A 129,815-nucleotide genomic window follows, 5' to 3' on the forward strand; every position below is an offset into this window, starting at 1 on the left:
AAATCCATTATATAAAAGTACAGTTATTGCAAGGAGCAACTACAACTGAACAACATTCATAATCTATATAGCATTAATGATATAGCATTGAATAGAAAGAAATCATTTGATTTGTATTTCAAAGTGGCATCATTCAATGTACCATCAGTACATGCACAAAGCACAATAAGTTCCATTTAGTAAAAAGACTAACTGCCTTATTTTACTAAAAAAATAATATAACACACTGGTCATAATATTCAATCGTAAATAACACAATGATAGTTCAAACAAAATATAAAGTATAAAGTTAATCATAATCAATATTTCATACAAACATAAATTAGAACTAGATTTAATTCGTCACTATGACGAATTATAGGTTACTGTAATAAATTACCATTCCTTAACATGAACATTCTAGAATAAGATGTTTTGATTTAAGAAAACATGTATAATTAATAAGATCAGGCGAAAACATGTATAATTAATAAGATCAGGAACATTCCTGAAACTGTAATCTCATAGAATAAGAAGTATGAAGAATGATCTAGAAGGATAGGAACATCTTGTATATAAAGGGATGTAAAACTATTGTAAGGTTGTTGGATATTCGATTGTAAAAGTTATTGTGAAGCTGTTGTTTAAAGTGCTTACTGGATTGTTAAAAGTTGAAGTTGATTGAAATTAAAGCTTAATTGTTTTTAGTTATTTAACAACTTTGTGGATTTTGTGTGTATACTTTTATGTCACAAGGGAGTTCCTAAAGTATTTTCAACCGCTCGGAAACATACGTAAGAGGAGTTCGTGACAGTTACATGCATTGATTAATATAAAGATAAACGATTTTTAAAAGATTTATTGATTGATTGATTTTCTCAAAATCTTTAATTATTTATTAATATATGATAGGATCTTGCTAACGCCAATACAATAACCGGTATCACAATTCGATCAAAGATCCCTCTGCGTATAATGTCATAAACCACATTTGTTACATAATAATAAAGACAAGTTACTTTTTATCTCGATTTCATTATAAATCATGTGTATAATCTATATACTAAGAAATAAATAAAATTGAACAAACAAAACGGGTAATATAAAAAAATCTTATTTCGTTTCATTTGCCAAGATGAGACTCGAACTCGGTACCTTGAATGCTATAGACACGCACAGACCACAACTGACTAAAAGTTGTAGAAAGATTCCTCCGTGTATTTACTATACACTAACCACTTTGGTGCAAATAGATTATTACATACCGCAACGAATTATAATATTTTACTATTTACATCTTTAAAAATTGTTAAAAATTATGCACTGTCAAACTATATACTTTTAACTTTAATATATGAACATTTTAAGGAAGAAAATTTGTTATTTTGGCCTAAGAAAATGTCATAATTTGTTTGATTGTCGAAATTAATTAAAAAAAATTTAATATGCAATTAATGATGACTTAATCGAGTTTTTTCTCATAATTTCATAATAAATAATACATATGATACATACACTTCAAGAAAATGAAATAAAAAATAGGTGTTCCCGAACATTGTGTCGATCTATATTAATTAAAAAATTTAGCATATTTTCACCATTTTGTTAACTTACACGTGCGTAGCCTGTCACTTTTGACGTGCTCGTATACCGCAAATTCGCATTGAAAAGTGAATAAAATATTACGACATTAAAGAAAGGTTGGAATATAGAAATCAGACAAAAAGAGTGCGCACTCATGGCAATTTTTTAAACACTTAAATTTTCCTGAAACGTACTCTAGATGAAACTGATATCAAGATAAGAGGGACAAAATAGTGCTAATATAAGGAAAGAATAAATAAATAAAGATTCTCACAGAATCAATAGGTTATATGCATGATAATGCATATAACCTAATAAAAACAAAGGAATCCCACCTTGCATTTATACTTTATGCTATGTCTACCTCAGTTACATCTAAACTCGTTCATCTGCCTACGGTATTGCAATTCCCATTAATTAAAATAACATTTTCTTCAATATAAAATACCGTAAAATACCTGTATTCAGTTAATTTTCGCTAGTTACACAACTTTTAATACATATAATTATACGGTAAATAACGCACTCTTATATTAATCTTCATATCCTTAGTGAATGATTATAAGATAAATATTACTTGTGAACCAAAAAGAACAACCATAACATTATAATAAATAGTACAGTATAATTCCACTAAAGTCGCTTCAAAAGGTAATACTGCTCTAAGTTCTTCACATGTATGAAAGATTAATAATATGTTGGCAAAAAAACATCATACACTTGGCATTCAGACTCACGGAGTTACGGATTTATCTACTACGCAAGGCGTACGGTAATCCGTGGCGTTAAAAGCCAAGGTGTTCAGACACAACGATCAACATTCCAATGCCTTGCGTTTAAAACACTCTGATCAGGTCAAAGCAGATAGAACTATATGTATACATTCATGACAATGCATGAAAGTTTACATCATTTACATTGTTTTGTTTTTTTTAAAGTTCTTAAAAGTATTTTTTGGGGAGTTGATAAATCCAAATCAAAGACAAAAGCAATTTGAACCAGTTTGGCTGTAGTAAGGGTGTTTCGACCGTTGATGCGCTTGTTTTATGTTTTACTGCGACTGATGTTCATAAGGAAGAGGGTTGAGTCTTGTTAATTAAAATTGCCTCCAAAGTCACACACCCTGTGGTATTCTCCCGTTTGGGGTATTCCAAGAAGAAAGGATATATTTAATTTAATACCGGTACGTTATCTTCGGTTACACAAGACATTTTCAACAAAGTTACGAGAGATCTCTTGCATTTTTGGGCCTCAAATCACTTAAAGATCGCCGAACCTGGCTGAGCAGGCAACATTTCCAGAAATTAAAGAATGAAAATAACAGACTTAATCATTTATTACCGAAACGGCGGTTCAATCTTAAAATAGACATAGTAGTGAATTTGCAAATGAAAATCCAGTATTCTAAATTCAATTGGCCACTGATTGACATCACAACATAGTCGATACTTTTTACATGGATTCATATCTACAATTGAACCGCTTCCAAAAAAGTAACAATCATGAAAATCACTTTCAATTCGGAGGAGCTATAAGAGATAGAAATATGCTGTAATGATTAAAACCATATGACTTCATCAAAATTAATATATTTGTAACTCATGCGAAAGATAATTGACAATATTAACATCTGGGGGGGGGGGGGGGAATAAAATACGGATATTAAATGTGAAGAGAGAAAGAGACAAAAATCCTATATTTAATATTCGGGTGACCATATGATGGCGTCATAACATCAGGGATGTAACAATTTTTAATCATGAATTCATATCTACTTTAACTTATCTGCTTGCATAATAAGTTTAAAAAAATTGGGGGTCACCTTTGATCCTAAAGAGCTTTAATAGATTAAAAATTGGCGTTAGTATGGCGTGATTTAAAGTAGAAATGGGGGTTTTTTTTTACAAATTACTAGCAAAAAGGTGGAAAAATATAATTAAAAAGAAAAAAACTATTTTTTCCACTCTAACGTCATTTAAAAATAGTAGGTGCACAACTTCACGTAAATGTCCATATGTTGACAAAGTGATGAAATGTTATGTTTACACATTTTAGAAATACAATGCGACACAAAATCGGCAGAAAGAAAAAAGAGAAAAAATAGATGATAGTCAAGTGCGCGGATAACTAAATAGGCCTAGGCCTATATATTTCTTTTCAAGATAGAGGGCTTCTTTGTGAATGTCAAGGAACAGAAATAACGTTTTGTCATACATTTAGTTTGCATTTCTTCAAAATGGTGCTTTGATCGCATCTTGTATCTTCCTCTTGTCTGCTTCGTTAGGCAATTTAAATTATGTGAACTTGGTAATTCAGTTGCAGGGAATGTCTAATAAAATTCACAAGTTTTACAGCATTCATTTCTAAAAAAGAAGCCCCCTCTTTAGTTTAGAAGCCCTTCCCAAAAAGAAGCGAAAACAAAGACCATCCAAGAGGTTTTACAGTAAGCCAATAAACGTATCCATAGGCCTACTTTTTTTTTAAATGACTATGGCCCGGTTTTGGTCATCATCTTCGTAGGTTGACTTCAGTTTAAAGATGTATTGCCACACCCCCAAAACAAAGATCAAATCAAACTTTGAATAGTTTTAATAAGTTATCCACTTTTGCCACAAAAGACAAAATAAACGGTTACACGTTGACTATTTTTTCTTACGCCGTGGCTAAAGATACGGTACCGTATTCTAACTTCTGTTTACTAAAGGTACGGTAAAATTGCATTACGTCATAATCAGCCAATGGGGTGCTGGTACGTGTGTGACGTCATCGTATAAGGACTTGGGATTTTGTTTTCATATCGCGTCTGTATTCCTATCGGCGGCGCCAGGCTGCGTGGATGTGTGTGCTGGGCTGCAGATGAGGGTTTTATTTTTATTCCAAATGGCCTATTTAGGCCTATATTTTTTTTAAACTTTGTTTACAATGGTGACCATAAACAACAAGCAAATGCGTACAATAAAGGAGCCCTTAAATACTATGATTTAGACAGCAGTGTAGCCCCAGGGCTGACGAGTCACAGAAATCAGCGCACACATATGCAGCTGGCCACAGCCTGGAATCGCTTTCCCTTCACAAACAAACTCATATAATGAGGTTATACATAGTACGTAGTAAGTAGGCCTAGGCCTCTTTTAAAACGGTTTTCTCTATTCTAGAATTAAAATCAACATGGCTTTTCAATAATAATAACAGACGTAGGCCTAGGCTACATTTAGTTTTTGTCACACACGACGGCGATAATAGCGATAAATAAAGCATAAAGAAAATGCGGTTGATCACTGTTTTCGCCATACCTCCATGGTTTTCGCGATATGAAAAAAATCCACAAAGTCCTTATACGATGACGTCACACACGTACCAGCACCCCATTGGCTGGTTATGACGTAATGCAATTTTACCGTATCTTTAGTAAACAGAAGTTAGAATACGGTACCGTATCTTTAGCCACAGCGTTTTTCTTAAATACGGTAGTTGTATTCAATCTAATTTTTGCTCAAGTAAATAACTATGTGACATTAAATTGACCTCTATTCAACATAAACAATGTTTTAAATTATTTTTTTAAAACTGTATATTGTAAAAATATACTATGGGTTTAAATTTGTGACTTGTGGTGTCCCACAGGGGACATTGCTTGGCCCTGTACTTTTCCTAGTACTTTTTAACGATGCTTGTGTTGATTGCTGCAGACGATGGAAATATGTGGATGACCTCACCCTTGGGGAGGTCGTTGGCAAAGGTGATTTGCCTTCCATGCAATCCCTGTTAGATGATCTGAGGGTTTGGTGTTCATCCAATAGTATGATACCCAAACCCTCCAAATGCCATATCTTGGTTGTCAATTTTCTTAAGGACAAGTCGGATGATATTATATCGCCTTCTTTTAGTCTGAGTGGTTCCATTTTACAAGTAGTTGATCACATGACGCTTCTTGGTGTAATCATTCAAAATGACCTGAAATGGGAACTTAACACTAATAATATTGTGTCTAGAGCTTCTAGACGTTTCTTTGTGCATTTTGAAGAAAGCAGGAATCTTAATTAATGATCTGTTGACTGTTTATATGGCGTATATAAGACCTATTTTAGAATATGCTGCCCCTGTTTGGCATGGGGCTATCACTAAGGACATGTCCAAGTCTATTGAAAAGGTACAAAAGAGAGCTTTGCGTATCATGCTAGGTAACAACTATTTGTGCTATGATCATGCATTGTCTATTACTACCTACTCTTGTTGAAAGAAGAAACAAACTTGTGTTGTCTTTCGGAGAAGGCTTATTAAAATCCGAGCTGTTTAGAGAAATACTTCCCCCTCTTCATAAGCCAGCTCGGTCTCTCAGATTCAACCGCTTTCTAGAAGTACCTCATTGTAAAACCAGCAGACTTAGGTCGTCTCCAGTTCCCACCATGGTGGATATAATTAATAGGCACCACTAGCTCTTTTTTAGATATGTAATAAGTGAATGTTTTAAGGTTTTTTATTCATCTATGTTTTTAATTTTATGGTACGATATCTAATTTTAATAAGATGTTTCTATTTTTATAGCAATTTTAACTAATTTTTAGTCATTTGTAATACAATTCATTTCAGTCCTTGACTGTCGTTTTGTAATATATTTTTATATACCGAATAAAATAAAATAAAAATAAAATAAATAGACGGTGCACATAACAAGTTGTGAACGTGTCACACAAAATTCTCAAAATGTTTGAAAATAGGCCTAGCTGAACATGCTTAGAGTGCATTCATTATCACCATCAGTATCACTTTTCCATTAGCAAAGGGGGCTACAGTAATTCTAAATGAAATGTGATCAAATTACAAGAATACAATCATGTGTGTTATACAAATAATGAATGTGATAGTATACATAATTTCTAGAGGTGAAAGATGAAAATATGACTTTTCATCTTCCACTGAATGAAATTATTTGTACCATAGCATGAATATAAAAAACAATTATTTATTTTATAAGTAGATTCTTGTCATTTCATTCAGATTGAATGAAAGGTTTAGGCCCAGCCTACATTTTGATTCAGATTGAAACGTAGACAAGCCTAGGATATCTAAAGAAAGTATTTACCTCTATAGCCTACTGACCACATATTTCAATTGGTTTTTTGGTGTTTTTTAGTCTGCATCATCATGTTGTATAGTAATTTCGACACTTGTGACAGATCAAAATTTCAACCGGAGATCAATTGATGTTGTAATTCACCACGCTCTCACTGTAGCATGTGCAAGGCGTTGTTATGCAGTCGTAAGGGACACGCTGTCCAGGCTTCATCCTGTCAATTTCTGAATTTACCGCGCTATGTTGAGCGATTGATGGACACTTAGTTTTTATCATGTGACTCACAATCGTCCAATCAAATGACAGGAATATATGGTGTTACAGTATATAAAAAACATTATAAACATCAATCAATAATAATGATTATATCTTTATTTTGTTCTCTAATGCAATAACTGTGTTATGCTTTTAAAAGGAATCACCCAACTGTAACACTTTGCTTCTGTGGAACCAACAGCACATTAGAAAAATCTCACTCGGTTATTTTTGTACTCGCCTAGGGCTAATTCTGAAATATACTACTGTAATCCAGCTATCAGTGATTCAACTAACTCTTCATTGGTGGGTTCATGTCCAATCATATCTGAAATAGCAACACAAAACAAAACTACTTTGTTGATGTGAATTATTCTAAGAAATAAGATAAAAATGCAAAACTGCTCATAAATACTGAAGAAACAATTAAAATATATCTTTTAAAAACTAAAACATTCATTAATTGAGATTAAGGAGCTTTGGATTTCAAACGACATCATATTAATTTATTTTGTCTGTGAATTTTGTTAAAGTCTGTTGTTGTCTGACCCAGATGATGACCTTGGATTCTGTATTAGTCCAGCAGCCGAATGGTTATTTTTTCCATAACCTTGCAATGTTTTCTATAGTTTTTTTTTATGGATTTTGATTCTCGATACCATCTGAATGAATTATTTTTTAATTAGCATAAACAAAATGCCCGCTATTTTCATAAAACATGCTATATCTCTGGAAATACTTTGTCTACACCCAGTACGATTAAACACAAAGGATGTACCGAGTTGATGAGTATCATCGTTCATAATTGCAATTCTTTTCTGTTCCATTTGATTATCATACATTTGCATAACACTAGGCAGATTATTATCTCCATTTATGCATTTCTTAGCTCTTTTAACTATGCGTTCAAATTGCTTATTATTGTATTCATACGTGTTACCATAGTAACAAGTTAAGTTAAACATTAGAACACTTTGTATAAACGGCTTTGTAGAGAAGTACAAGTATTTCTTCATTTACCCTAAAGTTTTTGAGTTTCCTAAGGAAATACAAACATTGAGAACAGTTACTGCAGCCTGGTCTGTCCAGGTAAGTTTCTCATCAATCATGGTTCCTAAATATTTATATTTGTCAACTTGTTCAACAACTGCTCCATCGAGTACAAGTGGTTCAATTTGAGGTTTTTTAATTCTGAAATCAATAATTAATTCTTTAGTTTTCTCAATATTGAGCTCTAAGTAATTATCGCCACACCATTTTGCAAATCTATTTACTTCATTCAAGTAACCGATAGGTTTGTCTGACATGAAACCTGTTATTACAGTATCTGTCATTTGCATACTTGATTATGGAGCACTTAGGGTCTTCACATACTGTACATAGTCACTCGTATAGAGTGTAAATAAAATGGGGGATAATACACAGCTTTGTGGGGCGCCTGTGCTGACTTTTCATACTTTAGATTGCGCATCTCCGATCTTAACATACTGTGGTCTTTCCCTAATCCATAACAACATTTTAGTGTTGACATTTAATTAATACAATTTATCGATAAGTAAGTGAGACTGGATACAATTGAAAGCACTAGAAAAGAAAAAAATGGGTCTTTCAGTGACTTTTTGAAAAAATGTTGCATTATGGCAAGTATAAACATATACATTGTAAACAATTTGACACCAAAATTATCTCACTACGACAAATATCAATTAATTTATGTTATTATATTATAGAATAACCTTATTAAATTATGTCAAAGGTAACCACACTTCCGGTCATTTTCAAGCAATACCATCTGTTAAACTGAATATAAATGTATATCTTGGGAACAATTTGCTCCCAATTTTAATTCTCTCCGACCTGCCGTTACTTATATATAGCAAAAAGAGGTCAAAGGTCAAAATTGCTAAAATGGGGTTTCCAGTCAATTTTACAACAAATTTCTGTTAGAGATAATAATAAACATCTACATTGTGAACAATTTGACACCAAAATTATCTATAGCATGTTTTATGAAAAGAGCAGCCATTTTGTTTATGCTAATTATGCAAATTGCTCCAAAAAAAAAAAATTCTTCATTCTGATGGTATCGAGAATCTATCTAAAAAAAATTATAGAAAACATTGCAAGGTTAAACCCCTTGGCTGCCAGAATACTGTATATCACAAACATTCACATTTCAACCTACAGTAGTTTGGGTGCACGGTCTTCGCAAACTAAAATTGAAAATTATTTTAGTGTATGACTTGGTGATGCATAATCTATATAAGTCCTAGATTGTCGCAGAGTTCCATATTAAAACTGACGCGGATTTTATACTGTAGGCCTACTATTAAACTACTATGATTGGACGACAATTTTTCAATTTATGTGTTTATGTGATTTGTGAGTGTATACACACCCACACATACATTTCTTTTTGTTTAAGTTTAATTAAATGGCATTTTCTTACTCTTAACTAGTGTTACTGGATCTTTACTTCCTCCACTTGCTAACATCTCCCTTCTAAATTTTTCACCAGTAGACCTCGACAAAGGATCGTCAGCAAAACACTGTCTCCATATCTTAGTAGCAACTGCCTTTGACAGTACATATGAGTAATACTTTGCACCATAGCCAACAAGGTGTCCAAAACGAAGCTGCCAGGCCTACGTAAAACAAACTTTGTTAAAAAAGTGAAAACTATTTTAAAAACTACTGTATATTTTTATATTTTGGCATAAGCAACATTAACATACTGAATACATGCTTTATGCAGTGGTGCCATACGCAGCAAAAGTGTCATGCAAAAATACAAGTGAAAATTTTAAAACGTACTGTGTAATTGTTAAAATACAAATGAACTTTAAAATATTATGTCTGATTTCTTAAAACGTACTGTGTAATTTTTAAAATACAGGTTCGATTTTCGCCTCAAACGTACGGTCTAAATGCAATGTTTAAAATGCGATTCGTCATGCTCAGTTAGACATCTCTAACTAAGCGTGACGGGTCATTCCATTTTTTGTTGGGGAGGCAATAGGTAAATTAAGCATACGTCACAAACGCACATGTGGTAGTGGTGTATGGTACGTGGATTATTACCAAGTGCGCGAGTGTAGTGGATGAGATGCGGAATCGGATGATCCGCGTTGTGGATGCATAGTTTACTACAACTTAGAGTGGCACATGTTTTTGGGTAGGTTTATTCTAATTAATTAATTACAATAAAATGATTATGAATAATTTATTTATACTTATTTTACAGTTCACTACTAGTCCTAGATTTAGGTATGGAACGCCGTTTACGCAAGTTTAGGCGATGTTAAAATTGCATCAATGTAATTAAAATTACGTTTGCGATTATTATTCTAAGTGATATTTTATTGGGAAGTGTTCTGCATTTATTCAAATAATTACAATCCTAATTGGTATAATTAATACATTATTTACATCTTTTGAAACTAACTTCCGCAAAAAAGTGGGCCGTTTCGGCCTAAGAAGGAAGACGTTTTAGACAGCTTGCAACATGGGTAGAAGTATATGAGGGTCCTAACGGGATACAGATAGCCCACAGTTACTCAATAACTCGGCTATCAGGGTTTCACTCGATTTAAAACAAAAGGTCTTTTCAGTTCTCCCTATGTAATTTTATATACTATTCCCAACAATATATTCTGATTCTTTATGGCGTATATTTAATTTGATCTTTATTAATTTGCAGTATAATTTTTGCTACTGCACCTTCACACGCTCGATCCGAAACTTAGTTGAAACCTGGAAGTTGCAAGGTGAACCTGTGGACTCACCGTGAACCCGGAAATTAATTCTACAGTGCACAGTTGAAAATCTACTGATGAAATCAGAAATTTTGTTTCAAAACCCTTCATAATATATTCCGAAGATAGAAATATGGAACAATATCGTAATAGTGAAAACTAATGTTATCAAATCTACGTTTCGTGGTACATCTGACATAGATCAGGTAGGTATCCAAGGCGGAGATTTGTTACAAAGTTTTTCCATTGTGCTCGCCTATGTCAGAATTAACCATAATTTATATATAGATATATCTGATCATTAGTTTTTTGGACCACTTTTTGCCAAAGACACACAGTATATTAAGCAATTATTTTACAACAAAAATGAATCTGAATTTTTAATAACTCACTGTTCCTGAAACGTGTGGCAAGCATGAGTAATTGTTCTGAACATCAGCTAAGATCTCTGTTGTACTCTGTGAACAAGTTCATGACAATAATTACAAATAAAGAAAACAGTGAATAAATTAAACAAACATTGATTGATACACAGTGGAATACCCAATTTGACTATTTTTTGCTTTAAATTACAGATTTTTTCAGGTAAATAAACTTTTTTTTTAATCCAATTTTTTGATAACTAATATGTGACATTAAAATGGCATATTCAACAAAAAATGTTAAGAATTACAATACATCTTTAAGTAATCCTTCAAATACACCACCCTCTGTTATCATTAGAATTAGTACCTTAAAATGTAAATACAATAAAAGGGAATAAAATTAGAGACCCAATAAATAACAACACCTTATTTAGAGGATGATGAGCATGATAAACCTGGTCCAAGATTGAGTAAAATACTTGTGTTTGCATTTCATAAGCTGAAAACATCTTCTTTGAGGAACATAAGTTAGAAATCATTTCTTCTGGTAAAGTCTAAAATAAAAAATGTCAGTCTGTTCATTTGATTTATTCACTTTAATCCAAAACACCTATAACACCTATATAAGTGTATCAGAAAAAAAATATTGTGGAAGGTTTTTTTTTTATTTACATTATTTCAATATGCTGTTGGACATTATTTGTAGACCAGCCTCTAAGTCCCAGTCTTTTTTTAGGAATCATATGGTGTACTTTATAGTTTTTCTTCTCCATGCAAATCATTAAATAATATACAGTAGCAACTAATATCAACAATTGAAGGAATTTATGAAAAAAAAACCTATTTACTTCATGTGTTTTATAATGTTTAGCAAATTTCTTGAGTATACGATAATCATTGGCAAAGAACTCCATTAATATTGAAGGCACTTCTGCGAAATCTGTAGCACATCGAGTACCTGTTACATGCTGAAACTTGGTTCTGGCTAGCATGGCTGAAATAAATATTTTTAAAAATATTTCATATGGAATATACAACCGGTTGTAATTATGTGAACTTAATAACCAAGACAATATTTATATGGGGCTATAGTAAAAACCTACTGTATTGGACATTAACATTTTGTAAACACTTTGAGATTGTGTGTGACAAAATTGCTCTACTCCACTACCAAAATCTGAGAACAGTATATTATAAACTGTTATATATATATTTGGGCGAATTTTTCTCATTCTCACAGATTTCCTCATCTTTATCGTTTCAAATTAATTAATTAAATTTCAGTATATCACCGGGCGGTTTAGAATTAATGTTCAATGAGGAAAATCTGTGAGAATGAGAAAAAGTTGTCCCAACCGAGACTCGAACTCGGACCGCCTGCTATATATATATTCCATTGATAAAGGGCTAGCGTTGCCCAAATACTCTGCTAACTTTTCTGGCTGTTTTACTTTATCGTTTTGATTTAGCTTTTTGCTTTTTTTTTGTATCTCCATTGAGTCCAGCCACTGATACTCATAGCATTGTCATTTTTTCAGTATCTTGCCTTTGGATTTATATATTAAATATAATTTATAGGTCCATGGTTTAATATTGAGGAACAAAATGTTGCTTTGTACAGCAAGCCATGAAGTGTGTATTATTATTATGTAGTAAGTTTATTTTCACTTTGTGCTCAATGGAAAGGATCTAAGAGATCAGAATGAGTCTGATTTCATCAAAATATTCTTTATTTCTGTAGAAAAAATAATAAAGTATAAAATACTACATTTACAATGAATAGCATGGCCAAACTCATGGAATAGGTTTTCCAACATCTGAAAGAAAAACAATTGTAACTTATAAAATAATAGTTTTATCGTTTCACTATAAATTGCTAAATTAAACGATTTATAACCGTATTCTCAACATATATTATATGTGTGAACATATGAGGCACTCAAACTTACAATCTAGAAGCGACGAAAACAATAATTGTTGATATTTATTTTTATAAACAGCATTTAATAAGTTTTAACATGAGGGTTGTTTATTAAAATTGTTATATTTTGTTCCCAGTTATTAATAAAAACATATGAATTGCATATAGCTCAAGAAATCTTTATTTTTAGGAATTCAATAGTTAGGCTTAGTGTAACCGACTGACGAAAACTATAACACTCACAATTTTCTTTTCAATAAGTTGAAAAAATATCATTGTGGTACATGATATTATATTTATATTATTTCAACAAATAGACAAAAATATAACAAAAAGTTGAAATATTCAACAAACTACGATGGAAGCTATGCTGTTTCATTGTAAACGAAAGTGTCATCCAACCAGAGAGTATATTTTAATTTTATAGCAAATCACAGTCAAGGATTCACAAACACCTTAAAAAAAAATTTCAATTGACTAGATTTTTTACAATTCCTTGGGTTGTTAAAGATTATAGGAGCTGATATATTTTCGAACAGATAGGTACCAAAAATGACATGATTTGGGTCAGCAATTTGATTAAATTATGTCAACTTTCGAGTAAACAAAAATAAAATGTCCTCAATATATTTCAATGGAAATGACTTAAATAATTGAAAAATGCTGCTTTATTTACATTGTGAACTTCAAGACTCGATAGTTGGGATTGCACCACTTTTGAGATGGACTGCTTCATTTAACCATGGACCTATGGTCTATGATATAACAATATACAATTTATAAAACTTTGTTTCATTTTCTGTCAGCAAGTGGTTATGCTTTGTTTGATTATTGACAAATTTGCTCCAATTTGATTAGATAATTTATATATTTGAAAGTCAGTTAAGGCAGGGTTGCCGGTCCAGTGTAAGTCAGTTAAGGCAGGGTTGCCGGTCCAGTGTAAGTCAGTTAAGGCAGGGTTGCCGGTCCAGTGTAAGTCAGTTAAGGCAGGGTTGCCGGTCCAGTGTAAGTCAGTTAAGGCAGGGTTGCCGGTCCAGTGTACACAGTTATATTTATTAATAATAACTGCCTTATATTCCATAAAATTTTCAATTTTAAGCTCAAGGTTAAAGTAAAACTTTGTACTAGAAGCAGCCATTATACATATCGATAAATGCTTTTTTTTCATATTAAATAAGATTATTTAAAAAATCTGGGCACTCCAATATAAAAAATATCAATCTTTTACAAAACTGATAATATTCTGTAAAGTTGGAGATACATTTTGGATATGTACAAAATGTATGTATATTATCTATATTATAAATATAACCTTTTTTTTGTATCATTAGAAATACTGTAATAAAAAATAAGGTGTCAGTGCATGAATTTGATGTTATTTTATGGACTTTAATTACTTACTCCATGTGTTAGTAGCGCTGGTGCTCCAGAATGAGCTGGTCTGAAATAACAACAAATAAGTCAATGATTAATGATAACGCAATTATGACCTTTAGTATAGACTAGAATATAACAAAATTATTTTTTAAATACTTACATACAAGTACAGACTAACACAACACGTGGCAGTTGATAAGAACCATCTTCCAAAACGCGTCCTCCACGTATCGTAAAATGACAATCATGAGGAGGTTTACTTGGACGATCATAGAAGTCACAATATATGTATCCTAATAAACCCTCAGTTTCATGCATAACTCCCTATAGGAAAGTAATAAAACCAATATTTCAATAATCAACCATTTCACAATAAAACCTCTACACAACATAAGCCACAGAACTGTGTGCCGGATTAAACAGGGAATACTATTACCATGCCAGTTTGGTTTCTGTCAAAATGGGTCAATACAATGACTTAATTTAATTGCCAATATTGTATCAAATGCAATTGTTAGAATTTAATTCATCACCATTTATAATAGAAAATAAGGGCGCCCTCAATAATACTATTTGATTAGATATATCTCGACCTTTCTCAATGAAAGTTGGTAAATACTGGTTATAGACGCGAATAGTTATAAACCAATAAGAACGATGTAGAGTTTTGACAGCACATCTGTGAGAAAGCACCTATAGAATTATTCATGTATTCCATGCACTAGCATGGCATAATGCGGATGTACTGTACAATGTAGGAAAAAATCAACAAATTAGTTTTTAAAAATGCCTATAAATTACAGCCTAAATGGTAAATTATGCACTATTGGGATGTTTTTTATATCCAAAACAATCAAGAGAAATAGTGGAAGGCAGTACATTTGAAATATTGGAAAACTTTGCACTGTCGAGACATCTACTCCCCAAGGACATCTAATTAGTGAATTGAATCAGACTGGTTTCAATATAGTAAAAAAAACTAACCAATTTTTTTACATCCGGAGCCCACGTTTCACCATAATGCGGTTCCACACTGGCTAGGCTAATACCATAGAGGCAATTGAATATCATATTTAGTCCATCCATGCATGATCCAAGGGAAAAATACTGTGATAAATCTACACTGTCAACATCATACCTAGGTATATGTACAAAAAAATGTTTATCCAACAATTGTTTTAGATTTTTAAATTAGATTTTATTACAGTAAATGATCATGTTTGATAATAAATGAAACAAACATAAATCATAAAAAAAAAATACCATCTTACTGTTATACTAGTCAGTAATTATTTTGCTTCAATTGAGTTTCTGAATATACAACACAAAGAAAACCTTGGATTTTTTCTGAATTTGGAAGTAAAGCCAGCATAGTGAATTTGGGGGGATTTCTGGAAGTTCATTGGTCAGGAGAGGGAGAAGGGAAGACGATGTAGAAGGCTGCAGAAAGTAGGGAGTAGGATAGCAGGAGCAGTAGAGAGCAGACGTGTGTAGCCAGACGAGAAATAATATGGTTGAGTACTTGATTCACTAGTGGTTACAGAGTTAGCCGGTGGTTGCACCTTGACTTATGAGTACTTGATTCACTGGTGGTTTACAGACTTAGCCGGTGGTTGCACCTTGACTGAGGAGTACTTGATTCACTAGTGGTTACAGAGTTAGCCAGTGGTTGCACCTTGACTGAGGAGTACTTGATTCACTGGAGGTTACAGAGTTAGCCGGTGGTTGCACCTTGACTTATGAGTACTTGATTCACTAGTGGTTACAGAGTTAGCCGGCACCTCATGAGTACTTGATTCACTGGTGGTTTACAGAGTTAGCCGGTGGTTGCACCTTGACTGAGGAGTACTTGATCCACTAGTGGTTACAGAGTTAGCGAGTTAGCCGGCACCTCATGAGTACTCGATTCACTGGTGGTTTACAGAGTTAGCCGGTGGTTGCACCTTGACTGAGGAGTACTTGATTCACTAGTGGTTACAGAGTTAGCCAGTGGTTGAACCTCGACTGAGGAGTACTTGATTCACTGGTGGTTTACAGAGTTAGCCAGTGGTTGCACCTTGACTGAGGAGTACTTGATTCACTAGTGGTTACAGAGTTAGCCAGTGGTTGAACCTCGACTGAGGAGTACTTGATTCACTGGTGGTTTACAGAGTTATCCAGTGGTTATGCTTCAACTCAGGGTTACTTATTCACTAATGGTTACGTTAGTTAGCCAGTGGTTGGACCTTGACAAGAGTTCTCCGGCAGTTTTATTATTTAATTATCGTAGGAGGAGATAGGAAAATGCGAAGCCTCCTCGTATTATTGTGTGCGGGTATTTTTCAAGATGGACATCCATTAGACAGTGTATACCCCGATCGGAAAACACCCCTATTTGGGGCAAATCGTTGAACCTAAATTCGTTTTAATCATCAATAACTAATTATCTAACTCAATTTAATTAGTAAACAGGGTTACATCAGGTGGTTAAAATCAGTATCGAAAGTACGAACCAACTTTATATACCATCGAGTAAACATTCTAGAAGTAAGGCGCGATTTACCGAATTTTGCCCTTACGTAAATTTATATATAGATATAATATATAACAATCTGACTCACATTTGTTTTTTTGTTGTACTCATATAATACGAGCAATCCCATGGCTTGAGTTCCTGTAATAATACAAATACTGCATTATAGATCACATACATTAACAAGAAATAAAATTTTAATATTTTTCTTTTGAAGCGAAAAGTATATCAGCATGTCTTCAATATCCAAAATATCTGTATTGAAAATTGATTTACATGTCAACATTAATTTTGTATTGGGATATAACATTTTTTTTAAATGGTCAATAAAAATTGTATTTGTGTTTTATACGTACATTGCTATTAGTACTGTATTTGTTGTTAGCTTTTTTGACATTATTTAGTGGCTGAATTTCCTCCTTAGCCATAGGGTGTAGACGAGCAGCCAAGTGCTTAAGAAATTCCATGACATTTTTAGGATTCTGAGCCATCGTACCGCGTAGAGCTCGATGTGCGAATGTTGGAAATCCCACAAGATTTGCTAATCTATGTCTTGATTCAAGAAGTTTGTCCAAACAGGAAATTTGGGTTTGGTTTGGATACAAATATACCTTATATGCAGTCTCTCTAACCTATAAATAACAATACAAAAATAACAACAAATTCATCAGCTAATCAAAAACAGTCACCTACTTTGTAATTAGAAAAGAATCCTGGTCAAAACTTGGAATAATTCACAAATTTATGTGGTCATCCCTCAAATGAGAAATACAGTATAATAGAGTGTGGTTTGCCAAATCAATTTAATATAAAACTAACTCCAAACTAGAATTTAATTCGTCACTTTGACGAATTATAGGTGATCATTTTTATCCTTTTAATGAAATTAACATTTTTTAAACATGCACGTACGTTAACATACGATCGTAAAAAGCTGATGTACGCCATCCTATGACATGATGCATATACACTTATAGTGCTGAGTTGTACCTATTATGTGTCATATACAATATGTACAGTACAGTATATACTGTATATCTATATACAGTGTAGCATAGGTGAAATTACGGGATCCACATCATGATCAAATTTTTTGGTATGATGGAATTATCAAAATAAACTCGAAGATGACAATTTCGAAAAATAATGAATTGAGCAAATAAATATAAGGATTGGAAGAGAATTTGACACGTAGAAGCGCAATGCGCGCTCTTTGAAATTTGTATAACTTCGACTAAAGAAATTTAAAAACAACGTTTTAACTTCAACTGGCCATATGATAACATCACAACATCCAATAGGCTTAATTTTTATATGAATTCAAATCTACATTTCATCAGCTTTCATAATAAGTTATAATCTTCAAGGTCACCTTTAATTCTGAAGAGCTATAAGATATTCAAATGTATGGTGTAGCTGAAATTACACGACCTAGGTTATTCAAGTTTTTACGCGTGATGACGTCATCAAAATAAAAATGTTGACAACTCATTAGAAGAATAATTAATTGAGCAAGCATATACTAAAAGTTGTGCGAAAATCGGGCTCAAATAACGGAGATGCGCTCTATTGAATGTGATAACCCACACAAAAAGATAAAAATTCCTAATTTTTAAATTCAAGTGGCCAGTTAATGACGTCATACCATTTTGTACGTCTAATGTGTATATACATTTGTATCTACAACTTATTGGCTTCCATAATAAGTTAAAAAAATTGGGGGTCACCTGCCATTCTGAAGAGTTATATTCATTTTAAGAAGGCCTTATTTTTCACCATTTTCATCACTTTGATGAAATTAATTTGCGCATTTTGTCATTTTTAACTTGCTCGTATAGCGTTATTTTAAGTCGGAACTGACTCAAATTTGGTGAATGTACTAAGAATGGTGAGTAGAATGAGATTTGTAAAAATCATATTTTTTACGCTTTTTAAGTATCGCGCGCGCAAAATTTTTTTTTGCGCAGTAATTTTTTGAAACACGCAAATGGCCTAATTCATGCTCTAAATTGATCAAAACTTAATTTTGAGCGTTTTAAATTTTTAACGCGCGATTTCACGCGCATGACCCTACGTGCACGTGCGTTTTTATTTGCTAATATTTTTACCCTTGACCTGAAGTTTACGTGTAGTGAATTTCATTAATATGTCATAATGAATTATGGAGATATGATTGATAATGTGATTTTGCAAAATGGCGTATAAATGACGTCACGGATGAGTGATCCCGCTGGAAAGCTTATTAGGATTAAGTTATATTATTTGAAAGATTTTCTGAAATTTTGGTAATAATTGACATTAAACTTTTTGAGATAATTGTTACACAAAATAGTGTACAGAAACAATAAAAAGACTAGACATGTAACTCGTAACTTTGACGAGTTTGGTTATCCGCCGCGCAAGTGGTGCAACATTAACATTAAGGGGATAGGTTGAGGACAAAAGGAAGTGTTCACGTTGGCATTATGAACTGAACTGAAGAATATGATCTGTTGTTATTGCTGAATTTTATTATTTAAATTCATATATAGTATACACAGTATAATCTGTATCCATATCACATACAGTGTAGAATAGGTGAAATTACGGGACCCGCTATTTATTACAATTTTTAACATGTTGACGGTTTTAAAATGAAACGCGAAGTTAGCAATTCCGAAAGGAAATTATCTCAGCAACAACGTATTAGCGTGTAGAAGAAATTTGAATACGTGAAATATTGATGCGCGCTCTTTTAAATGTAATGAATTATGACGCAAAAGATGAAAATACGACCTTTTTTATTTAACTGGCCATATGATGACGTCACAACATCCGATTGGCAACATTTTTACATAATTTCGTATCTACAATCCAATAGCTTCCAGAAAAAGTTTTAATCGTGATTATCAAGTTTTATTCTTACGAGCTATAACAGATTAAAATTTACTGTAAAGATGAAATTGATGCCACACGTGATTAAAATTTTTAGGCATGATGACGTCAAAAAAATTAAAATATTTTTAACTCATGCGAAAGATACTTGATTGACCTAGACAAAATCAAAATCGGGGTGAAAATGGAAACGGATAAGTGGAGATGCGCTCTATTCAATGTGATGAGCTATGACGAAAGATACAAAAATCCTAAATTTTATATTCGCGTGGCCATACGATGACGTCACAATGTCCGGTTAGCCATATTAATACCTGATCCGATATCTACAACTCATCTACTTCCAGAATATGCCATCCACAAAAAGTTGACGGTCTAGTTTAGAAATTACGACTGTTTAAAAAAAGGCATATTTTAAACGAATTTTTTAACCTTTTCATAAAAAACGCGCGCAAATTGTCCAATTCGACGTGCTCGTATGACGTATCTTTAAGTCGAAATTGTTTAAAATTTGGTAAAATTACTAGAAAAGGCTGGAAAAATATAAATCACGTGAAAAAAGTACGTTTTCAATACTACGTGCGCACCGCACACGTAAAAATGTGCGCACGCGTGGGAATTTTTGACATGCTTAAAACGACATGAAACGCGTAGAAAGTTGATTATAAATTAATTTTGCGCATTTTGAAATTTTAAATGCGCGTGCGCGCGTAACTTTGTGTAAAACACGCAATTTTTTTTCAACAGAAAGTTAGCGCATGATATAAATTAAACTTTTGCAAAGTTTCAAGTTGAAATGTTATTTGGTTGTCGAGCTATGTTAAATACGACAAAATCATTAAATCGCGCGTAAGTCACGTTGCGCAATTGTAAACGTCATGAAAAGCTTCGCTTGACGACGTTACGTAAATGTCAATATGTTAAGATAGTTACCGAAATGTTATGTTTGCGAGTTTTAGAGAAAAGCGTTACACAAAAATCATACAGGTTGATTTCGTACAATCACAAGAGGTTATCCTGCAACTTCGTTGCGGATAACCAAAAACTAGACATGAAACTCGTCACTTTGACGAGTTAGTTATCCGCACGACAAATGCCACGTGCACGTCATACTTTGGAATATTGCACACAGAAAAAGATTATGACATTATGACCTGAACTGAAGAATATCATATCTTGTTAGTGCTGAATTCTGTCTATTTTGTGTCATATAGTATATACAGTATAATCTGTATACATATTACATACAGTGTAGAATAGGTGAAATTACGGGACCCACCGTTTATTCCAATTTTTAACATGGTGACGGTATTAAAATTAAACACTAAGATAGCAATTTCGGAAGGACATTATCTCACCAACAACATATTAACGTGTAGAAGAAATTTGAATACGTAGAATATGGATGCGTGCTCGTTTAAATGTGATGAACTATGCCGCATAATATCAAAATACGACTTTTTTTATTCAACTGGCCATATGATAACTTCACAACATCCGATTGGCAAAATGTTCACATTAATTCGTATCTACAGTCCAATAGCTTCCAGAAAATGTTTTAATCATAATTATAGCTTTTTATTCTTACAAGCTATAACAGATTAAAATTTACTGTAAAGATGAAATTAATGACCCTGTTAATTATACTTTTTAGGCATGATGACGTCATAAAAATTAAAATATTTTTAACTCATGCGTAAGATAGTTGATTGACCTAGAAAATATTAAAGTCTTGGAAAAAAGGGAATACAGATAGGCGTGATGCGCTCCATTGAATATGATGAGCAATAACGAAAGAGACAAAAATCCTATATTTTACATTCGTGTGGCCATACGATGACGTCACAATGTCCGGTTAGCCATATCGATTCATGATCCGATATCTACAACTCTTCAACTTCCAGAATATGTAATTAAAAAAAAGTTCACCTCGTTGTTTAGAATCTATGACTGTTTAAAAAAAGGCATAATTTTGACCAATTTTTAAACTTTTTCATCAAAAACGCACGTAAATTATCCAATTCAACGTGCCCGTATGACGTAGTTTTAAGTCGAAATTGTTTAAAAGTTGGTAAAAGTACTAGAAAAGGCTGAAAAAACTGAAATCACAAAAAAAAATTGTTTTCAACGCTACGTTCGCACCATGCGCGTAAAAAAATGCGCGCGCGTGGGAATTTTTTACATGCTTAAAATTACATGAAACGCGTAGAAAGTTGATTAGAAATTGATTTTTCGCATTTTCAAATTTTAAACGCGCGTGCGCGCGTAACTTCGTGTAAAACATGCCATTTTTTCCCTATAGTCAGTTAGCGCAAGATATAACTTAAACTTTTTGTCAAGTTTCATATTAAATTGTTATATGGTTTTCGATCTATGTTAAATACGCGAAATTCGTAAAAACGCGCGTAAGTCATGTTGCGCAACTCTGACGTCATTCAAAATAGGAGGTGCACAATTTCACATAAATGCCCACATGTTGACAAAGTTATGAAATGTTATGTTTACACGTTTTTGAATTACGCGTGACACAAAAATGACAGAAAGAAAGAAGAATACAGAAAAAAAAGATGATGAAACAGGACAGTTACAAGGAGTTATCCGCTGAATGCGGATAACTAAAAAATAAAGATTTCATACAATAACAATAGGTGATCATTTAGATTCCAAATGATCACCTAATAACAAGAGGCAAGTCATGATTCAACGTTTCGATCTTTATCTGATCATCATCAGGAAGAAACAATAATTCCAAAGGCAGACAATTATAACTACAGTCTATTCATAATTATGTAAATGAGATATAAACAATTAGCCATGCAGTGTGTTAGAAAGAAAATTTGTTAGGAGTAGTGTCTATATGTTAGTGAAGGAAGACATATTAAAATTGAAATTGTATTTAACTAATAAATGCATTAAAAGTAGACAATTTCCAACACATTTTTAGCTCTCTATTATAGTTTCTCTTTTGCTGCTCCATAGAAACACAGAAATTATTATTCTTTCACTTCAACATTCATTATGCGAACAGGGTGCAAGAAACATGTCATGTAAAAGCATCAATTTAAAGGATTTATTTGTTAATTTTTTATGCGATTGAACTTCATAAATGTACTTATGAGACCTAATTCAGAGGTGTGCTATTCATGATTACAAGTTAGTTAACGAATTTGGAGCTGAAATTTAGCGCAAGAATTGATATGTTTATAAAAGGAATCTGGAATCAATATTGTTGAAGAAACACTTACAAGTTCACTGTGATGATCTGAATGTAATGAACTAATCATAACATTATTACCATCAACTGTGAAACCGTTGCGGATATGTTCTGGAAGCTGATTTTTGTGTAAAGCTGTTGGCATCTGGGTCCCTTGCATGAATTGACTACCAAGAAGTAGAATATCTTCATTCAGTTTTACAGCTTCTAATCTCTATTTATGATAAATTTATTTTATAAAAAATTGTTTATAACAAAAAGATATGTGATATAGATAATTTAAACAAAATTTCACTGGCAAGAAATTGTTGGAAGTATGCATTGATTACCAATTATCAGAAAAAGTTATAGTAGAAACACAGCTTACGTCACGGTATTTGTACTCTAGATATATCCAGGTAGCAGTATTTGTTTGTAGTGTGCAGTAGGTATGCAAGATTACTTAGGTTTGTAATGAATATCATACAGCATGAATGAGTATACAGTGCAAATGAGGGGGATGTATAATATACAGAAAAACATTACCATGGATTGAAATAGACATACTGTAGATTATACAAGATGATGCTTTAATAAAAAAACCTTTTATAGTTCATTAGTTAGTTTCAATAATGATTCACCTTTGTTTCATCTAAGTGTATTCCACTTTGCTCAAAATCAAACAGGAACAACTGAGCAACTTTTCTTGATTCTTCATCCATTGAGTCCATGGCGTCTTTGCAATCTAACAACCTTTTAATTGACTGGTGTAATTCAACATTTGTATTTAACCTTGATAAGATTATAAATAAACTTGTTTTATTTCTCATTGCACCATTTCATGCCGAATAACAGTATTTGAATATATATTCTGTTAGAGCTAATATTTACATTGTGAACAATTTAACACCAAAATGAACTCAATATGTCCAGTAAATCCAGAGATATAGCATGTTTGTATGAAAAAAGCGGCCATTTTGTTTACACAAATTGCTTTGCAAACAAATTCTGATGATATCGAGAATCAAAATCCATAAAAGAAAAACTATAGAAAACATTGCAAGGTTAAACTCCTTGGCTGCTGGACTAATTATATTATTATTATTATCACTAGGAGCATTTTCAAAATGACACTAGGGACTTTTCGATTTGAGTGAACATGCACAAAGCTCTTGTCCACAGGTTGTAGACTGGTTTACAGATATATATGGTGCGCCAAGCTGTCATTTATTCAAGCAATAGAGATATCTTAGTTTTTAATAGAGATATCTTAGTTTTAAATAAAGATATCTTAGTTTTAAATAGACATATCTTAGTTTAAATAGAGATATCTCTGTTAAAAAATAAGATATCTCTAATTAAAACTAAGATATCTTAGTTTTTAATAGAGATATCTCTGTTAATAGAGATATCTCTAATAATACAGATATCTTAGTTTTGTTTCCTGTTGCAAAGTATGAAGGGAAGGGTATATTTGTGAACATGGTGGGAAGTGTGCCATATAGAATGGAAGATTGTCCCATTAGGGACATCCCAAGGTGTTTATAGTTGTTGGTTTCTAGATCAGACAGGTATAAGCTACACTGCTACAACTAGTATTGTTAGTATATTATAAAACGGAAAATAAAATTGTTGCGGAGAGAACCGATATTGTACTGTATTAATTTTGTGGAGTTTCAAATTGTAATGATACATTTAAAACATGCATCATTAAAAGGCAGATCCCGGCACAGATCCAAGGGATGTGGGCTCTTATACCGAGCATTTGGAAAGTTGAAAAATCTAGTAAAAAGAAGTGAAAAGGGACACCCATCGACATCACAAACGAACAAATCTCAAACTAGTCTTTTTTCAAGAATGAAGAGATTTATACATATCGGTCGAAAACAAAAAATAAGGTTTAATACTGTTCTACGACACTCACAATAAAATCGAATTTCTGTAATATTTTTGGAGAAACCATTCTCCGTCCTCAGCGGAAGTTGACTGTCTGACGACTGATTGACCCCCTACTTCTAGACGCAGATGGCGTCCTACTAGGTGTTTCTAGTAGAGAGTCATAGACTTTTGAATCAGTGCTCACTAAAGGCTTGAACTATGCTATTTCACCGCGATCTATTCCGGTAGAGGATTTTGTTGTTTCAACGGAAGTGGTGACCGCCTTCATCAGCAGGAGAAAGAGGAATTACGACCTAAGGTAATCAATATTCTCAGGCATGCCATTCCTCCAAGTAGCAGTATTACTCGTAATGAAAAACACGCATTAAATGTTTTAAAAAAGGACAATAACATAGTTGTTCTGCCAGCTGACAAAGGGAAAATAACTGTTGTTTAGACTCTGACAAATATGAGGAAAAAGTCAATGCTTTGCTAAGTGACAGCAACACCTATTCTAAGCTGAGCAAAGACCCTACCAACACTTATAGGAATCGTTTGCTTAAGCTTCTCAAGGAACTGAAAGAGAAAGGATCCATCAATCAATATTTGTATGATAAACTAAGACCAATTGCTTACGTGGTCCCGTGTATATATAGGTTACCGAAAGTTTATAAAAACTATATTCCACTTAGACCCATAGTGTCGAGTATTGGTTCTGTTTCTTACAACTTAGCTTGGTTTGTTGCGGACATTTTATCAACTCCTGTCGGCAAATCCACCCAACATATTTTAAACTCGCAGGACTTTGTTTCCAAGTTGAAAGACATTTGATTATCGGAAACTGACGTACAAACATCATACGACGTTACTGCCTTGTTTAAAAGTGTACCTGTAGCAGTAGTTAAAGATCTTTTGGAAGAAGAGGACATATTTAAACACGGAAGAAGTTGTGAGATTACTTGAATTTTTTTTAATCACCACATATTTTAAATTTAGAGACCAATTATACCAAAAAGATTATGGTTGCGCTATGGGATCTCCTGTTAGTCCAATCATCGCGAACATGTATATGGAAGCTCTAAAATCTCAAAAAGTGGTTCGAAAGTGTGGTTTTGGTACGTGGATGATACTCAAGTGATTATCGACAAATCCAAAGTTCAAGAATTTACTTATCATATTAAAAGCCAGAATTCACACATAAAGTTCACCAACGATCCTGAAAAAGACGGACAGCTGCCTTTTCTGGATACGCTTGTGAAAAGAAAATCAGATGGGAGGTTAGACGTCAGTGTGTATAGAAAACCAACCCACACTGACCATCTGGCTTTTGACTCCATCACCCACTAGAGCACAAACTTAGTGTGATTAGGACACTTTTTCATCGAGCTGATACTGTTGTCACACAACAAGTTGATAAAGACAATGAAATTAAACATGTTAAATCGGCATTAAAACGCTGTGGATACGCAGATTGGAGTTTTAAATGTGCCACGGTAAAGAAACATCAGACACCTCGGAATTCAAATCCAGATCTACATCTAGTACTAGAAAAATCCTGGTGGTGATTCCTTTTGTTAAAGGTATATCCGAGCAACTTAAACGGGTTTGTGGACAATACGGCAGACACTTTGTCAAATGCTTGTTGCTCCTAAGGACAAAGTATCCATTGAGGACAAATCAGGAGTAGTTTATCGTCTTCCTTGTAAAAGCTGTAACAAAGTGTAAGTAGGCGAAACAAAGAGAACTTTGAGGAAACGCATCAAAGAACATACTGCAATAACCCCCTCCAATCATTGCTGAACACATTAAAACCACAGGCCATGAACTTGATTTTAACGTCAAGGTGTTTATGCCGAGAGGACAAATTAATTCCCAGGAAAATACGGGAGGCTATTTATATTAAGAGAGAATCCAGTCCAACACCCGCTGAGGACAAAGAATGGTTTCTCCGAAAATATTACGGAGATTAGATTTTATTGTGAGTGTCGTAGAACAGTATTAAACCTTATTTTAATAGTCTTTTTTCCCCTTTCCGATTTAATAGTAAAATTAATGTACAAAATATAGACGGTCCAATATAATATATAATCGGTTTCATTGCAATGAGCATCGATGTGTTCATATTTAAATTTATTTTCGTATTACAAACTTCGAGATAACAATTATTATCATTTACATCTTCCACTCCTCCCTACTGACTGCACCTGCATTAACACATGGCTTATAAACAATTTTCTATTACTGCGGACCATTGAAATTGAACTTCAAGTTTGTTTTACCAAGATCGGCATTATCCGGCAAGCTATTTCACAAAAACGTATTCAAAATTATACATAGAAACTGCTTTCATCCATAATACGGTAGTGATCAAATACTGCACCATGGGTTTTTTTTCTCTTGTTTCAGTTAGAATGCATGGAAACATGTTTATGTGCTCATTATAATATGTGCTCATTATAATATGTGCTCATTATAATATGTGCTCATTATAATATGTGCTCATTATAATATGTGCTCATTATAATATGTGCTCATTATAATATGTGCTCATTATAATATGTGCTCATTATAAGCCTCATCACTTTTTTCTCAAACATCCTGTTTCTGCCTCTGTTCCCTTTTGTTTCATTATAACCTCTTATATTACAACTGGAACAGTGATAGATATTGCATTACAATATGTGAATTTGACCATACTTCCCTACTTTGGTCAGTTTGCACCTACTTTGGCCAGTTTGCACCTACTTTGGCCATCTTGCCCTACTTTGGTCAGTTTGCACCTACTTTGGCCATCTTGCCCTACTTTGGTCAGTTTGCACCTACTTTGGCCATCTTGCCCTACTTTGGTCAGCAGATGGAAAATCGTATTACCCATAAAACACTAAACTGGAAACAAAACTAAGATATCTCTATTAATAGAGATATCTTTATTAATAGAGATATCTTAGTTTTTAATAGAGATATCTTAGTTTTTAATAGAGATATCTTAGTTTTAAATAGATATATCTATATCAATAGAGATATCTCAATTAAAAATTAAGATATCTTAGTTTTTAATAGAGATATCTTAGTTTTAAGTAGAGATATCTCTATTAATAGAGATAACTTTAAAACTAAGATATCTTTATTTCTGAATAAATGACAGCTTGGCGCGCCATATATATGAATGTTTCAGTGAACTTATGACGTAATGACCTTACGTCCACTCCTACTCAAGCAAAAGGCATAATACAACTGAGTAAGTTCTCAAATTTGGCAGTTGACGTGCCAGTCGACACACACTATGTCATATAGTATCAGTCGTCGACATGGTGGACATGCAAATCAAAAAGTCCCTAATATTTGTCTACCTTTCTACCAGTGCACTTATTGACATACAGGTATCTTCAGCTGCTTGAGCAAACTTAGTATTAGGATGAGCCAGTCGAATAAAATCTGCCTTAAAAATCCAAATATAAAATAAATTTTTTGTTAAAAAATGAATAATATACACTTTTAATCTATTATATATGACTTGCACTGAGGAAGGGCTAGTGTTACCGAAAGCTCTGTAAATTCCGGCCGTTACTTTAACATTTAGATTTTGCTCTTTGCTTATTTTATTTGTTTCCATTGATATCCAGCAACTGCAATGTCATTTTTAAAGTTTGCCTTTTGATTTATATTTTAATAATATATAATGTATGTTTCTGTTTGGGCTTGCTGTATGCTTATTACATGCTCCTGGAAACTTTTGAATGTTTACCGAATATTATTATTAATGCATGAATGATGTTTATAGTTTTGTGATAAAACAACAAGATTGTACTAAATATTATATGCCAATATAATGTGTAAGTTTTTTAGGAGTGAGCGTGATATAAAGTTTTTATAGATAAGATGATGACCAGCTTTAATTAACAATTGAAAAATAACAAGGTTGTAGCTGAATTTCTAAAGTTTCAATTTAACTTGGGGTAAATACTACCCTGTTTTTGGTACAGTGTATGTATACATTGGTACTTTCAACTTACCAAATCAGCTACACAGCACAGGGTATCAGATAACTTGTCAAATATAGACACAATGTGGGGAGTTGTTGGAGCATTTATAGCTTCTAGTACAAGTTCCTCAGCCTTCATAATACATTTTTGCTGTGCGTTTTGGAATCCTGATGGTGAAGAAAGTTCTGGCATTTCAAATAATCCCTTAAATTAATGAAAAAAAGTGTAATGAATGTTAAACTGGTAATATTGAAAGTACTGTAATTTTCTATTCCAGCCTGCAATCAAGGAATGTTATTTGTATGGGGGAGGGGAATATGTACATTTTGCGGGGGTAGCCAGGAACAACAATAGGCTGGACACACCAAACACACTCACCCCTAGATATGGGGGTAGCCAGGAACAACAATAGGCTGGACACATCAAACACACTCACCCCTAGATATGGGCCTGCTATTAAATGGATTTCTTTCTCTATAAACAGTGAACAAAATATGAAGTTTGTTTCATACCACTTTTGACTTTCCCAAGTTAATTTTCCATTTTGTTTTCAAATTAAAAGCTGATGCAAGAGGTGACCACGTAACCACACTTTTTCTAGTACATCTTCCTACTAAATACGCGTGCCAAATATGTTTTTCAAAGCATCTTAGACTGGGAAAAAATAGTCTATTTGATGACATCATAATTTGATCAAGTTTCTTCTATACCTGGAATAAAAGTAAAAGATTCTCAAAATTACAAACAAACAGGAGTTATCTATGTAGCTAGCAATAAATGTTGTAATTTGTTACTATCCTTTCATTTCAGGGGCAGATTTAGGAGGGGGTGCCGCACCGGCCACGCCTTGTAATATATATATTATATATTATGCACCCATTTACATACGATTTTATCAACGATTTTACAGGAAAAGGGGGTACAAATCTACATTAAAAATCGTTGAAATCTTCAATTTCTTTTTTTAAGTTGAACCGAGTTCAATTTCAACGTTACGATCGGTAAAACTGACTGACCAATCAAATAGTTCATAAATTACGTCATCACAGTTTTTGAAAAAATACGTACGCATTGACAATTCTTGATTTTTTACAATGCGACAATGTTTTTTGTACTCTGATTGTAGTCTGATATCTAAAAATAACAGGTGTAAGTAAAACTAAATTTTAATATAAAAAAAATTTAATTTAATGTTTGTCTTTTAGTATAAAGCCTAGATTAAGATATCACCGAAAACATGTCCTAGGCCGGCTGGGTTGAAGCATCAAAACCTTAAAATGTTTCAATTTTCAAACGGGCCCGGCTGCGCGTGACCGGCCTTGGGTTTGCAAAACTTAACGTCAATGTGTCCCAGCAACGTCGAAAGAACCAAGAAACCATTAATGATCGCGTAAAAAATGTGTAAAAATTTGCGATGGGAAAACAAGATTTAGGCTATTGGCGCAAAAAAAAAACAGTTCCGTATTAAATTAAATTTTGTTTGTTTTTGTTACATGGCAAAATTAAATTTTGCCAAGTATAGTATTTACTTTGTTTGTATATATGTACAGTATGTATATGTGTATGTTATGTAAGTACCGTACTGACACGGGTATAAGCCCACCCTTCTTGAACATGAATTCACATCAAGTTTAGTGGGGGGGAGCTTATACCCGAGAATCCAAAAATGCAGATCGTCAAAAACATCTCCTTTGGCCATCTCCCTTGCAGCGGAGCAGGGTCAGTAGGTGGGGCCTAGGTACTTTAGTTTACAGTGGATTGATATCGCAATTGCAGATGTCTTTTGTGACTGTGTTGTTGAATTTACCATCGAGTCAAATATCTGAGCGGTTAAGGCATGGGCGCCGTTCACCTAAGGAGCCAATGGTATCGGCATGAGTTTGAGGCCGACTCGCTCCTAGTTCCGGTGGTGGAATGGAACAAGTCCTCTTGAGTTTGAGGCCGACTCGCTCCTAGTTCCGGTGGTGGAATGGAAGTCCTCTTAGATAAAGACTATAAAGCGTATGTTCACTGTACATAATTTACCTGTTTGCACTTGAAAGAAGTCCTATGTACACAGTTTATCTGTGTGCATTTTAAAGAACCCAGTTTATTTTTGTTTTATTCATTTTCGACAGTATATACAAACATATAAAAAACAGAGACATTTTTTCATATAACTAAAAAATACGGAACTTTCGCCAATGAGCTATACTCAACACGATTATGAGATCATGAATATAAAAATATATGAATATATAATACATAAATATACCATGCCTGAGAGAGACAAAGCAATATTAAAAAGCTGTCACAGGTAAATATCTGATTAATTTGCCATTGGTAATCCTTGGCCACATGTGCCTAAATACACAAAATAAAAACAATCTCTGTATAAATAATGAAGGATGAAGTTTTAAGATTTCTATGGCTAATCCTGCTTTTAGTTGGATTGTCCGAATGTGGAAGAAAAAGAAAGTTATCGGCAATGGACGACGATACTTAAAAAATCATAGTGAAACTCATCAAAGGGTCATTCCACGTACCATGCGCAAACAGAACCGTTACAAAAAGATCCGCAATAACACGATATACAGTAACAGGTATAAAGAAAGATTAACTCTACAGGGTGAACCTCCAGAAATATATCTAGATGGAGAAAAGGTAGTGAAGAAATCACAGGTACAAGATATTGTTATGGACGAATATTTAAAAGCGAAGGGATCAGGAGAAAGGCGTATATCATAGACTTAAGAAAAAGTTTTCCAGTACTGTATTTCAGAATTAGCCGTTCACAACATATTAACAAAATGCACAATACATCGGCGCATGAATGTAAACAAACAAAGTAACATATATACCTATTACAGCTAAACACGTAATAGAAAGAATTCAGATACAGATCTTCTCAAAATGAGAACCGCAGCTACGTACAAGAAAAAATCTTTCAGATGCATATTAACTGTAATTGATGTCTTTAGCCGGTATACATGGGTACGTCGTATTGAAACAAAATCAAGTCGAAATGTGGCACACCACTTGTCATCAATATTTGACGTATTTGGTACTCCACTATATGTACAGCATCAAGGGACTGAATTTAAAGGAAAAGTAAGAGACCTGTTAAATTATAGGAGAATTAAAGATATAATGAGTGCCCCATACCACCCTGAATCCCAGGGAAAGGTAGAGAAATCTCATCGAACTCTGCAATGAAAGATGTTATTTGACGTTATTTCTAAAAAATATGGTGCAAATTGGATAGGTAAACTTCCCGAATATGCAAAGGTAATATTGACGAACCTAAAGAAGTATATCAAGTATGTTTTCTTTGGTCGATGCTCGGATGATGCATGCAGTAAAAAAAACAGTAAAACAAGAAATATACAGGAATGGCGTAGACAAGTGGCACTCATCAGAAAACAGGCTTCCGCCGTAACAAAACGGGCAAATAAAAGACTAAAGCGTGGTTCCCACTAGCGACGCGACGCAAGGACGTAACGCAACGCAAGTGAATTGACCAATCACAAGCGATGGCTTATTCGCTTGTGATTGCTAACTGTCTATAACTTCGCTTGTCATTGGTTAAAACGCTTGCGTTGCGTTTACGTCCTTGCGTTACGTTCTAGTGGGAACCAAGCTTTCGAGTGCGCCAGCAAAGGATTCTTAGGATACCAAGATATCATGTCGGGGACAAGGTTCTTATTTGATTAGCAAGTAAGAGATCAAGAGTGACAAACAGAATGACAATATTGCCTGGCAGAATTACTCAAAGAAAATTAAGTATACACAAATATCGAGTTGCCTCTAAACATCCCCGAATGAATAAAGCCTGGTTTCCATTAAAATTGCTACATTGTTTCCATTAAAATTGCTACACGCGCAGATGTCGCCGACGCAATCGGGAAGGCTCCCCGATTCATCGCAGTCAAATCGGCAAAGTTCAACCATGTTCAACTTTGCCGATTTTGTCGGAGATGAATCGTATAGGCGTACCAAAGAATATTTAGCGCTCGCGCACTAGATCCCCGATAAATTCTAGCATTTCCATAGAATCGCTACGCTCTGTCGTGTAGCAATTTTATGGAAACCAGGCTTTAGAAAACGGAAAAGTGGTTTAATGTGGTGAACATAACTGCAGATACTTTGTCTAATCAAAACAAACGTGAACAAGTTTCTTTTTTAAAAAGTAAACACCATAACAAATATTATATAATTTCAACGCACTTTTTACGGACTTTCCGTACGCCTTAATCCGACGGGAGATGGTAATTGCCAGTTTAGTGCTGTATCTGATCAATTGATAACAATGGGAATCTATCGATACCATATTACTCTAAGACAGGAAGTTGTTCATTACCTAGAAAACAACTCACACTTTGCGAACGAGAGGGAATGGTCGGCATTTATTACAGAAATGCCAGAAGATTGTCTTAACCGCATTTCAAGAAATGGAACTTATGGTGACCAAATAACCCTACAGGCAATTGCCAATATATTTAACATTTAGATATTGGTCATAAGTTCTTTAAGTGGAGGAAAACGTTGATTTCACCGGATGATGCCAACATTTTCACGTTCAATTTGCCATACCGGTATATTGTGCTAGGACATCTACCAGAAGGCAACGGTGAGCACTACCTGTCGCTTACAAACAATAATGAGGAAATACTTAATGTCATTTATAACAGTTCCCAGATTGTTTTTGAAGGAGACATGGATCATAGGCCTATTGTCGTAGATGAGACATCAGATCGAACAGAATTTCTATGTTTTTTTTCTATGTTTTTTTCTTAAAACAAATAACAATAAATGATACTTGACTTGATATTGTATACAGACGAAAGCATAATAGATAAAGATACAGACGAAGTAAACAATGAAGAAACTGAAAGAGCAACCGATAAAGATAATACTCATCAAGGAATAATCAAAATACATTGATCGAGAAGTAAACGATGACAGCACTGGAGAATGTCTAAACGATGTAAATATGCCTACAGACAACGAAGTAAATGAGGAAGATGTAGAAAACATATCTCTATTTGACAGACTACCCAACGAAATTCTCATCATGATTCTTACATTTGCAATGACCAATGATGTTGCAAGTAGACAGTTTCTGCCATGTGTGAACAGAAGGTTCAAGGCTGCAGCAGATAAAGCCATGCGTTACCTTGATGAGCTGCTTGTCTACGTCAACCCAGGCGTAGAACAATATCTAATATTACCAACCCAGGGAAGCTGTTGCTGATAAAGACCGCTGGAAAGCACAGTGGACTTGAAATTAACATTTGATCACTAATTAGTGTCTCAATTTGGTATTTTGCTATGGTGATATTACTATTGAAAGGGAGAAAGTCTACCAGAATGGTATACTATTGAACCTATCTTTTGGAGGAAAGGAAGAAAAAATACTATATAGAAAAAGCTAAATTAAAAAAAAAACTAAAAAAACCGTTATATAATTATGTTCAGTTTACATTAACCATCAGAAGTATATCAAAAGATATCCTTCGATGACCCTAATTTATTTTAACCGCATAAGAAAAAGTAACTTTATCATGAAATATAACTTGTATGAAGTGTTTTTTTTTATATCTTCTAAATGAAATAATATTTTTATTTGTTTTATATTATAATAAGATGACATCGGGTATGAAGCGTCTCACATACAAACAAAGCCAAAATAATATCTTGGACTTGCACAGTGTATGGACTCTAACCTTACGGTTTTCATTAAATATATCATTCCACGCTATCATCCTAATTATCTAATTTTCTAACTTTTGCATTCCTCTTTTTTCATCTTATCCATTTTGGTCTTGGTGAAAAGGGAGGACATTTTATATTCCTCCTCTGAGTCTATAGCGTCTCTACCCGAACACAGACACGATTTAATAAGTACGATTTTAATGACTGTTTACTGTCTTCTATTACCATGTTTTATATATATATTTTAATTAACGTCTTCTTGTAAATGAAAGCAAATATGGTTTTATATTGAAATCAATCATCTTTTTATGTAAATATAGTATTTTAACTACTTTTAACACTGTAAGAATCGTAGTAATATAGGCCTACAATAGAAAGGGAAAATATGCTTAAAAATATTTAATTCAAAAATGTAGGCCTACATTTGTGACAATTAAATTATATAGGCCTACTGTACTGTATATAAAACAGAGAATAAAAGTGGGACGAACCAACACAAAACAAAAAAGAGAAGGTAAATTTACCTTAACCATCCATTTAAAGTAAACATTACAGTTGCTTTGTTTGTTATAAAATGTTAGTTTATATAATTCTTTTAGTTGTGTTTTTGGATTGTGAATGAGTTTTTAATAAATAAAATTAAATAACTGATTTTGTATTCTTACTTTCATCATAAGCAATTACATAACTATATAAATTATAATTTGAGTAGACGGTACCGATTAAAACATTCATATATAGATTTAATTTTTTTTTTAACAGAAAAAAGAAGGAAGCCTGAAAAGATTCAAACTAGAAACAGTGCAAACAACGATGGGCAAAAACTAATCGGTCAACTCGGCCACAATAAAGTATGGAACGCAAAAAGTGTTTTGTCTATTATTATTTAATATTATTTTATTGTGGCTGTGCCTATTCAGGCTTTAAAAATGAAGAAATAAAAAATACTGATCTCATTGCCGATATGAATATGAAATGCTATATGATTAGCATCCCGACTGTACATTATGTTTTCCTGTGCCCTATTTTAATAATGCTGAAAAGGATAGCCACACATTCGGGCAAGTACCTGACATGCTTCATAATAGCATGTGTACTGTCTATGCAGTTTGAATGAAAGAAAAATAAGACATTCTAAAGCTCTGTGTACACTATCAAACTTTATGTGACAAAAAATGTGATGTGCCCATATATGGACATGTCAATGCCAATTATCACTACCATTGGGCACATCACGTAAATGGTGAAATCATCCTTATTTTTGGTGCTAAACGTATTATTGACTAAATATCAATATTTGTTAAAAAGTCTTATTCTTAAGTAAAAAATGTGAAAACATTTTATTTTCACTTTTTCCGTTGCATACTTTAACGTGGCCGAGTTGACTTGGGGCCAACTTTACTTGGGGCCGACGTGACTTTAGCCACTTTGGGGACAACTTTGATCGAAATCATCAATAAAATACAACAGTATAACTAGTTATAATATTGAACATTTTAGATTTATTAGACTCCTTTTCCTATTGTTATTTCTACTCTGAAAGATCCAGTATGAACCAAAAATATAAAATGGAGTAGGAGTTTGGCTAAAGAAATGATTTGCACATTTGTAGAATACCTTTTGTACATTTAACGTCAAAACTGATCGTTTTTACATTTAACGGTTTGATGTTTGCACATTAGTGGGTTATGAATTTTGACAGATTAGCACATTTGAGGGTGCCATGTTTGCACAAATGTGGTTGTTTGCACAAATGTGACTTTTTGCACATTTTACGGCTCAACAGACCTCCCTCTGTGGTAATTAATGGCGTACCATACTAGGGCCATACCGGGTGAAAATTGGCATGACAGGCATGGACCATGGAGATACTGTATAAGGAGAGAGCTTGAATGTATTGTAGCGCGTTAGCAGGATGTCGCCATGGTATTTTCACAGGCATATTTTCAAGGAGTTTGTTAATGGATGGGGGAGGTATTTGATTACGAAACCGTGACTAGGCCTACAGTTTTAGGCTATGGCCGGAATTGTCCTAGCATACAGTAGTTATTATAATCTAGGCTATTTTTTATAATAATCCTTGCTGTAAGCAACTATCTCCTCTGCCTGAAGAGTAAACAAGCATGTGACATCACATCGTCAACATCAAGAGAGGCATGCGCAACCACGTGGAGGTACACTGAGCGTAAGATGAGATTAACATTGTGTAACATGTTGTGCTATATGGTGAGGCGGCGGACTACGTAATTACAAAGGCTTTTCTTTGGAGCTCTCTCCTTCTATAAAATTTATACCGCTGTGGTTAGGATTCCGACACCGGAACTCAACTGCCCATTGTAACAGATTCCGCTAGAAACTAACACTGAGAACTAAACCTAAGCCTAAAACATCCCTCTAGGCAATTGTGGGTAAAGACAAAGATGGATAAAGACGATGGTGAATAATAAAAGACAATTTTTTGAAATTTCAAAAAATTGATCAAGAATTGAACCTACAGTACAAAACCACTAGACCCCTAGCCGCAGTACCACACCACTAAGCCAGCCAACCAGTCGGAAAAATTAGTGTTAAACTTTGTATATGAGGTTATAAAAATCAGACACTGATAAAATTTAAGTTTAAAGTTACATTTCCTGCCGTCGTATTCCTGAACCGAATGTGTTTGATAAACATTATAGCAACGAATCAAACGCATTCATCCATGTCTCTTGTGTATTGTATTCAACGGTCAACTATGAGGCACTACCGATGAATTTATTTGGTCAAATAAAATCAGAAATTCGTTTCTGTACACTATAGGGAGAAAAAGCGTGACGTCACGTTTCCTGGCCACCGACTGCGCTGGGTGTACAAACAAAAAAAATCGGTCGGCCATGTTGTCCTATTCTAACGCATTGATTTAACACCGCTTTTTCATACATCCTGATAAATTTTGTTTTTACATAATTTAGAGTTGATCATCTTGCTTTATTTTACTACGTTACTACTGTTGAATATTTTGCTGATAATATATCTTAAGTTCACTTTCAGTTTATAATCGCAATGTTCGAAAAATAGCATTTTAAATTTCATGTTACATCACGACATCAGAGGTACAGTAGCCGTGTGCGGTCATTCTTTGCCGCCAATAGCAGCGACATTTTGCCGATCAATATGACCCATATCTGGCCTAGCTTATGCTTTAAAATTAGTAAAATTCAACATTTTACCCATGATATTAAAAACTCAAACTTTAATAAGAAATACATTATAAATAAATAATAGCAAACTGAAAGTTAGAAATGTATATTGATTCGCACATTTCCACAAACAAATGCATAAATACTCGTCGCCAAAGAAAGAGGCCTAAAAAGTGCTTGACACAAAATTTAAAATGCTACTTTTTTAACATTGAGACGCAGCACAGTCGGAATGTGACGTCATGACTTTTTCTCCCTATATAACATTTAAAAATAAATAAAACTTAATGCAAACTACCTTTGTCAGTTATGTTTGTTACTGATTTTGACATACGAAACATGCATTGATAAAAACATACCATACCGTAATGACAAATGAAAGACTAATCGCGCAATCGATTGGTGTATTTTATGTGACTGACACGGATGAATGCGTTCGTTTTGTTGGTATAATGTTTATCAAACGCATTCGGTTCTGGAATACGATGGTGAGAAATTCAATTTAAACTTCAATTTTATCAGTTTGTGAAAGAATTAAACTTTGAAATTTGCAATATACCGTCAATAATCAATTCCAAAAAGGTGGCTGCTCTCTGGTGGTAAGATTTATTGATCTAGGCTACTAGTAGGTATCTGGTGCTATCTGAGGTCACAGTGCATTTCGGCCGCCAATCATTTCGGCCGCCGGTTATGGAACGACCAAATTCATGAAACTCCAAAAAGGACAAAATATGGCATGATCATTTCGGCCGCCAGGTATGGCGCGCCAAATTGAAATATCCAGAAATAACTGTACAGTATTACAGTGAAAAAAAAGTAACTTTATCAAGTCTATGGAACGCCACAGAGAACTATGGTCATTTAAACTAGAGATCAGTTGTGCAATGGGCTAAATACATTTTGTTTTTGCCGTAGATTTAAAGTTGTATTAGTTACCGTATTTTACCGTCTGAATATTTTGGTCAATGTTTATTTTTGCGTTTAATGTTTAATGTGCATGCTATACTGTAAATATCGCTGCTGTTTCTGGAATTGAAGACCGCCGATTCGGCTTAATACAGTATTTAGTAAAATATCAACATTTTAACACACATGGCGTGTCATACATATTCAAGAATAATTACAATTCTGGCGGCCGAAATTAACAATACATATTTTGTCCTTTTTGGCGTTTAATGAATTTGGCAATTTCATAACCGGCGGCCGAAATGACTGGCGGCCGAAATGATCAGACACCCTATCTGATGGTGTTTAGTAGTAGGAGGGCCGCTCCATCTCCATCCATGCAATGCATAGCCTACTATGCATGGACCGGTCCGGACCTGGCCTTGCTTGCTGGTTCATCACATTAACAAACACGATCATGCATCGTGTGACATGGAGGTACTACTGTAATTCTACTACTGTAGGCCCTAGCCTAGCTCTATTAATTAGTATAGGCCTAGGCCAGCTGGCCCTACTAGCTAGCTAGATGGCCTACTCTACTGCTAGGCCTAGCTAGCTAGCCTAGCTAGTGGTGGCGCTAGAAGGCTAGGCCTAGTTCCGTTTCGCACCTGTCTTTTATTTCCACTCCAAATGTGTTAAGAAACTTTATCCTGAATACCACACCTTAGAAGTAGACCTCATAAGGAATTCTACGATGGAGAATCACAGAAAAAGTAACAAATAAATCCTTTAAATTGATGAATTTACATAAGTGTTTCTCGCTCACGGTTTGTGAATTTCGCATGCTGCTCCATGTTCAATATTGACGTTTCTATGGAGCGCGAAAAGAGCAACTATAATAGTCAGTGGAATATAAAAAGTCAGTGGAATGCGTATAATAATAGCATGCATCAATCAGGTACAGTATATAAAACCATGGAGATTTCCTCCATGATAAAACCAGGGAGTTTTATTGTACAACTCCTTGATAAAACATACCAAATTGACTATTGAGAATTCTCGACTATTATTCTGATTGTTAATAAAGGAAATGTACTGGAATCCTATTGGATGGTAAGGTGGTAGTAGGACCATGTCCATCCCATTGCAGTTTATTCATTTATTTGGAATTACACCTTTAGATCGGTGGCACAATTAGCACAAAGGTGCATTCTTCACAATAACAATAAAATATAACAATTCAGGAATTACATACAGAAAAATATAAAGGCAAAAACAATTATCAACCCTATCCCCTCCCCCCCCCCCCAACAATTTACATCGATACATACAGTAGATCATTACTTTACACAAATTAATACAAAACAAAATATAGTAAGTGTATTAAATAAAATCAACTGATAAACACAGCTTATACGAAAACCCACCAACCCATTCCCCCCTTTCAATTTACTTAATTTTAACCATGTAGCAATGTAGATAACATAGTTATTCAGTCATGGAATTCAGTGAAATCATTCGAAATTTTCACGCTCTTTTTATGTATCTTTTACAAAAACTATCCAAAATATTTTCACACTCTTCATCAATTAAATTATATGAGTATCCCAAAATATATTTAAGTTTGTCATTTTCATGAGAAGTATAAAAAGTATCAAACATATCTTTGTTGCCATTTCTATACATATCCACATATAAATTAAATAATTCCTGATTACGTATATTATTTAAAGCTGGACAATTAAGGATTTGTACCGCATAATTTACATTTTTTATTATTATCAATATTCCAATTTGCAGTTCTATCATTCAAAGGTAGAGTATTTGAACGAACTTTAAATTGTAATGCAGCACCTTTAAAATTAGTTTTATCAATTAAATAGTTTCAAGTCCAGGTTTTGATTTTAATGTTTCATAGATGTGGAGACTTGATTTTTTGTGTAATTCAATTCTCCATTCATCTATCATTATAGAGTTAAGTTTTCTTAAGATTTCAGAAATTGGAAAATAGACTTGTTGTAGGCCTAGCATTCCAATAAACATAATTTTTGGCCATCGATAGTTTTCCATCTTTATAATTCTATGGAAGTATTTCATACGAAGAGCGTTATGGATATAGTTAATTGGAGACCAACCAAGCTCTCCGTATAAGGCGGCACAAGGTGTATTTCGAGGTGCTTTTAAGATATAGGCCTAACGCGCCATTTGGAGCTGGAGACGCTCTAGTTTATCTATATCTATTCTACTTAAAGAGTACCATACTGAACAACCATAGTTGATAGATGGGAGAACTATCGATCTCCACAGAGTATCCTCATAATATACTCTACATAATATACTCAGTTATAAATACAGTTGAGCCACCTGCGACCATTAGAATGTCCTACCATGGTAATGTAAGAGTGGGGAAATGTTGTGCTTACTAGTACTACTGTTTCTTTTAATAACTTATAGCAATTAATAAGAATCAAAAATACACGCAACAATATACAACAAATAACATTAATGTATGATCCAGTTTAACACTGTTCTCAACTATAGTCATTTTGGTATACACTTGAGCACAGTGATAAAGAACAGGATAAACTTAACAATATACAACAAATAACATTAATGTACGATCCAGTTTAACACTGTTCTAAACTATAAACAGCAATGGCAACATTCCAGAGAAGCTGCAAGAGCCTCTAATATCACACCTGATTACAATGAACGATACTCCCCGGTCTTTGAAACATCTCTCTAGGTTTTTTATTCGCGACTATTTTGGCCGAAATGACTTAACAAAGTTGAGTACGCTCCACTACCAAAGCAAATCATTCGCTATCTTATATGTACGAATAATGCCTAGTGTGAGACAATTCAAAAGAGACAGGGAATACCCTGCTTAATTTAGAATGAACAGTGTGGCTGTTCATTTTTAAAGGACCACCTTTTCCGGTTTATTTTTGCCGGTTGCAATCAGCAACAACTTTTGTTTTAGTTTTTTCGCGTCGCGGCTCTAGCCAGCTATGTCCCTAGAGGACATAATCAATAAAAAGACGTTTCATCGCGGTAGCTATAGTTCTAAGGCTGACGGAAATGCGACTTTGTAAACTCGACTATAATTTATAGATTCCAGCTGCTTCACCCAAAAAACTTCTGGGAAGAGTCTATGAGGTCTCACAGTTGACCCATTTTGGATTCTCGCCCTTTGATTGGTTTGCAGTTTATCACCGCCCATTTTTAGAGATCATCTAAAAGTATGATGCTTTTTGATTGGAGTTCCGTGACAACCTGAGGTGATTGACAATTAGATTGATTTCCGAAGTGAAATTACGATGTCTAGAACAGAATTGGTGAACTTTCAAAAATTGTCTTCGTTTTTTTCGGTAGGTTGATGCAATATTTTAAATCAAAGACACAAATAATATGAAAATATAATGTTTGAAGTACCTATTGTTGAAATATTAAAATGATTGGTTGAGAATTGATGAACGGAAAAAGAAAATAGTAGGCATATTTCGATTTTCAATCAAGCCATAGTCCATTTAGGTCTAGTTCCATTGTCTCAGGCTAACTTAGGACTGCCTGCAGACGACTGTCAGTAGAATTTTAGCTTAACGGAGGTTAAATCTTATATATATATATTACATTTTAACCAACATTGATTATAATTACAGGTCCACTTATTTTCAAGGGATATTCTGTGGTTATTAATTGAGGATTACGTTTTTTAATAAAGTATGAAAGGAATCATATTTTGTAGGTTTTTAGTTTTAATTGAATAATTTAAAAATTGTTATACTGCTATAAAAATCTATGTTTGCATTTGCTTCAGTTAACATTTATTTGTTTAAATTACAGATTATTTTTTAAGTGAATTTATTTTAATTAATTAAATTATTATTTATCAACAGGTATTTAATCTCTACAGTCATGGAAGAAAATATGAAAGAAAATTATCAGAATCAAATTCTTCAATGAACACATGATGTAATTTCGACAGTTAAAAAAAAAATGGGCATAATGTGATTTTTAATTTAATAATTATGTTAGATTTTGTGTATTTTTGCGATTAACCAACACATTTTATTTTGTTACACGTTTCCATGGTAACAAAAACATATTTTCCATAAATTATTAAAAATTGTGTATTTATAGTATACAATTAACTAGTGAAAAAATGGGCATGTAATTCATAATTAAAGAACTATCTTTGATTTGTATGTATTTTTGCGATTAAATGACATCTTTTTAACAATTAATCATATATATATCTGAAGAAAGAACAATGATTAATTTTAAAATGTCGAGCGGCGTTTTTTGTAAAAAATATTTCTTGTTTACAGATACAGATACAGATAACTTTTATTGTCCAAATGAACTGGAAATTGCATTTGCTCACTTATCACATAAAAATATCGTATAAAAATATCATATAAAAATAAAGTATAAAATTTAGAATAACAATATAAAAATACACAATGATTAAGATAGTAGGCCTACATCATAAAATTACAGTTCATAAATATTTAAGTTAAAAATAAAGATCATTACAAAATGGTTTAAAAATTGTCTTATATTTCATTATTAATTATATATTATATTATTAGTATTATTATTGTTATTATAGTTACCTCTTAAAGTCATCGTTAAATTTGTTTAATCCCAGCTGGGAGAAACGAATTTGAGTATCGACCCGTCCGCGCCACCACCGGCCTCAGTCTACCACTTCTACCAATGTGGTAGCGAAGAAGATCCGAATGGCTTTCCTCCTCCATGATCGCCTGTAAACCATTTTTCAATCGTTCTCCGTAGTGACAATCGTAGACTGAGTCCGCCGTTAGCGCCGACGAGCCAATCACTCCCAATGCCCTTTCTAACACCTTACATATGCGGCCCTTATCTCCCTTGTTTATATTCCCACCCCAGCCTGATGAATAAAACATAGTAAGTATCTCTTCCCTAACCCTAAAAACTTTCATTTTCCTCAAACAGTACAGTCTAGTATTTAATTTTTTAATTAGTTGATCTACATGCTCTCCCCATGATAAATTATTGTCATATACGTTACCCCAGATACTTATATGTTTTAACGATTTCTACCTCATGTCCTTTAATCTACTGGACAGGCTCAAGTTTTTGCTACATTAAGTTCCAGGAAATTTTCATCACAGTATTTCGTAAACCTAACTATTTAAGATTTGAAATTTGTATCGTCATCCTCTTTTATTCAACCTATCATTGCAGAATCGTCTGCAAATTTAATTACTGGACAGTCCGGGAATCTAAGTTGGAAATCCGACGTATACAATGTGAACAGAAACGGTGCAAGTACAGTACCTTGTGGTGCTCCCGTATTTGTCCGAATAATGTCCGATCTGACATTTTGATTTAGCCTAACAAACTGGAGACGTCCAACGAGGAAGTTAAAAACGAACGAAATTAGTAAATTGGGGATATTCATGCCGAACAACTTATTAATTAAAATGTGTGGTTGGATGGTATTAAAAGCTGAACTAAAGTCAAAGTACATAATCCAAACAGACGGGGATGTTCTCCAATTGTTAAGATGGGCATACATTTTTTCATTTTTTTGTATATTAATGCGTCTTCAGTGTTCCTGTTTCTCCGATAACCGAACTGATGTGGGTCCAAAAAATTGCAACTAATGGTTTCAGGCTTTTTAGAACAATCTTTTTACAAACTTTCATTGGGACGGATGTTAGCGCAACAGGTCTAAGATCGTTATAACACTGTATATTTTGTCGTTTAGGGATTGGGATGATGCATGACGTTTTCCAAGATTCCGGCAAGGTTTGTGTTTCAAAAATCAAGTTAAAAATATATACAAAAATATCTGCCAATTGGGTTGCACATAATTTAAGAACTTTGGGTAGAATTTGGTCTGATCCAGTTGATTTGGATGCTTTCAGACCTTTAAAGTGGCTGGTAACTTCATCCGAATTTGTCTTAAGGTCAAAACCACTTTCATCTGGTAAGGCCAACCTACTTTTGATTAAGATCTGTTCATCAGAAAAATTATAGTGATCAAACCTATTAAAGAAAGTATTTAATTCATTAGCATATTGCTTAGTCAAATTAGACACAATTCCACTTCCTTGTGGCGATTTTGCATATCCGCTCATTTTCCTCATTCCCCTCCAAACCTTACTCATATCATTACCTACACAATTATTTTCTATTTCACGTTTGTACTTTAGTTTACTTTTACGTATTACTCGTTTAAGTTCCTTTTGGATTTGATTTAGTTCATTTACGTCACCTCGGTCGAAGGCCTGTCTCTTTTTCTTAATAACATCTGTAACCTCCCCATTTATCCATGGTTTACGGTTTCCGTAGATTTTAACTTTCCTTTTTGGTATTACATTTTCAGTACAAAAGTTAATATATGCACTAACCGCTTCCGTTACCTCGTCTGACCCGTTTGAATTTTCCGTAAAAACACTCCAGTCCGTAGTTTCAAATTCGCATTTCAGCTGTTCTATTGCATCTTGAGTCCACTTCTTAACAGTAATTACCCTGGGTTTCTGCCGTTGTACTAATGGATGATACTTGGGTTGTAGTATAATTAAATTATGGTCAGATTTACCAAGTTTCGGCAATTTTGTTGATAAACATGCGTGTTTTACGTTTGAATAACATACGTCAAGGGTAACAGATTCCCACGTGCTGCACTTCATATGTTAGTAATAGTAAACGCTACTCTTTTTTAGGGTACAATGATTAAAGTCTCCATTTATTACAATATATGCGTCAGGGGAAGCCGTTTCAATTTCCGCTATAACTACGGTTAGTTCTCTTTGTACTTCCTTGGCCAGATTTTTGTTTGGTATGTATACAACCACTAAAACAACATGTGAAAATTCCCTAGGGATGTAGAACGGACGTATAGAGTACCATTATTTCAACGTTAGGCGAGCACCTGTTTTTCTTTAGATGCACATTGCTTGGGTGACAATACCTTTCGCTTATATATGCCATAACACCGCCTCCTCTATTTTTTCCGGATTCGACAGTTCTATCACCTCTGAATAATGTAAACCCATCAATCCTAAAATGTTCGTCACTTTTCTCTTTACTTAACCATGTTTCCGTAAAGGCCATCACACTAACAGATCTATATTCATGCAAATGCATAGGCCTATTTGCATTTAATCCATCCATTTTATTTACAATTGAGCGTGCGTTTCCCATAATGATTGTAGGCAAATATGGTCTACATTTCCTAGCGCGGAACCGTTTTCTAACTCCACTGGCCCTACCTCTTTTTCGCCTTCGAATATCGAAAGGTATGTCAGGCCATTTTCCAGCACCTGTTATTTTCGCAATAATGTTAACATAAAACTATCTTATTAATTTAATTTAAATAGCTTACATATATTATCAACTTCGACAAACAATTGTTTCATACATTATTAAACAAAAGTGCAACCAACAAGTTCCTTGCTATAATTTATAGTTTATATAGTGTAGGGGTATCGCGTTCGTTTAAGGGAGTTTAAGGGTGGGGAGTAGGGTCGAATAAATAATTGGTATACGATGTTCATGTACCAGAACCTCGATCCCCGCATAAAACAAGACATTGCGAGGTTCTTTGGAGTCACTGGATACAAAATTACAGTAGACTGTTGTGTAAAAATGGGTGTTTGTTTACGTTGAGGAAAGAGTGTATTTTTTGGTATGGGGGTATGATGTTATATACCATGCTATTATAGGAGTTTTTTTAAACAGAAATGTTAAGCCTTTGATTTTGGAATTATTTCCAGCTTCAATAAAACTTAAAACTCGTTTTTTTAATGAAATCTTGTTGAATTCACATTTTGAAATACAAACATCATGAAAGTAAAAAAACACTATTGGTTGTCTGCTGCAGCATCTGGAATAGTTCTGCTGTTTCGCCGCCGATGCTTGCGTGCCCATCGCCAGATCCGTCGAAGCCACGGCACACGAATTCGCCAACGGCGGCGGCGAGGTTGGGCAGTAGTACCTTCCTGCTGATTACTGCCTACTGTTGCGTTATCACCATCGATGGCTGGCGTCGTGGTCTCGTCACAATGTGCCATTACATCTCCTTGGTGTTGATTACTGCCTGCTGTTGCGTTATCATCATCAATGGTTGGCGGCGTGGTCTCGTCACAATGTGCCATTACAGCTCCTTGGTTTTGATTACTGCCTACTGTTGCGTTATCACCATCGATGGCTGGCGTCGTGGTCTCGTCACAATGTGCCATTACATCTCCTTGGTTTTGATTACTGCCTACTGTTGCGTTATCACCATCGATAGCTGGCGTCGTGGTCTCGTCACAATGTGCCATTACATCTCCTTGGTGTTGATTACTGCCTACTGTTGCGTTATCACCATCGATGGCTGGCGTCGTGGTCTCGTCACAATGTGCCATTACATCTCCTTGGTGTTGGTTGGTTGCTCCATCACCAGCACTATGATCCATTACTCTATTCCTATCTTCGCTTCCAACTAACTGTCGTCTAGTCAGCAACGCCTGTGACTCCTCATTTTGGCGAGAATACCCTACTTCTTGAACATCGTCTATACTATTAGCACGATTAAATTTACGTTGCCTGATTTCAACTATATGTATTCGCATAGCTGTGCTAATTCTTCCTCCGCGCTTCGTGTTTCATTTTCATCCTTATTTCTTTTCTCAGAAAATATCTCTTTCTAATAAAACCGTCATCTGGGAAAATCTGTAAATTCTTCGCATTTTCATCTCGTTTTCTTGATTTCAAACTCATTTCGTATGCGTGTGCACACATCCGACGTCTGTTTTCATAATATTGTATTTTTTCATCTATCGTTCCTCCGGGGAAAGCAGCAGCCGGTGGTTCTTGTATATTTGTAACTCGTCTATCGGCTAAGTCCACGTAATCGGACATCAGATCAGTAAACCGTTGAATCTCAGAACGGGTACTTGCTAGCAAGTTTCTGATTGTTCCAGCATCACAATCATTTGTTGAATTTACTGAAACTTGTTTAGGTCTTCTGAACGATGGCTGTAATTCGAGAGAGTGCTCTCGGTTGTTCGGTTCATGTCTACGGCGGGTCCCAGACTTATGCACAGGACCTTAATAAAAAAGAAATGAAGATGATTTATTGAATTGAAATATATATTTATACTGGGTAACCTCTTCAGTCAAAGACTGGTCTCCCAGAGGGCCCAGTTAGTGATCAGTGGCTGTGATGTACTAATACACCGGGGTAACCCCCTCTCGTCTCGAAAGATGTACTAGGTTCTTTAAAGTGCACACGAGCTAGATGTGTACACTGGACCTACGATTTATAGTCCTTATCCGAGAAGACTCGTTCTACCACCAGAACCATGGAGTGAGTGAGCCTCGAACCCCTGCCGATGTTATGGCTACGTTATTACGGTTCCACTGTCTTAACTGCTCGGCCACTCACTCACTCACTAAATCAATTTAGGTAAAATCAATGCAATTACAGTATTATATAATAAAAATATTACATAAGTCAATTATCATACCATTTGGCATATCTATTTATTAATTCTCTTAGATTTTTATTTAATAATAGCAGATGTGGTCAGTATAAAACGATCTTCTTCGTTTCAGCTGTTCAATTGATGTTTATTATTGCCGTTTCCATAGTACAATTTGACCCGCATTCACTTGTAAAACGCGCGCGCGTACCAACACAGATCGGAAACGATGTGCGCGCGTGTCACAGTGCGTTGTGCAATTCGGAAATGGTTCGAATATGGAGCGAACCCAAATGCGCAGACAGAAAGTGGGGAAACACCGATGCAACAATACGTCTTGCTGAAATTGCAAAGCTTGAATGAACGATACATATGAAACCTATAGGTCGTTGAGTTGTCCATAATTATTGCATTTTTCCGGAGATTCTTCATCATTTAAGTATTTCCGTATTTATCTTCATCTTATGTCCTAATATTGGGAACAATTTTCGTTGAAATTACGAACGTTCCAAACTTTAAAATAAAAGTGTTTATTTGCTTCTTTTTGCAAATTTCGATCATAGTTTATTTCTAAAGTGCAGTTTAAGCAACACTGATGAGTTTTGAAAATTGTGGTTTTACTGACTTATTGATCAAAATAATACAATCGAACGTTTTGCTTAATAGGCCTATATTTATATAGCAGCAGCTTCATATCTTTTGTTTAAGTTTTTAAAATTAATAATTGATAATAATCATTAATTTGTATTTATTGATTATAATTGCCAGAATTCATTAGCTTACCGGAAGTACATTCGTTTGGGACCTCCTCTGAAGTTAAAAATAATGTCGCGTGTGTTTTACCGGCGGAAAAATTAGGCGGCATACGAAGGTATTGCTGTTTGGTAGCCCGATATAGAGTGTCATTTCCGACGAACTATAGGTGCGATTTATCGTGAATTTTACGTGCGAGATTACCATTTCCGGCTCTCTAGGGGTGTCATCCTGTGGCTAAAAAAATCGTTATCTACAGTTCTGGACTCTTGGGCAACCCCTTTAAAATAGTTCTGCGACCGCCCCTGGATCCAGTTTAACACTGTTCTAAACTATAGTCATTTTCGATACTTGAGCACAGGGATAAAAAATAGGATAAACTTGACAATATACAACAAAAATGTACGATGTTCTCAGCTATAGTCATTTTCATATACTTGAGCAGTGATATGAATATGACGCGGACACGTACATATGTTGATGAGTATATTGATAATATAAATTGACTTTTAAAAGTGAAATAACACTAATGATCGTATATGAATATGACGTGGACACGTACATTTATTGAGGAGTATATTGATATAAAAATCGACCTTTAAAAGCGAAATAACACTAATATTTGTAGATGAATATGACGTGGACACGTATACAATGTTGATGATTATATTGATATAAATTAACTTTTAAAAGTGAAATAACAATAATGATTGTAGATAAATATGACGTGGACACGTATACATATGTTGATTGATGATGATCATATATGAATATGACGTGAATTGCACGTACATATGTTGATGAGTAGGCCTATATTGATATCATTGACTTTGAAAGTGAAATAACACTATATATTGTAGATGAATAAGACGTGTGAATTGCACATACGTTGATGAGTAGGCCTATATTGATATAATTGACTTTGAAAAGTGAAAAAACACTAATATTTGTAGATGAATAATACGTGTGAATTGCACGTACATATGTTGATGAGTAGGCCTATATTGATGATTGACTTCGAAAAGTGAAAAAACACTAATATTTGTAGATGAAAATGACGTGGATACGTATACATGATGAGTATATTGATATAAATCGACTTTTAAAAGTGAAATAACACTATCTTGTCCAAGTACCTTCACTTGCACTGATGAAGGGCTAGTGTTGCCCGAAAGCTCTGCTAACTTTTCTGGCTGTTTTACTTTATCGTTTTGATTTAGCTTTTCGCTTTTTTTTTTGTATCTCCATTTACAGCATTGTCATTATATATTTCACTATTTTGCCTTTGGATTTACAAATATTAAAAGTTGATTAAAAGATGATATGACATTTATGTTAATGTATATATTTTTGTATATATAATATGCACGCATACATATGTTGATTGGTATTGATATAAATAGACTTTTGAAAATGAGACTTTATTTGTAGATGAATATGTCATGGACACGTTGCAAAAAATACTATCGTTATATCGTATATACATGTTTTTTTTTTCTCTTTTGTGAGGTTCACTCACCTTTATTTCATTTCAAAACATAATCATTTTGATAAATAAACTATTTTTTTTTTATGTTTGTGTATTATCTTTTTTAAATATATAAATATTTTCATTTATAAATATTAAGTTTCCCCTTACATCTTAAAAAAAACTCTGTAAGAGATCATTTATACATTTACATTACATATAAATTGAAACAATATCAATGAATATAGAGAATCAAAAGCAACTCAATAACTAGTTTCTTATAATAGTATAGCATTTTCCGTGCTTCTTGTCTACTCTCCTTTTTATTTTTTTTTCTCTTTTCTGTTTTATTTAAACTATTTAGCCTACATTTTTGTACAAATTACTTTATTTACAGTAACCTTCAAAATAAAAAAATTAATAAAATACATTCATGGAATGCTCTTGTGTAAGTATATTTTTAAACATGATCCATGAGGTTTTACAGATTGACCTATTTAATTTTGACAATATTTTTATTTTATATATGGAATATAGAGCAATTGAGTATAACTTATTCTTTATATTGCATTCAGACCCAAAAACTAGTTTTTCAAAAGAACAGTTAATATTATTATATCTAAATTTTTTAATATTTCATTGATTTTTTTCCATAATAAGACATTGTTTTACATTTGAAAAACATGTGGTTTTCATCCTCAGTTACATCACATAACTCACATTTGTTTGTGTTTTTAATTTTCCATTTATATAATTGTAAATTTGTTGGTAAAATTCTAAAAAGCAATTTGTAATTAAGTTGTGCATATTTTTTGTTTTTCTCATTTTTTACTTTTCTTGACCAAATATCAAACCAGTTTGTAATTTCAATACCAATTTCTTTTTTCTTATTTGTGAATGGTAAATAGGAGCAACAAACATACCTTCTATAAAACTTGAATATATCTGTTTTGTTTACATCTTAAATATCTTATTTATGTTATAATCATCTGAATTTAATTTAAAACTATTTTCGTTATAATTTTTTATTAAATCCAGCCAACATTTAGGAATAGCTTGCATAAGTGTAGCGTATTCACTAAGCCATTTTCTTTTGACATTTAATTTTATAAGATTTCATGTGTGGTGGTTCATTAGTCTATTGATTTTTACTAAATCATTGATATGGTTGAAACCTACATTACTCCACGTTTTATAAAACAAGGTAGTGTTTTTACAAACAAATTCCTTTTTACCCCAAAGGTTTTCTTGTATAACATAATTATAAGATGTTACCTTATTGTTTATATTTGTATTAAATTCTGCACAACTTTTTATTACATTTGATCATATCGTATTGTTGATGAGTATTGGTTTAAATCGACTTTTTAAAGTGGAATAACACTAAAATGTATAGATGGATATGGCCTCAACAAGTATTGTATTTTGGGGTACTGTATGTATATTGATAGACTTACAACCTATAGGCCTAATGCTAATGAAATCTGGCAACAAGAATTATGTTTGACCCTAATAGTATTCTACTAATAATCTTGGTTTGTGAAGGAGGCATGCAAAATCCAAACGCGTAGCAAAGGGGGAGGGGTTGGATTGGCGTGCAAACGCGACTCTACAGCTTGGTCGGTCGGTAGGTAAAAACTAACTCAAATTTGAGCACGCGACTGCAGCCATGTATAATATGACCTTGTTAAACTAGAAATCATCAGTGAAAGTATAATATGTAAACTAGAGGGTACTCCGAGAGTACAAACCTCCGCCTACTGTAAAATTCCCCTACATAAAATGCCCCCTGAATATTTTTTTTTTTACATTTTTTTTTATTAGTTCTAAGTCTAAATATGTTAACTGCACACTACAAAGTTGTGGATGACAGTGTGGTGTAATGGTTATGTGGCCAGCCTCTCACAGTTGAGATCGCTGGTTCAAGTCCCACTGAGGGTTTTTTTTTTTTATTATTTTTTTATTTATTTTTTTTTTTGTTGTGGACCTTGATCTTTGACCCTGACCCTTCAAAATTTAACCACAATTATATGATGTGTCATTGATCATTGTGGCTAAGTTTGGTGAGAATCGGATCAAAACTGTGGTCTCTAGGCAGTAAAATAGTTTTTTGTTAGTTATGACCTTGACCTATGACTTTTCCCCCTCAAATTCGAACTCGTCTGAGCTTTTTGGGCATAGATCATTGTGTCCAAATTTGGTTAGAATCGGATACAAACTGTGGCCTCCAGGCTGTTCACAGACACACACACACACACACACACACCCCCAAACACACACACAAACATACAGGGGTGAAAACATAACCTCTTTGGCGGAGGTAATAAGTATGCGTTAATGGAATTAATTTTAAAAATTTTATTTAATAAATAGTATTAAAATTCATTTTATTCTTTATCTGTGCTTAATTATACACAAAAATGACTATAGTTAAAAACAGTATTAAACGGCATCGTACATTAATGTTATTTGCTGTTTATTCGAAGGTAATCCTATTCTTTACACTGTGCTCAAGTATACCAACATGACTATAGTTGAGAACAGTGGTAAACTGGATCGTACATTAATGTTATTTGTTGTATTTTGTTAAGTTTATTCTATTCTTTATCACCATGTTCAAGTATACCAAAATGATCGTATATTAATGTTATCTGTTGTATATTGTTAAATTTACCCGAGTCTTTATCACTCTGTGCTCAAGTATTCAAGTATACCAAAATAACTATAGTTAACAGTATTAAACGGAACATTGTTTAACGGGATCGTACATTAATGTTATTTGTTGTATTGAGTTTATCCTTTGCTTTACTGTGCTTTGATTTGCTAAGCAAGTTTGGTTTCCCCGCCCCCATATTCTGTCTACTAAATTAGGATTCCCTGGCTTCTTTTCTATAAAAATTGAAGTACCCACAATCCGCGTTATGCGGAAGTCATATTCTTGTGAAATACAGAGACAACACCATAATATGGAACGCCGTTTACGCAACATTTTGATGATATGAATTTTATGACGCGATATGTGAATGAAATGCATCGATATGAATTGAATGGCGCGATATATGAATGAAATGTTTTGAATTGAATGTTTTGAATTGAATGTTTTGAATGAAATGTTTTGAATGAAATGTTTTGAATGAAATGTTTTGAATTGAATGTTTTGAATAAAATGTTTTGAATGAAATGTTTTGAACGAAATGTTTTGAATGAAATGTTTTGAATGAAAATGTTTGAAGGATCCATATTGATGACAGCGTGGAAAGGAGATGAGGGTACCCACGCTTAGGCCTAAGAGGTTGAGAACAAAATCGCGAGAGGGAATGACATACGCCACCAATAGTTTGACTTTTCAATTCAATTCAAACATTTCATTCAAAACATTTCATTTAAAACATTTAATTCAAAACATTTAATTCAAAAAATTTCATTCAAAACATTTCATTCAAAACATTGCATTCAAAACAATTTATTTAAAACATTTCATTCAAAACATTTCATTCAAAACATTTCATTCAAAACATTCAATTCAAAGCATTCAATTCAAAACATTTCATTCATATATCGCGCCATTCAATTCATATCTTCACGTATCGCGTCATAAAATTCATATCATTGAAATGTTGCGTAAACGGCGTTCCATACTTTTATATTATTATTATATCTAGTGTCTTAAAAAGGAAGGATCCCTACTCCTCCTCTCCAATCCGATCCACAGGAGTTCTTCTACGACGCATGTGTAGATATCTTCTACGTCACTTAAAAAAAACTGTAAATAAAATGAGCGAGTAGTGTATGCAATCGTTCATATGGTTCATAAATGTCACTATCACTACTGTTTAGTACTGTATTAATACAATTTGGATTAGAACATTTACCAGAAAGGTAGAAAAAACATCAAACCTTTGAGAATTCTCAACCAGAATTAGCAGCCGGAAATGTCTTTCTCATTTTTGGAGCAGCTATAATAATACAACAGCGCAAAACGTCACAAACAAGCTGGGCGAATCGACCTGGCTGGCGGCTAGTACTAACTAGGCCTAGCCTAGGCGTTTTTTTTTTTCGTATACAGTATTTCTAAGTACACGAGGAAAAGATTAGGAGATGTTTTTGTTAAATGTGTTCTTGCTCCCTGTGTTACTACACAGTTGTGTTGTTTTTGTTATAGGAATTGATTTTATTAGGCAAAACAATGACACTCTTCTTACTAGTAGGCCTAGCCTTATTAATTTGAGGGCTTCACCTTCGCCGCCCCTACCTATTATTAGCATTACTAATATTAAAAAGTATACTAAACAGAGAGACCACAATTTAGGCCTACATGCAATTGACAAGAAGAAGGATCCAGCAGTGGGCCTAGATGAGGGCGTAATTTCTGGTAATGTTTCATTTTCTTCAAAATATCACACCAAAGTGATTCATGAACACTTCAAAACTAAAAGGAGTCCCATAATACTAGGTAAAAATAAAAGTAAACAAATAAAGGGAATGGAGGATAGAACTAGTAGTAGTAGTAGGGCATATGCTACAGGAGATGTGATTATTGGAGGACTTTTTCCGGTGCATCTAACTGATGATGATGAAATTCAATGTGGGAAGATTCAAATACGTTCTGGCTTGTGGACAGAAAGTATGATTTATGCAATAAAAGTTGTTAATAACAATGATAGTGTGTTGCCAAGTACTACTCTTGGGTATGACATTCGTGATGATTGTTCAGATACAAGCCGAGCATTACAGGTGAGTAGCCGTAGCTAGCTGCCAGCATGTACACAAATGTTATATGGAGGAGATTATTTGCAAAAAAGTACTATTTAGTATAATATGATGTTAAATAGTATGTACTAATGCATGTGACCTATTCAATTCTACCCCGCCTTCATTTTACTGTACCTTTGTTTCAACAAACTGTCACTTTCCTCTTTTCCAATGACCATAATTTCCGTCTTTTTATGACGTACCAAATCCAAGGTGGGTGAATCACAGAAGAAAAACGAATTTATAAATAAATGGGATTTATAGCAGGCCACAATTAATACTAGAATTAGAAAATGTCAACCAATTTGGTTACTCAAATCCAGTGTCAAAACATGTACTGTTATTCTTCTAGCAACTGCTCTAGCTCTTCTAGCCATCATCGTGTGTGTGACTACTGTACTGTATAAAAAAATCAAATAAACTTTTCTCTGTCAGACAATCGGGATCAGAAAATAAGGTCCCGATCATCTTAAGTGTTTGGCCTGAGTATCGTCTGATGTGTTCAAAATCATATTGATCCCGATTGTGCCATTTAAACAATCCATGTATACCTGGTAAATTCCACCACTACCCTACTCTGTGGAGGGCATGTTATGCCACTGGTTTTTGCGTTTAATACTTGTGTATACTGTAAGTGTTTCAAAAAGAAAATAATAATATTACAGGTCAGGGGCTCTTCTCTGTATCATTGATAATGATTTTGCATAATGTCAAAACATATTTTCTCTCAATTTAGCAAACACTAGATTTTATAGATGCAAATTCTGATAAAGGTTCTGAAACATGTTCAAATGAAGTAAAAACTGTGGGAGTTGTTGGAACAGGCAAGAGTTCTACATCAAAAGTGGTTTCTGATCTGCTCAGTAAGTTAATAGATTATAAGGGCTTCAGATACGAGTCATATAAAAAAAAATTATGTTTTAAACTAATCTTTTATGTAAAATATGATAGGTACACAAGTTTAGTTTATTTTCAGCTGGCTAAAAATAAACTATGAAATAGTCACTATGACGAATTATAGGTTATATGCATTGATTTAAATAAAGATAATAGATTTTTAAAAGATATATTGATTGATTGATTTTCTCAGAATCTTTAATTATTTATAATATATGATAGGATCTTGCTAACACAAATACAATAGCCGGTATCACAATCCGATCACAGATCCCTATGCGATGTCATAAACCACATTTGTTACATAATAATAAAGACATAAGTTACTTTTTATCTAGATTTCATTATAAATCATGTGTATAATCTATACACTAAGAAATAAATTGAACAAACAATACGGATAATAAAAAAAATCTTATTTCGTTTCCCAAGGGGAGACTCGATCTCGGTACCTTGAATGCCATAGACACGAGCACAGACCACCGAGCCATACACAACTCACTACTACAAGTTGTAGAAGAATTCCTCCGTGTATTTACTATGCAGTAACCACTTTGGTGGAGATAGATTATTATTACATATCACAATGAATTATAATTTTTTACTATGATAACATCTTTAATATATGAACATTTTAAGAAAGAAAGTTAATGTTAAGTTTGTTATTTTGGCCTAAGAAAATGCCCTAATTTGTTTGATTGTCGGAATATAATTTTTTTAATTTAATATGCAATAAATGATGACTTAATTAACTTTTGTTCTCTTAATTTCATAATAAATCATACATATGATACATTTACTTCAAGAAAATGAAATGAAAAATAGGTGTTCCCGAGCATTCTGATGATCTATATTAATTTTAAAATTTAATAATAATAATTGACGGACAAAACAGTGCTATGGAAAGAATAAATAAATAAAGATCCTGACAGAATCAATATCAATAGGTTATATGCATGATAATGCATATACGGTAACCTAATAAAGATTCTGACAGAATCAATAGGTTATACTGTATGCATGATAATGCATATAACCTAATATTTACCTTCACCAAGGATGTATATGTAAATCGATCACGTGTGTTTGTATGTTTGTTTGTTAGCAGGATTACTCAAAAAGTAATTACAAGATCATTCCCAAAATGAAAATACAGATACAGTAGATATGTGGTTAAGGACCATTCCATTACCTTTTAGGGAATCCAGACCATGGTCCCAATTCTGGACCACTTTTTAAAATTATTTTCAGACTTGCTACAGTAGTGTTAAAAGATAGGACAGAAATTTCAAAAGCTGGTGAGCAGTAACAAGTAAACTAAAATTGCATTTTCTCGAGAACTACTTCTCCAAAAAACTTTATTTTTGTACAACAGGCAAGAGTTATAATTTGTAATTTTAAAACATAATTTGATTCAATATGCACGTTTTTTGATGCGAGTAGTTTAAAACCCTATTTCTTTTCAAATTCACTCGTTTGATTTTCGCGTTGCTGTTCTATTGTTAGTCAACTAAAGCTATTGTTAATTGAAATGCTTGTTACATAACCATTATACCAAACTCGCATACACATGCTTGTAGTAAAATTAGCCTAAACCACACACAGCATTAAGACACACACTTTCTGGTGACTAAATCTGATGTAGAAGAATTTTACAGTAGGCGGAAGTATGCACTCTCGGAGTGGCTTTCTAGTTAAAAAGGGTATCAGTATGGTTTTAAAAATCATTTTGCGTTTCTTTTATTTAACAATAACATTATTTTTGGGCGAAAGGTATATACAGCACCCTCCGCTATTCCTATATAGAATGCAACCAGGCCCATCATTTCTTAACTTTAGTGATCTGACGAGAACCAGTGTTTCAACACAGTATGGCCATATGTGGGAATGTTTAATTTCCCACAATTTTTGTTTGATCATGTACAATACAATATAATCAGAGAGTAACAGTAACACCTTACATTCTATTACATTTACTACTAATGTACGTACAGTACTTGATATGACAGTTGAAGTTGAGTTTGTTATCAAGGACAAGAACAACACCGAGCGAGGTCTTTGTGGTTCCATCAAGAGTGTGATTATTAATATGATATTGGAAAATAATAATTTTACATTTCTTAACACTAATAAGCATACCCCAAGTTTTACACCACTTGCAGAACGCATCAAGATCTGTCCAAAGTCGATGTGAATCTTCAATACTGGTAATCTGCCGAATGAGTTTCATGATGGGCTGTAAAGCAAGCATTGTGAAATAAGATTAAGTGGAAAATCATTATAAGTTAAAATACAATGCATAAATGTCCTCACATATTTCCACGGATTCTAAGTACTCCTGCACTACTATTATTGAACTAACAATAATATCTTGTTTGTTATTTCAGCTTTGTTTAAAATTCCTCAAATAAGTTATTCAGCTACAGCCGCAGAATTCAGCAAAAAATCACGATTTCCTTATTTCTTTCGAACTGTCCCTTCTGACAAGCACCAAGCCCATGTTATGTGTGAAATAGCCAAGAAGTACAAATGGAATCTTGTTGATATAATTTACTCCAATGATAATTATGGTATTGAAGGTCGAGAAGAATTAGAAAAGAATTTCCGAAAGGCTGATATATGTGTTGGTCAGAGTCTGATTATAAAGGATAAGCAAAATGCAGAACAAGAAATAGTAACAAAGTTAAAGGAAAGCAAATCTGAGGTAGGGTTACAATTTTTATGATAAATAAATTTCAAGCCATTATATATCGGGTGAGAGAGTTTATTCATGTGAAAAGCCACAAAAGGATTGATGGGCTGATTATGTAGATGGATTATAAAAAATCGATTTAATCACAGAAAAAAGTTGTTGGACATGGTCCCCATATGTGTATACAATGTTAAAACAACAATGACCGCAACTTTATCCTTGCCCAAGTTGCCCGAAAAAGTGACCACTTTCATATCAAGAGCCACACAGCTAATTCATTTTTCATTGTAACTGTTGCACATTGGGATGCACAAAAATAGGGTAATATTTACAATGCAAAAGGAATTAGACTTTAATGGCTCTTCGAGTCTTGTAGGGAACAGAGTCAGAATGTTTGGGCTATTGCCTTGGCAGGATAAATTTTCTGTCAATTGTATTTTGTGCATCCCAATGTGTATACAGTTACAATGCAAAAGGAATTAGCCGTGTGGCTCTTGACATGATTATCATTATTTTTGAGTGGTCACTTGGGTCTACTGTCTCAGGCAACTTACAGGATAAAGTTGCTGTCATTGTTGTTTTAAACATTGTATACACATATGGGAACTAGAAAGCCACTCCGAGAGTGCATACCTCCGCCTACTGTAAAATTCTCCTACATAAGATTTCTCCGGTAAAAAAACATTAAATCAAATTATGTTTTAAAATTACAAATCACAAATTATAACTCTTGTACAAAAATGAAGTTTTTTGGACAAGTATTTCTCGAGAAATTCAATTTCAGTTTACTTGTTACTTTAGGACTGCTCGCCGGCTTTGAAAAATTCTGTCCTATCTTTTAACACTAGCAGGTCTGAAAAGTATACTCAAAAAGTGGTCCAGAATTGGGACCATGGTCCCAAATTTAATGGAATGGTCCTTGACAACATATTTATCTGTATATTTATTTTGGTAAAGATCTTGTACCGGTAATTACTTTTTGAGTAATCCTGCTAACAAACAAACACACACATGCTACTGATTACATATACCTCTATGGCGGAGGTAAACAATGTCCAACAACTTTTATCTGTGTGGCTTTTCACATGATTAAATCCATTTTTTACCCCAGTTGTCCCCAGAATAAATTTACAGGATACTAGGACCCGGCAGCAATATTGATTATTGAATCTTGGTCATATATCTACATAATCGGCCCATCAAACCTTTTGTGGCTTTTCACATTGAATAAACTCTCTGGGCGCCCGTTCTATTACTGTATTTCCAGATAAATAAAGTTTGTTCTGATTAATTTCATTAATTAAAAAAATGTTAAATACTGTAGTACTTCTTACTATTTTAGGTCATCTTCACATTTTGTGAAAAATATTACATTTCTAAAATTCTTAAAGAAGCGGATAAACGAAACATGATGAATAAAACATGGATTGCTTGTGATTCCTGGGCTAATAGTAATCAAGTGATTAAAAATTATGAACATGTTGTACATGGAATGCTGGGAGTTATTCCTATGTCTGGTGTAGATCAAGAATTCAATGAGTAAGTACTTTTAACTAACGCTGTTGGGAGGGGGGGGGGGGTTGATATGACAAATAAATTGCAAATTTGTCTTGAATTTATATTAAATAACTTTTAAATATAATTATCAAAATCAAAGCATGTCATTCTTATGCATGTTTCTTATTTTGTAGATACTTGTTAAAAATGAATCCATATACAAATACAAACCCTTTCTACAAACAAACATTAGAAAAACTGCACAATTGCTCATTATCGAATTATGTTGAAAAACGACGATGTACAAGTAACGATACCTTCAAGGATATCATTGATATTGATATTTGGTCTGCATTTGTTATGGACTCTGTGTACGCATTTGCATATGCATTGGATGACTTGTATAGAAACCATGGTAAGTACATTTATTATGTCTGATATCAAATGTCATAATTTGTAAATAATACTTATCAATTACATTTTAAACTATGCAATATAACTTTGCCTGTAGGACCTAAGTTTATATAGTTTGAGATTGTCTCACAATGACCTTTTGCTAGTCATACAGTGCCACAAAATAAGTAATTTAGAATATATTAATTATTAGGGCGAGTTTCGAATGAATCAATCTTTTGTTGTTATTTTTTTTACTCTTCGACAATGATGCAATGGGACAGGAATCATAAAAATCCTCATGTTTTCATATGCCTAGAAGCATAATCATTCAATTTTAATTAAACCTTCTCACTTTTTGATCCTCCCACTTAATGTTGGTTGTTTTGTTCAATGTGAAAAAGTAGCATCTATTTCTAATGGTTATTATTATGGTGAAAAGTTTATAAATATTTTAATGGAAACATAATGGCTAAACGAGCATACCTCTTCCTGATGCCTGCCACCACTATATCCGGATACTATAATATGAAAAATATCCACCTTAAATATGTTACTATACAATGAGTATACTGTTTTGAAATATGATTAATATTACGATTATTACCTTTTTTTAGGAGACTACAACAATTATGCAGATTACATTAAGAATGTGTCATTTAAAGGTGTGACCAAGGAAAGGTTTGGTTTTGACAATAATGGTGATCCTTATGCTAGATACAAAATATTCAACTTACAGGTAAAATGTACATTGCCTTTTATAAAAGCCCTATCAAACCACCACCTCTCTATTCCAATATAAAATAAATATTCTGTCCAATTTTAATTATTTTATTTTTAATGTAAACAGAAATCTAACAAGTTTGAAAAGGTAATGGAATGGGATCCAGATGAAGGTTTTACTGTTCAAAATACCCAGACTCAATGGAAAAATGGAATGAATCCACCTATAGGAAGATGCTCTGAATCGTGTCCATCTGGAACATACCAGCAGGCGGGAAAACTTGCCTGCTGTTGGTTTTGTGAACCTTGCGAAGGTGATCACTTTTTTTCTGTTTATAAACCAATTACAACTATGAATGAATGAAAAGGAAGTCATGATTTAATATGTTGGTAGTTATTTTATATATTAAAATCAACTAAAATATTGACTTGATTATAAATATTCAAAAAATCTTATTTTATGCTATATCATCTACATTATATATTCTATCTTTAATTCTACATATTGTTGAAGGCCAGGTGCGAGTAAAAAATGTCTATCGATCATACATTCCAATAATTATCGATCTATAGTTTCCCCTAAGTTTCATAATTTTGGGACTTTATTTGTGTTACACAAGCTTGTTGAAAATAAGCAGTTTGTTATCAGGGGGGGAGGCGGAATAAGTTCAAATTAAACAGTAAAATCTCAATTCTTTTGTACACAAATGTTGTAATAGAGAGGCATTTTTAAAAACTATGAAAAATAAATGGTGTGGTAAAAAATGATTTCTCTTACAAATATTTGATTTATGTACAATTAACAAGATATTATATATAAAATGTATGCCTGTACCTGAGCTTAAAAAATCTATTGTATGGCCAACAACTGTTTTTAATTTTTTTTTTCTTCATAAGCAGATAGATGGTACACTACTACAAGTGATGAAAAGGCATGTCTATTGTGCGAGAAAGGATTTAGTGTTAATCCTGAACAAACGGACTGCTTGCAAAATGATATTGTTTACCTTGAATGGTCTTCATCGGCTACAATTTTACTAATTGTGTTTGTGATACTAGGAATGATATTAGCCATAGGTTGTCTAATAGTATATATCAGGTATCGTAATACACCCACAATCAAAGCTACCAGTACTGAGCTAAGCTATGTCCTTGGTATTGGAGTTATTGTCAGCTTCTTGTGCACATTCATGTTCATGGGAAAGCCAACAGATTTTATCTGCAATGCACGTTTAGTAATGATGGGTGTAAGCTTCTCCATTTATGTTGGTGCTTTGCTTATGAAGACCAATCGAATCTCTAGAATATTTAATCGAAAATTATCTGATGGCAGCCCGTCCATTTACTTGAACATCAAGGTAAGATGCATTCAAATATAAAGTAATTTGTGACTAGAAAATTCAATATTAAAATATATGATTTTTTAGTCTCGCATCAATTTAATTTTACGTTATGCAAAAATTGACCATATTATTTGTGTGCTCGGGACACCCCCACAAACAAACAAATATAAAAATTGAAAAACAAAAATGAAGAATACTTATTCTTGCAGCATTGATTATTACATTTTAATACTTGCTACTGCATATTATAATAAGGTTTTTTTTATAGATTGTTATAATATTATATGTAAACTTTTATTACATGATTTTACTGTGAAAAAATTCAGTTGAGATACAAACTTAACATAACAAATTCATGGACTATATTTCTTATTCTTAATTTATCTCACCAACTCATTTTTGTTGTGAGTTTTAAATGTTCCTTGTTTGTTGCAGTACCAGCTGCTGTTTATATTTGTAATTGTGATGATACTTGTAGTTGTACAAGGTATGCTTATCTACTCCTCTCCTTCAATACAAGAGTATTATTTGTCAACGACTACCACCTACATTCAATGCAAGCACAGTTCTTTGGCTGAACCAGTTGCAGTTATAGGTAAACACTATGCAGTTTTAGTAACTATCAATTTTACCACTTGAAGACTTGACTTCTGTAATGAATTATTTTTTGGCTCAAAGAAATCAAACGTTTTCAACTTTTACAAAGGGAAGCTGCTAGGCTGGTGTACCCCTTAGGAAATATGAACATGTCTCTTACAAAATGTCAGTGTTATATTCTTGTATGCGATATTTATTTGCTATTGTATTTCAACTTTAGAGAGGGTTTGTGTGTTAGCAGGGCCACGTCAAAATTATACTTTATATAGTAAATATTTAAAGTCTTTAATAATAATATTAATTTATTTGAAACTTTACTTTTACAACAATGGTACACTTTGATGATAAAATAAATGCAAAAAAAAAAATTTTGTGTGAAATACAGCATACAAAAGTAAATCAAACTAGACTTGAACTCATCACTTTGACGAGTTAGTTATCCGCATCACAAACGCCACGCGCATACATTAAGCCTGGTTTAAGTAAAATGCGCACAGAAAAAAGATTTATATGCTATTATGATCTGAATATCACGGACATTGAACTTGTCAGTGCTCTCTATTTTGTGTTCAAGTATATAGGCCTACAGTATACTACATACAGTTTAGCTTAGGTGAAAATATGGGACCCGCCTTTAATTAATTTTTAACATGATGACGTCTTCAAAATGAAAGACGAAAATAGCACTTTTGGATAAAAATTGTCTGAGCAACAACATATTAACGTGTAAAAGAAATGTGAATATGTAGAATATTGATGCGCGTTCTTTTAAATTCGGTGAACTATGACTCAAAATATGAAAATACAACTCTTATAATTCAACTGGCTATATGTTGACGTCACAACATCCGATGCGCAAAATTTGTACATGAATTTGTATCTACAATTCAACAGCTTCCAGAAACGTTTTAATCATGAGTATCACTTTTCATTCATACTGAAATTTACTTTTGAACACGCTTTTGTTTGACACAATGTCCGGTTAGCCATATTGATGCATGATCTGATATCTACAACTCATCAACTTCCAGAATATTTAATAAAAATAAACTTCACCGTTTTGTTTAGAAACTATGACTGTTTAAATAAAGGAATAATTTTGTTGAATTTTTGAACTTTTTCATCAAAAACGCGTTTGAATTGTCCAATTCGATGTGCTCATATGACGTGATTTTAAGTCTTAATTGTTTAAAAGTTGGAAAAATTACTAGAAAAGGCTGGAAAAACATAATTAACGGCAAAAAAAAATGTTCTTAATGTTACGTGCACACCAGGTGCGTAAAAAATTGCAAATTTTTACATGCTTAAAATGACATAGAACTTTATTTTTCCTTTCATCAAATTTTGTGCGTGCGCGTAACTTTCAACATGAAACAAGACATTTTTTTTCGACAGAAAGTTAGCACAAGATTTAAATTACAGTTTCGCTAAGTTTCAATTTAAATTGTTATATGGTTTTCAATCTTATTAAATATGCGAAATTCATAAAATCATGTGTAAGTCCTGTTGCGCAACTCTGACATCATTCAAAAGTAGGAAGTGCACAACTTAACGTAAATGGCCATATGTTGACAAATTTTATAAAATGTTATGTTTACACGTTTTAGAGATACGCGAGACACAAAATTGACAGAAAGAAAGAATAATACAGAAAAAAAAACATGATTTCATACAATAACAAGGAGTTATCCGCCGAGTGAATGAATCAAAATCATAATTAATAGAATGTAGTGTGAAATACAAAACATAAATACACGAAATAAATAAAAAAAATGAATCAAAATTAATAAAGTGTGTTGCGTTTAGATACACACAAAAGGCATTTAGAAATAAATTAATTTCATGGTATGAATTAAAATAAAGAATATAATGTGTTGGGTGTAATACACAACACTAAGGCATAAAATTAAACAAGATACTTAAAAACTTGTCGACATTAACTAAACAGAAATCAAAATTACACACAAAAGTGAAGAATAAAATCTTACATTTTTACTCTGGTTCATGGACACAGCTTAAGCATGAGTGAGTCCATGTAACTTGGAAATATTATGCCCTCCTCTCTTTTCATACAGTAGTATTACCATGTTTTCTTATTTTAATGGACTATTTTATTTGTCTGTCTCTACATGAAGATTCCATGGCCAAAATTGATTTATACTATACTACTAAGGAGTTTTGCGCAGTTTTATTCATGCTTATTTTTTATGATACAGTATATTATGTTATTATATCAAGATTTTGATTATGATCACTTTCAGTGTACAACTTGGCGTTGGCTTTGCTGTGTGGATACCAAGCTTTTCGTATCCGCAAATTACCAGGCCAGTTCAATGATTCCAGATCAATATCGTTCACGATCCTCACATGTTGTCTGATATGGTTCATCTTCTTAGCATCAATGTTTACCAAGAATGGCTACAATAAGACAATCATTAGCTGTATTGGTTTTATTGCAAATGGACTGTCTGCACTTTTCTGTATGTTCTTTCCTAAAGTATGGATAATCTACATGCACCCAGAAATGAATGTTCGACAATCCACAATTAATATGAAAAATGCAAGTCATATAGCAATCTCAACTGTAAGTGGTTCTTTATTTGTACTGTATGTCATTCTGTCTGCATCTGTATTATTGTCAATTAAAAATGAAATGAACAATTAATTTGTTTTTTTTATAAAACTATATGATTTTTATACTTATTCTATGTTCCGAAAAATATTTTATAAAATATATTTCATTAAAATATTTTGCTGGTATTAAATTGATGGAAAAATATCACATTGAAAAAATACTGGTTAGAGGCCACTGCATTACAAAGTGATTTATGACCATCATTGTGAATGGGGGTAATTATGATCATATACTAATGAACCTAATTTTACCAACCTTTTGTATCCACCAACCATATTCTGAACTATCCCAACTCAATTGTATTTATATTGGTATTACAACCATTACCAGCCAATTCTGAAATAGATTACACCATGTACACTCCTGATGAAAATTTTTATGATTATTATATTTTTTCACTATCCAGACATTGCAAGTCACACATTTTGGGGTTTTTATTATAGAAAAAGTATCCCTACATTTTTTCAATCTAATTTAAGGTCACAAATTGAACTACACATATCAGTAATAAATGTATTAATCCCTCATGGAGCAATAAACAAAAGAATGAGATGAGACTATTATGGCCCTAATGGCCGCCCATATACATCAGCTTACAACGTTTTGGTTTTCATTATGATTTTATCTCCTGGTTTCGTAGTTATCTTAATGGTAGGTTCCAGAGAGTGGTCATTGAGGGTATATCCTCTGAATGGCTTCCTATTCAGTCCGGTGTCCCTCAGGGATCGATTCTTGGTCCTCTCCTTTTCAATCTTTTTGTCAATGATATCCCAAAACTCTTCACCCACTCCAGATGTCTTATGTTTGCTGATGATGTTAAGCTATACAAAATTATTGGTAGTGTTGAGGATGCTGACAGGCTTCAGGTGGACTTGGACAAGCTATGTTCTTGGGCAGCTTTATGGGGTATGTCCCTCAATCCAGTAAAGTGCAATATTTTAACTATTACTTTGAAAAAGAACATTTTATTTTATAATTATTTAATTAATGACAATCCCATTAATAGGGTGCAATCGCAAAAAGATCTTAGTGTTTTTATTGATAGTTCCCTTTGTTTTTCTTTTCATATTGATTATCTTGTTGGCAAGTGCAATAGACTGCTTGGGCTGATGTGGCGTAATTGTAAACATTTTGACAGGCAAACCAAAATCCACCTTTATTATTCAATTATCCATCCCATTCTCAACTTCAGTTCTGTTATTTTTAATTCTATTTCGAAAACTCAGTCTACGCGCATTCAGCGTCTGCATAACCGTTTTTTACGCTACATCAGCCACAACCAGAATCCTGACTTTCATTTCCATGTCCGATCTCCTGAGTCTCGTAGAACCTTTTTTGATCTTGTTTTTTTGTATAAATGTATTAATTCTTTATTTGACTGTAATTTAGTTAGTAATTTTTATCTTAGAGTCCCTAGTCGTCGTCTTAGAAGAAATACTACTTTTCATATTCCTTTTAGTAGAGTAAATGTTTTAAAAAATGGTTTTATTAGTAGATTAAGTCAAACTTATAATTCTTTTACTTTAAGAAACCCTGAGTTAGATATCTTTAGTAATAATTTCCGTAAGTTTCGTAACATTGTTAGTAGTTTAGTTTAATGTTTGTTATTGTATATGTTCGTGTTTGTCTGTGTTCCCTCCTGTAAGTGGTGAACCATGAGCTCACTGTTGGTTGGGAAATGAATAAATAAATAAAATAAATAAATAAATCTATAAAAAGTACGTATTTCAACATCAACCTACCTCATTCCATTCAGCAAATAGAAAACAAATTAAATTTTAAGAAAAACGTTAAATCACATTTCTGTTCAACAAAATAACTATAAGTCAATCATAGTCTTTTAATTTAACTTGTTTTATTATATTATTGTTTTTGTTATATTTACATGTTTAATGCAATACTTTGTAATTTTTTATTTTAGATTGTAAAAGGATCCCAATGGAAATAAGCTGATAAGCTTTTTGGGCTATCCTGAAAAATCATTTATAAATGTATAATTTGTAATGTCCGTAATTTATGTTATCACTTTGTATATATATTTTTTATGATGATTTTCCAAATAAATTCAAATCAAATCAAACTATAGAATTATAAAATGTTAAGATAATAAAAAGTTAAAATTTCTAAATTGTATTAAATATGGGCCTATTGCAGTCATTTAATTGTATTAAATATGGGCCTATTGCGGTCATTTAATTGTATTAAATATGGGCCTATTGCGGTCATTTAATTGTATTAAATATGGGCCTATTGCGGTCATTTATTTCCTCTTTCAACAGTTAAAAATGTGAAAAATAAGTTGATTCTAATCGTAATAAATACCAGCATGTATCAGATTATTTTTGTTCTGTGATACACCCTGCACTCTTGAATGAAGGGAAAAAATGAAAGAACCTTCACACTTTGTATTAATAATAGATTCTAGCTTGGGTTCTGTTATACATTATATTGATTTATGCATTGTTTCAGAAGAATTGTACTAGTGAAAACACATCTGCTAATATTAAACAATCAAAATCAACTGCTCCTTACCTGGAAGATTCTTCTACTAGATTAACAAGTGATGGCATGTCAGATAACTTTGTGGAATTCCTTGCCAGAAAGGAGAAAGAATTTTCTTTGATTGAAAATGAGCGGGATAAAGCTGTAGAACAAGCCAATGATCTATACAAAGAACTGAAGGAGATGTATATTAGGTTTAGTACAGTATGATAATAAATTTGAATATTGATATTAATATAAGTTAACAAATCACACATACAGTACCATTTTAGTTTAATACTTAGTATTTCACATAGGGTTGTTTGTTTTTAAATAATTTCAGCTATGATGATCACATGACCTCTTTAGTGAAAATGTATCAAGTAGAGCACCAAGCTCTTGAGGATCTCGTTGAGAGTGTTGATCTTGACGAAACCAACATTAAGTGGTTGCTGGAAAGGTCAGCTTATGTAAGTAGTATCTGACTAGAAATGTATTGTATAGTATTCAGTATAGTAGATATGTTGTTGTTACAAAACTAATACATAATGTTTTGTAACAAACATAAAGTATATCCTCAAAATTGTATTGGTTGATTTGATATTACATGACATTTGTAATTTTGTTGTCCAGCTGCGATTTTTGAAAATTGTTCTAATTTTTAAAAAAAAACATTTTTCTTAAAAAAACAAACGTTTGAAACAAAAAATGTTAATAAACCAAGTACAACAGGTTTTTATATAGCATAGTTTATTATAATATAATACCCATTATAAATAATGGAACTATCCAACATTTAATAGTAAACGTAATTAATCAGTAGTTCCATTCAATGGCAAGCTTTTCTCAAAAGTATTTTTATCCCATGCTATCTCCATAGATATGTGACACCATCCTGTAAAATGTGCCATCTCTAAATTGCTCTTCCCAATAGTAAAAGTCATGTTTTAGCTTTTGAAATACATTTTAAAAAGAATCAGCAGTCTTTGTGTTGATAAAGAGAACTAACATAAAAGAATAACTATGGTACATATATTATTTAGGAGACACAGGCTGAGCATATTTGTGTTGCTGTAAGACATATTTAATGTTTTGTAATAATCGTATTCATAATTGAATTATTGCACATCATATTTCTTCATCATTTGTTAAATCATCTGACAAGCATACATTTAATACTAGACATGCAGATGATTATGTAATTGTAACCAAAGCTTTCACAATAAACCTTAAATGTAATTCTGTTTTATATACTGGTCCCAAACTTTGGAATTCTCTCTCATTTGAACTAAAAAACAAACCATCCATTGCTAATTTTAAATATAACCTCAAGAAATCTCTGGTCTGTACATAGGGTAAGTAATTGCCTGACATGCACCATCTCATTTGTTTAGCCTATGTATTTTATAAATAATGTATCGACTACATTTTCATTATATTGTTATTGTTATAATAATATGTGCCATGATTTTACATATTTCCATATGCATATTTGCTTTTTATCCCATAGGCCTATCCGAATACTACTCTGTTTATATATTTATTAATTATTTTTTTTTAACTTGTGTTTTTTTCTATTTCTTTTTATCACATATTTATAATTATAATAATAATAATAATAATGTATGTATAATAATGTTTGAAATGGGGTTCTTAACTTATTTGACCTCCATCTACACACATGTTTCTTTTAATCTAATTTATAATTAATCTATGTTTTATTAGAATGAACAACTGTATTATTTGTTGTGTGTGGAAAATGTAATAAACAAACAATAATCATGGAATGGAAGTATATTTTCATGAGCTAAAAGGTTCAACAAGTATACCATGGAAAAATAGTTAACTCATATCTTCATGGTATACTGAAGCTAGCCTTCCATTCTGACCCAGCTAGGGGATTTTTTTTTTCAAATACTGTGCTATCAGATAAATGAGAATTAGTTTTATTCCACTCACTCTGTAATAATTTGAGATATGACATTTTTTACATTAATTTTAATTTTAACTATTAACTATTTCCAAAGGCAACAGATACACTTGAACCCATATTAAAGATGTTAAAACAAAGTGACAAGGACCATCAGCTAATACAAGTCCTCTCACAAGAAAGAAAACTACTCAAATGTGCAATGTATGTAATGTTTTTGTTTTCTATACAATTGTAATAAGACTGAATGTAGTTTAGACCTGGTTTAGAAGTCATTGGAATTTATTGTATCATCATACAGTAGCCCCCAATATATCTATGTTGTATATTTGCAAGAACTTTCCAAGTACTGTATTTGTTAAATTTATCAACCAAATTTTAGAGACAATAAGTATAATCTTATAAAATACACATGAAATATGTATTTACTGTAATTTTTTTTTCACAGGGCTCAACAGTCTCATGATATACGGAATGATGAACACTTAATTTAATAAAGATGAAGAAGTGATAAATAAAGAAAGCATCAATTATTTTTAAATTTTCCAATCAAAGCAAAAGCTAATATTAGTTAATTATACACAATAGTTCTCTACAACTTGATCTTGCTGTTGACATAATTGAGGCTACTGTTAAAGATCTTGTCCCTGTTTTCAAACCAAGAGAAAACTCCCACCCTGTTTGATAATGAACTTTATGTTGCACTGAAATCTAAAGAATCATATTTTAGAGAAAATAGGTTAAATAGTGAAAATGTTTGATTTGCTAGGTCAAACGACTTTGTAGATTTAAGTATCGTACCTATGTTAATTCTTTATGTTGTAACTTAAGTCTTAATCCGAAACATTTTTGGTCATGGATCCTTAGGAACTACAATTTTATAATCTGTCAGCTTACACTGTAAAAGACAAAGCAAACTTACTTAATACATTTTTTTATTCTGTTTTTAGCCCTGATAATAACGATTTAGATCTGATAATAACGATTTAGATCTTCCTAATCTTCTTGATTAGCCCATTGTTTATCTAAACTTGAGTTTAATCAGGAGGTTATAGAAAAATACATTTATGAAATTGATTCTCATAAGGCCTCGGGTAATGACGGTCTGAGTAATATTGTTTTGTCTTTAGCTGCCAAACCACTTTCTTTTCCTTATAAAATTTTATTTGAAAGATGTATTTCTGAAAAACGTTTTCCGATAAAATGGAAGCAAGCCAACGTGTGCCCTATCTTTAAAGCTGGTTCTAAATCTGATGTACGCAATTATAGACCGGTTTCGTTGTTGCCTACTATTTCTAAAGTCTTTGAAAAAATTGCACATCATCACAATTTTATTCATATATCACCAGTTATTAGTGACCATCAACACGGATTTTAATGCAAAGGGTCAATGAGAAGTTGTATATACAGATATTGCAAAAGCCTTTGTCAGGGTGTCCCATAAGTTTCTCTTGTTCAAACTTAAATCATTTTATTTTTTACAAATTATTTATCGGACAGGTGTCAAAGAGTCACTTTTGATGGTAACACTTCTGAATGGCTTTCAGTTTTATCTGACATACTTTTTTTGATTTTTTTTTTTTGTTCCTCGTCATTCTAATGTTTTGATGATATTAAATTATTTAAATTTAATTAATTAATTTAATGATATGTTGTTGTTACAAGAAAACATTGACAGACTCATTCACTGGTCAATGCCTCTATCTTTCTTTTACTCTTAAGAAAAAAACCACCTATTTTGACTTTAATATGAATAATATTTTACTTGAAAGAGTCTCTGTTCACAAAGACCTCGGGTATTTTTTTTAGATAGTTTGTTACATTTTTGTAAACATATTGATTTTATCTCTGAATGACTTCTTCTTTCTCTTGCTCAGTCTTCTATGTTACAAAGTGTGCAAAATAAGTTTTGTCCATTTTACACGCGTAAATTTGGTTTTATTAGTAAAGACGTTCTCATTAATTGAGATTCAAGACCGCGAATATTTACACATTTTTACGTGATCGTTAATGGTTTCTTGGTTCTTTCGAGCGTTGCTGGGACAGATGGACATGAAGTTTTGCGAAGCCGGGCCCGCATGAAAATTGAACAAATTACGGGGTTTTGATGCTTCAACCCAGACTGTTTTCGCTGATATCTTCATCTAGGCTACACTAAAGACAAACATTAAATTTAATTGTTTTTATATTATAATTTACTTTTATTTACACTTGTTATTTTGAAATATCAGACTTTAAAATAGTACAAAAAAAAAGTGAAAAACATCGTCGCGTTTTAAAAATTCAGGAATTGTCAGCGCGTACATATTTTTTTTTACCATCTATGATGACGTAATTTATTAACTATTATGATCGGTCAGTTTTAACAATCGTAACGTCAAGTTAAACTCAGTTCATCTTCAACAACACAGAATTGAAATTGAATTCTATTTAATAATTTAAGAAATAATTATTTATTATCGATTATTGTTTGGTTTAACAATCAGTAGGGAACATTTTGGGTAACTTAACTATATAATAGTCTGAACTGAAATGAATGAATGAGTCCTAGACTAAACTATAGTACTGTAAATATTCCGGGGTAAAGGCGTTACTCCCTAAGGCCATGTGACCTACATACCCAACCCAATATTCAAGTAAACAAACATTTTAATTGGCCAGCTACCGACAAACATTTCTTCATCTATACACATTTCATTTCATTTAATTATGGTATTGATCAGTGGCTATAGAGGCGTAAAAACCCTCGGTCAATATCATGTAAAATGCACTGTGGAAGGGTCATTATTAAGACTGCAAAATTGGGCTTATCAACAAATAAATACTTTCGTTCAAAATGTAAAATCAAGGCTGAAAAATTGGGCTTATCAATAACAAACATTTTATTATTAGACGCGATAACATCAAGGATAATCAGTATAATTATTAATATAGCCACTGTTACTAGTTTTATTCTACATGCTAAAGTAAATAAAAATCCACTAGAAAACAAACAAGTCTGAATGTTATGCTTATTAGCCATGTTATGTTTGTTACTGTAGGCAGGGAAGAGTTAAATTGTAATTTAACTCTTCCCTGCTGTAGGCCTATGATTGTTTGCAATGTCCACATATTATTTCCGTGGGCATATCCATAGTGTATCACTCACAAAAAAGACGTGTGAGGTTCTTTCTTTAGATTTTGAAGAATGATTTGTGTTACAGATTGACACATGAGTCAAATGCTCAAGATATCGGCTAACGCCATGGGACCCTTGGCTTATCAATGAATAATAAATACAGTACTACTTTTGTTCAATTGAAATCGGAATCTGACCGTTTCATTAAATTGGGTGTGATATTAGGCCTAAACATATAATAATTTATTAAAAAGGTACAATAAAAACAAATGCATCAGAGGCGTAAAGAACCCACGGTCAATATCATGTAAAATGTATATGGTATAAGCACTGTGGAAGGGGTCATTATTATTAAACTGGAAATTCGGCTTATCAACAAATAAATACTTTCGTTTAAATTGTAAAATAAGACTGCAAAATTGGGCTTATCAACAAATAAATACTTTCGTTCAAAATGTAAAATAAGACTGCACAATTGGGCTTATCAACAAATAAAATACTTTTTTTTTCAAAATGTAAAATTGAGACTGGAAAATTGGGCTTATAAACAAATAAATACTTTTTTTCAAAATGTAAGAAAACATTTTTTTAAATATAATCCTTAAGCTCTGTCTATACTATCAAACTAAATATGATGTGCCCATATTATATAGACATGACGATGTCCACTACGATATTCGGGCATATCACTACCATATTTGGGCACATCACACTTTTTTTGTTAAACTAGTTGGGACAGTGTAGACACAGAACTATGTGATCGAAACATAAGTCGGAATTGGACTGACGCGATTGATTTAATTGGGTATTTTTATTAATGTAATGATTCATTAAAAACTATAATACCGATACGCGTTTGGTATTGATCAATGGTGCAAAAAACCCTGAGAAATAATGGTATAACGCGATTTGGTGATAGCTTAGCAATAATACAACCCATATACTATTATTATAAATACCTATTACAAATCCATTCATATAACTTTTCATCGCGAACCGAAAATGTATAAATGTTATTCTACAGACAGTAATTATATATTCAAAAGCCATATTATTATTATTATCAATACCTAAATGCGATAGTAATAACCACATAAACATAAATTATTCCCAATACAAGTTTGTGCGTTTAATTCTAGAAAGAAACGACTGTGCTGACAGGCCAATGACATAAATCACAAGTAAAGTCCCAATTGTTCACTTGTGTTTTGATTGGCCGACCTATTATATTAGATTAATGAAGACTGTCCAGTCAAACAGTTACGCGGCGTTTTTTGTAAGAAATATTTCTTGTTTATGTTAATTTGTACAGCCTTTTCCGGTGCATAATAATATATATATATTACAAAAGTGGGGTCGGACCGGCACACCACCAGTTCTGTTGATATTTTTTTATTCTCTTGCTTGTTTCCATCATATGGTTTTGTCTATAATATCTAAATGTTGTCTTGTTATTTGTTGATTTTTGACTTGTACATTATATTATATTTTATGTCTTTCAACCCTGTTGGTGATGATGAAATAAAAATTTGGAAAAAAAACTAAATGCTTTGGTATACGTTTTAAAGAAATTTTTTTTACAAAAAACACTGCTTGACGTTTTGATGTAACAATTTTAATGTTCTTTCTTCATTAAATTAGGCTTTTTTATTGATATTCTATTTAATAATTTAAGAAATAATTATTTATTATCGATTATTTTTTGGTTTAACAATCAGTAGTGAACATTTTGGGTAACTTAACTATAGTCTGAAATGAATGAATGAGTCCTAGACTAAACTATAGTACTGTACATATTCCGGGGTAAAGGCGTTACTCCCTAAGTACCGACAAACATTTCTTCATCTATACACATTTCCCAAAAATATTTACCATATTATATTTACAATATATACCAAAAGGGAAACATTGTTAATGAACAGGTCTTTACTAATGTATGCATACATCTCATAGACTCTCATCTCACAGACATGCTTTGGCGTGTGCGCATGCCCATTTTCCCTCTCCGTCACTTCAGAGAGTGCAAAACGACCAATATCTGGATTGAAGTTGCATATTACGACTTATATCTCTTTACTGTCTTCCTAGACCAGAAATATGCAGCTTTAAATATCTATCCTAGTTTGTAGTCCTAGTTTGGACGCCAACCATTTGTGACATTCTTGTTCATATAATTCTTCAAGAGGCAACAGAATGTTCATTTCAGTGGTTGAATCTTGTGACCATTGTGTGGATGGCATGAATATTGACAAATTTACAATTGACAATGATTTCATCATTTACGATCTGGAGAAAAAAGCACAAGGTAGTCTGTCGGTGCTTGCTAGATTATAATAATATCAACTTCTACTATGGCCATTGTGGGCCTCCATACAAAATCTGGCATTCTGATTGGCTACAAGTTTATCCATTCCAATGTGATGCCAAGTGGCAAGTATTTGCCTGCTGATAAAACAATTGTTAATTGCAAACAATTATGTTATTACATATATATTGATTTACTGTATTAATACACTTTGTTTACATTCATTTACGTTTCTGCCGGGTTCCCCCCGCTGCGTATAGACGTGGGGTACCAAATTCACAGACGACATAAATTTTATCCGCTGCAATAAGCCTGCCAGCCCCCCCCCCCCCTGTACGGAGGGCCTAAAAATAGGGATAGCATAAATGAGTGAGATACCACCTAATATCACCATTAAATGCTCATTGACATCCTCATACCAAATTTACAAATGACAGACATTTAATCCACTGCAATAAGCCGCCTAAAAATGTAACCTCATACCCACATAGTCAGATATTGCTACTTATAGTAGGTCATCTAACCAAATGTCTCTGGGCTGCCTGTCTATAACTTTAACTTCAAAAAAACTTTTTAAAATAATATTTTACAAATTATAATCAAAAGTATAGAGACCCATAGTGACAATGTACAAATCAAATGATGAGAAATGAACATTTATATTATTTGTTAACCACCAGGATTGTCACTTATTTAGGTTTGTTTATTTCACAGAATTTACTTCCGAAACTACATGACTAGATTTTAATTGTGAACGTAGCTTACATTTCAATACTTACAATGGACTGATCAACATGCATTATATACCAGTCCGTTACATCAGAAAGTTTACGATGTCCACAAAGAAGAGGAAACATTGAAGCTAGATGTGTATACGTAGTATTTTTACATAATGTAGACTGCTGTAAACAACTGAAAGCTTTACCACTTCCATTAGACTATGGCGACACCAGAAGCATTCATAAAAAGCTGGACAGGTTAAGAAAACATCAGATCACAAAGACAGAAAATTGCAGCAACAACTGTATTTTTTTGCATAGAAGATACCATACCAAAAGCTTCATGAATACTCAAAGGTATCACTAACAAAAACAGAAAGAGATCGAGAGTGAAAGGTATAGCATTTGGGGTACAACGTTAATAAAAATGTTTATTAGTAGATCAACTTGCGCAATTGGGTATAAGCATCACCTACAAACGAATCCTTCAGAATGTGGAATCTCTAAAAAACTCACTCGATGTGTAGGTAGTTCAAGACAGATAATCGTGTGCCCATCTAGTAGAGTTGGAGCATTAGACAATTTGAACTACAATCTTTCCTCTACCACATCGAAAGGATTATTTCATGGGACCAAAATTAGCATAGTCCAACAGCTGAGAACCCATAAATACGCAGTGGTGGGATAAGGACGGTGAAGTACAAGTACTCGTTCTACCCAGCTGGGAAACGAAATTATAACAACAGGAATCAGCGTCCTCTAAAATGGTATATAAAAAAAATGGTCCGTCAAATTTCCGAGACGGATGACACCCATCTTAATTTTCTCCAGCCTGGTCTATATCGTCCTACACCTGCCGGACTCATAATTTCCAAATGTGCTCCCGCCGTCGGACCCATTATTACCGGGCGCATGCCCTGGCGATTTGTTTGTAATGTTCAGCTAAATTCGACGTTTTGTATGTATTATTTCATTGGCAATTATGTTGCCAGGACCCCACATTTTAAAGCTTAAGCTTCCAGTGGGGTACCCCTTTTTCTCATTTATTATCTATTATTTTTAGAAAATGTTAACTGTATTTTGTTTTTATTTGAGAAATAAAAATTATTGATTGATTGATTGATTGATTATTTCTTTTGTAAATCCAGGAGGCGAATTTGAATCATATATACTTTTTTTATTCAGAGACTAGGGTCACACGGTCCTCGAAGTTAATGGGTGGGTGCAACTCGGAAGAAATGAATCCAGATTATCTTCACCATGGGTCCAGATCATGAATATGTCGTCAATGTATCTAAACCAAACAAGTGGTTTATTAGGTTGGAGGGACAGAAAATTAGCCTCAAATTGTCCCATAAATAAATTTGCGAAAGATGGCGCCATTTTTGTGCCCATCACTGTGTCATTAATTTGGAGGTAATAATCATTGCAAAAAATACAATTGTTGTTGGTAAAAATCAACATTACCAGTTCTCGTAAATGAGCTTTAGTAGGCGTTTTGCAAAATAGGTGTTCCCGAGCATTCTGACGATCTATATTAATTTTAAAATTTAGCATATTTTCACCATTTTAACTTACACGTGCGTAGCCTGTCACTTCTGACGTGCTCGTATAACGTAATTTCGAGTTGAAAAGTGAATCAAATATGATAATATTACTAAAGAAAAATTGTAAAACAGAAATTGGACAAAAAGAGTGCGTATTAACGTTTAACGAGCAGTGCGCGTGCAAAAATCTGCGCACTTATGGCAATTTTTTAAACGCTTAAAATTGCCTGAAATGTACTCTAATTTCATCGAAAATAAATTTTGACAATTTTAAGCGCGCGTACGCATGCGTTATATGTGTTACGCACGTAATTTTATTGCCATAAGATGGAATATGACCTGAAATTTATGAGTACCAAATTTTATTTAAATGTGATTCATGCTTGTAAAGATATGATTACAAACGTTATTTCGTTAAATCGTGCGTAGACCGCGTAATTTTTGATTACGCACCGTGAAAACATAACCACATCGATTCCTGGCCATAAGGAATATACTCTGAAAAATTGACTTAGCTAGATGAAACTGATATCATATTAAGACAAGGTCATATACAAGTTAGTGTTTACCGACCAACCGACCGACCGACCAACACATAGTGAGGTGTAGGGTCGCGTTGCACGCGACTAAAAACAGCTTAAATGGTGGTTAGTATTGAAACTTAAATTTAGGTAGTCAGATCAGTAGAGTAATTTTACCGATCTGAGAGTATGTTCCTAATGTTAAGTCCAAATGGTTTTGTGGTTTTAAGTAGTAATTCCCAATGGTTTTCTTTGTCTTTGCGAGTTTTGTCGCTCAATTTGACATCGTGGTCTAATTGCAATAACTCGGAAATTTGCAATCGAGTGACCAGTTGAATTAAAATGTTCGGCTACAGGTTGATAGCTGATCTGTGTTGTGTTATTCTCATACGGAGCGTGTTTTTTGTTCCCCGACATACTGTTTACCACAAATATTACAGTATATGAGATAAATGACGTTTTTGGTTAGACAATTAATTTTGTCGTATCCGAAAAATGCGGCCGGTTCGGTTTATTCTTAAATTTTTCAGTAGAGTCAACCAATGAATAGTTTTACAAGATTTGCCGCAAAGGTGACTGCCCAAATTCTGGCTGTCATGAGAGTTAATTTTACTCTTAAATTTGGATCTTACTAATATATCACATAGGTTTTGAGGTCTGTTGAACCCACAATGTGAAAACGCCCACAAATGTGAAAACGTATGTGGGCGCTGTTTTCACATTTGGGGGTGATGCGTTTTCACATTTGTGGTTGTTTTCATGTTTGTGGGTGATTAGTTTTCACATTTGTGGTTGTTTTGACAGTTGTGGGCGTTTTCACATTTGTGGGTTTAACTAGGTCTACGAAATGCAATAATGGGTGGTTCCGGAAAAACAGTCCTGAGACGTTTTGTGGACTGTAGAATGGGCAGATGTTTCTCAATAATAATCCGTAATGGAGGCAACATAGGGTTGTGACCAATGACACTCTGGTCGAATTTGGCTGACGTGGTTTGTACGTCAGTGTCGGACATCAAGGAATATCTTTTGCTTTTTTTTATAGCAGTTTCAATGTATTCCTTCTTGTAATTTCTATTCCGTAGATAACTATATTATATAGAAGTCGTTTTAGATTTATTTATTTATTTATTTAACAACATATTTAGGCCTATACAGAATTATACACAATCAAGTAGAAATATACATGGTTTACATTGTATTCTGTCGACAAAAACGGATACAAATTTAAATACTTATAACAATTACAATTAATAATAACAACAAAAAATATAAACTGGAAGTTACGGTAAATGTTATAAAAAGATGAGAGAGTTATAGACTATACAATAGAATATACAATTTGTTAGCATTACTCTGTAATGTGATATATATGATTTAACATACATAATGTTCAGTTTATTAGTAGTATGAAATATGTGTTACAATAATATTAAAGAGGATACAAAAACAGAATATTACGAAGAAAAAAAAGATAGAAGATGTAACAAAAATTGAATTGAAAAAAAATGAATGAATAAAGATGGCGCTTAACCACGAAAGATAAAAAATAAGATAAGCCTAATATCAAATTGAATGAAGTTAAGTTAAAATAGAATACCGCCAGTATTGGTATGCAACAAAATCTGTGTAGTGTAAATGTGACATTTTCTTTTCTTTTTACTGTTGTGTGTTTTTGTTATGGGTTGTGATCTCTGGGCAATCAATTCAAATTGCGCAGAAAATTTCGAACAGCGCATGATAATTTTCAGTGTTTGATAAATTAAAGCTTATATAGGCTAAAATCTGTATAATTTATTTTTAACAATACAGGTAAAAGAGTCAAATGTTAAAATTGGGCAAAGATTTCTTTGCGCCGTGCGCCATTTCAAATTACACAATGTTAATAACAACAACTAATAATAATACTAATACTAATACTACAGTACTACTAATAATAATTTAAAAAATAATCATTTGCATAATTTAATTGTACTAGTTTCTCTCATGCGTTATGATATTCACAGCTTTTTGTATTCGCGCCATTGTGCAGCTGCTGTGTGCATTTACAATTTGTCAACAGAGGGCATACCATTTATAAGATGATAATGATGTTCTTTCTGGCGTGTGTACTGTGATTTGTGACTCATGATTTAATTATCGAACCGAGAGTTGTATCATGAAGGTGTTTATTCAACGGCGACAAATACCATAAAAGAAGGTCTACAATCTAAGAAACAGTGTATTATTTCTGTTGGCCGTTACAGAAAAAATAAGGTGATAAGTATTTATAGGAATTAACTTCCACAGTGCTAATGACGTATGTGCACCAACACCTATGGCCAGGATAAAATAAAGGTAATGTATACTAAAATCAGTCGTCATAACCATCTCGTCATTTATTAATGTATTAATAATGTTTATTACCCATTAGGCCTAACTAGTATGTGTATACAAACATAAAAACATGGGAGACTTATCGACATGACACTCAACTCAAACAAAACCTGACATTTTACTTACTTAATATTAATAATAGTATTATAAAATTACCATAAATGACGGTAATTGTGTACGACGCCGATCTGTAGGCACTACTTTAAAAACAAACATATTTTGCGTGATTAGATTATTTATAAATCAAACGTAGGTCAAACAACTATCGATAAATATTTGTGTACATTATATCTTGCTGTATGTGTAGATAGACCTATACCATAAATACAATTTGATTAGGCCTACATACTCGTTTTATGTTCTTTGTTGTTTTGTTTATACTAAAACTAAAACCTGCTCAGATTTATTCACGGTGTTGATAATTGACACGGCGTAGATATTATGGTAATTTAAGATCGTGCATTATGGATAGAGTATTATTATTATTATATATTCCTACATTATTATAATACGCTTATCATTAAATTGAGCTTTGTACGCTCGAAAAATAGGCCTCATTTTGCATAGGATACGATAGGCCTACCGTGCAGTATAATCTGAATGATTAAATCTGGAAAGATCCGAAGTAAAGAGGGCGGATGGGGGAGGGGGAGGGTTGTTATAAATTATTATTATTCAAGTCTCAATTACCTGCACAATTCTAGCGATAAGTCTTTCACCTGAATTATTTATTCATTTGTTGCTTTAGTCACCGGTAAATGATTGTTGTTATAAGCATATTCACTATAGACACAGTCTAGATACTGGTTGGTTTTAGAAGATTGTTTACATAAACAATTTCACACACCATTTTCTATAAAAACACGTTCTTTTGTTGATAGAATACGATAGGCCTGCTGATTTCACGCACCATAATATAATATCAATGGCTATTAATTAACGTGCAGCTGCTAAGATCGCAACACGTGCGCAGTTGTTGTTGTTCTGCTAATCAAAACGTACAAATGGAAATTAATAGTTAGGCAGAGCAGTAGGTCTACATAATATCTAATGTTGAAAGCCTGGCGAAGGTTTCAATAATTATGAGTTTTATAGGATTAGGTAGGTAGGCCTAATCCGTAGATGTTAACCCGACCACCACATCAAAATAAAAAAACCACGAATGTTATACAGTAACCACTACCCAACTGTCATTAATTACCAACTTAACCACTAACGTAGTAAACTTCATTCATAATACAACCACACGTAGGCCTAATGACAGTTTTAAATTATTGTTTTGTATATTTTTTCATCATTTATGGCGGACTGTCCGCTCGTACATTCATTTCTTGAATACACTTGGACAAAGGTTCTATATATGTATCATGATAGTTTTACTTTAAACTTTGCCTTCATGTTGTCACCTGCCTGATGTCCCTTTATCCGCCATATATATTTGTCTTAACATTCAAGTATGTTTAATGTAAAACTTTAGTAAGTAATTTGAGCAATTACACAATTTGGAAACTTAGAACAGCGATTTTAATAACCAACATTTTCAAACCAGCACAAAAGAATCAATATATAGGCCTATAATGTAACTTTAATTTCGGGCCTGTTTCTGCTGAGAGGCTAGAAAATTCGATCATATTGCGAATACGTTAATTTACTTGTTAGGAGAAATGGGACAATTTTGAATTGATTATGGTGTAAATATGAGTTCTATAATTTCTGATGTCTTTGGCTGCAAGGTTATGACCACGTGGATGCCAATTTGTTGATGAAAACAAACAGAAATGCAATTAGGAAGAGCGATATATTTACATATATCCAGTACCGTATGATTTGATATATTTCCCCCTGAAAAAAATAATTTGTTAAAATGTTTTGTTGAATATGCAATTCTAATCACATTATATTAGTTATGCCTATTCACTTTGACCAAAAATTAGATGGAAAACAAATATTTAGGCCTACCTATAAAAATAGTAATTTAAAGCAAAAAAAAAAAAGGAAAAATTGGGCTGCCAGCCAATGGTTTTTTCGGTTGAATTTAACCGTTTATTTGGTTTTTTTTATAAGTGAAAACAATTATTTTCGTTTTTTTTTTCTTTGAAAGTGATTAACTTTATTAAAACTACAAAATGGCCGCCTGTTCATAGTCTGATTGTATTAATCTTTATTTTTCATGTTTTGGGGTACAATGCATCTGTCAAAAAAACACTGAATTTTTCATTCGCCTTTTTGCTCCCTCAAAAAAAAATCTAGGTCGTTATGTGAATCAGCAATTTAGCGGACGAGAACTAAATAATATTGGCTAGCATCAAGTACCTACACTTATCGGATTAGTTATAGAGCTGTACAAATTGACTTCATCACACTGTCTGTCAGGTATGTATAAATTCTGGATCATGATTTATTAATACCACATATAAAATGCAATAACCGATAATATTCTGGAAGAGACCACATTATGTGCATGTTTATAACGATTGCACTCAGGCTTCTTTGTAATTTACAGTTCACGATTGGCTGTTGTCAGTTTGCCAATTTACCGGTGCCTACTCCATATAATTATAGCATAATATTATCAACAGCAATCCGATATACTGCCACAGCTCTGTTTCCGTGTATTCATACGGTTCCGAGCTTTTTGTATATAATTTAATCTCCAGTACGTATTATTTCTTACAAGTAACAATGGATAAACATAAAGGTAAGGAACTTTATAATATCTGTCGAAGTATATTAGATTCGTCAGGTGGGCCTCGCCTCAAAAGTAAATCCTGATTACAATACAAGTTAGACTATCAAAAAATTGGTGGCGACCATACTGTCATGTTGGGAAATACGTGAAAGTGTAAGTATTTGACTGGGCCTATCCCCCACCCTATGTGCAAGTAACTTAAAATAATAAATGGCATAATTCTGTAGATAAAAAATGTTCAGTTAATATTTTGTATAGTATTCAAATTTCAAATTATCGTAATTTTGAATTATAAAATAATAGTAAGTACCGTATAAATAAACTTGGCAATGATAGAATTATGGACACTGAAATAATTATAAAAGCTGCCTTCCCAATTCACGAACAGATAAGAACGGAACACACCCATCATTTCTAGCAGATATCTGTTTAAAACCGGCTTATTATTCTGAGAAATTAAAAATTGTAAACAAAAGTGTAATAATCTAGAAGGAAATGGGTATGAGTTGCAATAAAGGAGTCGGCCTGTAGGCCAATGGTACATATAACCATTTAACCATTATCATTTTCATAACATAGTATGAAAATGCACATGCAGTACATTATAGGCTAACTAAACACGAATGATTTGCAATTTCATTTCATTTCATAGTAACTTTTTAAAAAAGGGATAATAAACGCAGCTGGTGAACGCAGAGAATATTCTTTGCTAACAAATAAAAGCAAAACTAACTAAGTTATAAACAGAGTCTGTGTCGGTGTGTGGTTCTTACTAATATTTCTTGTCGACTCGAGCTACTGTTTTATTAGGGAGAATTGATATCAAAACAAATATCATGAAATCCATATGGCATATTGAATACAGCTTAACATTTGTACTATTTTAATTTCACTTGCAGACCTAGTCTAACAAGACCCGGATCCCCATTTAAACCTTGGAAACTTATAGCCCCACCATATATTATAATTAACATGAATTACAGTCGGAATTCAGTGCATTTTAACACTTAATTTTTCTACTGGATTCATAAAAGCCAAACAACATGACAACCCTTAATTTTTATTATTATTCTTTGAGAAGCCAAACTTTATTTATTCTGTGCTCCCTAGCGCCTATACTAGTTCTAACGCGTCTACGTAAAAATGAATAGACAACATACTAATTTCGGTAATAGACCTTTTCTAGCAAAATGTTCATGAATATAAATAACTTGCTCATACAGTCATATCGAAACACACTCAAGAACGATGTAATGTCCGGTGAAATAAATCTAGGCCTACTACTAAATCAGTATTGGTTAAAGCGTTCAAATTGTCCTTAAGTATCGTTTCCGTTGTATAGTTTTGTTCCTTCCTTAAATTATACCCACGCCTGGCATACCACACGATTGTTTTCAAGATTCTATATGAGCTGTCAAACTATTTATATTTTTCCTGTTTAATACATTGGTGGACTAAGATATCGTTATTCAGTGTTCTAAAAGGTAAATTTATTCAAATTCATTTTAGACGGCCCTTAATGTGAATAACGTTTAATAATTATCAATACTAAAGGGTGAGCTCGCTCCCCCTCTAGGAAGTGTAGACGATGGTTCTCGGAATGATAATGTTCTCCTTGCACGTTTTCTGTCGGTTACCATTATTGAAAATGCTTGACATTCGTAAAACTAAACTACTTTGTTTCACAGTGTTTTAGTAAATTAATAACATTTTAAAGTATAGTGTTTATTGTTTGGTAGGGCCCTATGGGAAGGCGGAGTTCATTTGAGGGAGGTGCTTATTCGAGGGATATATGTTAAATTTTCTACTTTTAATAATATGGTAACATTTATAATCAAATGAAATCCTCTAATAGATATGAAAAGTGGTAAAAAGGAATAACAAATGCTTTGTAAATTGTAGATAACGGTGCGATGAATTCTACTACAAATAGTATAATTGTGTTATTATAAATGTGGATGGACGTTTATTAGATAGTTGGGTTGGGGGGTGGGGGACTATTATTCAAAGTGATGTTTTATTGGAGAGGCGTTTATTCAAATAAATACCATCCTAATAATTATTAATAAGGCGGAGTTCATTTGAGGGAGGTGCTTATTCGAGGGATATATGTTATTGTGCTCGCCTATGTCAGAATTAACCATAATTTATATATAGATCAGATCGTCAATCGCACAGCAAAGACGGTAATCTTCTCCGGCACAATTTAATAAACAGATCTTTTAAACAAATATGAAGCATGCAATGTAATTTTAGTAAGTAATGTTTTATAGTGTGCAATGGTATACTTAATTTGTTGACGGAATTCATAATGTATACGATAGTCAGAGAAGCTTATAACAGTAAAAAATAGAGATTACTTTGTTGATAATAGCTCTCTGACACCATGGTAATCAGCACTACTTCTCGTAGGCCTACTCTTCAACACATATCACATTTATGCTCCTTCATAATGATACATCCTGTAAGCCTGACTTGAATTTTAGAGTTTGCCATAGCGGTTTTTGTAATCTCACAAATGTATTTACCCTTGCCGTTTTACAAATCACATACCACTGTACGGTTTAGAGTTTTGTCCTTTTAATACAATGTGCAGGCCTACAGTGTTATTTTAGTGTTCTTATTATGTCTTACATGGCCTAAGGTACGTTACGTAACGAAACAGGACGACGCGTGATCGATCTGTTACTAGTGTACATTTTGATTTATACATGCCTAAAGTTTGATTCACAGTAGGAAGAAACAACGTCAGTAAGAAAATGTACCAGCGAAAGATCATTCGAGCTATCCCTTTCATTCACTTTCTTCATCTTTCAAGCTCACCGATAATTCTTTGGAAATGAAACTCAATATAAAATTAACAATAAATCTCTAATTTATTTTTAGAAAAGAAAAACCTTCCGAAGATTAATAAACTTCATCATGGAGTCAACAAGCGAGTCTTCGGCTGCTGAGGACACAGGAGCCCCTTATTCTCTATTATCAGTTGCATCAGAGTACCCATCAGATATATCTAATTCGCTTCAAGAATCGTCACCTGAATCGGTAGCATCACTTGATTCACCTAGGTCTTCTTGGCGATCAGCAAACCCAACAAACCGCCTTCTAATGCCTTCATCTTGCCTCGGCGAGGATTTTATCAATATTGACCATGCCGATAAGGTATTGGAAATGTTTCGAATTTGTAAAAATGAACAAAGGGGAACAGATTTAATTATAAAAATAAATTCGTTTGAAGTTCACTGCCACAGAGTGGTCTTATCCTCGGTCAGTAGCTACTTTTTTGATATTTTAACTTGTTCAACACAAAAGGTACGCAACGAATACATAGAACTAAGTGGCATTGACCCAGAAGTTCTGTTTTCATTGATTGATTACGCGTATACTGCAGAGTTAACACTACCTAAAAAGAAAATACAAGCACTTTATGAAGCCGCAAATATATTGCAATTTAGTTCAGTTGTCGACGCCTGTCGCAAACATCTTGGACGATATCGTAAACGTTCAACATCACGATCTCGCACAGTATCGTCAGAAACTACGAGAGGCAGAGCGCGAACACCTGAAGGTAGAAGATTGCTTGAAAAGAAAGATTTGTCTGTTCATCATGGAGTAGAATCACAATTAAAGAAACGATCTGCATCCGCAAGCCGACTTAATAGTCTTTCTCATCCGAAACAGGACATAACAGTCCCTAAAATAAACGATAAGCCAAAGAGATGGTCTTCTAATACAAAACTTTATGATTCGTCACAACAAAACATTTGTAATCAGTTGAAAGGAAATCAACGAACATCTTCACATTCACGATTAAATTATTCATCGAATTCAGGCGTCAACACAAACAATATTAGACGTAATTCATTGAAGCCAAGGGACAAATTTCGTCGGAGAGACGGGATGTCAGTTGCGGCGAAATCTGCACAAGTTCGAGATAAAAAATATGTGAATTCTGTCGTGAATTCAGATCGTGAACTAACAGAAAACACACCAACAATGGTAGACGCATCATCTCAAACGGAAACTAAATGTAAATGTGGAGATTCGCCAAGAACAGTTTCACCGGGTAGTTTTGATTCTGGATTTCGCTCTGATAGTGCATTAAGTGTTGCTAGTTTGCCAAGAGAAAACGTCAATACGGTACAATACAAATCACACACTGCTGAAAGTGATTCCGATGATAATGTATTTGAAAATAACAATAAGGTCAAAACTAATAAAAATCCAAAGATATGTGTGAGTTCTAGCGATAAAGAAGGGGAGACCTTTGTCGGTCATCATCGACGTATATTTCAAAGTAACGCAATAGCGGAGGAATTTTCGTTTTCTGATCCAAATCATGCTAGAAAATTGCTCCGAGGCCTAAATCGACTTCGAAACGAAGAGTTATTCACAGAAGTCATGGTACGGTTCAGTTCAACAAAACTCATGTGTCATCGGATTATGCTAGAATCTTTCAGTCCTTTTTTTGCTAAACTATTTGAACCGGAAAAGTATGGGGCTGGCATTTTGGAAGTAAATATTCCGAAACTTAAACCAGACATTTTTCGAAAACTTCTTACGTTTTTATATACGGGTAAAATAAACTTAGTTGCAAGGGATTGTGTGAATGTATTTAAGGTATCTAAGAAATTTGGATTGGAAGATGTGTGTGACGCTTGCCGTATGTTTGTTTTCCCAGATGGACGAATAACAAAAAGCAGAGAAAATTTATTAACTTCCAGTATGGAATCATTGTTAATTAGGTAACTTCACGTAATATTAGTAGGCCTACATAGGTTAAATACCGATTTTGACATTGTATGAAATGGTTGAACAGAAGACACTATACTGTAAGGCGACATTAATTTTAGTTTTAAAAAACAATTTTGCTAGCGTCGTAAGTGCCTCTTAAAGCAATACGCAGCTTACAACAGTGAGTGAGTTGAGGCAATGGATGATGAATAATCTTTATGTTAACTGACGCCACAATACAGTGACGTGATATCGTGTGCTTTATAAAGGGTAACCCTCTGGCTGCGCTGAAGGTTTGCTTTTTGGCGATGGATCAGCGCAATTTTCATCCTTTAAACAAGTGCAATATCAGGGGAATTGCAATTTTCTTAACTTAACCACTGAAAGTTGTGGACTTTTGCGTTGGTCGGGCCACAGTTTGGTCTCGGGCACAGGCAACCGTAATTTCATGCCGCATAAAAAAGTCTGCGAAATGCATGCTGCTGTAAATCTTTAATTGTTTTATCGTGCCTTTCATCTATCTCTTGACTCGGCGTCAAGGATAATATCTATTTTCAAAATACATAAGGCAGCGGCCCGAGGTATAAAAATATTAATCTATACAAATTTGATACAATATTAATATAGTGTTTTTGTGTTTAATCGGCCCAAAGAGGAAGAACAAATCGGCACAACAATTCTTTGGAACATACTCAGCATAGTTTACAGTGAATATATAGATGTAGTAACTTTTATTGTGGGATTCGAACTTTTTAACAAACGCCCTCGATAGGGTACCATGTAAACGCCCTCGATAGGGTACCATGTAAACGCCCTCGATAGGGTACCATGTAAACGCCCTCGATAGGGTACCATGTAAACGCCCTCGATAGGGTACCATGTAAACGCACGAGGCTCCTCAGTTTACGCAAACCAGCTTTTTAGTTTTATTATTCTTGGTTTTGTTTGTTTGTTTGTTTGTTTTTACTGATTTTCCACACAAAATGAATATGATAATTAGGTAACAATAAACATATATATATATACAAGAAAGATGTGTGGCTGGTGGGCAAATAGGTTCAAAGAACTTTAAGGCTTACCCACCAGAAAAGATACAATAAACATTATCAAGTATAACGAGTAATTAATACATAGTAAAAAATAATGTAATTGGTTTTGGATATGTTAAGAATTAATTTATTGCATTTTAACCAGTTTGATATGTTACAAAGTTCATTGTTCATGATATTAAATAAAGTGTTAAGATTAGAATGTGAATAAAATATGTTAGTATCATCGGCAAAAAGAATAAATTTGAGTATTCTAGAGCTGGAGGGTATGTCGTTAACGAAAATAGAAAATAAAAGTGGGCCTAAGATTGAGCCTTGGGGAACTCCACATGTAATAAGTGAGTAACTAGAAGTAAAGGAATTGACAGAGGTAAATTGGTAACGATTAGATAGATAACTTGTAATGAGTTGGAGAGGAAGGCCTCTGACTCCATAATGTCTAAGTTTATATAGAAGGATATCATGGTTAATGGTGTCAAATGCCTTTGACAAGTCAAGGAAAAGTCCAATAGTAAATTTATCATTACTTAGGGCTTTAGTTATATTATCATAAATGTCTAATAAAGCAAGATCCGTTGAGAAGTTTTTCCTAAATCCATACTGATGTTCAAATAATATATTGTGCTTGTTAAAAAAGGACGAGAATCTAATATAAATTAAGCGCTCAAGAATTTTGGAAAAAACAAGAAGTAAGGAAATTGGTCTATAGTTACTAAAATGATGAACATCATCTTTTTTATAAATCGGAAAACCCTTAGCAATTTTTAGTAAATCAGGGAAAATACCAGTTTGTAAACAACTATTAAAAATATGGGTAAGTGGTTTGCATATGGAGTAAGAAATATATTTGATAATTTTGTTTGAAAAACCATCGAAACCAGGGCATTTTTTATTTTGGAGGCCATAAATCATTTTCAGTAACCGGGGTTAAAAAAAGAGAATTGTTCAATGGTTGTGAAAAGAGAGGTAGTAAAATCAGTATTATTATTGATAGTTGATGTTTTAATATTGTTGACAAGTTTAGGGCCAATGTTAATAAAGTAGTCATTAAATTTAGAGGTAATTTGTTGAGGATCTAAAATTTTAGAATTGTTGTGTAAAAAATACGAGGGCAGAGGTTTTTTAGAATTTTTTCCCAGTACATTATTGATTGTTTGCCAAGTTTTTTGAATATCGTGTTTATAAAGATTAAATTTATCAGAAAAATATTTTTTTTTTATTATACGAAGTAAATTGGTAATTTTGTTCCTATGTTGAGTATACTTATCTCTGTCCTTATGTTTACCAGATTTAAGGTATTTTTTATATAGTTTGTTTCTGGTATCGATGGATTTTATTAGCCCATGGGTTATCCATGGCTTTGTAGTTTCTTTAAGGAGGTTACGTTTATGTCGAACAGTTTTAATACTATCATTGTAGAGGGTGCTAAATCTATCATGAAAACTGTTATAAGCGTGGTTGGGATCATTGTCTATGTTATATATATAAGACCAATCTTCATCTAATAAACTGTTGTTTAGTGATGAGATAGAATTATTCGTCTCACATTTCAAATAAATGTATTTGGACGTAGTGTTTAAAGTTGGAGAAGATGATATGGACTTTTGAATTAAAGAAAAAACTGGGAAATGATCAGAATTATCAGAATAAAATATGCCGGTACAAATATTGTCTGATATATTATTGGTAAAGATATTATCAATTAGAGTTGCGGTTGATCTAGTTACCCTAGTGGGTCTTGTCGTTAATGGAAAGAAGTTGGATTGAAATAGGGAGTTAATAAAATCTAATCTTGTGGAGTTAATCATTAATCATTCATCATTAATCATTTGTTACTGAATAACCAAACTTTAATGTTAAATTTAAATTATTAATAGTTCTATTCTATGTTATATTTTGCAACAGTTAGATTGCATATTATTATTACGATGCGTTAAACTCTATGTTGTAACAGATGTGTAAGGTTTGTTTTACCATAATACCATGTTGAAAGAAATAATATGAAGTGTACGCACGCACATTGCGTCTGCTGCTGTCATACGTACTTATACATACTTATTATAAGCGTAAGTTTAAACTTATATAAAAAGGTGTCGCTTAATGTTAACAATGTGTATTAAAATATACTTTTGTAATATATGTGAAGGTACACAGGAAAGTGAAGGTACAAATTGTATGTAGCAGTTATATACTGTAGTAATATTATAGAATACGAGTGTCATATATAGGCGCCTATACACAGATCAATATTGAAACTCAATCTAATTAGTTCTCCTTGTTCAGTTTGTAATACAACATATTGATCACAAGTGGGGTTAATTAATATAAACATTACAATAATATAATATAGTACAACAATAATAATACAATATTTGAGAAAACCCATTTAAGCACAAGAGAGAAAAGGCAGGAATTAGCCGCAGCATTGCTGAAATTGCAAAAGTAGTTTTATCAGCTTAGTTGAGCGCTAACAGTCAGCCTAAGCTGGTTGCTCCCTGGGGGCTGCGAAAATTGTAAGTTACAGAACAGTAAAATAAATTTTTGTTTTGGCAATATAGTATTGCTAAAAAAGCTAAAAAAAAGCAAACTTTGTTGAAAAAATTGTTACTCGATTTGACTAAAGACATAATTAAAATAGCAATACTACTGAAATGGCAAAAATAGCAATAGTAAAGCGAAATGTAGCTTTAATAATGACAAAAATAGCATTAGCAGCTAATAAAGTGTAGAATAGCTGATTTAAAGCAAAACATAACCACAATTGTGTTGCTCCACAAAAACCAATCAATTGGGTTTTGAAACCCGTTTTTTTTTAAATCAGAAAAACTTGGGGTTTTTTTTTATCAGAGGGCCATTTCTAGTGCTGGAGAATAAAACCTTTTTCTTGCCATCACAAACAGGCCCAACGGGTACATTTGTGTTGATAAGAAAGCACCGAACTAAAGGACTGGATTGAAAATAGCCAAGAAGAAGGCAGTAACGGCGTTCCATAATCAGTATCCATTCGTTGTGAATTAATATCGTGTACGTGGTGTGTGTGTGTGTCGTCACACTTTACGCCATTTTGATCGATTTAAGTGTCGGTGTTTTACTCTTCATTTTGTGGTACAACCAAGAGCACTCTGCTATAATTATCAATAAGAATTGCTTGATTTAAAAAAAATGAAAATAAAGGTGCTGATAGTTGCTATATGGATGTTGGTGGCATTTGATAAATCCTTGATACAAGGGTTTTATTTGCCAGGCCTTGCACCGGTTGGCTTTTGTGAGAAGGAGACTCAGGAATGCAAGGTGGGTACGGTCGGTGTGAAAAGGCTATTGTATAGGCCTAGCTAGGGCCTATAGGCTATAGACTATAATACTGGGAATAGGTAGGAGACCTAACACTCAGTATACTAGGTCTGCATAGCTGGGCTAGGCCTACGCGCTACTATGTACCAACAATACATTAATATTAATACTAGGCCTAGCCTAATAATAGCCTTAGCTTAGCTAGGTTTAGGGCCTAAAACTAATAGGCTAGGCCTAGCTAGTAGTAGGGGCCTGCCAGTGCATGACCATGTAGAAGATTTTCGTTGAATGAAGGGCGCTAGTTCCGTTTCGCACCTGTTATTATTTCGAGTTTTGCCTTCGACTCCAAACTAGTTAAGTAACTTATTGTGAATACCACACCCACACCTAATAAAATTGGGCCTCATTTATAACTTAGTAGGGATCAGGTGCCGTTTTCGGCCACCTCGACTTGTATGGACTATACCATTATAAAAATAGGGGTGGACTGTCCCATTTATTAATTGAGTGTGTTAAAATACTTTTTCTTTTGTTTTTCTTGTTGTTTCAGCAACAAAGGGAAAACAACTACGCCCTGCATGCTGTAGAATTAATTTCAGTTTTCAAGTTAATGCAGTATACTATGGCTCTTTATTTCTATATAATTTTTACAGATTTATAGATACAGAAAGTAGGCCTATATAATTTATAAAGAAAGTTTTTATTCCAGTTACAAATAAAAAATATAATTTACCTAACGATAACACAGTAGTACATTTAATAAAGATGACAGTAGTATATTTATCACATACTGATTATTAGGTAATCAGTAAAACAAATAAACATTATAATTTTGTCAATGAATCTGTACCATTTTGTTCCCAGAAAACACAGCGTTTGACATTGCATGTTTTTAGGTTTGGTCTTTCTAAAATGTTTTAAACAAGTTTTTAAACGTTTCTGTGTAGAAATACATGTTCTAATTGAACAACGTTTGCATCAAAACGTTATAATAGCGAATGCAAAACGGAGCTGATAATGTCGCCATGAAGAGGATTGATTGGTGTCTTCCAATATAGCATGGAAAACATCGGCAAGCCGTTAGCTGTAGAACGAGTCAAGCATTTGCATACTAGACAAACCAATTACTTTCCCCGCTCTACCCAGCACCTTCTCAATTCGGTCTTTATCCCCTTACATTTCCTTACTGATATTCCCAGCCCAGTATACAATATGCCCAAATAGAACATCACTGATTAGTAAAACATAAACATTCTATAGTACAAATATCCTACTTTACCCCAAAGAACCGAGTTTCCTCAAGCAGTACAGCCTTGTAATTAACTTCTTAACTACCATCATGTCCACCCATTTAGCTTTAGTCAAACACTACTGCCAGATACTTATAATTGTTAACAATCTCTACTTCCTTTACTTTAATTAATGTATACTGTCAGACCAATTATGTTTTCGAAAATCAATCCTTATTTCTTTCGTTTTATTTATGTTTAATTCAAGAAAATAAAAAATATGATTTATCTACCGATAGGATTGGGCCGATTAGAATGCATTTGCCAACATTCTTTTACATATTTCACAACATTATAGAGTTTAGGTAATTTAACCGATTGTAATGTAGTATTTAGGATAGTTTAATATCGATTGTACTGTAGTATTTAGGATGTTTTAATTCCGATTGTATTGTAGTATTTAAGATTTTCTAATTTCGAATCCGATTGTACTAAAATTTAAAGTGTTTAAATCCAGATAGGAATAACATAGGCCTAGTATTTAATATGCTTTAATTTTTATTATACTGTAGTGTTTAGTTTAGTTTTTATATATAATAAGTAAGTATACCTACTTATATAGTTTTTATTTATTTATTCATAGGAATCACCTTTATATCGGTGTCACACACATTTATCAGTTAATGGTGCATCCAATTTAGGCCTACAGACAAAATTACAAATAACATAAGCCACAAAGTTCTAAATACTAATACATAACATCAAAACAAAATGTAAACTAATTAATTAATTAGATCTGTATGAAAATACATAATACGTAAATTGTACAATATATATAACTACAAAAATAAAAAAAGAACAACAAAAATACAGGATAGGCCTAAGAAATAAATAAAACTTACAGATACATCCTCATAGAGATGTCTGTAGCTTGTTTACTATATTAATCAATTTGTTGAGAGAGGTAATGCTGATAACATTGTAGATCTAGTAACCCATGCTTTCATTAAATATTTTTTACAATAAAAATCAAAGATTTTTCCTAATGTTTCATTTTCAGTGAATAAATTGTCTAGCATAAAGTGGTGTTTTAATTCCTAAGGTCCACAATTAAAATTATCCCGGTACATACTTAATTATTGTCTAACAGAGTTTAATGAAGGACATTTAAATAAAAAATGGTTTACTGTTTCTTTTTCGTTAGTACTGTACACATCTTACATAATCCTGTGTTATGATTTGACCAGGATTGTCTACGACCCTCAAGATCTAGAGAGTTTGATCTTTCTTTAAATTTTAAATTGATACTCTTAAAATTAGTTTTATCTAACAAATATTGTTCAAGGTTTGGTTCCTTTATACATAGTATATTCTGTTAACGTTGTTTTGCATGGAATTTCGTTTTGCTTTGGGCCTTTGAAAACCACTCGTTATGATCAACTTGTTTATTATTTTTCCTAAATGGCTTTATCCAGTTAGTAGATGGTTCTTCATTGAATTTGTCTATAAAATTTGTTTTATTTAAAATATCTTTAGTTAATATAGTAATTGTTACAAAATCTTGGCATTCCCTATAACACAGTACCTAATAATAACATGCCTTATAAAAAGTACATGCATTGCTAGTTTTTGATGTTCTGTATTGTTCCTTGTAGTTTGTACTGTAGGTTACATAACAGAACAATTGTATTGTCTTCCCATTCAATAGACACCCTTCTCTACATAAAACATAATACACCACACCCCTATCATAATAATGGTATAGTCCATATAAGTCGAGGTGGCCGAAAACGGCACCTGATCCGTTTATTTTGCTTTCCCAGGACCTAAAAAGCATTTGTCACATAATTAACCATTACTTTTTTTAGAGACAGAAATTAAAAAAGAAAAATAATGCCAAGCAAGGACTTTTTTTTTTCAAATATGTTATTTTATCAAATTAGTGTTACAACTTACTTTAGCGGAGTATGGATTATTATGCATATTTTAGAAATATTTATGAAAATTATTATAAATGTTTAATTTATCTTTGACTACCAAATGCAAAAAATTGCTAAATAATTCATAATAAATCTATATCTTTTCATCAGAACTTATTTCTTCTCTTCAAAATAAGACCAAACTTGACCATTATGAATGAATGGTTTTGAAACTATTAATAAATTAGTAGACGATATGGGGCCTTCAGTAGGCCTTTCGGGAGCGGCCCCGAGAGCGTCGTCGCCGCTGTTCATTCAACCTGGAAACATCCTGAAAGCGACTTGGAATTCGCCATTCTCACGCGCGCCAGCGTTTATCGGGTGCTTATTCCGCTGTCTCAGATGTGAGCTTGCAGGAAATTAAACGTTCAAGAAACTTATCAAACCAAAACAAGTTTGGTATCAAAATATTTGTCAAAGGTTAGGCTTCAAACTCACATTTGCGCAAAGTTTGAAACAATATTTCATGCCTATAATGGCATGCATCTGACATGTCAAGGTTCATATTACAACAAAGGTAGACAACATGGCGCGGCCCTCGTGAGGACATGGCCACGTCTTTTCTCTGGTAGAAAAATCAAATTTTTACATAGAAATATGAGGATTTAGACACTGTAACTGATAAATAATCTTTATTTACAGTATTATATATTTATTGTATACAAGCTTCAAAATAGTGATTATTACAATTCATGAATTTAAAGGATTTATTTGTTACTTTTTCTGTGATTCTCTATCGTAAAAGTACTTATGAGGTGTGATATTCAGGATGAAGTTCCTTAACAAATTTGGAGTAGAAATAAAATACAGGTGCGAAACAGAACTAGCGCCAGTGTATATGATCAAATCAGTACCTAGTCGTAATAATAATATTCAATAGATTTATTGTCACATAATAAGGTGTTTCTGTTTGTTGTTTGTGTAGTGTTTCTCTTTCTATAGCAGAGCCTATCCTATTTTAGCCCTGTTTGTACTGTACTGTAGCTATCCTAAAAAAGTAATGTAGGCCTAGGATACAAAAATATAATCAAAACCGTACATCATAAATTTACACATTGAGGTTACCTATGTTAATGATACAGTAATTACACGTTTTGTGTAGGCCTACAGTATAGGGCCACTTACTGTACACATACTGTACAGTACTGTAGGCCTCGTAACAGAGGCCTACAGTACCTAGTAATCCTAACCTAATAATAATATTCAATAGATTTTATTGTCGCATAATAAATATAAAATGATTTGGTTCTTTATTACATTACAATCATTAAAACATCGATAAAACCATTAATAAAACAGATTTAAAACACAAGAATATCAAAAAGGTTAATTATCAAAATTGTTGATTTAAAGTAGAATTTATTTGATATTGTTTAAATTATGCCTTATTCTTAATTTTTTTTTTTTCAGAATCTCATTAAAATGTTTGTCAACCGTCTTGACTCGGTGGAGAGTGTAATACCTTACGAATATGATAAGTAAGTGGTTTTTTTTTATGCTCATTCTATGTCAACCAGAACTCCTTGCTCGACTGTCAATTTTACAAGGTTGAACTTGATTCAAGTTCAAACTTGTAATTCTAATAGTAGGTATCCCAATGAAAGCGTACAGAGGGGTATCACTTTTGAAATATTAAAAAAATTTGAATAAGTAGTATGACTTTGATGGTAAATAAATCGTGTTCACTCTTAATTAATACTTAAAAAATTTATATTGTTTGAAAGTACTTGTTTTCTATGTATAAGTGTGTTTACAATTAAAATTAATGAAGTAGTTGCCGAGAAAATGCGATTTTAAAACGGTTCTAAAATCCTGTCGAGCCGATTTCCGCGCGTTGAAAACCTCATCGGAAAATCCCCATCAGTTTTCAAAATACGATCGCACGATTACCATTGAAGCTAGCGGATTAATTTTTGTTGTATGTTATCAGTAGGTATCCCAATGAAAGCGCACAGAGGGGTATCACTTTTGAAATATTGACGAAATTCGAAAAAGTAGTATGACTTTGATGTTAAATAAATCGTATTCAGTCTTAATTAATACTTACAAAATTTATATTGTTTGAAAGTACTTGTTTTAATCTATGTATAAGTGTGTTTATAATTAAAATTAATGAATTAGTTGCCGAGAAAATGCGATTTTAAAACGGTTCTAAAATCCCGTCGAGCCGATTTCCGCGCGTTGAAAACCTCATCGGAAAATCCCCATCAGTTTTCAAAACACGATCGCACGATTACCATTGGAGCTAGCGGATTAATTTTTGTTGTATGTTATCAGGCTTTAAATAAGCTTTAATTTGATACGAAAATCGTCTTCTATAAATAGGTTTTTCGTAACGAAAAGTCAATTTTTGTGACAAAAATCCAATTTTGATTCACCGTTTATGGAAAAATATTTTGGTATTAAATTATAGCTAAATCTACATTGAAATCGATAAAACATAGTTTACAAACGTATTGTGCATGGTAATTGAGCGAACTACATTTTAAAATGGTGCATGAGGCGTAAATCCCGTTCAAAATTTTAAAGATCCAACCATTATAATCCGGTTAATATTGTAGTGAGTAAAATATTGTACTCTAAAATACGCGCGTGTTTGTTGTGGCGTTTTCCGTTAAATACATTAATGCACCCTATCAGCGAATGGTACGTTCCATATTTTGAACACTTTGTTTAGTTTTCCTCGCTCGAGTTCGACCGGCTCGACGCGAGATGTGTGACAGCAGCGATGTCGGAGATTGACATGTCCTTTTCCGTCGTAGAATATCTGGTTTTACACATTAATTTAACAACTTAAAATTGATGTAATGTGCGGAAGATTTATTATGCAAGTATACAATGCAAATGCGTTAGGTTAAAATGTACCGAGGAAATTTATTAAGCTAATTTACCAACGTTACATTTGACTCTGTATACGGCGGCCGAAAGTCATTAACTGCGACCGAAATACTTTAACGGAGCGACTACTGATCGCGAGTAAGCCGTGACTTGGCCTAAACTTTAGCTCCGTATTTGGGTGTTTCCATAAATTAAGGGGCCAGTGGGTATTTTAGTATTGGTGATAGTTAGTTTGCTGTTTACTCTAAATTGGTAATAGTTATTTAAAAAATGATTTTATCATATGATAGAACAATAATATGGGTTAATACTATTACATGTTGGAAAAAAAAAATTGCAAAAAAAAACGATTTTTAAAAAAAATATATCGTGGTGTCTAGCTCATTTTATTAAAATATGTGTGACATTTAAATACACTGACATATCAGAGTTTAAAAAATATACTACAGCAATAGTTATTTTGTATTTATTTATCATCACAATAGAGTACAAAGCAACGTTAAATATAAGCTAATTACAATTTCCCACGATTTTTTGTTTTCCACACAACGGTCCGCGACGTCCAGCATCACAACGTAACATTTCGTGTCTCACTTTGTTACGTTGTTAGTACGATCTTTATTAGTGAACAGACACAAGAAGTACCACTATAATGACGAAAATCGAATTACATTCACTACAACAGATCACTGAAATTTACCTTACACAATGTTCTACAAAATGGCGATTTTATTTAGTCAGTTACAGACGAAAAACTATTTTTTTAGAACATTTCGTGTCTCGTATAATCGTTACGTAGTTATTCATAGACCATCGGTGGTGAACGCCGCGAGAGCTATTTCTGAAGTTGAAGGTCACGTGATTCAAGAAGCAGGCGAACTAAAGTCTCGGCGAAAAAATCATCGCTAGGATCCGCGCTAATTTCGAGTTACAGCGGTAGAGACTTTTCGTGTCCCTCTGTTACGTTGTTTCAACTGTTACGTTGTAAATAACTTCTACGCGCTTCATTGCATGTAAGTTTTGTGTATTTTTATTTTGTAAGTTTTTAGAATTTAGAAAATAGTGGGTTATAATGAAAAATACAAGAAAATTAAACGCCAAAACTATCTTCGTACTCTACGTCAACATCATAGTCAAAAACTGGGTGTCGTATACACAATGAGACACGGTTACGTTGGTAGTTTGTTGATACTATATAGTTGATATTTGTTTTAATGTGGTAGGAATGTTGTTTATCTCATAGCAGCTTCATAATGTATACCCAATGAACAGATATGTCTATAATTGATTAATATTTAACAAATTAATGAGCAAAATTGCAAAACATTTTCCACTAGGCAGGTTACAGCGTAACATCGTAGAAGATACGCCGTGTCTTGTTACGTAGTGTACTAGACCTTATACTGGTGTAGTATTTTGCAAATAATTAGCAATTAGTTACCATAAAATCTTTAAATTTTACATTATGTGTTTGCTATTTGGTTATTGCTTCTATATGACACAGAAAAATAAAAAGTTATTTAATTATTGTCACAAGAAATAGGGATAAAAGTCCATAGTTTACAACCACTTTCAGAATAAAAACAAATTCGTCGTTTTTGACTATTCTATTTGTTACAGTAGGAAAAAAAAGAATTGTATTTGGTTCATTTCAGTTATAATAAAAAACATATTACACAAAATAATGTGTAATATTAGTACATAATTTTGTTTATTTATTTAACGTTGCTATTCGACAAGATAAAATATGAATTAAATGTTTACTATAATATACATTTAAAATACCCTCCACTATAGTGAGCGAGTCCAAGCAACTTGGTTGTCGCGTATGCGCGCCTATCATATTTGGGCGATTTCACTTGATGTGTAGGGAATATTTAACTTGTTTCAATTACAATCTACGGAAGATATACTAAGGTTTTATAAATTTAATAATAATTAATAACTTTATTTAAATTGATAAAAACAATTACATATAATATAAACGCAAGGCTGTGGATAACAATTTATTATGAACGAAATCAAATCAAAACAACAAAGAACAATAGGTTCTCCTAATAGTAATAGGATAGTATTACCACGTGCTTGGGCAATGAACTCTGCTCCACATTGCGATAAGTTTATTTTTAGCTGGCTCGGCGACTCCGAAGCTGAAAGGGGTGACTGGTATTTCTACAGGTCTGTACGATAATTATTAAGGGTTTTCCGAAATATCACGTGCTTGGCTAATGAGCTCTCCTCCACATTGAGATCGCGTTTATTTTTTAGCTGACTCGGCGACTCCGGCGGTATTTCTACAGCGAGAGTGTATATACTCCATGTACGATGATTATTAATAGGGTTTTCCGAAACACCACGTGCTTGGCTAATAAAATTCTCCTCCAAATTGAGATCGCGTTTATTTTTAGCTGTTCAGTTTGATGGACCTTTATTTTTTAATTTTTATTGAAAACCAACGTGATTGCTGGCTCGGCGACTCCCGGTGCTCAAATTGGGTGACTGGTATTATTTCGGTCATGGTTCGGTGAACCTTTATTTTGTTGGCCAAAACCCACACGCTTGCTTCGTCGGCTCCCTACAAAGAGATCGCGCTTAGTTTAATGGGGAACCTTTATTTACTCTTCGTTTTAAATATATTCCATAGACTTCAACATTATAACTAGTCTACTGTTTTCCCGATGTGGTTTAAAAACAATTATAAAAGAATGAGAAATAAAGTCAACAGACATTTTACAACATTTAAAAATAATACGTAAAAAACATTTATACCCAGTATAACTAAGACAAAATTATCAGTAACATATTAATTTTATTTTAATAATAAAATGATAATAATAAATATTTGATGAATAAAATTAATATTTTAAACTAATAATCTGAAAAGAAAGCAATAGTTTTAGTCAAATCAATTTATGAGCATAACTCAAGAAAGACAAATATATACAGTGTTCATTTATTGTTTTATAATTAATAATAATAAATATTATAATCCATCAACATAAGATAAGAAAACACTTTCTTTAGTATAGTAGGCCTAACATATTTTATAATAATAATAGATATATTTATTTTTATTTAAATTGGTATAATTTATATTAAAAATACTTAATTAAATACTTTATATTTCTATATGATGATGAATCAAATTTAACCCAGATGGGCAAATCTAATGTTTCATTGTCATTTTTTTCATCTATACAGATCAGCAGTTTATCAACAATGTTACCGTTCCAATTGAGAACTGCATTTAACCCCAAAAATAGAGATGCCGCATCAACAAAAAGACCAACCAAAGAAACATCAGCCCACAGACGGTTCTCGAATATACAGTAATTTCAGCGTAAAAAAAAATTACATAACTGAAATTAAACTATTAAACAGGGTTACATCAGGTGGTTAAAATCAGCACTGAAACTACGAACCAACTTTATATACCATTGAGTAAACATTTTAGAAGTAATGCGCGATTTACCAAATTTTTCCCTCACGTAAATTTATATAGATTATACGTTTTAATGATTGAACAAGAGTGTTAATGCGAAGTATATCCAAATGTATTCTCAATGATTTTACTGTAAATGACTATTAATAGTATATTTTAGCAGTTTGTTGTGTGCAGTAGTAATTACAGTTGTCACACTTTAAAAATAATGTAGTAGTTCTTGTTGACTTATTTAAGTGAACTATTTGGTGTCTCTGTTACACGTGAAAACTTCAATTTTTTATTGCATGAATTATATTGTTTTATTGATTAAAAGATAGTATTTGATATACTATTTTTACCAGTTAATCAATTGTATGCAGTAGTAACCACATTTGTTACACTTTAAAAATGGCTGCATATCAAAACCATTTCATAAAACATTGTGACAAGTTAAAGTGAACATTTGGTGTCTCCGTTACACGTGAAATCTTCCATTTATATTTCATGAACCATATTGTTTTATTTCCACATGGAGGTATGATCCTGATTTGACTTGTTGCTAGTAAATGTATATACTTGAGGTATATTCTGTTCATTTCTGTATTGTTTACATGTAATTTTTAAACAGCAGTGACTTTACAAATCTTTTATATAGAAATTAAGTCAACTTTAACGGCTTTGCATAATTATTTCATAAGCTATTTTTTAAATTTGAAAAGGTGTGATTTAAATAATATTTTTCTGCATTGAAGATGTTCCCAAAAGCTATTTAAAAATCCAATTTAAACAGTTTTAGGTTATTAATAATAACTTATAAGAGGGGTAGATAATGTGATTTTGGTGTCTCCGTTACACGTGAAATTTGCTATGCATGTTGATGCTATATAATGCTGTTACATAGAGACAACAGATTTAATGTGTATTTTGCTTCTTTTTTTTAGTTCAAGTACATGATATACTATTTAGAATTGATTATTAGACTTAGAATGTCACACTTTGAAATTCTGACCCTAATGTCACACCTTGGCCCCTTTATTTATGGAAACACCCATTTCAATTTAATAACGTACTTAATGGTTAGAAATACGAAATGAAAACATTTTTTATAATGTTACTGTATATATACTATTAGGTATCCAAATGAAGCGGATTTTCGTTATGGCGATTTTAACACGTTCGTGAAATTTCAAAAAGTGACATGTCTTTGAAGTTAAAAATATACTATTTCTTATGTAGCCATGTGAATAAAATTTATATGTCTAGAAAGATCTTGTTTAAGATTTTATTTATATATATTTTTAATCTATGTTTATTTAATATTTTAATAGAAAACGAGAGTTAAAAAGGAGGTACAAAAGCCGGCGAGCCGAAATCCGCGCGCTAAAAATAACTTCGGAAAACACCTACCCATTTTCAAAACACGATCGCTCGGCGACCATAATAGGTGGTGGAGTAATGTTTGTTGCATGTTATCAGGCTTTCAATACTCTTTATTTTAATATGTAAATCGGTTATTATTATTATGTACATCCGCCTCAAATGTCAATTTTTCCGATAAAAATTAAATTTTTGCGTCTTTCTCATTATCAAAATCTGGGGAATTTAGTATTGAATTGAAGCTAATTTATATTTCTGTTTGATAAACTACATTGTTTTATTTGTCTTTGCGTGGTCGTCGTGCGAAGAGGCCAACAAGACCAACCACTTAAGAAAATAATCCCTATCGAAAATAAAAGTATTTACCATTTTCCTTGCAGGGGGATTCAGTTCTCAGCTTATTACTAAAATTACCGTCGCCCAGGCAATTTGCATGGTATGCATGTATTAGCGCGTTAAATTATGATTGGATACCCCCGCAGTGGACTGTTCCATTTTCGGAACTAGTCTTTCCTGCACACGAGGCATGGCGAAGAATGTCGCTTCTCATAGAATATTTGCTTCGAAACTTAAATTTTACCGATTTATTAAAGTATTTAATAAGTGGAGTATTTATCAAGCTACTATATAAAGCAAGTACCTTTGGAATAAATGGACCGAAGGAATTTAAGAAGCTCTAAATTTGCTATGCAGCGGCCGTAACCCATTCTATGTAGGCGGCCGAAAGGCGCTTTTGACAGGGTTGCCGTTATATGTATACGCTGTATCTTGGCCTAAACGTGATTCCGTATTTCAATTTAAAGTGCACCTTACGGTTAGAATATTTGAAAAGGAAATAAAATTAAACATATTAATATATACTATTGAAGTAATTACTTAGTTAAATTTTAAATTCGTCTGCTTTCCTCCCGATATTTCTTCGGCAGAATTTAGTGGTGTTAGGCTTTAGGCCTAGGGGTAGGCCTATATAAACTTAACTTGTAGGAGGCGCGGCCGAGTTTACGCCCGGAATGGAATCGAATGCATAATAAGCACGGGCTTAATTCTAATTTTTAGCTGTTTGAAAATCAATTAAAATAATATTTATGATTATAATTAAAAATTTAAATTCTAGAATTATAAAAAAAATGTATACTTACGAAAAATAATATTTAAAAAAAAGACACAATAGCCACACAGTTTTTTAACACAATATATATTTTATTACATTTTAACATTTTTTAACAATATTTATGTTGTATTTCAGAAATACCTACCCGTCAATATAAATAATCTCACTAAAATACACATTACATTCTATGCAATGCAAAAAAAAAGAAGTCAATTCATACACTGGTTCAAAAGTTACAAATCATTTAAAGACAGGAACTTTTTGAGCATTTTTTAGACATCTGGAAAAAATTAGCGCAAAAAGCCCTAAGACCAATTTTGGAGGGCGATATCTCAAAAAAAAATTTTGAGGACCCCCCCAAAAAAAATAGTCTTGTACAACTCTGTGGTATCTATGGGTTTAGCAAAAATTAGAACTTTCAAGTTATTAATATAAAAGTTATAACCCTTCAAAAATGGTTCCAAATATAATTGAAAAAAATGCCATTTTTCAACCAAAAATCATCGTTTTTTGGCAACTTCAACGGACGATAACTTTTGAATGGATAATCCGATTTCAATCATTTAAATTGCAAAAGTTTATGTTCAGTAAGTTCCTTTTGATTAACTGAAAGAAAAAGTACCATCATTAATTTGAAATTTTACATTGGGATACCTAATACTATTCAGGTAAACAATTAATTGTTTTAATTAACATTGATTATTTTAAATTAGTTTATTTTGACCCATTGTGTGTTTGCCTTAAAAAAGCATCTTAGCCCAGCTTAGATTTGGTGTCATAATCATACGGGCGGCCCTATAATCTTGTTTTACGTATTCAAAAGTTATAATAGTATTTATGATTAAAATTATAAATATAAAGTATATTAAAATAATAATCTAATAATCATACTTACCAAAAATTAGTGTAAAAGAAAGGAATCAGTACACACAGTTTTTAACATACTTTTTCATTTTTTTTTTTCATATACTCATCTAAAATATATTTATTAATGAAATATAAACTATATTCTAACAAGTACAAAAAAAATTAAATGAATTAGTACAGTAGATCAAAAGTTACAGATCATTGAAAAATTGCATTTTTTTTTCCATTTTTTTAGGGAATTCCAGCAAAAATGGGCGCTAAATGCTTTCCTACCACTTTGCGGACCAATAATTTTAAAAATAGGTTTCATTGAGGCTCCAAAAAAAATAGAGTTGTACAACTCTGTGATATCTATAGGTTTAACAAAATTCAAAACTTTTAACTAATTATTGTAAAATTTATAACCTTTTAAAAATGCTTCCAATTTTAACTGCAAAAACCACCATTTTTAGGCAAAAAATCGTTTATTTTTTACCACTTTAAATAACCATAGCTTTAGAACGGGTAATCGGATTTCAATCATTTAAATTGCAAAATGCTAATTACAGTAGAACCTCCATTTTACGTACGGTACGGGACCGAAAGGCGTACGTAAAACAAGGGATTCGTAAAATCAAGGTTAACCTTAAATTGACCCCAAATACGTAGAGATCGTAGCTAGCTAGCCGTACTTGCCTACTTCTGTACTGTGTACAGTATGCGTCACTAGCTTAGCTAGGCCTAGGCTATTCAGGCTAGGCTAGCAGGCCTAGCAAGATGTGAGGCCTAACTAGAAAAGTACAGTATATACAGGCTGTGCGATGTTTAAATAAAGTGTAAAATATAATTGTTTTCTATCAATAAAAACAGTCGCTGCTTTAGGGGGAATGCACGTGCGTAGCTTGTCCCACACACAGCAGAATTCCTCACACAGCCATGATTGTGGCTTTGTGTGCTTTGTTGTGTTGTTAAATTGCGCCCTCAATGTAAGAAAATGATGACGTCATCGGTTATTTTAAGCGTACGTAAAATCGAGGGAACGTAAAATCAGGGTACGTAAAACACAGGTTCTACTGTACATTAAGTTCTTTATGGTTAACTGAAAGAAAAAGTAAAAAAAGTAATCTGAATTTTTTCATTGGGATACCTACTAATAGCTATTACCACTTTATAATAATAAATGGGACTTATATAGTGCATTATGCAAAACCTCAATGCCCTTAACAAAAGATATAAAGAGAAAAAAAAAGAGTTAAAAGGTGAGTTTTCAGAGCAGTCTTAAAATAAGCGATTAAAGTAGGCTGATGGATAGAGATTGGTATTAAGGGCGACAAAGGCCCAAGAAAAGGAACGAAAACCGTAATGCTAAAGGATTGAATATGCGAGTAGAGACTCTGAACAAGATCGCAAAGATCTCTTAGGAATATACTGTACGGATGAATCAAACTCGAAACAAAAACAGGCGAGGAATTATGAAGAGATTTGAAGATAAATAGCAACATTTTAAAAGTTATTCTCTGTGTAACAGGAAGGCAACAAATGTTTCTAAACACAGGACAGGTGGATATGTTCCCTAACCGGGCAGAGAGTGACTAAACGGGCACAGCTGCATTTTGAACACGCTGCAGTTTTTAAATATCCTTAGGTGGCATTTTTTTTATCGGTTGGTTTTCACATGGAGTGGATCATATTTGTGGCCCCTGCATATCAGCTCCATGCAAGGGAACTGGAAGGGTTATCCTGAATATTAATGAAATGAATATAATGTAAAAACATTTTTGTGTTAAATATTGTTTATTAAAATTTGTATACAAACTTTTCTCCCATCCACAAAACAGTAACCTCAGTTTTCCTCTTTTAAAAAATTAGATTTGACCTATGTCAGCTATCCACAGAGTTTAGTCCAGTGGAGAATCTTGGTCAGGTTGTGTTTGGAGAACGTATTCACTCATCCCCATATAACTTTACTTTCAAGCAAAAGCAGGATTGTTTCAATGTCTGCACCAAAAATTATGACTTAAAGATTGAGGCAGATAAGAAGAAACTGAACTTTTTGAAAAAAGGCATAATGTTAAATTATCATCAGCATTGGTGAGTGAAGGTTTCCTTGTTTTAATGTTTACTGTTTCATCAGTGCAAAAACAAATTTAAATATTATATAAATAAAAAAAGATGCCAAAAGTGGAATACACTGTAAACAAATGTTGAAATAGTTTCTCTTGGTGTATTTCCATTTGCGTCCTGAAAAAAAAAAAATGTTAAATTCAAGCGACTTTTTAAAATGCAGTGGTTAACTTTTCCTAATGTTGTGCATCGGTAAATGGTGTGGAAGTTCAATTTTTAAAAGATTTTGTTTTAACATTAATACAGGATCATCGATAATATGCCAGTTACTTGGTGTTACGAAGTTGACAATGAGCAGAACTACTGTGCCCCTGGATTTCCTCTTGGTTGTTATGTTACGAAGGATAGCAATCGTATGGATGCTTGTGTCATTGACGTATGTTTACCTTACTATCAACTTCTTAAAATAAAACAAAATTTAATTGATTTAGTTTTCAGTTTAAAGATGTGTAAGTGTAGCTACAGTAGGTTACTGTAAGTTGTCTACAATTAAAGATCATTGACTTTTATTGAAAGTTTTTGTATAAAATCACCTTTTTTTAGGTAAATTATGGAACTGCAAACACTTTCTATGTGTTTAATCATGTGGATATTGTTATTGGATACCACACACTAGAAGAAGATGCACAACAGGCATCTAGACTTGTATCCGCTAAAGTCACTCCCAAAAGGTAAAAAAAGAGATTATAGGTACATTTTAACTATTTCCTTTTTACATGCAGTGAACTTTATATTTAAAGTAAAATAAACAATTATCAGGCCTCGAATTTTACCGCGGCCAGTGCCGTCGGTGCCCTCCCAGTTGGCCTCAATGCCCTCGAAAATGAATAGGACCCACGGCCACTACTGGGCTGCCCTTTTTTTTGCGTTGGCCGCGAGTGCCCTTCCCGGGCTTTACCACAATAAAAACCACTGAATATAGAAAATAATGTCAAGAAGATTTGTTTACATGACTCGGACGAGACGCAAAACTATCGCCTGTCTTCGTTGCAAGGGAATTTTCCTAAACGCATTTATTATTTACACAAACAGTAAACAAAACATCGAACATTGTGTAACCAAAATCATCCCGGCCGCCGTGCGTGGTAAATCATGGTATAGATAGTACATTAAAATACAGGGGTGTACACTTTTAATAATCAAGCTAAAAACGTTCCTCGATCAGAGGTTACTGAATGTATTAAAGTCGCACCACCCCACCTCAATAATCGAGCTAGCCGCCTTCGATGAAAAAAAATTACACGCACTCCTAGCTAGCCTAGCCTATCCTCCCCCGCCGCCGATCCGGTCGAACACACGCAATTCAATTCATTGGGAAAACAATTCTATTTGACGCACACGCACCCTCTGATAAGAAATTTCACACACGACGTCGTGTACGCGAAGGATCGGATCGTTGGAAAAACAATTCCTTTTGACGTACACGCACCCTCTGATAAGAAAATATCATGTACGTTCCTGCATGGTGTAGTCCATTATATGTGTAAAATTAGGGGTGTTTACTTTTATTTTAGCACCAAAGTTAAACCTGCACCTCAACCCGAAGATCGTTGGAAGTATGTCATATTTATATTTTATCGCACCCACCTCAATAATCCAGCAGACAGATCATCGAAAAATCTTGTTTAACAACGTCGTACACTAAATTACCAAACGCGTTTTTACCGAACTCGAGGAAATGGTATACAGTAGTCCACAATACACGTGTGCAGAAGGCTAAACAGAGAGAGTGAAAGGGGTCGGTGTCCGTCCGTGTTTTTAATTCTTATAAATATGGATTATACTAACAAAAAAGCTTCAGAAATCGAAACTCGGAAAATAACTATAATTTATATTCTACTACATAATGTCATTGGCTTGATTTTTACCGTGGTTAACACTCTGTGTATGAATCACGTTTTCTCCGTCGGCTGCTAGCTAAGTAAGACTGAGTAGCTTGCTGTTGTTAGGGTCTTTATAACTGTTCTGGGGTTGCTTGTTGGCTTCACATGCCTTTTTATCGCATTATTTAAAACTAAACGAAACATTCAACACAGGACGGTAAACTATAAACGCTGAACATCGTACCTATTTATTATTTATATGGATCGTAAATACACGTAATATTTATATGAAATACAAAAAGATAAGATGTATTGTAGACAGTCCTACTACTACTACGCAATCTGATGAATAGGGGGAAATCCCCAAAACATTTTGCGGGTAGAATTTTTTTTTTTTTTTTTTTTTTAAATTCCACCCTCAACCGAAAACAAAGCTATTTTTTAATTTTGGCCTAGTTATTAAAATATTTTTTAATTTTGGCCTTGGTGCCTCTTCGATTTAAAACAAATGGCCTTGGTGCCCTCCCATTTGGCCTTGGTGCCCCTAAAATCAATGAAAACCGGAGGCCAAATGGCCTTGCCACTAAAATCCCCAAATTCGAGGCCTGCAATTATACTGTACCAAGTTCATTTGCTTTTAGTAGTAGTACAGTAGTAGTAGTAGTAAGCTTGCGTTTATATTTATAATAACCATTGTTTCATGTTTAGTTTTAAACATCCCAAGCCTGGTGTCTGCCCTGACAAGACTGAAGTCAATGAACCAATGGCCATCAATATGAAACTAGAGGAAAATGGTGAAAAATTGTCTATTAGTTACAGTTATTCTGTAAACTTTGTGGTTAGTTTTTAATATTTTTCTTTGATTCATTATGGAATCATTTTATAAGATGAGTTTATAAATATAATATGCTTCAAATCTGTTACATTATGTGCCATGAGAGGGAGAGGTGCATCGCTGTACTTATATTGGTTCATCTATTATTAATGTGAACTGTCAAGTAACTTAGTTTTATGATGTAATGTAAAGCTTCATTATTTATTGGTGTCAAAATAAGTTGATGGTACAGACGAACCACTACCTACCAACATGTAGAAAACACTATTTTAATTAGAACTTTTTAAAATGAAACTGAATAAGTTGATATACTTTTAAGTTTAAATAAACAGTTCAGATCATAACCGATTTTAATTAAAGAAATATACATTTTTGCATTTCACACCAAAATGAAATGGAAAATAGATCATTTTCAATTTTCATCTATATTTAAAATGTGAATTTGATGTTTTGGTCATTTTAGCTGAAATTATTACTAAACTTTGTTTTAGAATGTTTTCCTTAATATTATGTTGGGAAAATTACCTTATACAGTATTGAAAAATACTCATTTGAATTTTATCACAGGAACAAAAGGAAATTCGTTGGGCATCTCGTTGGGATTATATCCTGGAGTCTATGCCACATAGCAATATCCAATGGTTCAGTATTATGAATTCACTAGTTATTGTACTGTTTCTATCTGGAATGGTAGCCATGATCATGCTTAGAACACTTCACAAGGATATTACACGCTACAATCAAATGGACACGGTAAGAATATTTTCTTCTTGTTTAATTTAACCAGGGATGAGATTTCTCCACGGATTTCCGTGTTTTTAAGTATTATTTTGAACCTCTAGATATTATTTCAATTCCAAAGAGTTTTTTTGAGGGTGGGGGTTTTGGCACAGACAAACGATCGTACTAATTATTTTCGCGATCTGGATTTTTAAAAAGGAATTTTTGTTTCTAGCAAACTATTGCGTTTGTTGGCGCTATTTACTGTACATTAACACGGCGATCGTTTTGTGTTTTGTAGATATTCAGTAACTGTCCTCTGTTAAAATATTTGTGTAATAAATTTCGGCCGCGGGGTGTTAATATCTTCACATTTGTTTATCTCTCAATCTTACCGCAAACATTCGTTAATAAAATCTACATTTATAGAGTTAAATGTTTCGTTTGTAATTTATTACAAAATCAATTACATTGAATCTGGGAGTGTGAAGTTTCAGGCTACTGCACTTTTGCACCACAATCTCTCAAGCTTACCCCATTTAAAATCATTCACCCTCTGCGCGGCGGTAATGGTGAGTGACCGTGAAGTCTTATGCCCAGTTTTAGGTGCGAAACTACAGTAGTGCCAGCGGCCCCCCTGGCCCCTCAGCCTATGTGTTGGTATTTTGATCTTTTTTTTATATTCCTCTATCATCCCTGTTTAACAGTTTAAATTCTTCGATTAGCTCTGTGAAACCATTGAAAGTTTAATTTTATCAACTATCATTGTTTAGGAAGAAGCACAGGAGGAGTTTGGCTGGAAACTAGTACATGGTGATGTTTTCCGTCCTCCGCGTCGAGGCATGCTGTTATCTGTTTTTGTGGGAAGTGGAACTCAGATATTTGTAATGACTTTCATCACTTTGAGTAAGTACTGCAATCAAGGGCTGACAAATAATGGTTGCCTATGTTTTGTACTATCGTTGCGATTTGAATGTTATGTAGTATGTCTAGTACTAGGTCTAGGCCTGTTAGTATTAGGCTAGGCCTAGCCTAGGTATTTTAGCCTTGCTAGGCCTTGGATTGTTTGGTCGTTTGTTGACATAATTAACACTAAAGTATATTATAAAATCCATATAAATATACATGTAATGGTGAATGATGAAAGGTTATATATCAACTCAGCGTTGCCTCGTTGATATATAACCTTTCATCATTCACCTTATACCATTATTTGTACCATTACACTTATAAACATTCATTATTTGTATAATATTACATAAATTACAGCAATAACACAATAGTTACGGCAATTTTGAAGATACAGTACAGATAAAAAATACTACACGTTTTCCTATGAACTGGCTTCGTAGACAGAACGTACAGTAGGCTATGTTGTTGGCTTCGTAGATTACATTCTTATGTCTTATTTTTGACTGGCAGGGATCAAGTTGTAAATTACTCAAAAATATATAATATTTTTAATTGTAATCACTTCCTTCTTGAGTGTTTACCTACAGTACTCGATGCACCACCGATGAACCTCAATGAACTAAGCCAACTTTTTTTTTTCTCTTTTGTGGCGCAAACACCACTTTTATTCACATTCATATTATCTCATATTACATAAAATCGTATTATTTAACTTGTAAATGTCTTTACAGTTCATAAGTAACATTTTTACATATATGAATTCTGTATTACTCCTTTTTTCATTAATTTTCTTATATTTGGTTATACACTTGACAGGATCATCATTATCATCTATCCCGTTTTAAAATAGTTCACACATTTTCATTTGTTTGTTTTCATTTTACAACCCGGATTATACAATATATTTATATACATGATAAAAAAAAACAATAATAGCTCAGTACCACCAATAACCCGTATCACTGTAATTCTTTTTCGGTTAATCGTATCAAATTAGAAATTATATTATCATAATCTTATTTCTCAAAGCTACCCATTTTTCTATACTTGTTTCTTTATTGTTATATGTTTCACATTCAATGTTATATAACATATTGCTTTTAAATGAATTCCATAAAGATTTACCCACTGGCTTATTTAGTGAAGATAACATTTTTATTCTATAAATAGTAAATGCTGCAAAAGTGTAAATATAATCTATTAGCTTATCTCCCGTTCCTAGTATTAATTGTTTAAATGATATATTATTGTGATTTAAACTTACAAAGATACTAAGCATTTTCCTCCAATATTTCTGAATAAATCTACAACTAAAAAACAAATGATTTTCATTTTCAATTTCTCCACATTTGTCACACGTTTGTGTTTCCTTAACTTTCCACTGATACAGCCGTTTGTTGGTAGGCAGTATTCTATGTAACATCTTATAATTGAATTGTGCTAGTTTCTTATCTTTCATTTTACATACTTTCCGTAACCAAAAAGTTTTCCAATCAATGTTGTTATCATTGAAGTACTCTTCCCATTTTAGTTGTGACATTGGAATAATGAAATATTCTTTCACAAACCATGAGTATATTAGTTTGGTAGTATTAATCTCATACTTGGTCCCAACTAATTCATCATTATCATCACAATTGAAAATATCTACCTCCTTAATAATACGTTTCCATTGAATTGGTATTGCCTTAATAATGCACAAATACTCATTTAACCAGTTTGTTTTACATTGTAGTTTCACCAGTATTTCGTTTGATGTTAAAAAAGTGTTCTTATTAACAATGTCTTTAATACTGATAATGCCACTGTCAATCCAATGCTTGTAGAAAAGCAATTTTTTTTTTTAGTTTAACGTAGTGGTTTCCCCACAGTTGCTCATTCATTATATCGTTATAAGTTTCAGGTTTTTTTTTAGAGATTCTGTTATAATTTATGTAGGCTTTTATCATATTTTTGTAAAACAGTGGAATTTTATCAGAATTAACATCAATAATGTTATAACATGACATATTAAGTAAAACATTAACATCACATATTTTTTTAATATAATACATTGGAATATTTTTCCATTTAGCACCATCATCATTCATAATTCTTTTTAACCAGCCACACATGAGTGCGTTAACATGAAGAGTAAAATCATTTTCATCAGCATTTTAATGCCTCCCATCTCAACATCACCAATTAGAGTTTTTCTTTTTATCTTTTCCCTTTTATTGTTCCAAATAAAATTATATATTAGATTTGTAACTTGTGTATATACATATTTTGGAACATCAGTGATATTTGCAGCATATGTTAATTTAGATAGTGCAAGACTTTTCAGGATTATTATTCTACCAAAAATTGAGAGATTTCTAGCATTCCATTGTTTTAAAGTCTTTTCTAGCTTCTAGTCTATAGGCCAACTTATAAAAATAATATAGCGTCCAGTCCATCCAGAAAAAAAGATAGTAAAAAAAATATAAATTCCAAGTAATAGTATCAGAACATTCAGTCGATCACTCCAAAAAGGCTGACAGAAGACCGTAATTAGTAAAGACCTTGATGAAACACAATACTCTGTTGTGGTTGACCGCAATCTCTCCCTTTTAAGGATGGCTGTTCATGCTCTGACAATAAGATCATGTACTTTGATTCTGTGTCACATGTCATAATACTCTCTCTAAACTGTTCCCACACGTCTTGCATGTTTTTTTTCCACTCCAAATTCTGGTCGGGCCTCTTTCTTTTAATAATGTCGTGATAATAATTGAATATAGGCCTATGTTATATCTTAACATGGAATATATATTGCATATAATTTTTAGGTTTACTAGCCTGGGCGTCTGTGTTTTATAATTTGCTTACCCAAGGTAGGATTAAATAATGTATAGTGTAGGCCGCTGAAACTAGGCTACTGTAGGCTCGACTCTGCGTGAGCTGAGACCGGCTACGAACAATAGGCTACGTTCAGAACAATGACCTACGATCTACCTACAGTATGCGTAGGCTACGAAAGGTTGCGTAATTTCTTTCTGTACTTTAGGCCTGTTGGTCTTCTGCCCAACCAAACAAAGGGTAGTCAATTAGATTTGTTATTGGAAAGACTCCACTGTATGCTACAAATGCACTGAAATCTGATAAGAATTGAATATTAGATAATTTGTTAATTGATAATATTTAAATAACTTTTTTTTTGTTATAGTTTTTGCATGTCTTGGCTTTTTGTCACCTGCTAATCGAGGAGCTCTTATGACCTGTGTTCTGGTTCTCTATGTGCTTTTGGGAACACCGGCTGGGTACATTTCGGCAAGAATTTACAAAAGTAAGTAATTCACACTGATGAAGGCTCCATATAGGTCGTGTTTCCACAGGAAAAAATTAACATAGAAAAATATGCTGATAATTAGGCCTAAAAAAAAAATTGTTTGTTTGCTGTCAAGTTTTTTTTTTTTTTTATGTTAATTTCTCTGTTAATTGTACGCGAATTTGAGAGTAACAAAACATACTGAATAAAACAACGAGCTCAAACATCTATTCATAATTTGTTTCACACTTTAATTCTGTTTTGGGCGCGTTAGGCCCCGTGTCTAAACTAGCCTACTACACAGTAGGTCGTTGTTAGCAGGCCTAATTAAATATTTTAGAAGTTAGTGTACCGTATATTTCGGTGTATAAGTCGCACCTGTGTATAAGACACACCCCCTAACTGAGAGTAAAATATCGGTATTTTGTATATCCTCGATGTATAAGACGGCCGCGCCCAGCCTCGACAAGAAGGGAAGTCCCCCATTCCGTCAGTTCTTTCTAACATGTTATTCATGAGTTTCGCACCCGCAACATCGAGTGCATGACCGCACGTGTGTGTGGGCTAGCCTCGCTCGATCCTTTTATCGAGAGGCGCACGTTTTCACGGACAATCGTATTCGATTAGTATATATGTATCCTAGAAGTGTGTACGCTAGGTCTATGCTATAATCAACTGGAGAATATACTAGTCGAATACTGTACACCATGTGGTTGCCAAGAAGTGCTCGCTCGCGCTGGGGGTACGACGGTCGTTCGTATAACTATAATACTATTCCAATCGTAAACGTTTACAATTGAAATTTTATCGGAGCGCCTAAAACAGCTCCATAATGAACAAATCTTTTCATCATATTTAGTATAAAATGACGCTAAAATGCCTTGAAAACTAGCAGGTTGCTGTTACGCTAGTACACTGTAGCTAGGCTAGGCCTACTCTTTAGTAATACTATAGGCCTACTAGGCCTTACCTTAAAAAGCCCAGGCCTAGCCAACGAGGTGGCGATATCTGTGTGTTGAGGCATTATGTTCGGTGTATAATAAGACGCACCCTTAATTTAGAGGTTAAATTTGCGTGTCAAAAGTGCGATTATACACCGAAATATACGCTACGTTATTATTTTATTGTTTCATCCTCGCACACTCGATTTTTACACTTTTTCGGCCAAAAAAAATCATAAAAAAACTTTTTTTTTTAAAGCGCCCTCAGCGTAAAAAAAAAACTTTTTCTTATCTCCGCCCCAAATTTTTGGCAAAATTAGGGGCGGCGGATGACAGCAAACAAACTATTTTTTTTTTAGGCCTTATTTCAAATCAAATAATAATGCGATAATTTTTAACCTATCTGAAGGACAAATTGTTGCATTGTGATTGGCCACATGTCTGATTCTTCCACCATTTATTTCTTTATTAAAATGGACTTTCGATTTTCAAGAAATTCACACATGTTATTTAAATGTATCAAATTAACACAAGCCCATACAAATAAAAACAAAATGTATAGTATTTTGAGAAAAAACGAAATTTTAAGATACCTTGGTAAATTAGCGAAAATTACTCACGCCATTGCAATATTCTATTTTAACGGCCGTCGGGAGACTCTATATTCACGACGTCACATATACACACGACGATATCAAGATCGTGTATGCCGCCCGATAGTCAGTGAATGATCGACGGCCTGTAAAGATATGCGAAGCGTTGACACTAATACTAATTTATTCAATATCTAATGTTGTTGAAATATAGGTCCCTAAAATGTACTTTGTTTGTTCTAAAACTCGAATGTAGAAGGCCTACCTCCCAAACCTTTACTAGGCCTAGGCCCCTAGCGCGGAGTCGATCCACCACCCACCCACATGCGAGGCTCTGTTTCATGCGCATCCAAGGACCAAAGCAATATCAACAACTTTCTGCTCATTGTCAGGCCAAAGTAAAATATGAATAAAATTCGTTTTCGAACTGCCTGATTCGTGACAAATTATCATCTCGTATTACTAATTTAATTCTGCTAAACTAAAGAAACTAACACATTTTAGCAGTATAAAAATTACGAACAATATACAAAATACACGAACGGAAAATATGGATACGCATCATTGCACACGGCGCTGTATCCCGGACAACGTTGCCAGAAAAAAACCGTTGATTTGAAGATTTTAAATCGTCTTTTACTCGATGAATAACCGTTTATACAGTAATAATTTTATCTCACAAAATTCTAAATACGTTTCTGCAAATGCACAAGCATTTTTTAGAAAATACTCCATAGATTTTAAGAGTTAGCCAAAAAACTGCAAATTGTCCATTGGAGGGATAGGAATATATTCGCAAAGTGACGTCACCCGCGAATTTGTTTGATTTTCAAATGGGGCTTTCCCCAAAAGGGCGAATTTATATTTTGTAACAATATACATTCTAGCAACACCTAATACTAATAGCCCCCAAAACATTCTAAAATTTTTAAAATCGAAAATCCATTTCAGGTCCATTTTAACACTTTGACTGCCAAAAGTTTTTCCAGTTAGAAATTGCCACTGCCAGCGTTTTTAGCTAATTTCAATATTTTTACTAAGCTGATTGAAACTATGTATGTGATCTGATTGATATGTAATTTAGACAGGTCTGTTGTGTAAAACTCGTTCACTTAATTAGGGTATACATACAATAATAAAATTACACCATTATTTTTTATTCAGATAATAAACAAACATGCAAATCCACAAAATCCTTCTAAAGGCCAATTTACACAGAAAACGCAAAAATAGAATCTATGTTATTTCTTATGACCATTTACACAGAACGCGGAGCGGACAAGCGGTTGAGCGGAAATCCGCTCAGGATCAAAACAGATTCGATTTTGTGAAAATACCGCGCGGTAATTATGGATTCTGGCCAACCAACGACATGATTGAAATGACGTCATCTATCAACAACTTTTTTTTTGCGTCCGTCGAGTGAAAGATGACAATAACTACGAGTGCCGTAGTAGGCCTAGCCTAGTTTGCAACTTCTTTTTATTCAGAAATACAAACACCTAATGTGACTAATGTTCGTATAAGGATAGTGAAAAGAAAATACACATTTTAGTACGTTATTAGGCAACAATTCCCTCTAAAACTTAGGCCTGTGTGTGCTAGGCCTACTGACAGTCAGTCACATCCAGGCTAGGCCAGCAGTGACTGTAACATGCATTAGCCTCGAGGCCTACACGCACCTACTTTCCACCACTCCGTTCGCGAACTCCGCGCGCTGTGTAAATGGGAAAAGCCACGCGGTTTTTCGCTTACAATTACCGCTTACCGTTACCGCTCGTCTGTGTAAATTGGCCTTAATGCTTCGGCCTAGCTATTACAACAAAAAATATTTAGAAGTATTTTTTCAATGCTATTTTACAATATTATTTATTAATAAAATTATTTAATTTTTCTTTATTTTAGCTTTTGGTGGTGAGAAATGGAAGTCAAATGTCCTTTTAACATCTTTTCTTGTACCAAGTATGGTTTTTGCTGTATTCTTTGTCATGAATCTGGTACTGTGGATCTATGGTAGTTCAGCTGCAATTCCATTCACCACTTTAGTAGCATTGCTAGCGCTATGGTTCTGTGTTTCTACACCACTAACATTTTTTGGGGCATATTTTGGTTATAAAAACAGAGTGAGTAGAACGTAGATTTATATATTTTAGTTCGTATCACCCACCGTTAAACTCGGAAACCTAAATGTATAGTTCAGCCTTTCTGAGAATAGGAAGCTGTTATCATTTTTTATTGAAATTCTTTTGTATTGAATATATATTATTTTTTTTATTAGTAAGTTCAAAATATTGTATCATTGATGCTCTTTCCGTACTTAAATTTTCATTCGTATGTTGAATTCAAACTATTTAAATAACGGATAATAAATAACTCCGTATCTAGTGCAAGCCAATGAGCATTATGACCAATTTCAACATTTATGTTAAAATGTGTAATTGTATCCTATCCATTCTTTCAGCCAATTGAGGTACCAGTACGAACAAATCAGATCCCACGGCAAATTCCAGAGCAGTCTTTCTACACTCGCCCATTGCCTGGCATTGTTATGGGAGGAATTTTGCCATTTGGATGTATTTTCATTCAACTATTTTTTATTCTTAATAGTATATGGTATGTGAATACAAAATATATTAGCCATTTAAATCTGAATATACTTTATCCAACAATAGGGAGGTTTCGCAACCTTACGAATACGATAACGAAAATGGATATGTCACACATTTGTGAAACTTTTGAGCTGATCCTCATTTCATATTCGTAAAGCGTATTCGTGTTGACGAATATCACCAGTCATATTCGTAACTACAAAACGAGTATAGTTTTTTATCTATTTTGCATTTGAATCGGGAATAATTCATGATTATAATATAATTATAGATTTATTGAAAGTAATTTACTAAAGTAATTTACTAAAATAATTTACTAAAATGCCAGGTCAATTTTGATAAATAGCAGTTTTGAAAGTCCTCACTCGCTTTGATGTTACGCTAGGCCTAGCCAGCCAAGCAACACATGCCTACCACTTCGCTCAATTTTACCGCAGTCATATTTTGGATATTTAGCCATGCGAAACAGATTTTTACTGGCTTCTGAAAAACGAATACGTGTGCGTGATGTATCCGTTTTCGTTATCATATTCGTAAGATTGCAAAACCTGCCTATTATCAAGTTTGGATAAACCTGATAAAGTAAATATTATTAATTTATTGGAAATAGCTGCCAGTTAGGTTTAATAGTTTGTTACAACCAGCAACAGTTAATTTACATTTTTTAATATTACTGTATGTATATAAATACTACCTGCACAAAACATCTTTTCTACCATAATAATTTTACATTCTCAAAGTAAAATAAAGCTTTTATTGTCTTTAATACTCTAGATAAGAAGAAACCCATTGTAATTTGTGATTAAACCTTCAAAACCCTTTGCCCTTTACAAATACTAAAGTTCCACTACAATCTCGCATCTGGCTTGGCTCATTGCGATCAAAATTTCAAGCCAGTGATTCACACATTTGACTGGTTACTTTAAAATCCTATTAGTGAAACAGAAGGTTAGTGCACCACCTCCTGGATTGCTCATCAATTCAGGTTGATCCTGGTAGCTTGCCATAATTCTGCCTACGTGAGATTTCACCCCAGATATCAATCCATGTTGGGTCACACTAAAAAAATCAAGCCAGGTGTGAGGCTGTAGTGCGGCCATAGTATTTGTGAATACAGAATACACTGGATTCTTCCAGTTTCCTGCCAGGAAATTTCACATCAAATTAGATAAAGGGTTAATTTTGTTTTGTTGAATGTGTATCCAAGAAAGTTAGATCTATTTTGATTTATTTTAAATTGCATTTGTGTATGAACCAATTATAAAATTGTGTTGTCCTCCTTTCAACAGGTCCCATCAGTTCTACTATATGTTTGGCTTTTTGTTTGTGGTTGCCCTTATTCTTGTCATCACTTGCTCAGAAGCAACAATACTATTGTGTTATTTTCATCTTTGTGCAGAGGTAATGTTATAATGTAACAATAGAGAGCTTTCAGTTTGTGACAACCTAGAACATACATATTGATATGTCGTTATCAAATCTGCAAATCCTGAAAAATTTTAAAATTATAATGGGAAATATAGGACATCAGATTATGTTAGCACTTCATTCCACCTCATTTGATTCTTTATATTGACTGATCTGATTAGACCTAATATAGGTAGATTTGAAATTCTTAACAACTTTAATATTTAAAATATAACAAAAAACATTCTTTCATTTTATGGTTATACACTTTGAAAGAACAACCATGCAGATGACCAAACATATGTTTCAGATCTCAATTCATTTAAAATGAAAAATGTTTTGAATATAAATTCTTAATAACAAACTAAAAAATAAAAACTTTCTTTTTTTCATCAAGATTAAATTAAATCCAAATCACTGCATATATTATACTTTCAACTACTTTACATTTAACTTGTGAGCATTTTTGCAATAGCGTCAACACTATTGCATTTTATATTAATTTGCAGGAAATATAAAATAATTAATTAAATACGTTTTTATTTCAGGATTATCATTGGTGGTGGCGATCTTTCTTGACTAGTGGATTTACAGCCTTTTATTTTGGAATATATTGCGTACATTATTTTGTGTCAAAGCTTCAAATTGTAGGTGGTGCCAGCACTCTTCTGTACTTTGGATATACATTTATTATGGTCCTTCTTTTCTTTTTGTTTTGTGGTAAGTAATTTTTGTGTTTTTAACATGCAAAGATTATCTATGAATAGCACAATCATGGATGGATGTCATTTAAAGTATATATATATATATATATATATCCAATCTGCAGACAGTACTGTTTCGATATTATTAGATCGCGTCAGTGCAGCTCAGGTTATATTTAATGTATTGTCCTCCAAAAACATGAAAAATTAAGATTAATTAAATCAGATAATTTATTTTATTTTATTTATTCGACTTCTCACTAACTCAGTTAGTGAAGGATCTGGACCAACAAGTGGTAAACACCTCTAAAACGATCCAGTCCCAATTTGCACAGTGGCTGTGTGTGACAGTGGCTGTGTTTGTGTGGACTAGTACACCGGGGTAACCCCCTACTCGTCTCGAAAGATGTACTAGGTTCTTTAAAGTGCGCATGAGCTATGTGTAAACTGGACCTACGGTTTATAGTCCTTATCCGAGAAGACTCGTTCTACCACCAGAACCATGGAGCGAGTGAGCCTCGAACCCTTGCCGATGTTATGGCTACGTAATTACGATTCCACTGTCTTAACCGCTCGGCCACTCACTAATACTAATCAAATAATGTTTTCATTTATAAATTGACAAAATAAATGGTTCAACCACAAACCCACTGGCTGGCAGCCAATTTGGCCATTTTTTTAATTTAAATTACATTTTTTAAAGTAAATACATTATTTTTCGATCCAATTTGTGGTCAAAGTAACTAATATGTTACATTAAAATGGCTTATTTAACAAAAATGTTATTCTTTTTAGGGGGACAATACATCTTTCAGATAACTTTAACTGTTTTTTAAAACTTTTAATACAAAACAATGATTCTTGGTAGAAGTATTGGGTTAGTTGACAAAAATTTCCGAAAGCATAATATTGTGAGTTGCCAAAATGATTTGATTTGTGGGCTATCAAATGATAGCAACATCTCTGTTTGGTTTTTTTTTTATTATTGTTTCTTATTTTATGAAAGCATAAATTTGTCTTTTGTAAATATTGTATTGTACTGTTATCAGCATTGGGAAATTATAGCAAAGGAACTTTTTTTTTTCATAGGAACTGTGGGTTTCTTTTCTTGCCTCTGGTTTGTAATGAAGATTTACAGTGTTGTTAAGGTGGATTGATTGAAAGGATCTGCAAGGTGTATTACTACCTTTGAAAAAAGAACAACAATCAACAACAGGCAAAGTAGCAGTATATAATAAAAAAAAATGTTTTTCTAATACAAATTCATTTTGTTGTTTTGTGATCAGTTTGCCCATTCAATAGGCTTTTTTATACTTAATTTTCTTTTGCTTCTTACATTGTTTGTAATGACTTTGTGATGTTTGTAAAATATGAAGGTAGAAAGTTGTACAATTAGGACTTGCTTAAAACATTTACATCGTTATTTATTTATGACATTACAGTATTGATTGAAGATTTACATGTTTACTTTTGAGTGTTTATTAACAATACTTAATGGCCAAATTATAAAATTGACTACTGAATGTCTTGTGTATAGAACCTTCAATAGCTGACAAATTTAATTCAATAAAAAATTTATTTTCGGGTTTCTTTTTCCCCCAATACCTACACAGTAGGTAGTAACAGTATTGACATTTTTGTTGGCTTCAAATATTGGAATCTCTTCTCAAACCCAAATTCACATTGTAATAGAATAAAAAATTACACAAATTCATTTTAAAAATTAATTTTTGGTAGTGTTAACATACATTTTGTCTCTTCAATTTTGGGTTTCAAAATAGCAATATGTCAATTACGTGTTTATTATCCCTGTATAGATCACCTATTAAAGATATAAAAAAACATATTTGTTGAATATGCCATTTTAATGTCGGGTAATAGTTACTCACTTTGACCAAAAACTGAATCGGAAAAAAAATGTACCTTAATTAAAAAATGTAATTTAAAGCAAAAAAATGCTTAAATTGTCTGTCGGACAATGGTTTTTGGTTAAAATTAACTGTTTCTTTTATCTTTTTTTTAAATAACTTTATTATAACTGCAAAATGACTTATTTAATATCTGATTTTATTAATCTTCATTTTTCTTGTTTTTGGGGGACAATACATCTTTAGGTACTGTATTACAGAATCGGTTACTTTTTTGCAGAAATGTATCTTATGAAGGAGTTAAGCAATTTTAAATTGTTATATACATTCTCATTCTCACAAATTTCCTCATCTTATCGTTTCAAATTAATTAATACATTTTTAGTATATCACCGGGCGGTTTAGAATCTATTCTATGCCTGTGGTGTTTATATATATATATAAATCCAAAGGCAAATTACTGAAAATAATGACAATACTGTGGGTATCAGTGGCTGGATCTCAATGGAGATACAATATGAAATAAGCAAAAACCTAAATCAAAACGATAAAGTAAAACAGCCAGAAAAAGTAGCAGAGCTTTTTATATATATATTGCTCTTCTAACTTTAGTTAATAATTATAGGAGATATAAAAAAACACACAAGATTACCTTTCAATCTCACAGGGCTGGCAGAATTTCTTCTAGTTAAATTGTTTGAAAGCCACACTACAATGTATGATACCACAAAATAAAGAAAGGTATACAAATCATGTTCTACTTTTGGTCAGATTACACAGTTAGTTATCTATCACCTTGTATTCCAAATTCTACAATAATGTTGCCCAAAAAAGAGGCTTTTTTAGATTATCTTTTTTATAATATATTTTAATGCTTTCATTTGGTGTTTTAGATTATTTTGGTTTAGATAGATTGAAAGGAAGATGTGACATTATGAATACATTTTAAATGGTATTTGGGACACCTATTTACATCGCTTTTGTTGTATGAATTTTCATAGTTTTTTTTATTAAAATGTACTTGATATTAAATATTTAAATTAATTAATATTATGCCTGATGGTGTTGGTTTCTTCTTTAAATCCAGATCAGTGTCTACATTTATTTGACTAATAAAATATGTTATTTACAAGAATACAGACTAGACAATCAATTTGAAGATGGTTTCTTTATTAAAATAAATCACTTGAGTGATACTGTATGACATCAATAGAACATTTTCCCCAGATTACAATATTTATTTGATGCAACCTTACCTACCATATTTAGAAAAGTTTAAGAGTTGAAATAAATGAAAGGTCTAATATATTAACTTGCTGGTCCTGGTGGTATGTCATGCATTTCCACAAATTTAGATATTTAACACTTTTCAGTTTATACTGTAGTATGGTTTTGCCACACCAAATCTGTAACTGGAAATGTCTTAAATACATGTACGGTTTCTGGATAACCAGTTCTGTAATCAAGTAGTTCCTCAAGACATTGTAACGTCACCGGATCAAAACTGTAATAAAATTTATTGGCAAATAAATGAGGTTGACGAGTAAGATACGGCATGTACCCAACTCCAAACACACAAAGGGCGCGCACATATTTCCCTTTGCATTTTGGGTGTCTTGGTATATCGGCCCATTTCATAAATCGTACATTTTCATGCCAAGTACTTTTAGGATAGCCACCAGGAGTACCATTAGCTCGTTGTAGTGTAACCCAATAGTGTTCGTCTGGGCTGTAGGTATCATTCGACCATTTCAATAGATCAGTTGCTAATTGATTGTTGATAACAAAATTGACAAAACGGTGTGTAGCTGCGTAATATGCGTTTCCAAAATATATTGTAAGTCCGTGTGGAGGATTTGTTTTCTTTTTTGATGTCCTGACTAACTTTCCCTTTATTGTAGTACGGTGCTTGTATTGTGTTCTGGGTTTTATATATGATGGAGGTAATATTCCATTAATGTCGTTATGGCCATTATACATTTTAAGTTGACGAACGATTTCGAGGTTAGTTTTCAAAGGAAAATCTTGAGCGCACAAATTCATAACGTAATGCCATGGTTCAGGTCTTCGCAAGAGATCACTCATACAGTTGATATCAGCTAACAACCTTGTATATCCAGCATATTGTACGCTTTCAAGTTTTGAGGCAACAAAAACGTTATCAAAGCAACCAGCTAATTTATTCACGGCACTATGAAATGTCTGCGGTGACTTTGCGTCTAGATGAATGCAGTAGACGTTCTGTGAATGGAAAATAGCTCGCAGTAAACGTTCTAATTGCGCAGAATCCTTGTGAGTTGTAATAATGTAGGCTATTGGAAAATTTGCTTCTTCCTCTGATAATGGCATATTAGGATACATGCTTTTCGTCTTATACTCGTTGCATTCTGTTACCCAATTCAAAACGTCCGCGTCATCAGGTACTGGAAGGTTATTTTTAGAGTCCCTGTAATAGTTTAACATTTCAAATACTTCTTGTATATATAAATGTTGTCCGTTAATAATCTTTGTGCAGTTAACATCCCAATATTTATGAAACGCTGAATTTGAAATGTGATTTAAACTGTCGCTTTTAAATTTTGCATGAGTAATGTCTGGCCAGTTATCTGGATCTCTTTCAACAGCTGATGTGATATGCTCGGTTGTATTAACTTTCAAATATTTTTTTTGTAATTTGAAATCATGCGTTTGGAGGTTTTTGAAATAATTTATAAAATATAACTTACGGTGTCGTTTAACACTATTTTCATAATTCGCTGATATTTGAAATGTTATTACTTGCACGACAATGAATGTTAAACTTAGAATAACTGTACAGCAGCACATTCGGGTTCGTAATGTCATGTTGTTGATCGGTTCTTGTCTGCTGAATGCACTTGCTGTCCAGTGTAACACTATTTTTCTATATTTTGCAATCACACTGTATACTATTGCATTAAATTTCAATTGCAACGAAGTTATCCTGAAAATGAAATAATAATATAATAATAATAATAATAACAATCAAAACATATTGTTGTATTCGAATCGAGTTACTCGATGAGGTATGTTTTAACTATGGAAGTGGTTAACAACAGTTTTAAACGATACGTGTGACTGGGAGAAGGCAAATGGGGACACGACACCCCTACTACATCATCCAACGCTACTCCTGGGCAGAAATTAAAGCCAACAGACGAAATGGCGATTCAAATGGCCAAGCAGCTAAGGCAGAGTCGCCGTTTACCGTATATAACAATATCGCCATGGGTCCGAGGCTGACTCGCTCCTAGTTCTGGTCTTCTCAGATAAGGACTATAAACCGTAAGTAGTCCAGTCATGGATTAAGTGGTCCAGTGTACTATACACAGTTTACCCGTGTGTACTTTAAATAACTCAGTTCATCATTCGAGACGAGTATGGGAGTTACCCCGGTATCTGGTTCACAAAATATCCCCTGTTTCAGGGGGATTACCACCTACCGTATCTGATAGGACAGTGATTAATTTACTATTGGTAATCGTTTGCAACATGTGCTTAAAGATAATAAAATAAATAAATCGTCAAATGAATTGTTTTTTGACAAGAACGTCAAAACTAGAAAGTCAATTAGAATTAATCTTTTTTTTTTAACTAAGTAAATGCTGAAAGTTTAGTATCCGAGTCTGACACAGAAACTGTGCAAGAAGCCAACAGGAGTAAAGGCACATTATTTTATATTTTATTCTAGGACGATATCGATCATCACCCTTAACTATGGGATTCCCATTTTTTATTTTGTCATGCATTTTATCTTGGATGAAAATAATATTTACACAAGTCCAATCGAATAACGTATTGATTAGAAGAGCACGCATTTCGTGACATAGGCCTACAACGATTTATAATTGGATTTTTAACAACATTATTTTCATTAAAGACAGCATAGTAAAATGATTACCCATTTTCTTACGACCATAGTTTTAAGTATTTGAGAATATTAATAAAATGTGGGATTAGTTATCTCTGAAAGCTTCAGAAAACTACGTTGTGGTGAACGTTAATGTTTTCCCATCTTCAAATTCTTCCCATACCCTAAAACTATTTAACATCATTTCCTGCGTTCAAAATCGATATTTCAATAATCAGGGGTTGGAATATTCAGGGAGATGTAAAACTGAAACTCCTCCCATATGGGATGGAGTTGATAGAAACGCAAGAAGTGCTGATTCAGTTGCAGCGGCTACAAAAAGGAGTTGTAGAATATATGCCTATTTTAGAGAAAAATCCGCGCCCACAACAGAGGCACAGGTGGATATTATGGCCCTTTTAGGTAGTTCAATTGAAATAAATAATGATAAGGACAAAACAGCTAAAGCCTCAGATAACCAAAGCAAAAACATGAATAAAAAGGGGTAGGCAAAAACCGGTGGGTACAGATTCTGTTTGGGGATGACATGACAAAAGGTGTAAATAAAAGAGCTACGACAGACTATACGATTACGTGTGCATGTGTTGATTTACAAAAAGCCCTTCTGAAGCGAAAGGGCCGGAAACTATACGTAAATCTACCCTCCGATTATTCTAGGCTATTTTCAGGAATTTAATAAAAATGAATTGAAATGAATACAGCACTGTAGTATCCATGGCCTATCAACAAAGGTAATCTAGCCTATAAACTCTTAGGTACAATAACTCAGCATTGGTGGTTGACGTCCTTTCAAATGATATCTCCATAACTTACCTTTTTAAGAATTTACGTGACAAAAGATACTATAGGCCTAATACCTTATAGGCTAAATAGGTTTATTTCAATTTCAAAATTCAACAGATTCCTAAAAGAAGTAAATTAATAAATGAACTTCAATGGTCGATTGCACTTAGTTCTGTTAAATCATAGAGATGGTTAAGTCATGGTTAAATACACCTACTTACTTTCAATTCTTATGCTAATATAATTTCCACAACGTGAACAATAAAAAGCAAATACTTAACAATGACAAAGAGTTGCATCATAGAGATATTATAGTGAACTTCACTATAATATCTCTATGGTTGAATAGATCAATGCTTCAGTAATTTTGTTTCATTAAAGGGAAATTAAAGAGGTCATAGGCCGTACTAATATATTAGTATAAATCAATCCAGCATTTTATGTCAAACACATTGAAAACAATTTAAAAAAATGAAGCACATAGATCACAAATCACACCTCGGTCATACCTTGGGAAATTAGCTGAAATATTGAGAGTACCCATAGCACGCCAACCGCTGGTTGTACGTGAGTCTAAATGTAATTGTGCAGAACAGAGTTTACATATCTCCAGAAATACTAGGTAGATACGTTTATTTTCATTTTAGTCTCATACATTCATAAAGATAAGAATATTTAGCCTATTTCAGAAAAATCACACCTCTGTGCACATGTAAAATGTATATGAAAATCAACTGAATGAAACCATGATGAAACATAGCATAAATTATCGTTAAAGTTAACGATAAAGTGTTTGGTTTTTTTCAACAACAAAAATATTCAGAATAGCTGTTTCTTTTTCATGAAATGCCATATTTGATCCTTTTTTCCGATCCTTATTTTGTTGGATTTAGATAACTCAAAGATCAAATTTTCTATTCTACTTTCTAAATGAGTACATTCATTAATGTTATATTTTACTAATTGTTTACTGTAATTATATTATGGAATGAGTTTAGAATCTAGTTGGGCTTTAGCCTATTTTCAATCCTAATTATTGTTCATTGGTTTACTTTATCGTTTTGATTTAGCTTTTCGCTCTTTTTTTGTATCTCCTTTGAGATCCAGCCACTGATACCCACAGCATTATCATTTTGTTCAGTAATTTGCCTTTGGATTTATATATATATATATAAATCCAAAGGCAAATTACTGAACAAAATGACAATGCTGTGGGTATCAGTGGCTGGATCTCAAAGGAGATACAAAAATAAAAAGCGAAAAGCTAAATCAAAACGATAAAGTAAACAGCCAGAAAAGTTAGCAGAGCTTTCGGGCAACACTAGCCCTTCATCAGTGCAAGTGAAGGAATTTGGATAACGTCAGAGTATAAAGCTGGCAAGTGCTGCCTGGGTGGACAGGAATAAAAGAAATATAACAAAGGGAGCCAGGGTGGAGTCTGAATAAGAGTGGAAAACAAAGAAGGTAGCTTGGTAGAGATATAAACAATTTTGGAATGAGACTAAACAAGGCCAACAGCCATTAAGTCGCGTGCTACAATGCATAGTGATACCGGACCGACAGACAAACAGACCGACAGACAGACCGACAGACAGACGGACCGACCGACATAGTGAACTATACTGACCGAAATTACTGAACATGTTTAAAAATGTTGAAATGTTTAAAAACATTTATATTTTTTTAATTTACACGTGCGTAGCCTGTCACTTTTGACGTGCTCGTATAACATAATTTCGAGTTGAAAAGTAAGTCAAGAAAACAGAAATCGGGCAAAAAGAGTGCGCAATAACATTTAACGCGCAGTGCGCGCGCAAAAATCTGCGCACTCATGGCAATTTTGTAAACGCTTAAAATTACCTGAAACGTACTCTTATTTCATCGAAAATAAATTTTGAAAATTTTAGGCGCGCGTACGCATGCGTTACATGCGCTACGCACGTAATTGTATTGCCATATGATGATTTATGCCCTGAAATTTATGAGTACCAAATTTTATTTAATTGTGATTCATGGTTGTTAAGATATGATTACA

General features: G+C 33.1%; 6 protein-coding genes across 11 annotated transcripts; 3 read left to right on the plus strand and 3 right to left on the minus strand.

The window, feature by feature from the left end:
• Positions 1-6,991: 6,991 nt before the first annotated feature.
• LOC140048801 (mitochondrial intermediate peptidase-like) lies at positions 6,992-39,355 on the minus strand. Of its 2 annotated transcripts, none has more exons than XM_072093589.1 (17): positions 39,177-39,355; positions 29,263-29,460; positions 28,781-28,954; positions 28,118-28,206; positions 23,531-23,681; positions 22,942-23,124; positions 17,179-17,454; positions 16,911-16,963; positions 15,295-15,448; positions 14,471-14,634; positions 14,335-14,374; positions 12,787-12,829; positions 11,861-12,006; positions 11,438-11,566; positions 11,040-11,105; positions 9,342-9,537; positions 6,992-7,220 (listed from the first exon to the last, which is right to left on the minus strand). In XM_072093589.1, exons 2-17 carry the CDS (start codon positions 29,434-29,436, stop codon positions 7,156-7,158), a joined length of 2,103 nt encoding a protein of 700 aa, XP_071949690.1. In that variant the 5' UTR covers positions 29,437-29,460; positions 39,177-39,355; the 3' UTR covers positions 6,992-7,155. The 2 variants fall into 2 exon arrangements, with proteins under 2 accessions (XP_071949690.1, XP_071949691.1); XM_072093590.1 differs by having other exon boundaries at positions 39,232-39,345.
• A 4,738-nt stretch (positions 39,356-44,093) lies between these two features.
• On the minus strand, positions 44,094-45,194 carry LOC140049738 (uncharacterized). Its single transcript, XM_072094687.1, has one exon. It carries the CDS (start codon positions 45,192-45,194, stop codon positions 44,094-44,096), a length of 1,101 nt encoding a protein of 366 aa, XP_071950788.1.
• Positions 45,195-53,962: 8,768 nt separating this feature from the next.
• On the plus strand, positions 53,963-73,630 carry LOC140048541 (metabotropic glutamate receptor 3-like). 2 transcript variants are annotated; one of them, XM_072093279.1, is made up of 14 exons: positions 53,963-54,927; positions 55,682-55,808; positions 58,230-58,546; positions 59,877-60,073; positions 60,226-60,446; positions 61,042-61,163; positions 61,275-61,461; positions 62,048-62,505; positions 62,926-63,085; positions 65,349-65,671; positions 68,192-68,418; positions 68,547-68,673; positions 70,231-70,337; positions 70,582-73,630. In XM_072093279.1, the coding sequence occupies exons 1-14, from the start codon at positions 54,292-54,294 to the stop codon at positions 70,625-70,627; spliced, it is 3,255 nt and encodes a 1,084-aa protein (XP_071949380.1). In that variant the 5' UTR covers positions 53,963-54,291; the 3' UTR covers positions 70,628-73,630. The 2 variants fall into 2 exon arrangements, with proteins under 2 accessions (XP_071949380.1, XP_071949381.1); XM_072093280.1 differs by having other exon boundaries at positions 68,195-68,418.
• Positions 73,631-80,495: 6,865 nt separating this feature from the next.
• LOC140049403 (uncharacterized) lies at positions 80,496-91,692 on the plus strand. 2 transcript variants are annotated; one of them, XM_072094276.1, is made up of 3 exons: positions 80,496-80,677; positions 82,967-83,089; positions 86,292-91,692. In XM_072094276.1, exon 3 carries the CDS (start codon positions 86,328-86,330, stop codon positions 88,152-88,154), a length of 1,827 nt encoding a protein of 608 aa, XP_071950377.1. In that variant the 5' UTR covers positions 80,496-80,677; positions 82,967-83,089; positions 86,292-86,327; the 3' UTR covers positions 88,155-91,692. The 2 variants fall into 2 exon arrangements, with proteins under 2 accessions (XP_071950377.1, XP_071950378.1); XM_072094277.1 differs by lacking the exon at positions 80,496-80,677 and having other exon boundaries at positions 82,745-83,089.
• A 559-nt stretch (positions 91,693-92,251) lies between these two features.
• On the plus strand, positions 92,252-123,754 carry LOC140050227 (transmembrane 9 superfamily member 2-like). Its single transcript, XM_072095331.1, has 14 exons — positions 92,252-92,479; positions 97,098-97,165; positions 107,153-107,374; positions 107,654-107,783; positions 107,951-108,078; positions 109,939-110,068; positions 110,633-110,818; positions 111,559-111,691; positions 114,885-115,004; positions 118,426-118,643; positions 118,982-119,133; positions 120,419-120,530; positions 121,085-121,256; positions 122,330-123,754. Exons 1-14 carry the CDS (start codon positions 92,351-92,353, stop codon positions 122,395-122,397), a joined length of 1,968 nt encoding a protein of 655 aa, XP_071951432.1. The 5' UTR covers positions 92,252-92,350; the 3' UTR covers positions 122,398-123,754.
• Positions 123,755-124,259: 505 nt separating this feature from the next.
• Positions 124,260-127,945, minus strand: LOC140050228 (N-acetyllactosaminide beta-1,6-N-acetylglucosaminyl-transferase-like). 3 transcript variants are annotated; one of them, XM_072095332.1, is made up of 2 exons: positions 127,811-127,945; positions 124,260-126,070 (listed from the first exon to the last, which is right to left on the minus strand). In XM_072095332.1, the coding sequence occupies exon 2, from the start codon at positions 125,950-125,952 to the stop codon at positions 124,483-124,485; it is 1,470 nt and encodes a 489-aa protein (XP_071951433.1). In that variant the 5' UTR covers positions 125,953-126,070; positions 127,811-127,945; the 3' UTR covers positions 124,260-124,482. The 3 variants fall into 3 exon arrangements, with proteins under 3 accessions (XP_071951433.1, XP_071951434.1, XP_071951435.1); XM_072095333.1 differs by having other exon boundaries at positions 127,855-127,937; XM_072095334.1 differs by lacking the exon at positions 127,811-127,945 and having other exon boundaries at positions 124,260-125,652; positions 125,870-125,915.
• Between the last annotated feature and the right edge of the window lie 1,870 nt (positions 127,946-129,815).

This window comes from Antedon mediterranea, chromosome 5 (assembly GCF_964355755.1).
Source record: "Antedon mediterranea chromosome 5, ecAntMedi1.1, whole genome shotgun sequence".
In the NCBI taxonomy this organism is placed as follows: domain Eukaryota; kingdom Metazoa; phylum Echinodermata; class Crinoidea; order Comatulida; family Antedonidae; genus Antedon; species Antedon mediterranea.

Excerpts from the sequence above, each read along its gene's own strand:
- LOC140048801 (XM_072093589.1), bottom strand. The coding sequence starts at position 29,436 with ATGATGTCATCAAATAGACTATTTTTTCCCAGTCTAAGATGCTTTGAA. Across the intron at positions 23,125-23,530 it reads TACACTTAGATGAAACAAAG|AGATTAGAAGCTGTAAAACT; the intron begins GTGAATCATTAT and ends TATCATAAATAG. Across the intron at positions 14,375-14,470 it reads GTGTTAGTCTGTACTTGTAT|ACCAGCTCATTCTGGAGCAC; the intron begins GTAAGTATTTAA and ends TTGTTATTTCAG.
- LOC140049738 (XM_072094687.1), bottom strand. The coding sequence starts at position 45,194 with ATGAAGTGCAGCACGTGGGAATCTGTTACCCTTGACGTATGTTATTCA.
- LOC140048541 (XM_072093279.1), top strand. The coding sequence starts at position 54,292 with ATGTTTTTGTTAAATGTGTTCTTGCTCCCTGTGTTACTACACAGTTGT. Across the intron at positions 61,164-61,274 it reads ACAAAATATTCAACTTACAG|AAATCTAACAAGTTTGAAAA; the intron begins GTAAAATGTACA and ends TAATGTAAACAG. Across the intron at positions 62,506-62,925 it reads CCATTTACTTGAACATCAAG|TACCAGCTGCTGTTTATATT; the intron begins GTAAGATGCATT and ends TGTTTGTTGCAG.
- LOC140049403 (XM_072094276.1), top strand. The coding sequence starts at position 86,328 with ATGGAGTCAACAAGCGAGTCTTCGGCTGCTGAGGACACAGGAGCCCCT.
- LOC140050227 (XM_072095331.1), top strand. The coding sequence starts at position 92,351 with ATGAAAATAAAGGTGCTGATAGTTGCTATATGGATGTTGGTGGCATTT. Across the intron at positions 97,166-107,152 it reads ATACCTTACGAATATGATAA|ATTTGACCTATGTCAGCTAT; the intron begins GTAAGTGGTTTT and ends TTAAAAAATTAG. Across the intron at positions 107,784-107,950 it reads TGGATGCTTGTGTCATTGAC|GTAAATTATGGAACTGCAAA; the intron begins GTATGTTTACCT and ends ACCTTTTTTTAG.
- LOC140050228 (XM_072095332.1), bottom strand. The coding sequence starts at position 125,952 with ATGACATTACGAACCCGAATGTGCTGCTGTACAGTTATTCTAAGTTTA.